The 144179-nt window shown below is 53.7% G+C and overlaps 1 protein-coding gene across 1 annotated transcript; it reads right to left on the minus strand.

Moving 5' to 3' along the window:
* Positions 1-29563: 29563 nt before the first annotated feature.
* CHC_T00006809001 (hypothetical protein) lies at positions 29564-29674 on the minus strand. Its single transcript, XM_005709867.1, has one exon. The coding sequence runs from the start codon at positions 29672-29674 to the stop codon at positions 29564-29566; it is 111 nt and encodes a 36-aa protein (XP_005709924.1).
* Positions 29675-144179: the final 114505 nt, after the last annotated feature.

Here is a 144179-nt window from a genome sequence, read left to right on the forward strand (position 1 = left end):
CGGCGCGGGCCGCGATGGGAGGAGTTGGAGGAGCTGAACCCGACCAACTACCTATTCAAGAAATTACTTTCGTACCGAACGTACCGCTTGCGGAACCCGCAGACATATTTGTCAAGTTCCCGGCGGACCGCCGTGCGAAAAATCAGGAGAGGTATTCCGCCTAAGGTGAAGAAGGACACCACGTTCACAGGTGAGGACGGAGTCCTTGTGTTGGATTTTTTGGCAAAATTAGTTCAAGAGTTTGATACTCAAGAAATGAACGAGGGGCAAGCGATCCGCTTGTTGCCTGAATTTTTAGGCGCCATCGCCTTCAGGCAGTACACTTTGGTGTCTCAGACGGCTGGGTCCCACCACGGAAAAGTATCCGTTTGGCCGGAGGCCGTACAGTGGTTGTTGAGGAGTTTCGCAACCGAAGAGGCGATCGGTCAAGCCGTACTCGCATTGGGAGAGGTTCAGCAAAGACCGTCTGAAGACGAGATGGAATTTTATATCCGTCTGACGGACGCGAGCAATCGATGTGGAGACGTATATTCGATGGAAGAACAAATGACGATGTTTATTGAAGGACTCGATTCGAGTATCAAGCTGATGGTATCTCAATACCGGCAAGACAATCGGGACGTTTCATTTTTGAGACTAGTTAATTACGCGAAGGCGCATGGCTCGGCGAGCCGCGCTAAGGACAAGAAGACCAAGAAGGTCACAATCCAGACGCCGTCGACGATCAGGGCAGGTAAGAAGCCGAGGGCTTCTTATCCCGGTCGCAAAAGTCATGCCACCGTTCATTTAGACGAGTCCATTTCCGCGTCAGATGAGCGCGGTGCGCACGGAAGTAGCGAAAATCACTACGAGTGCGCGTTGGTAGCCGAAGGCGAGTTCATTGAGCCATCGGAGGGCTACGGACACGAGGACTACGGGGCAAGTGGGTCGTCAACTTTACTGACGCCCGCATATACGACCGAGTCGTTTTCAGAGCCCACGGATCCCGTGATGATGTTTCGGGGGCGCGGCCACACGCCGGCGCCGCGCATTCCGATGGAAGACAAGAGTACGACGTTTCGAAGGCCAGGCTGGATGGGAAGGCCGCAACGTCAAGGAAGACCACCGGCCCGTGGAGGACCTAGGCCGCAATATCCCGTCAAGACGCACGGACTGGTGTGCTATCATTGCTATGAAAAGGGGCCCGCCGCGCCAACGTGCATTCTTTCCCTCCGGGAAATGCACCGAGTTTTGGAAAATTATGAGGCGTTGTCTCCGATGGAGAGGTTAGGGATACCATCGACGAGTTACCTGAAGGTGAAGAATTGGTTCGATTCGCAGACGGCGAGCACGCCGAGTGCTTCAACGCCGAGGTCGAACCAACCCTTCAGAGGGCCCATCGCGGGGCCCGCACCGTCGGATGTGAGAAGGATCCCGCAGCGGCAGGAAAACTAGAGAGGGGAATCTCGCGTGAGCCGCGAGAGGCACAGGTTCGACGTACTGTGCCCGGGGCTCAGCCCCGTTCCTCGTCTCTAAAGGAAAAATCAGGCCTCGAGGAGGAGGTTGCTGGATTGGTGGATAAGCCCAAAGGGCCAGCTCAAGTCAAGAAAATTTTGAGCCGAGCCCGAGATCATCCGCTGGAAGAAGTTCGAAGACCCTGGTACAGGGTTAAGCGAAGGGAGTGTCCCGAGAAGATTTAGTTCTTGCGCGAAAAAACTACAAAGTTTACGCGCACATTGGACCAACAGTCGGATTGATGAGCCGGGTGTTGTCTGCTTTAGACACCGGCGCAGGACCAAACCTTGTGCGAAAATCGGAACTCCCAGCTGCAATGGAATCTCTAGTGTCCTACGGACGGACCCAAGACATTGGCGACGCGAACAATAGACCACTCCGGACTCTCGGCACAATTAGAATGCCTGTGAGGCTTGGAAAGTTTGTGGCCGCAGCCGAGTTTATTGTATGCGAAAAACTAGCCGTCCCGCTAATTCTAGGCGCGGACTACTGTGACCGGTTTGTGGAAGCAATTTATCCAAGGAAGAAAACGGTTGGGTTGGCGGAATTCTCGGAGGCTCCGATAGTTAGGCGGTTCTCGACGAGAAGAGGGAAGAAGAATCTCGTCCCGGGAGAGGACAAGAATGATGGAAAGGTGGAGCGAATTTCCCCTAAGGTAAAAGTGGCAAGAGCCACGACTATCGAGCCAGGGACGCAACGCGTCGTGGAATGCACCTCGAAGAGGGCGGGCTTGGTTGTGGTTCAGCCGTACTCGTCGTTGTACGAAAGGCACGGGCTGACGTGTACAAATCGTGTTGTTCAGGTCGAGCCCGACCAGCCATTTCGTTTACTCGTTGCAAATTTTAGGACGTACCTTGTCAGGGTGCAAAAAAGCCAAGTGGTGGCAGAATTATTACCGCACCCGAGAGCCGCGCTCGAGAGCAAAACCACCATTGGTGAAGTTCTCGGAATTCAAGAAAGGAAGAAGGAAAATTTTCCTAATTCCACCAAGACGCCTACGGGCGAGACAAGATGCGAACCGCCGGATCAAGACCGCGAGGACCAGCAAGGAGAACGGGAGGAACGGCTCTCCGCGACGGCAACTACGAAGCCGGAGCGGCGGATTGAGCCTCCCCCGCCGGACGTGGAGGAACTCGACCTGAGCCACGTGCCGGACCGGCTGCGCGAAAGATTCCGACGAATGTTGAAAAAGTATTCCCGCATGTGGGATGGGACCCTCGGTGAGATCAACACCACGGTCCATCGGATTGAACTGGCCCCGGATACAAGCCCAATTGCACAAGCTCCCTACCGAGCCGGTCCAAAGGCTCGGGAGGTCGAGGACGCAGATGTACAGAAGATGTTAGAAGCAGGAGTCATAGAACCGGCGCAGTCAGAATGGGCGTCGCCCGTCTTATTAGTGCCGAAGCCGGACGGATCGATGCGCTTTTGCGTAGACTATCGTCGGGTAAACGCGGTGGCGGTAAAGGACACGTATCCTTTACCGCGCATGGATGAGTGCCTGGACTCGCTTGGTGACACCAAGGTTTTCTCCGCGTTGGACGCGATTTCAGGATATTGGCAGATGCCTATCCCTGAGCGCGACCGCGAAAAGACCGCATTTTCGTGTCACTCAGGATTTTATCGCTTCTCAAGAATGCCCTTCGGGCTAACTAACGCGCCAGCGACGTTTCAGAGAGCAATGGATATCCTACTCTCTCCGTTCCGTTGGAAGTGCTGTTTGGTGTATCTGGACGACATAATAATTTTTAGCAAGTCGTGGGAGGAGCACATCGTGCACGTGGATGAAATACTTTCTGTATTGGAGAAGGCCGGTGTGAAGCTCAAGCTTCGCAAGTGCGAATTTTTCGTCGAAAAGGTCAAGTACCTGGGCCATGTCGTTCGGCCAGGTACATTGGAAGTGGACGCTGCGCGAACCGTCGCATTGGAACAAGTGAGGTACCCTCAAACGCAGACCCAGCTCTGGAGCTTTTTGGGACTTTGTAATGTCTACCGCAGATTTGTTCCGCATTATGCGAAAATCGCGCATCCGCTCAATCAACTGTTGAAGAAGGGACAACCAGTCCAGTTGGAAGGATTCGACGAACCGTGCGAAAAAGCTTTTCATAAGCTCAAGGACGCTATCTTGGCGCCGCCGGTGTTGGCGCTGCCGAAGAAGAACCTACCCTACTCGGTAGATACCGATGCAAGCGACTATCAAATCGGCGCTGCATTATTTCAAACACACCCGGATGCGCAACGCAAACCCATCGGGTTCTTTTCAAGAACGTTAGCCGCAGCCGAGAGAAACTATTCTGTATCAGAAAAAGAATGCCTAGCGGTAATTTGGGCCGGACAGACTTTAAGACCATATCTATATGGCGAGCACTTCATCGTGCATACCGACCATGCCTCATTGAGGTGGTTGATGAACGTAACCGACCCCAGCGGGAGATTAATCCGATGGTGGCTCCGCCTCTCGGAATTTGATTTCGAAATCAAGTACAAGAAGGGCAAGGGGAACAGCCAAGCCGATGCCCTGTCAAGATTACGGACCGCAGGAGAAACCGTCGACGAAATCGACGACGAAATACCATGCTTTATGGCCGAACCGGCCGAGGGAACGGTGGAGGACGAGGACAGTTTTGACGGGTTAGACGACATCCTCGCTCTTGAGGGGGGGACCGCCCCTGAGCGCGTTGATCAATTCCAAGCTGTCACTCCGGAGGAGCTCATTCGCGAGCAAGCCGTCGACCCCTTCTGCAACCGCATCAAGGAAGAAATGGACGCCGGAAAGATGAGAACGTTCAGCACGGAGACCGAGGAACTCGAAGGAACTCTATGCCGTACGGCGGCGGAGTTTGTACAAGTGGTAATACCACAATCGTTAAGGGACCGCGTCCTAGGGTTGAGCCACTACGCAAAATTGGCAGGCCACCCGGGGGGCAGGAAACTTTACAAGACTTTGAGAAGACATTTTTATTGGCCTACGATGGCCCTAGACTGCTACGCAGTCGCGAAGAATTGCGCCGCATGTGCGCGGGAGAGGGTGAAGTTAAGAAGAAACACGAAGGAAATGAAGCTGCTCACGCCCAAAGCTCCGCTGGAGTTTGTCGCCATCGACATCCTCGGCGAGCTAATTAGAACTAAACGAGGAAATCGGTACATTCTCGTGATCAGCGATCGATACTCGAAACTGGTACGAACCGTACCGTTGAAGAAGATATCAGCTGCGCACATCGCACAAGCCTTCGTTCACCATTGGGTATTCGTGTACGGACCGCCGGTCAAGCTGCTGTCCGACAATGGAACACAGTTCACGGCCCGGTTCTTTCAGAATGTCTGCCGAATTCTCGGCATACGCAATGTGTTCACGACTACGTACCACCCGCAAGCCAACGGCCAAGTTGAGAGATTTAACCGTACGCTGACTTCCGCGTTGCGAAAATATGTTCGAGAGCATCCCAAGGACTGGGACTTATTTAGCGACGCTGTGACGTTCGCACACAACACACAACTTCATCGAATTACGAACATTGCGCCCTTCGAGCTGGTGTTAGCTCGGGCGCCGAGAAGCATTGCGTTACAAGCGCAACCAACTTTGGAGAACTTTAGCTCGTCACGAGCATACTACCTGAAATGGCAGTCGTGGTTGGAAACCCTGATGAAAGGAGCCGATAGGAGTTTGCGAAAGGAACAAGCCCGGTACAAGCGAAATTTCGACGCACGCCTTCGCACACCGCAATGTGAGATCCCACCGGGGTACTACGTGTTCCTTCGGAAGGAGCAGGGCACGGCTAGCGAACCGAAACACAAGCTGGCACAAGTCGCTACGGGACCTTATCAGGTTAAAAGATGGAATCAACATACGGTAGTCATTGCCATTGGCGATCAGGAGGAACGCGTATCGCGAGACAGGGTGGAGTTAGCCCCAAGCCCGATGGACTATGCGCCGATAACTGGCCTACGTCAAGCGCTACAGTTCCTGGGAGCGCCGGAGCTTAACGAAGAAGGAGAGGTAATGGAGGACGAGGAATGTCCTCACACCCGTGCGCCTACGTCTGGGGACCAGGACAATCTAATTAGTCAAGCGCAGACAGCGGAGGCGTCTCCGGACCTACGCGAGTTCCGAAAGTCCAGAGAAGAGGACGACTTGGAAGATCCTCAGGAGGGGGAAGGGAACAGTTCAGAGAAAGGAGAGGAAACGGAAAATACGGAATACGTAATCGATCGGGTCGCCGACCACGATTATCAAGATGGTAATTTGATGCTCAAGGTGGAATGGTACGGCTATACGCCCGAGGACGCGACGTGGGAGCCCATTGAGCAATTACCCCGGAGTGCGGCCGTCATGTATTTCCGGAGGAAGAAACTGCCCCTCCCGCCGCAAGTCGCACGCGCGAGACCGGGATGAGCTCCATACGCAATGTGATGATGGAAAGCGAAAAGAAGACGCGAGCCGCAACCAGTTTCCTATGTTTTACCTTCTTAACTATTCTGTTTCGTTTTTGTTTGTTTTTTGGTTGTTTTGTTTTTTTATGTTTGTTTTCCCTTCCCGACACGCACCTAGGTCGGTCATTCCGGAACGATCGTGCGAAATGTCAGAAGACCACGACAGGCGCCCAAGGGCGACAAGGGACTGCGAACCGCCGATCGTGATTAAGGCTACACGCTGTATCTCGAGTTGAGGAAGGAGAGGACGGATCACGTGAAGGAAGTCCAGAGAGACAAGTGTCGCGAGGAAAAACGCGGAACACAGAAGGGTTGTGTGAATTAACACCGCCGATCGTGTGACATTTACTATAGGTAAATTCCTGTCGACAAGACAAGCTTCCGTAGTTCGGGGGGGAGCCAAAAGGGATAACGCCGAGTCGGTCGGAATGCTGTTCCGCGCAGGAAGAACAAGAAGGTGTGGAAAAGAGGCAGTTGAAATGCGCGGGCACGCGCACGTGAAAGAGACGAATCAAGAGGACGTGGACGATGTGAAGCGCTCCGCGGAAAGAGAGAGTAGCGATAGTCGCCGGCATCGGGATCACAGGAAATGAGAGAAGGGAACTGGAATGAGCTAGGCGATTCTGCCTCGGACCCCCTCACATATATGAAGCAGCGTGCGCAGCCATGCCATGAGATGGAAAAATCACAGTAGTCTCAGTCGGAATCAATTTACCCCCTTGGGGTACGATCGCGCGCGGTATCGCGTGCACGTGAAGCGACGCTTGGATCAGTGATCCGCCCTCGTAAGGCGTGGAATGATCAAAGAAAATCAAAAAGACGAAAATCCGCGGAAATCCGCTGGACAAGTGGCAAGAGTCGAAAAGTGAACATCGATCAGTCCACCAAATTTTAATCAAAACTATGGGTCGGTACAGTAGTTGTTGGATGTACGCGAAGTGGCTGTTGGCTAAAGGCCCAAGTTCCCGAGGCCGTCCGGAGACACCGTCTCCCATCACTGCGCAAGGCGCTGCCCGAGGCGCAACACCATGACGTCGCTTGACCCGTTTCGGAGGCCCTGACTACGCTCAAGAAGCTGTGAGACGGACGTTCGCCGAGCAGGAGGATCAACCTCCCTAGTTTATAACACCGCTTGGGAAAGGATCGAGGGCACGCGAAACAACGCGAAATTATACTGAAGACGCCCTCTGCCTTCCCGACGTGCCGCGCTAACGAGGGTGATGACATAATGTCATGCTGACCAGGACGAGTGCGACACCGAAGCAGGACAAGGACGAAAGCGGAGAAATGAGGGGACCGAGATATTAGATCAGCCCTCCGTGACGGACACGTTACTTATGGGCTCATGACGGTATCCTCCCTCCCACTAATTGTTTATGATTTATCTCTCTTTTGTTTTTTTTTGTTGTTTTGTCTCCTTTTGTTTATTTTTTTTTGTGTTGCAGAGATCCTCGTTGAGTGTGCTCGGAAGACACGAGCAGGAGAATAGAAAGGAAAAGCGAAGCCCGCCCAAATCGCAAGGCTGGCAGCAGGGCGAGCCCTCGGTGGCTTTGAGGAACGCGACGACGAGTGGAGGAGAAGAGCGACCCACGCATCTATGCGCGTGTGGCACCCCGAGTTTGGAGATCCCGAAACAACCCGTTTTACGGAGGGATCAGCTGGTTGTTGCGATGACGGGCCCTGTGTGATGAACAAGCGCGAGAGAAGATCGACAAGGCCGACCATCGACGAGATGCTCGTGATAGCCTGACTGTACTGTAGCCCATTTTCGGAAGACAGGCTGAAAGGCGAAAGAGCATGGAAGGATCGAAGAATGGCAGAAATAGAGGGGAAATTCATCGGGAAGCTTAACTACGTTGAAGAAAAAACTCCCATTGCATGCGGAAGTCCCAATAACAGTTGACGGGAGACTATTCGTCAATTTCTTCAAGAAGCACGCTGAGAAACTGGAGGGCAAAGGACGTTCGTACGTGGATGATCCGGCCTCATTTGTTGCTCGAGCCTCGAGGTGAAATGTACACTTCGCGCGTGGCCGCACGCACTACCCAGAGTGGCGGCACGTTCCTGTGCAAGTCGTTGCCGAAAAAAAGGGCCCAGGTGCGACGGAAATTGTGTGGAATCGAAGGGTGGTACTACATGACATTTTGGAGAGAACCCAACTTGGCAAAGGAAGAACAGACGCCGAAGACCACCCTCCTCGAAGAACCTTGTTAATGCGACTCACATTTCAGGAGTCGGAAGAAAAGACCGCGAACATGAATCTTCGCAATACTTCTCCCCGTTCCCGGCAGCAAACGAAGAGCCAGAAAAGGGAAGACGAGGAAACCCTCGCTTCAGGGAGGAGCATAGTTTTCATGATTTCCCGATTGATAATGCGATCGGGGCCCAGGCCCCACCCCTCGGACCTGAAGGACCACAAAGACTACGGCAGAGCGAGCAACTCCGAAGGAGAGAAGGCGACGTTCTACGAGGTTGTGATGACGACGATCCATATGTTGCTACAGAAACCGGAGACCGCCCCTCCTTCATTATCCGATTAGTTTCATTTTTTGTAATCTCCTTGCTCGTTTTGTCTCAATTTGTGCTACTGTACTGTCGAGGAGATACTCGGACCGCAACTACCGACGGGCAAGACGAGACGCAGTCCGGGTAGGACGACAGAGAATCTAACTGGACTCAGGCGAAGAGATGGGGACACGGACGCACACGCTTCTGCTAGATCAGCAGATGTGTTGACACACGACGAACGTGAGATTATTTTTAGTCAGTCATCACTACGCGGGACAATGGGGTCCCTACAGAATCGGACCGAACCATGCGTTACTTGACTTAGTAGCAGGAGTGCACCGCACCCCGGCTCATGAGGAACGAGGTGCAAGATACCCTTGGAGAATATTAACGAAATTAATAAGAACAACAGTTCACGTAAGATATCATGCCGGTTTGTTGGCACCAGCTACAACCGCCGATCCCACGACTACTCACTACGCCAAAGAAGGGAGGAACACGACAACGACCCGCCTTCTCTATTTTTTGTTGTTTGTCGATCAACGGCACCTGCCATTCTTGAGGGTGCTTATTTATGAGGACTACGAAATTATAACGAGGAGAATGACGTTCGTGCAAGGGATACGGGGAATCCCTATTGACGCCCCGTTGGGACGGAAGTAAAGCGCGAGTGCGCGATGTTTGCGCATAATGAGGGCATGTCTGCCCGCCACTTCCGAAACCGCCGGTTTTCTGGCTGATCATACGCGGTGGACCCACTCTCAAGTTCGTAACTCGCGTTCCCGACTCCGATACAGTGCACGCGTGTACGCGCAACTAAACCAACGGCCAAGAAGGAAACGTCAACGTTGACTACGAGGTCGATGACACAGTTCGCAGACGGCAATCGCCGAACGCATCGACATGCACCACGCTTCACGCATGATGGTCCGATAAGATCCAAAATAACGCAATGGACCCTCACTCTCATTTCATATCTTTTGACTCCCTACTTCTTGTTATTGTTTATTTTGAAGGAGTAGAGGACGGGACCCGGCGTCCGGGGCGCACGAGAAAAAGAGGAGGAAAAGAGATAGGGGAAGAAAAGGAAGGAGATAATATGAGGGCACTACCGTGATCATAACGGGGAGGGAGCGCCAAGAAGAATGGAAAAGAGGAGGAAGTAGCGAGGTGAAGAGAAGGGGGAAGGAGGTATAAGGTTGCCACCGTGATTATGACGGGGTGGGAACCAATGAGAAAAAGAGGAGGAAACGAAGGGACGAAGGAGCACGCAGGAAAATTCAATTTACGGATCAAAGGCGACATGACGAGGTCGCAAATTCCGCGTCACGCAGGCAGGATAGAGATGCGACAAGCTATCACGAGGGAATTGTCGCGCCCGCCAGCTCAGACGGAAGGGTTACCAAAGGATTTGCCCTTTGGAAGTGATGACACGAGGCGAGCCAAAACTCGCAAGTCGTCAATCGAGGCTCCTTGCAGAGCCTCTCCCTCAACACCATGAGCGCGGAGCAAGGCACAGTATACGCTCGTGACGTCGTGGGTATTTTTGGAAATTGTTGGAGACAGGGGGGAGATATTACTTCCCTCACCGATAATGTTTTGGTGTGGCCTGCTGAGGGTATTTCGACAGCTGGGGGCGCCTTTGACGAGAATGGAGAGGCCAGGGCTGCGCGCGGGAAAGCAGGGACAGCCGATCGAGGAGGAATTGGAGAGGAAGGACGGGAGCATACCTGAAGCTCCCGGGGGTCAGATGTGACGATGGGGGTAATGTCGGGAACCAGTGTTTGGTTTCCGAATCGACGGCTCGTTTGAGCTTCCCACGCTGAGCACAGGGTCGATGACCAGGGGTTGAACCACACGAAGTCGCCCGCGGCTGGGTGGTTTCGACCAGGGGAGAAAGAGGGACGTTGGCGATTGAAAGATCGAGAGGAGTTTTGCGGAGGGACACAGTCCCAATCCACGCCCTCGATCGTATCAAGGAGGGAGCGTATTTTGCGATTGAAATCAGAGCCACCCAGAGGGACAGAGAAGTCCAATAGACGCATTTGTGCTATCAGCTTCGCGGGGAGGTGCCACAGGCGCCAGCAATCATAGGTCTCCCACAAGAGGGTCGCAGCTACTTTGACGCACCACTCTGTGAGGAAGACCACCCATAACCGATGTTGCGGATCCCGCAGGTAGCTGCCATAGTACGTGAGTATAGGTCCCATTTCGGTCCAAAAGCCTTGACTCACCTCGTACTGGCTCCACCACGAGGGGATGCGCCGGTAACGACTAGCATAATGCTGACGGGAAATCTCGCGCGCCTCTACCATTTGGTAGCCGATGAAGTACCCCGTATCAGACCGCATACGCCGTTCAAAACGCATTGTGTTCTAAAAGAAGAAAATACCCCCGCGTTTTAAATGACGGAAATTCGAAGGGATAATGGGTTCGGTCCAGAAGATGGCATCGGATGTGACAGTATGTCGGTTTCGCCACAGGCGATCCGCCTCGGCGGCAGGGTCACCAAAGGTGATATCAATGAGATTGTCCAAATAGAGGCGTTCGCCCTCTGTACGACAACGCCAAGTGTCGCAACCGTATGACGGGGGTATGAGGGTGTCGGAAATGGGGATGGCAAGCCGAGCGAATACGGCCTCCATAAATCGCAGAGAGAGAGTGGAACGGCCCCTTGGGGGAGGATGACGTAGGATAGAAGTCGGAACTGCTATACGGGTTCGCCAGTCAAAGGAGCGAATGGCAAGCACCGGGAGATCACCGGGAAGCATGCCCGCGTCGTCGGCGAATTGCTGGTCGATTTTGGAAACGTCGCGAATACCTACGGAGGAGAACCACTGGGCCGAGGCAAATAAGGAAGGCTGTTCGTGCATGATTTTGTCCTGTAGCTCTTCGAGCGAGGGGTAGTGGCGGGCTACCCAAGAGGGATGATAACCTGGATGAAAGGCCGGGTCGGAGACGTCCGAATCAGGGGGCGTCGGGGTATAGGAGGGAGGTCGAAGGAAGCACGAGACTTGTTCGCGAAGCCGACACCGGTGCGCCGACGGGCAGTATTTTCGCCCGCGAGCTCAGGAGGTGGAGGACACGTGGGATTCGTCTTGTCCTTGCTCATGCGGAGACCGTCGGCCAAGAATGGAAAAGTAGGGAGTCGAGAAGAGAAGAAGGAGTTGGAGATCAAGGAGTGTAGCCGATTTGCAAGGACGCTCAGAAGGGGGATATGTAGTACAATACGCACCTGGAAAGGGGAGTGAAAAGAAAGGAAAATATTTGGATATGAAAAATAGTCCGGGTTGGGGGACACACGTGTGAATAATTGCACAGTTTTAATTTTTAATTATTTTATTTTATTTAGTTAATTAGTTAGCATTAATTTTGCTGGCACTAGATTAGATCTAGGATCTAGCGCCGCGAGCTACTGTACTGGCTCCGGCGGGGCGATATATACCTTAGCCCTCTGACGACCAAGTCAGTAAAGGTAACCCGAGTTGCCAGAGTCTAATATCGCCTTGGTTGAAGTCCGTCCTTTACAAGACATTCCCTTTAACTACAGATTACTTTATCCTTTGCGCTCGGGGGTCCCCTTTTTCCTTACCAATTTTCCTTTATTTCCCTGTCCTAATTTCCCTTAATCTTGAGTTGGTCCCACCTTGTAGGATTGCGATCCGCAACGTGACGTCATTTGCCATCGGGCTTTTGTGTTGGTGCACCAGTGGTGCTTTTCTCAGTGTTGGTTCCATCGGAATCTGGTTGCGACCGATCCGTTGTTGGTACTTTGCCATCGGGCAGTACGACGGTGTAGCGCTGCTACGTTTTCTTCTTTCCCGACGGGCTACGTTGCGACGTCCCTGTCGAAGACCTTATAAAGGGTATAAGGTGTACAAGGCGCTCTTCGAGCATTGGATTTACGACCCATCGGACCAGGTTTACCTAAACACCCCTCCGAACTCGTCGAGCAGTTGCCTTTACAAGTCTCTACCACCATTTACCGATCCCGGGCTGGGCCCTTCTCTTTGCCCACCCCCATATCAAGGATCCGAGCTACTGCGGGCCGCAAACCCGCTTAAAGAGGACAGGGAGCTTCGAACACTCCGTAGCGCTGTGCCGTTGGCAGTTGTTGTTTTTGTTGCTGTTGTTTGTGTTAGACCGTCGGACCTTGGTCTCTGCCTAACAGGCGCATTGCACTACAGAGACGCCCACTCAGTTCTCGCGGGTTCGATTACCCCTGCGTTCAACATTTTGTTGACTTCCTTGGCGACCATTCTCACGCATAGCCGGCCCCTTTCGGTAGGGCATTGAACGTATCGGCTTCGTACCCGGTTCGAGGGGAATGCGGCGTTCAGTCGCTCGGATCGTTCCGAGCGCCCCGCTCCACAGACTCGAGTGCTTACGGAGCATTTCGAGCACGTGGCCCCGAAACTTGTCATCATCGATGTATGACAAGTCGATTTCTTTTTCCCAATCCTCCGGCGGATTTTCGGGATCCTTTTTAGAGGCAGGTGCAGTGCCCCCTTCTGGCGGCGGGCACTTCGCCGGTCGGCCGTCCGTACCGGCTCCTCTCTTCTCAAAGGTTGCCCCTGGGCGGAGCCTTGTCGACCAGCTCCTGCCGTTCCGACTTGATCGGTCAAGTCGGTGAGGTGTAGTGCGTGCGCGATCCCCCCGACGATGCGACGTTCGGGCGTTAAGATCGCGAGGGGGTTGCGCTTCGCGTATCCCACGACGGTGTGCTTCGGAAGCCGCCTTTCCTGTCGCGAAAAGTTCGCGACGATGACGTCGAAGGTGTGGTTCGGCAGGACCTCGACGACGCCGTTCGTCAGCCTCACTCCATGTCGCTGTTGGAGTGACGGCTTCGGCTCTATAAACACGAGGCCCCTCTCCGTCGTGGTAACGCGCACACGGGCCTGGGACCTCGCGGGGATGGTATCCCAGCGGGCGATTCGGATCGCCTGCGGGGCTTCGTCGCGTGCGTCAGCCCGGCTTGTCTGGCGTCCGTGCCGCCTGGTTGGGGGAGTCGGCTCCCCTTTCCCGTCGACGATGGCAACGGAGCCACCTTGGCGGATATCCAACCGTTGAGCTTCGTTGTCGATACTTCGTACGTGTGCATCGATGAAGACCGTACCGAGGAGGACCGGTACAGCGAGCTCGTCCGCCACGACGAACGGAATTCGGAACGTCGTGTTCCTCAACCGCACGGCCAGACGTACGACGGCCGAGAGCTTAAGCGGGTTGCTATTCGCGCCTGCCAATCGGGGCAGTGGCGCGTCGCGGATGACGTACCGCGACCTATCGGGAGGAAGGTCGGCCTTCCTCACCAGATTGTACCCCGAGCACGTGTCAACGGTGATCGTGCGGGGCTTGAAGGCATTTCCCTCCGTGGCTATCGAGCCGAGGACGTTCGAAATCTTCGACGTCATGAGGCAAATGACGCCGTCGACCACCTTCGGCGTGCCCGGCTCGGCGAGATCGTTCCGCATGGGCCGCCGGCCCCGGTTCCGAGTTCTCTTCCGCGTCCTTCTGCCTTGGTCGCGGGGCGCCCTTCGGTCGGCCGCGTCCCCGCGACGAGTCGCGTTCGTACGCGGCTTGAATTCTTCTGGCGGCCCCGGGTCCCCCTGGGTCAGGCCGCCGGCGCGTTCGATGCGCTTGTTGTTAGGCACGTGGCTCACGGTTGCCTCGGCGTCTTGGCCCTTCCGCATCGAGCTTACGCGTGTCTCGGTGCGCGTGTGCGGGGTCGAGGGGAATATTATCGGTAAACATTCCCCTCCTCCGCCGGGGATAAATAGGGGCGGGTTTAGGTTGGTGTGACAAGACGGTTCACGCGACCGCGCGAACGTAACCGTCTTTGCGGGGTTTTCGAACTACCCGAGCTGTCAGAGCTATTCGCTTCGCTATCGTTAGCTAGCGCATCGGCGGGCCCCTGGCCGCGCGGATGGGGACGGTTTCCCCATCCCGACTGGGCATCTGCTACGGAGTAATCGGATACTTCGTGGCCTTGGATTGCAACGTCCGGCCGTTGCAATATTCGAGGGGCGGAGGGAACGGGCTCTCCCCCGCCTCCTTCCGTCGGCTAGGAGTACGTTTCCCCAGCCCAATCTTGGAGGTACATGATGGCGTTCTGTACCCCTTGGGGCAACAGGGGTCGCCCTCGGTCGCCTCGCCCATCTCGACGGGGATACAGCGTATCCATCCGACGAGGGTCACGTCGATCCCTTTGATCCGTCCCCGGGTATCGGTACCCGCCCTCGCGAGGGGCGAAACGGACGCCCCCACCCGATCGGCTCGGGTCATCTCGACGCGGGGCTCGGTCTGCCCGCGTAGACTGCTGGATGAGATTGCGCATTCCGGGCCGCGTCTCCATCTGATAGCGGTAGTTCCTGTACCCCGTGAACTGACGTTGTTCAGGCGACAGGAACGGGCACGCGTACATGGCGTGGCCGTACGTCCGACACATCCAACAGATGTAAGCGCTGCCATCGGTCGACGCGAAAGTCACCGCGTGGCGTGCCTCCTCATCGGTGAGTCGAGGCACGCTAGGCAGCCCGCGGTCTCCTTCTCGACGGGAGATATCCAGCTCGGCCATGTTGTGGTTCGGACCACCCGTGGCCCTTGGCGTGTGCGCGAACGCCGTTGCAAAGCTTCCGGTCGCACCGGTGGAAGCTGGAGTAGGGAGTCGGCCTCCTGCCCGGTCGAAGCCTTGTGTAATGAGGACAGGGTCGGCCTGCCACTCATCTTCTCCAATGTGGAGGGCGGTCGCCGGCGAAATCGTTCCGTGCGACCTTGGAGTTCGGGCTCCCTTCGCTGCCGGCTTCGGGTCCGGCAGCGGCAACCCGCGACGAGCGCGGTACGTTGTACCCTCGGCCGTTGCGATACGGCGAATCGTTGAGAGTTTGGTCTTCTGTTGTCCGGGCAACCTTTGCATCGTCTCTGCCACTGCGGCCCGGGTCGCAGCGGACAACTCGCTCACGAAGTAGTGCGCGAGGGCTTGTGTTGAGAACACGGCCGTGCATCGGAACGCGGCGGATTCCAGCCGGTCTGCGAACGTGTTCCCGGTTTCGTGATGAAGCTGTCGCGCCGACGCGACAGCATCAAACGCTTCCCGTAACACGTCATCGGTTAGGTAGCGTTTGATAAATTGGTTGACGAGACCAGGCCAGCTCGTGTCGTCGTGGAGCTGCCGGCGCGGAGGCTGCGCTTGGTGTAACTCGTATAAAACCGCTCCGCGTCCCGCTCGAGGAAGTGAGCGAAGACACGGATTGCCACACCTTCGGTCAGGTGCTGGGCATTGAAGGTTATCCGGATATCCTTCAGGAACGGGAGCAACTGAATCGCGTCAGTACCGTCGAAGCTCTTGATCGTGGGACGGAGCCCACGGCAGCGTTGGACGTACTTCGCGATCCGTCCCGCGTCACCCGAGGTAACGAGCCTCGAGGTGTTGTCCAACCGATACATGCGGTAGTTCGCGACGGCGCTGAACTCCTGTATCATGGTGTGGACGGGCTCGAGCCCGGGTTCGGCGGGGCCCAACGTTCCGAACGGCGTGACGGGCAACGCTCGGACGTGGACGGGGCCGGGATGCGCGGTAAGATCCGCTGGCTGGTAGCCGCCCCAGCGAGGATCGAAGGGGAGAATCGGTTCACCTGATCCGCGGGCGACTCCTCCACGGCCACGGTCGGGTTCGTTAGGTACCCGTCGGGACTGCCGCATGCTTCCGGATGCATACGGCAGGGCTTGAGTCTCGGACGCGAAGTTTGCGTCCGCCGTCGGCTTGATGTCCTCCGCCCTCCGACTGGTGACGGCTCCAGTCGGGTGCCACTCCTGCGCTCCGGATGCGCCCGGAGGAACAGTGGCACCGGGCCCACTCAAGGGGGCTCCGGGCGACCTCTCGGCCGAGGCCTGTTCCATCTCACGGGCACGGCGACGCGTTGAATTGAGCTCCGCCGCCATGTGCGCAACTGCTCCCATCTGTTCGGCTGATGGGAAGGGTTGCGGGTCGCGTCGGACCCCGGAGTTTGCACTCGCGAGTCGACCCGAAACGTCCACGGCGGGGGAATCGATGCGCGCCTCTTCGACCAGTACCAAACGGGACTGTAGCTGGTCGACGAGGGCGCGCAGGTTCTCCAAGGACTGAGTTACGCGCTCAAACCTTCCTTCGCGGAGGGAGCGCAATTCATGCATACAGCGGGCGTAGACGCTGTCGGAGACGTCGATACGGAGGGATGTTCGGACATCTTCGATATACTACGCGATGCGATCGTACATCGCGCGAGCGCGTCCTTCGGAGAAGTCGGGCGACGGTTCGCGGTCTCGAGGACCAGCGTCGTCGTCGCCGACTCGGACGCGGAGCGCGGCCTTTCGCACATCGGCGGGCTCCGAGCGAATCGAGGTGGGATATTCGCCACTCATCTCGACGCGTACGGACGCGGAGGTAAACGATAGTCTTCTCAGTTCGATCTTGAGAGTCTTCTAGGTCGGGAGACGACTGTAGTATAATCACCCCCAACGACGACGGGGGTGAGTACTGACAGTTCGGAAAGACCCCGATCGGCGGGAAGATAGAAGCACGGCCCACCCACGGTACCGAACACGGGCTCGGGGTAGCGGTAGTAGAGCGGGATCAGGGAGGACGCGCGCACGCGCGAGCGGTTCTACGCCTCGACGCCCCGGAGCGGTACTGGGTGACGATCCAGTACCGACGGGCGGAGCCGGAGCCGGCTTGTGGGCGTGCTGCGCGCGTCCTCAACCCGCGCGCGGTGCTACTCCCTAGATAAAACGGACGGAAATACCTGAGAGTAAGCGGGCGGACCAAGGTGGAGGATCCTTGACAAGTCCGTGCTTGTCCCCCTCCACCGCCAGCGGTCCGCTCATATTTAATATCCAGAGCTCCCTATCACAACATTACAGTAGTGCAGGTCGGCCTGCACTGTAGTGCTGTCAGCCGTCGGGGCTGCCAGCACACGTGTCGTACACGTGTGTGCGTGCGCCCCCGTACACGTAGGGTACACGTGTGCGCTCGCACTGAGGTACTGTAGAGCTCGGGCTCTACAGTTATAGATCTAATCTAAATCTAATTCCGGGAGGGGGATATGCTACACGGCGCTGACACAACGGTTTTCCGATTGCGTTCCCGCTAAGGGTGTCCGGCACGACGAGGGAGGATCCTGGCGCGTACTGTACTGTGAAGTCGAAATCTTGGACTTCGACCATCGAGCGTGCCAGCCTGCGCCTCGGGTCTCGCAGACTCATGAGGCATTTCAGAGAACAATGGTCGGTCACGATTGTGACACCATTCTCGCCATGAAGGTACGGGCGCCATTTCCGGAGCCCGTGAACCACCGCCAAACACTCCCTCTCGGTCACCGTAAACTTCCCCTCAGAATCCGTCCGCTTCCTGCTTGTGAAAGCGATGGGTCGCCATTTTCCATCACTTTCCCCCTGCAACAGCACCCCTCCGAGACCATACCCACTGGCATCCGTCATCACCTTCCTTGCGGCTCCCCTTCGTGGGGATGTCAAGAAGTCCGGGTCACCGAGGACCTTCTTCAGATCCTCCCAGGCGGTCCTCTGGCGGCCACCCCACCTGCGGTCCCAGTCAGGTATGACCAGGTGGGTCCCACGCTTCTTCTTCCGATTGAAGCCAGTACCCTTGAGGACTTCGTGCAGTGGCCTAGCGATCTCTGCGAAATGGTCAACAAATTCACTAAAGTAGTTTACCAGGCCGAGAAGTCGCATCAGCTCCTCCCCGTTCCCAGGTTCCACAAGGTCCTTGATCGCCTCGACATGTGCTGCTGACGGCTTGATGGCGTGTTTGGCGATGCGGTGTCCCAGGATCTCGTCGGTCCGCACGCCGAATTGGCACTTCGAAAACTTCAGGCGTGCGCCCGCGTCGAGAAAGCGCTTCAGGACGGACTCTAGTGACTGTAAGTGGGCTTCCGCAGACTCAGTACCAAGGCTTCCGTCATCCATAAAGGCCCACACGTCCCTTCCCTTCCGATTACCAAGTATGACGTTGATTATACGTCGGAATGCGGCTGGGGAACTCTTCAATCCCTGCGGCAGCCTGAGGTACCTCAGGAGCCCCAGGACTGTCCGAACTGCTGTGAAGTCCTTGGACCCCTCCTCTAACTCGATCTGAAAAAAGCCATCCTTGAGGTCTATCGTGGAGAACACACGCTTGCCGCCCATCCAGTCCAGGGTCGCGCGCACGTCTTCCATTGGATAGCTGTCCGTGACTGTCACCGAGTTCGGTCCCCTAAAGTCTGACGTGACTCTCGCCGAACCGTCCTTTTTTCACGAACACGTTACAGGCTTCCCATGGTGAGGTGGCGTGCCCCACGACGCCCAGTTCCAGCGACCTTGTCATGGCTTCCCGCTCGACCTCCTCTTCCTTTGGCGAGCGCCTCCGAACCGGGCAGCAGACTGGTCGAGCATCGGGTACCAATTTGATCTCATGCTTGACCCCTTGATGCGCCCAAGTCCTTTGAATACCGCCCTCTGTCGCCGCCGCACGGCCTGCAGCCGCTATTGCATCTGATTCGTAGGGTGAAAATCCGACAAGTCCATGTCGGAGATTGCGCCATCTACTTCCGCATCGAGGACAGCAGCCGCCAGTTCCAGCTGCGAGCCATTGCCATCTTCCCTGCGTATCTTCCCTCGAATACGTCGCCCTTGAACCCGGATCTTGGCCTTGTCGGTAGCGAGGTTGAGCTCCAGTCCATGCTTCCTCCGAAAGTGGGAGCCCATTAGCACAGTGCTAGGGAGTTGGCGGCGACACGCACTGATTCACAAAATGTCGTTCCCCATATTTTGAAGCGCAGAATCCCGCCCCCGCAGACTGCCATCTCATGTCCATCCGCAGAGCGCGGAGCAATCATCAGCAGTCCACGTGCCCCTAACAGACTGGAACCAGTCTCGGTCGACCCATATCGACCTGGCCCCCGTATCGAGAGGTACCTACAACGTCTGATCTTGCACCTTCAGACGGACAGTCACTCCCTCCGGTCTCCCTGGTTGGCTCGGTGTACACATGCACACGCGCTCCGAGACCCCACTTACAACCCGGGGCTTGGTGCTTAGTTTTTGGGGGGCGGCAGCACGACGGGCCCCGCCCGCCCCCATCCCTTCCCCCTGCGACTTCTTAGCAGGGTCGCCTCGGTCCTTTCTCTTTTTTGCACAGTACCGCGCGATGTGTCCCTTTTCGCTGCAGTAGTAGCATGTGGCTGAGGTGAACCTCTCATCTGGAGACGTGGGAGTGGGTGTCGGGCGCGCGGTTGAGTCGACGTGGGCGATGAGCTCTTCACCTGGGCTTACGCTCTCTTCCATCTGCCTGACGCGCTCGCTGCGGTACCTTCCCCTTCCGACCTCGGCGGCCGTAGAGGCGGACATGATGGCCACCCTCCCTGTCACCTCGTCGAAAGAACCAGAGACGGAGATGGCCAAGTCTTGCAGGCTGGAGGGCAGAGACTGGATAAATCGATCCAGCATTGTGTCGTCTGACACGGGTTCAGGGAGGGCTAGCGCCGCCGCCCGGACTCGGTGCGCGAACTGATTGAGGCTCTCCTTACTCTCCCTCTGCATCATTTTGTTGATCCTTGTCCTCATTTGCCGTTGATGGCTCGCGTTACACAAGCGCTCCCTTGCTAAGATCCATTGCTCCTCAGCGCCGCAGCCCAGATTCGAGGACGCGATGCCTTCGAAGACGGATAGGGCTTTTCCGGAAAAGGCGCAGGCGAGTAGACGGCGGTGGTGCTTGTGCTGCACCGGAAAATCTTGCATAAGGCGTTTCCAAGCCTTTTGCGCAGCGAAGAAGTTCTTGTCCCCTGCGACTGAGATACGGAACGGTTCAAGCGACCTGTCGCAAATCTTGGACGCAGTCCCGGGCTTCAGAAGATCGCCGGTGTCGATAGAGCTGACAGACGGCTCCATTTTCGTGGCCGGAAACATTTCTCCTTGTTCCTGCTTGCCAAGAGGTGGGTCTTCTGCGGCCGGTCTCGCCCGCGGGATCCGCCGCGACGGCGACCTAGCATTCACCTGATCCAGCTGCAGACTGCGTACTGTAGCGATGCCTTGGGCGGTGCTGGCCTCGACGAGGTCTCCCAAGTCTCCAACTGCGTTGCCAACTGCTCCAATCGCTCGAGTGCTCTGCTGCAGATTGGCGAGAGTGGCCTCCATTACCTCCTTCATCGACTGCACAGGTTCCCAGGGTCCGCGGCCACCAGCCCTCAGTTCTTTGCCTAGCTGGAGATCGTCCCCCGGCATCTCCTCTTGGTCTTCAATCTCATCCGTAGTCGTCATCCAAGCAAATTGCTCTTCCATTTCTTCTTGCTTCGTTCGTACACTTGCGGGTCCTGCATCAGTCTTCTTTCCTGGCGCACTCATATTTCAAACCCGGCCCTTGTTCCTTGTCCCTGTCGATCCCGACCTGGACAGCTAGATGTGGTATTCGCTAACAAATTTATTATGTTGCGGCCAGTCCAAGCCGCATACCTCACCGATCGAGAGCGCCGCAAAGTCTGATGTTGGTCTTCAAGTTTACCTCCAAGTTGCCTCTTGCTTCCTCGATCCCGCCTCTATCTACACGCTGCTTCTATCTTATACCCTTGATAAATTGGGAGCGAGGTCCAGCTGGACCCCTGTCGCGCAGTTGTAGGCACGGGGAGCCGCCAGTCTAGACGGCTACCGTATGTGCGCCCACTTTCGACCTCATCCTTCCGCGATCGGCGCGATTCGCCTGCCCGTTGCCGTCGTTAACGTCCTCCCCACGCCTCCATCTCTCCTCCAGCCGCCCGACCGACGCCTTCCGCTCACCTCGAACGGCCTCGCTTTGCTCGTGCGCCCCGCTTGTATCGCTCGAACCGTCCTCCTGATCCCCCACCCAACATCCCCGACACTGGCTACGTCTCACTTGAACCACCAGAAATCCCTGGATCCAACGTTCCCACGGTCCCGAACCACCTACGCCCGCTACTGTCGGGCGGTGCCGCGCATCCAAAGTGTGCGCGCACACTTTGGATGATCCAGTCTTGGGATCTGGGGCCGGTCCGCGCAATTGCCACGTGTAGCGTAGAAATCATATCCAAGGCGTAACAGTACAGTGCTTCCGCCTACAGTAGACCCTTAGCACAGTTGGGAGGGGACTGCCAAACGTGCCAATCATATGCTAGGGCAACCATATGAGACTGTAAACATCAAATTGATTGCATAATTTGTTGGTGACAGTCGAAATGGAGAATATTCAGTTGAATCATCGCTGGTCAACATAACACATACCAGTTCTGTGCGTCTACAGTAAAAATAGAAGTGGACGGAGACTTACGAAAAAGCCCGCCTCATTTGGAAACATGCCTATCATTGCGCATTTAAATCGCACCCTTCTAGACAACCTCCAGACAGTACATCCCCATCTCTTCCCTCACCACACTTTCCCTTGCATATCCCCTCTTCCCCTTTCGAGGCTCAACCATGCCTCTCATCACCCAGTCACAAGCCGGAACTGCCCTTCAGCAACTGGCAGATGCGGCTGTTCAACGTAACAACGAAGTAAGTCGTTACGAACAAGACCACGATGTGGAAAATGATGAGGAGGTTGACTCTGAATGGCCTACATTTGACAGGTTTTATGAACGGGGTGGCTCAGCGGCAATTATCGAAATGACGAATTTCGATCCTACACAGTTTCTCGGCATTTGGTGTGGCTTTGAGGAACTAATCATGGCACGGTACAACACGGGCCGCGGCCGAAAATCCGTGCACACAGGGAAGGATGTCTTGTTCATGACGTTATGCGTCATGAAGCACGGGGGTCAGTGGGACTTTCTCGCAAAAATGTTTGGTCTAAAGGGTCCCTCTTTTGAGAAGCTCATAACGAAATTTGTCGAGATCATATCACTCCCTGTGTATCAGCATTATGTTGAGGCTCAAGCTGGAAAGTGGACTATGGACAATCTGTATGAGAGCCGCCGAAATTTTCGTCAGTATCCCATGTCTCTGTATGCCACGGATGTGACGTTTCAGCCCAGCTTCCGCCCTAGTGGAAGTGTGGAGGAGGGAAAGAAATATTTTAGCGGAAAACACAAGCAGTATGGCTACAAGGTCGAAGTCTCGGTTTTGCCGAATGGGCTTGCTCTGTGCGCAGTGAGCATGAACCCGGATCAGTGTCTGACCTGACCCTGTTCCAGCCCATGCAATATCTGCACACAAAGCAGCTCAAGAAAAAGAGGGCGACATGGACTACGACGACGATGGGCCCTTGGCAGATAAGTTCGAGAGAAGCTGACGCGTGCTGGTGGATAAGGGCTATCAGGGGGCTTCTGAGTTTTGCCGGGTCATACATCCAAAAAAGAAACCGGTAAATGGCGTGCTGACACTTTCAGAGGTGAAGGTAAATCGAATGATTTCTAGCGATCGAATTATAGTCGAGAATTTTTTTGGGCGGCTCTGCGGGTTATGGACTGTAATGAGCACAAAGTGGAAATGGAATGAGTCTTCTTATGATTCAATTTTTAAACTGTGTTTTGGCATGACAAATTTTCACATCCGTTGGTCACTGCTTCGCGAGGGCGATGGCCAGCTTTACCGACAAATAAAACCCCGGTGGTACAGGATACCAGAAAGTCAGGCAGAAAGAAGGAAGCCAGTGCAGGCAAAGTACAGGGAAAAGAGGAGGAGGAGGATGGACATTCATTTTCGAGCTACCTGTATCCCATAATGGTAGGTCAGCGGGGCGAAGGGATTCGAAGGACGGTTGATGAGGTGAAGTTGAAGGATTGGGTACCGATTTGCTTTAAGTCGCCAACTTCTGGCACTACTTATACACTTCTGCAATCTTCTACAACTCTACTAGCAAACACTACGACACACATACTACAAATGTATTGGCTCTAACACATGTGCCCGTCTTGCTACTCAGCCAAACTGGCGATGGCCCAACAAACATAACAGAAAACCGCCTTACGAATTAGCACTGTCATGACGGAGAAATTAGTAAGGCAGTACAACAAAGCACAGCAAAGCACAAATTCCCTTACTATTCCAAATCCAGCGTGGCACAAATTCGTAAGGCACGTTTACAGCTCACACGTTGCCTTACGAATTCAAATCAATCCTGCGAGGACTGTTTACAGCGCGCACGTTGCCTTATGAATCTGAATCTCTCGTGAGGTCCTGTCCACTGTCAATTACAACAGTGCACATTTTGCCTTACGAATTCAAAACTCGCGCAACGGTATCTTTGTGTCCTGCTGTACCCGTGCTGCACTCCATGGACGCTGTAAACCTTTGCCACGTGCCAGGCACCCGCCACCAAGGTTCTACACTTTGTCTGTAAGACTACAGGCGTACTGTACGCGTCCGACAGTGTAATGAGGACATGTGTGCAGGTCATACACGTGTCGGGCGGAGAAAATGAAACATGCTCAGATTGTAGTGTACAGTGCACCCGTGTACAGATTTCACACGTGTACAGGTCGAAAACCAAACTTGCTCCTGAAGTACTGTAGAGTGCAACCGTGTACAGAAATCACACGTGTACACGTTGAAAATCAAACTTGGTCAGCTCGTCACGCAGAGTGTTTTCGATTTTACAAGTGTCAAACCTGTCGTTGTGTGTCATGCGTGCCTGGATGTGGTCGTAGAATTACAACATCCCAGACCGCCAGCCTGATAGTTATTAAATGGCATCCAATTCCTATTCGCTTTCTTACTGGCAGTGCTCGCCGCCTCCCTGGCCCTCCTCGCGCCCTTGCAGTAGGAGGAACGCATCCCCAGCTTCACCTATCTGTGCAAACGCGCTGAGAAAAGTCCCCCCGCCGCACCCCGGCCCCCCGCCCCGCGCCATCCCAACCCTTTCGGAGACACTCCTCGGTCGCAACCCGACACTCATCTATCACCATCACCACCCCTGTCCGACCCCAAATCGGTCGACGTTTTCCGACTGCCGCCGTCGGAGCACAGCCCCCGCCCTGAACAGCACAACCACCACCCCGACCCCGACCTCGAGCCAATCGCGTGACCTGGTAGTCCTCTTGCAGTCCATATACGCCCCATTTGCGACAAAGGTGCGAGAAAAGGAGCCCTTGCTGGTGCGGGATGTGCTTAGCTGACGCCGCCCGCTGCCTATCAGATGGCTAGATATCCCTCCAATCACACCGTACCATATGGGCAGCGTTTCCGTCTTGTTTCCGCTTCTGGCAAAAACCGTTTTGGAGCCTTCTTCTTCACGTCAAACGCTCCGATCCGCGCGACTACCCTTTCGCACTGTGCCCGTCCGCACGCCCGGTGCCGCCAACTCAAGGGTCTGTTGCGCCAACGGCAACGAGGACGACGACTCTTCCGCCAACGACCAGCCCCCAAACCCCCCCAGCGGCCGTCGCGGACGACGAAAGCAAGGACGATGTGGAGCGAGGCGCCGGAGGGGAGGCGTGCCTTGCAAATATGGTCCAGAAGCTCTTGAGTCGGTGTGGATCGCTGTGTGTCGTCGCTACCATTGACCTACCAAGTATATACCGAGGCCTTGCTCAGGTGTACCGTGTTTACAATAGCCGGAGTTTCATTTCCTTGACGTCTCTGTTTGTGCCCAGTTGCTTTTAGTTTTCTCTACTGTAAATAAACCTGGGAAAAAACGAAGAATTTGTGAATTTACACAGTTTTTTGTGTATATATCGGTCTTTGGTTAAGAGACCTAGTGAACCCTTGATAGAAGGGACCTCCTAGAAGCAACTCCTTGATGAATAATGCAACGTAGGCTAGTCCACGAGACGGTGAAACTCATTTTAGAAACACTCCCGCGCGTGTCTTAACACCTTGATAGAAGCAAGTATCAACTCCAAGCGCATCATGGGACCCCTCATAAATATAAACGAAATCAAATATTCTGTTTTTAAAGCAACGGTCACAAAAATGGTTTTGCGTCAGTGTACACAGTATGTGTATGCGGGTGAAGAATCATCCGGGGAGTAGCGAGCGGCCTTGACAGTGTAATGACAGTATGCCGAGCGTCGCCGTCGCCGTTCCACTTATAAGCCCTTCTCCGAGGTCACTGTCTCCGTTCTGAGGCATGTCTATTTCTCTTTCTGAGAAATTCCCCCTGCACTCCTCGGGCGGTGACACACTCTGCGTAGCACACACAGCGTGCTAAAGAGAATCCAATGGCCGACAACAACGACGGCGGGCTCCCGCCTACGGCGGGGGTGGCGGTGCAGGCCGCGTGGGCGACTGCAAAGCCGGAACGTCGTGATTACGGCGCTGTCGTCATGGAATTGAATTCTTTCAAGTTGGTTGGCGAGGGGAGTGTGTTTGAAAGGCGGCCGCAAGTGCCGGTAACCCATATGGGGTACTTTAAGCCCTCTGCAGATGCATTCCTCTCCGAGCTGCGGTCTAAGGACCAACGATCCGCGAAAGAATGGGAGTACATCAACGCGGCAAGAGTGTGGACGGAGCTTGGCTTGGCTGTGTGGGAAATGGCTACGGGACAAGATGGAGACCTGCATGTAGTGCAATGTGCCTGTCCGGCCGGAACCAGGGTCCAACGGTCTAGCAACAACACAACCAACAAACAACAACCAACAAGAGTTGCTGACGGCACAGCCCTACGGAGTGTCCGATTCTCCCTTTCCCTTTAAGTGGGTTTGCGGCCCACAGTATCTCAAGTCTCTGATAGGTGGGGGGCAAAAGGAAGAGGCCCGCCCCGGGACGAATGGTGGTAGAGTCTTGTACAGGCGGCTGCTCGGCGAGTTCGGGGCGGTGATTAAGAAGCCGGGCCCGATGGGTCGTAAAGCCAATGCGCGCTGAGCGCCTGGTACACCTTATACCCTTGATAAGGTCTGCGACGGGGACGTCGCAACGCAGCCCGACGGGAATTTGCAAACACGTAGCAGCGCTACACCTCCGTACCGCCCGATGGCGAAGTACCGACACCGCAACGGTCGCAACCTGTATCCGATGGATCCAACACTGTCCTGTATACACAACAGGACCTTCGAGGGAGACGTCGTCGCAACAGTCTCCGTCGGGGGACGTAAACAAGTAGCAGCGGTACACCCACGTGTCGCCCGATGGCTAAGACACATACACCGGTCCGGTCGCAACGTAAACCGATGGCACCAACAACAAACAAAAGAACCAACACAAGAGCCCGATGGCTCCAGTCGTCACAATGCAGGTCACAATCAGGCACTGTGGAACCTACACAAGGTAAGGGAATAGAAATAGAGATAGAAATAGAAATAGAAAAGGATAGGTGAAATAAAGGAAAAGGAAAAGGAACCACGGGCGCAAAGGATAACGTAATCTGTGGTAAAAGGGAGCGCCTTGGGAAAGACGGACTTCGACCAAGGCGATATTCAACTCTGGCAACTCGGGTTACCTTTACTGACTTGGTGGTCAGCGGGCTAAGGTATATATCGCCCAGCCGGAGCCATTACAGTAGCTCGCCGCGCTAGATCCCAAATCTAATCTAATGCCAGCAAAATTAATGCTAACTAATTAACTAAATAAAATAAAATAAAAACTGTGCAAATATTCACACGTGTGTCCCCCAATCCCGGACTACAGTATTTACATTCCAACTTAGTTTCTTTTCCCCTCACCCCCTTGTGCAACCCCTTATTGCACTACATATACCCCTCCTGAGCGTCCTTGCTCATCTGCTTCGCTCCTTGATCTCTAGCTGCATTTTCCACCTCAACTCTTTTTCAGCTTTCTCCTGACCGACGGTCACCATGGGCAAGGACAAGACCAACCCCATACCTCCTGTATCGCCAAGGCTCGCGGACGAGAATGTTATCCGCAAGCGCGTTGTAGTTGGCCATCCTTCCCAACCTCGAGCTTCCCGTGGTCTTCCTTCCATTCCTCGACTTCTTCCTCATAATCCCCTTCCCAACCGATTTTCCAACCCACTCCCCAAATTAATCCTTCTCCTCGTCGCTACCCCTCCCTCGCCGAACTACACGACAATTACATGCGTGAGCATCCCCTCTTGTTCGCGGCTGCTCCTTGGTTCTGCGATCTTGGCGTTCGCGACACCATGAATATCGAAAATAAATTTGCCGACGGCGCTGGTATATTACCCGGTCACCTCCCCCTCATAGCCATCCATTCCTACGATTGGCGAGCCCACATCGCGGTTCCACCTTCTATTCTGCCCGGCTCCTCTCCTCACGGCCGTCATTCACTCTCCGCGCGGTTTATGTCCGCTGTCTGCGATCGCCTCGAATTACCACTGACCGACGGTCTCATACCTGCCAGTTATTTTTGTGACACCTGGAAGTACCGTACGGAAGGACAGCGATCTTACTCAGACAGCATGATCAACGGGACCGCCGGGGATCCCGTAAGAGAGGCAAATCGCCTTTAGTATAACCAACGGACTGCCACCAACGAAGCCATGTTCTGGACGCGAGCCATCATTCCGGAAAATTTCCATCATCTCAAACGTGGGAACCTTCCCTTTTTCCGACATACTGTACGAGCGGAGGGTCGTCTCCGTTCGGACATCGGCTACTTCGTAGCATACCACATGCTAGAGGCGCGAGAAATTGCGCGAGACCATTACACAAATAGTTATCAAAAAATCCCTTCTTGGTGGGGACAGTTCGAACTGTGTCAGTGTTTTTGGGCTGAGCTTAGTCCTGTGCTCACTTACTACGGGAGGTATCTTTGCGATCCGCGGCACGGGCTTTGGGTCGTATTCTTCACCGAATGGTGTGTTAAGTGGCAGCGACATTACTCTGGGAAACCTATGACTGCTGGCGTCTTTGGTTTCTGCCTCCCAAACTCATCGAACTCATGGGATTGCTCGATTTCACAGTCCCTCTGGGCGGTGCGGATGTTGATAGCGAAGTCCATTCGCTGCTCGACAAAATAGAGAGCGTGAACTGGGACGCGATTCCGCGTCAAAATTCTTCCCGCTCCTTCTCACACCAACGCCCATCATTTTCCCCCGGAAGGACTCACCGTGCAGCAAGCGACTTTGCCTGGTTTAAACCGTGGTCAGGGTACCTGTGTTCGGCAGCAGAGGCTCAGCTGAGCCGCCCATTTCGGAATCAAAATCCCCTCCCCGTCACCGAACAGGTTATACCCACAGACCTCCGAGTTTCCAATATCTGCACAAGGCCATCACCACCTTCGTCTCCGCGTTCTCGCGTCACTCTCGCTACGCCTCCTGTAGCACCCGCGGCTCCCTCAACCTCCATTGTCCAGCCGGTCTCACCAGCTGTGCTGTTAATCCACTTGAGGTCCCAGCCCGTCCATCCTCCGCCATCTCTCCCTGTACGCGCTCTCACCCAGCGTCCTCGTTGGAGGTGAGATCTCCAAGGCCAGAGGGCACTGAGAGCCTGTCTGTCCGTGCGATTCCCAAAAACGGAGGGGAACCAACCCCTCTTCTCCTCTCTCCAAAACGTGACCTCAAACCAGCGTAGCGTGAAGCGACCTCTCCGTCTCCCCAAAAATTCCCAAAGGGATTGCCCTACTTCCGAGGTCTACATTTCCCTTCTGCGGGCTCATGGCGTGGCGACGGCAGCCATTAAAGAGGCTTCGTTGGAGGACCTCAGGGTCATCTCTCGACTCCTCACTTGTCTCCCCCTCCGTAAATCAACCTCACTTTCCCGTTCTCAACGTAGTACCTCCTTGAGGTGGCGCTATGTTAGCGACGCCATCCTCGTCCCTTGGAAAACTAAATGAAACCCCCATGCGTACTCCTTCATCCTTCAACTTTTCTTCCTGTTTTCTCATACGCCCCGTCGCCGCGGTCGCAGCTTCTTCTTTCCCCTCATCCTTCTCTTTTCCTTCTCTTTTTCTCATCCTTTCTCAACTCAGTCTCACACGGCTCCATGTTATTGTGACGACGTCACGCGGCCTCGGGACTTCATTTGCGAAGCTCATTATTGTTAACGTCTGAGAGACACGGATGAATTCGGGATGTCGCAACGAAAATAAATATGAATCATTGCCGGGTTCAGTCACTCAGTCGAGCTCGCCGAGTGCTGACGACAACAAATTTTTTAGGTGTATTGTACAATCCCTCCAAGGTCAAACGCCCCCTTCGCCCTTCATTTCCTTCGACGGACTCATGGCGTCGAGCGCAATTGTGTCGTTTTGAGCAAAATAGAATTACACTCTTGGAATGTTCAAGCTCTACTTCGTATTATTTCGCCCTTTGTTCAGGGTGGGTGGTGTCCTCCTCTTCACCGACGGTGAATTCCGTGCGAGCACCCCTTTTCCTGTTTCCAGCGGAACCGAATGTAGACGAATGCATTGTAAGCAAACTAAAAAATGTACGGACCATGACTATTCCTTTCGATAATATTGCAAATGTGACGAAGATCTGGGAAAAGTACTCTCCGTGGCGTCTAGGTTAAAGAGTCCACCTTGTGCCGTCCAATGATGACGTCGCCATCATCTCGTTGGCACTCGTCGATCCTAACGACAACCACATTTCCCTCCATATACCCCAAAAAGAGATATCATTTTCCTCAATTTCACTGGCTATCGCCATTGTCGAGCAAGCAGTTGGTCTTCACTCGAGGTCCTGAGCATGGCTTTCCTCTTATCCTGTAGTGCTAGGTAACCCCTCCATAGACTCGGATCTTTCCTTCGTCGTAAGCTCAATTGTCGAAGGCTGTCGTATGGGCCTTTAGACGCGTGTAGTGAATGTAGCGTGACGGCGGCGTCCACGTCCACGATCGGACTTGATCCGCCTATGAAATTACACTGGATGTCACGCTGCGGTCTGTCGTAACTAGCTTCATTGACGGGTCGAGGTACTATCTTGCACTCTCCGAACCCAGCGACGGTCTTCATACCCCGCCGTCAGCCAGTTGGTCGTCTGAAAATTCTCCGCGAGGTCCCGGTACACTCGTCGTCTCAGATGATGGACCGTGGCTCACCTCATAATCATCCTTTACCGCTTTCTCCAGTTCAAATCGACGTCTTGCGAAGCATCGATCGATCCCTTGCCCCAATAGCAGCCGGGGTCTTGCTCGCCTACAACTGATGTTGTCCTTCCCTAAGACCGCCGAGGTCCTTCATCCCCTTCAATTAGATATTACAGGTTCGACCACGATGGTTGTTGCTCCGTCAGTGGCAATTCGCTCGTCCCGAGCGTCGCGAAAGCAGTGCGTGGCAGAGGCGGGGTTGTCACCCCTTTTCCTGAGCTGTTATCGCTGTTATCTCAAGCGAACGTCAGCTTGCGACTTAAAATGATTCCTCGTGATACACAGCCGGCAGGGTGGCATCAAGTCCCCTGGAGGGCAAGTCGGATACTACGCCGTAGCTGACCTCGATTTTCGTCATGCCAAGACAGTTCCCCCCAATTATGTCTCGCGTCCTTACGGCGTACGTAGGAGTCGTACCTCACTTTCTCGTCTCCTCCCCTCAGCGTGAGGTTATCTGCAGACTCAACATCCGTTTTGGGCCTCCGAGTCCTGCGTGTCGAAGCGGCGTCAGGTTCCGCCTTCGCAAAAAATATAATTAGGCAAAGGAGCAGGGAGAGCAAAATAAAAAACAAGGAAACAGAAAAATAGGAAAGTAGAAAGAATCAGGAAAGGAGGTTAAACGGATGAATGAACGCGGGAAAGGAGAGGAAGGGATATCATCACGGTAGGTCGCTCGGGGTTGAAAACAAAAATTCGAGCTTAGCGCCGGCAGCTGCTACAAGCAACGCCTGGGTCATTGGTAACAAGCTCATCGAGCGACGCTTTCTCTCCTTCAGAGTTGCTCTCCCCGCCGTGGTTCTCCTGTGCGTCCGTGAAGGACGGTGTCACGAGACTCCCGATCACCTCATGAAAAACAAATTACACTCCGTTCCAATTCTCTCTCGTCTTGCTGTTGTTGTCTTAAACAAAGAGGCCTTTTGCCAAAGTAACGGTCGTCGTTCTGGACAGGAATGGAAAACCCTCCTACGCAAGTTTCCATAACTAATTGCACCAGGTTGTCCAGACGATGGCTTGACATCTGTTCGTGTGAAAACATTCTTCCGGTCGTCGAGCATGTTCGGTTGAACATAGTCAGCGTCGCGCGTGGCGTATATCTAAAAAAATAGTACCGTCGAATAAGTGACGAAAAGTAATCAGTGAGCGGTACCCCTCTCCTGAGTGGACCTCAAAGTCGTCGGTCCAGTTTCCGGGTTGCGAGTCGTCCACTCATTCCTTCCCCTCTTCTCGATGAACCTCCTCTTGGTTCCTCCGTAGTCCTTGTAGAATTGCTTAGCGATGTACGCTATGTCGGATTGTCGTCTCAACCTCATCATGGGACCTTAGACCTGGGTTGTTGATCGGTGGGTGTCACAAAAACGCGTCCGTCGTGGCCTGCGATTCGTGTTTCCTGCTCTATAAGTCACAAAAAAATAACAAAGAAAACAAAACCAAAGCCAGAAAAAAATCTTCCCGTCGATGACGAAGTCAGTCGTGCAATTGCTCGCGTGATACCATGGGCTTGCGACACGGTGTTGCCGTCGGCACGTATCTTGTACAGTAGCAGATCCTTGAAGATGAGGACAAAAGACCTCGTCGCCTGTGCGTATTCGTGCAATCACATGCGGATTCATTGACACAGGGGGTCCCGGTCCATGGCGACTCATCTTCTTGCTCGTCGAGCGGGGCAGTACATCGTAAACGAACGTAGGCAGAGCCTCCATATGTGACCGGTCGCGACTTCGCCGGTGCGAAGCCTTGAGTGTTTGAACGATCGGCTGCGGGTGCTGCCAACAATCTTTCGTACAAGTACGAGCTTTTTCCTTAATTATAGTTAATTTTCCGAAGATTGTCTGGGGTTCCGTCTGCGACTTATGCCGATCGTCTGACAGTCCGCTGGCGTCCCATCCTTTTTTGATTAAATTACGCTTCACTGGTGCAGACCGCCGGTTCGACGTCATTTTGCGTACTCATTTTCGAACGCACCACTGCATCGCGTGATCACTCGCAATTTGCTTATTATCTCCACCGGGGACTACAGTGACTCCGTCATTTCTTGGGAGTGCGGCGTTCGCCGCTCTCTACCTGTGCCGCTGACAAGACAACCTTGCCTATCTCACTTCCTCTCTTTATCTCCTGATCTTCTGTGGTCCCTGTAGTGCAATAATTGGCTGCACCGTGAGGGGGTGAAAAGAAAATGAATTGAGGGGTATGACAAAGTGGGGGAGTGACAAGTGAAAATTATTTCACTTTATTATTTTAATCATTAATTTTAATTAGTTGCATATTAGTTATTTAACATTAGATTAGATCTAGGATCTAGCGCCGAGAGCTACTGTAGTGGCTCCGGCGGGGCGATATATACCTTAGCCCGCTGACCACCAAGTCAGTAAAGGTAACCCGAGTTGCCAGAGTTGAATATCGCCTTGGTCGAAGTCCGTCTTTCCCAAGACGCTCCCTTTTACCACAGATTACGTTATCCTTTGCGCCCGGGGGTTCCCTTTCCATTTCCTTTATTTCACCTATCCTTTTCTATTTCTATCTCTATTGCTATTCCCTTACTTTGTGTTGGTTCCACAGTGCCTGATTGCGATCTGCATTGCGACGACTGGAGTCATCGGGCTCTTGTGTTGGTTCTTCTGTTTGTTGTTGCTGCCATCGGCTTTGGTTCGGACCGGACTGGTGTAGGTGTCTTAGCCATCAGGCGACACGTGGGTGTAGCGCTGCTACTTGTCTAAGTCCCCCGACGGAGGTTGTTGCGACGACGTCTCCCTCTAGGGTCCTGTTGTGTAGACAGGACAGTGTTGGTTCCATCGGATACAGGTTGCGACCGTTGCGGTGTCGGTACTTTGCTGTCAGGCAATACGGAGGTGTAGCGCTGCTATGTGTTTGCTAATTCTCGTTGGGTTGCGTGGCGACGCCCCCGTCGAAGACCTTATCAAGGGTATAAGGTGTACCAGGCGCTCAGCGCGCATTGGCTTTACGACCTATCGGGCCTGGCTTCTTAATCACCGCCCCGAACTCGCCGAGCAGCTGCCTGTACAAGACTCTATCACCATTCATCCGGGGCCGGGCCTCTTCCTTTTGCCCCCCCTATCCGGGATTTGAGGTACTGTGGGCCGCAAACCCACTTAAAAAGAAAGGGAGAATCGGACACTCCGTAGGTCTGTGCCGTCGGCAACTCTTGTTGGTTGTTGTTTGTTGGTTGTGTTGTTGCTGGACCGTTGGACCCTGGTTACGGCCTGACAGGCACATTGCACTACATAAGTGGTCTCCCGACCTAGAATCTGGAAACTGCGAAGCCCGACCTAGAATCTGGAACTGAAATCAGAAGTCCCAAAATAGGTAAATTACTTCGATAGGTCTCGTTTGTTAAGAGCGGACCATGGCGTGAAGCCAACCCAAGGACGTCGGTCCTGGGGTCAGAAGACCTGGATCAGCTCAACAGTCGAGAATTTCGCGAAGACCTCGTACACGAAGCCAAGGAAGTTCGGCTACTGATCCAGTTACAGAGGCGTCCCCTTCAGGGACAGCCGTTGAGAAAAATGGCCTGGAAGAGAAGTGCGAGAAGTCGAGCGAGGAAATTCGTCAGGAGACGAAGAGCAAGTTCGACGAACATCTGGGCATTTTTCAGAAGCAACAGGAGTTGCTAAAATCGGATTTCCACGCTGCGCTTGAAGAGCTGACAGCTCGTGTGGTTCTCGTTGAGAATTTTAGTACCAATGCGTCCCCGGGCCGAGATCCGGAAGTGCTGGATTCGCTAAAGCTCGCCGCGAAAGAAGCGCGGCGAGACGCGAATCCGACCCTGGAAACGCTGGCCAAGACAAGGGACAGCATCGACGACCGATTCTACCTGGCTTCGAGACGACTCAAGGACCTTGAGCAAGCTGCCGGCCGGGCTGAACCAATATTAGACGCGGGACCGCTCTCCGACGGAGAAGAACTCGACAGTCCAACGAAGAAGGACAAGTCAGCCCGGATCCGGGACTCCAAGTGGAAGAGCCCCAAGTCGGCCAAAAGCCGAAAGAAGAAGAAAAGTCACTGTAGTGACGACCGCTAAACTTGCGACTCAAATTCAAAGTCGAATGTTTCAGAAGAAAATGGTGACGACGGTGCAGTGCAATGTGCCTGTCAGACCGGAACCAGGGTCCAACGGTCCAGCGACAACACAACCAACAAATAACAACCAACAAGAGTTGCCGACGGCACAGCCCTACGGAGTGTCCGATTCTCCCTTTCCATTTAAGTGGGTTTGCGGCCCACAGTAGCTCAAGTCCCTGATAGGTGGGGGCAAAAGGAAGAGGCCCGCCCCGGGACGAATGGTGGTAGAGTCTTGTACAGGCGACTGCTCGGCGAGTTCGGGGCGGTGATTAAGAAGCCGGGCCCGATGGGTCGTAAATCTAATGCTTGCAGAGCGCCTGTTATACCTTATACCCTTGATAGGGTCTTCGGCAGGGGCGTCGCAACGCAGCCCGACGAGAATTAGCAAACACGTAGCAGCGCAAAACCTCTGTACTGCCCGATGGCAAAGTACCGACACCGGTGTTGTAATTGTACGACCACATGCTGACACCCATGACATACAATGACAGATATGACACGTGTAGAAGCGAAAACACAAACACGTCAAACGAAACAACTTTGGTTTTCAACGTGTACAGGTGTCCTTTATGTGTTCAGTCTCACTTTCCTCGCAATTCTGAGCATGCTTCATTTTTGTGTTGACACGTGTAATATCCGTACACAGTGGCACTCTACAGTACACACTGAACATGTTTCATTATTATTGATTTGGCACGTGTATGACACGTATGACATTTGTCCTACACGTGTGTGACACATATGAAATATATGTCACGGTGTTTTTGCTCTAAAACTTGCATTGCATTAATCGTAGACTAAAGTCTCAACCCTACAGCACAGTGCATTTACATATTATTGACTCTCAGACGGTCCCAAATTATCATTAACAGAGAGTGCAAACATTATCAGCGACCGAGAGTGCAAGAAGGAGAGTCACCTGATTATCATCGACAGATGGGAGCTTACGCTTCCCCACAATTCTGTGAAAATCCTTTCAAATATTATCTACACGTGTCCAAAAAATCTGTTCACGATTTTGCTCGTGATGCTTGCGCGATAGCTAACGCCGTAGATCAGGATGGGAGTAGTACAGCCGACCCTTCAGCGACAACTATGAGACAAAAAGACTTTACCCTCACCAAATGCAAACGAAGAGCCTCTCTCTTTCGCGCTGTACTAGCAGTAATTGGCAAGCGACATGTTACATACAGCCGCTCAACTTCCGCATTTGAATCACAGCACGCGTTCATCGGTGTCGCGTCTCGATTTGAGATAACGCCTGATAGAGCTCTCCCATCTCCCCTCCCGTGATATCTGATAGACTGCTGTTTCTCCTATCGTCCACGTCAAATTCCTCCTGCAGTCGTTTTTATCTGTCCTGTACGGCTTTCCAAATCACCTTCTGCGACATATGCGGGTTCTGATTAACTTTGCGAGCAACAATTTCAAACGACTGCTTCACGTTACCATAACCAGCGACATGAGCGCGAAACGCGGCCACTTCACGTACGATGATTAGGTCCTTCTCTGGTAGATACTTCTCTCGCTTCCTGACACCTCGAAGCTCTCTATCATCAGTGTTTCTGGCGTCTAAAACGTCCGCCATGTCGCAGGTGACAGAAAAATCTGAACGGCTGACGGTGTGTTCTGCTGATCAGGACCGATCTTGCATGAAGAAGAGTAACGAAACCTAGAAATTGCGCCAAAACAAAAAGACACCTGTCGTAAAATTCAGGCAGAATTGTCGTGGGCAAATGGTCACTATTCCGCCACTCTGCTCACGTAGAGAACAAGAATTCTGTGAACACTGAAAGCACTGTAATGTTTTGCGCGATTTTTCGCTCATATTTGGCTCATGAACGGCAGCGTAAGCTCCCTAGAAAGTGCAAACATTATCAACAACCGAGAGTGCCAGAAGGAGAGTCACCTGATTATCAGCAACAGAGAGTGCAAACATTATCAACATCCGAGAGTGCAAGAAGGAGAGTCACCTGATTATCAGCAACAGAGAGTGCAAACATTATTAACATCCGAGAGTGCAAGAAGGAGAGTCACTTGATTATTAGCGACAGAGAGTGCAAACATTATCAACAACGGAGAGTGCACGAAGGAGAGTCACTTGACCAGCCCTAATGGCCCGTACTGTATTTCGTAGACTATAAGTAGCGCCGATAGTTGGCGACCAAGAGTAAAATGATATCAACTTCTTTTCCCATCAACCACCACCAATCTTCAACCATCCTTCCTCCCTCTGCCCCGCTGACCTTCCTATAGGTTATGGGCCCAGTTCAACGCTGATCGTCATCTTCGTTTTGGTTCAAGTTCGAGTTTCACCGTCGTTCAAGTATCAGTTTGTTCAGCTCGTCAAGCAGAAGAAGAAGGTATCAGTTTCAGTCTCAGCTTTCAAGTTTGGTTTTTCAGTTTTTCAGTTTTCGCCGTTGTTTTCAGCACCGTTTCAGCCGATTTTTCAGTTTGGTGGTCCGTCAGTTCTCAGTTTTTGGAAATCAACTTTGTGTGTTTGCAGTTCTATCGTGGCAGTCGTTGTGTGAGCTGTGGGTGAGCCTTCCGCTAGTCGGGAGGAAGGCAGTCCCTAGTTACCAACGCACTGCCAATTCCTCAGTGGTCCGTCAGTTCTCAGTTGTTGGAAATCAACATACCCTCGCTCTTGGTGAAAGGCTTGTGCCATTGGAAATCTGACTTGAGCGAGGGTCCGACCAAGAATCGTCGAGAGACGAATCACTGATCCTCGGGGAGGATCACAGTGTACTGGTCTAGTCGATCCGCACTCTGCCTTCGGGAGGTGCGTCGGCGGGCCGGTAACGCTCTCGGTGTTAGCCCTATAGGTACGACTTCGGTCCCCTGGGTGCAGAAAATACGTGCCTAACCACTGAACCTCTCACTATACGTGTATAAGGTCGCGTACTTTGATTAAGTTCGCACGGAAGAGGGTGACCTTAGGCGTGATTGTGAACAAATCACACGAGTACGACGAAGGCAGTTTCATTCTTGTGTTGTGGGGGCCCTCTCTGAGGCAGTACCGTATCAAGTTTGGACAAGCCGATTTTGGTTACAGGGACCGTTCGCGGTAGTAACCAAAAGTCCTGGTTCGTCTACAGGCAAAGTTGCTGTGCTTACTCGTGGCACGTTTGATTTAGTTCACAGTCGAAAGACCCGCACTGGCAGACATACAGGGGTAGCGCCCTAAGGCATTTTTAAGAAGAATACGTTTGTTCCACTCCGCCGGGAACAAGCACCAAGAACGTTTCCGAGTAATCGCTACAAACTTCCTATACGGGTGGGCTTGCCATTGTGTTGACTATCGGTTAACGGATTTGGATCCCGGAACAGAAGACCTTGTATACTCGAGGGGTACATCTATTCGGCGAAATGGATGACCAAAGCTCTGGATCAGTCAGAATCGAGAACCTGACCGCATCTAACTTTTACATCTGGAAGCAGAAAATCCAGCTCCTGCTTGCTCTCCAAGATGTCGATCAATACGTTTTTGATGATATACCGGAGAATGCGACCTCAGATGACCGGAGAAAATGGATCCGTGGTGACGCAAAAGCAAAGGCAGTCATCGGACTCACGCTTTCTGATGACTACTTGCAACATGCGCGAGTGTGTAGCAGTGCGAAAGAGACATCGGATGCAATTCTGAATGTGTTTGAGCGTCATACTTTGTTCAACAAACTTGCCGCCCGTCGCGACTTTTACACTGTATCCATGCTCCCACCCGAGAAAGTGCTCGTGTTCATCAATCGTGTGAAGCAACTTGTTGCCAAATTGCAGTCAATGAGTGTTGAGATTGACGATAAAGAAATTGCAATGGCTGTGTTGAATGGCTTGCCTCCACGATTCGATAACCTGATTGTTGCTCTTGACGCACTTGGCAATGAAGATAAAGTGTATGGACTCGAGTTTGTGAAGAGTCGTGTGCTGCAAGAAGAACAACGAGAAAGCATGAAGACTGCTTCTGCTTCATCACCACATGCACCTGCACTTGTCAATCGTATGCCTATTCGACGCAATATGAAATGTACGAATTGCAATAGACATGGGCATACTGCAGCGCGTTGCTGGGGCAAGGACGTGAATGGGCGCCGACCTGCGCCGCCAGATGGGTTTCGGTCACGCAACACTGGCTTAAAGCCAAGTGCATTCGTTTCTCGAGATGACAATTCTACTGCTGCCTTTGCGGAGAGTGACTTTACTTGCTTGCTTTCGACTTTCACTCCAGAAAAGAGGGCTGCAAACGCAAGGTCATGGCTTGTCGATTCCGGTTGCAGCGCTCACATGACGTTTGGTCGCTCTTTGTTCGTTACGTATGAACAGATGCAATCTGGATCAGTCGAGATGGGCACGAAGGCTAGAGCTAATGTCGCTGGTCGCGGCGAGGTAGAATTCATGTTGAACGTCAACGGTAGTCCACATCCTTGCAAATTGTCAAACGTTTTGCATGTCCCTGATTTCGGATACTCGCTACTGTCTGTTAGCCAAATGGTTTCAAAGGGTTTGCAAGTGTCATTCATTGAAAATGAGAAATGCCGCGTTACTGCAGGACCAACTGTAGTTGCCACAGCGAGTTAAGTTGGGGATTTGTACATACTTGACGTCATGAATGAAACCTTTTCTGCTCACGTAGTTACCCTGCAGACGCTACATGAACGCATGGTCCATGTTAATGTACAAGGAATCGCATCAATGATTCACAATAATGTGGTGAGTGGCATCAACGTTCGTCAAAGCGATGTCATCAGTGCAATGAATCCGACGTCTGACAATTACCCTCTCATTTGTCTTGCGTGTGTGTTCGGGAAAGCAACGCGATCAGTAATCCCAAAACAGCGATCATCATCTCGAGCACAGAACTGTCTTGACTTGGTACATTCTGACGTTTGCAGTCCGCTCGAAGTACAATCCATTGGTGGTTCGAGATACTTTATTACATTTGTAGATGATCACTCGAGCTGGGTTGTTGTGTACACGATGAGAAATAAATCTGAGGCGTTTGCAAAATACAAGTTGTATGAAAAGTTTGCTCAAACCCACACTGGTCGCAAAGTAAAGGTGCTTCGCACTGATCGAGGGGAGAGTACTTGTCGACGGAATTCAAGTCGTATTTAGATTTAAACGGTACGCAGCACCAACTCGCCACGGCATACACCCCTGAACAAAACGGTGTTGCTGAACGTTTAAATCGAACTTTGATTGATCTTGTCCGCTCTATGCTTTCTCATAAACAGGTCAGTAAGCGATTCTGGGCCGAGGCTCTTGCCACTTCAGTATATATTCGCAATCGAGTTACTTCACGGGCTTTGCCAGTTAACACCACTCCCCATCACATTTGGATGAAGTCAACTCCAAATGTTGGCCATTTGCGAGTATTTGGGTCAAAGTCCTGCTATACACTACCAAAATAAGAGCTCCGTAAGCTGGACTTGCGAGCGCGTGAAGCGATGTTTCATGGGTATTTGCAATGCAGTAAAGCATACAAACTTTGGAACGGAGAGTTGAATAAAATTGTTGTGTCACGGGATGTCAAGTTTGATGAATCGACATGTGGGATGCATGATATTCCTGCACACGAAAGTGATTCAATCAACTCTGATGTTGGCATTGTATTGCTCGGTGGCGACAATGAGAATGAAGCCGATCCCCCAAATACTGACGGGGTTGGGTCTGAAGAAGATGAGGTTCCAGAGGAGGTTCTTGAAAACGACGAAACTCATGTAAGTGAGAATGATGAAGATGATGTATCACCTCCCGTTTAAACTCCGAATGTCACCCCTCCAATTCCAACTGCAACTGTACGAAGATCGTCTCGAGTCAGCAGACCTCCCGCATCATGGTGGAGGAGCAACGTTGCAGCTGCTCTTCTTTCACATGCACATGTCGCTATTGAAGGTCCCAACACTTTGAAACAGGCAACCAACGGTCCTAGAGCTGCATTTTGGCAAACTGGCATTGACAAAGAACTTGCCTCGCAGACCAAGAATCGGACTTGGAAACTTGTTCCTCGATCTGAGGCGTCAAACATCTTGACATCTGGATGGGTTTTCAATGTCAAGCAACTGCCTGATGCAAATGGCAATATAGTTGAAAGTGCAAAAGCCAGACTTGTTGCTCGTGGATTCCAGCAAGTGCAAGGTCTTGACTATACTGAGACATATGCCCCTGTCATAAAGTTTAGCACTATTCGTCTACTTCTTGCCTTAGTTGCTCATTATGACCTCGAACTTCATCAGATGGATGATGTAACTGCGTTTTTGAACGGCGACTTGGATGAAGACATCTACATGGAGCAACCCGAAGGGTGCATTGACAAAGGCAAAAGTGATCACGTGTGTAAACTTTTGAAAGCACTTTACGGTCTTAAACAAGCACCTCGTCAATGGCATGCCAAAGTGGATGATTTCTTACTCGGTGAACTGGGATTTGAGACTTCACGTAGTGATCCGTGCCTCTACATTAAACGCATCGGTAACATTATCATGCTGATTGCCCTTTACGTCCATGACTTGTTACTCGCTGGTAGTGATATCAATGCCATCAAATGGATGAAGGGGGGAGCTTAATAAACGGTTTGAGATGAAAGACCTTGGTGAAGCAAAAGTCTGCATTGGTCTTGAGACTCAAAGGGATCGCACCGCCATGACGTTGAGTCTCACTCAAACTAAGTATGCATCAAATGTGCTTGACCGTTTTAGAATGGCGACATGTAATCCATGTCTGACTCCCATGGAACAAGGTCACACAACCACGACTTCTATCGAAGAAGACTCCGAAACAAATGCACCGTATCGAGAGGCAGTGGGCTGCCTTATGTACTTGATGGTTGGCACTCGTCCAGACTTGGCATATGCGATTGGAAAGCTTTCTCAGCATTCTGCCAACTCATGTGAATCACACTGGGCAGGTGTGAAACGAGCAATGCGATACGTGCAAAGGACTCGAAACTTAGGAATCGTGTTTGACAATAAATCCAAATTGCCGGAGTTGTTCGGCTTCAGTGATGCTGACTGGGCCGGTTGTTCAGACTCTCGCAAGTCGACCAGCGGATATGTTTTCAAGTTCTGCGGTGGAGCGATCAGTTGGAGTTCCCGGAAACAGACTGTGGTTGCAACTTCGACGTGTGAGGTTGAGTACATTGCACTATGTGAAGCGTGTAAGGAGGCGACTTGGTTGCGTCAAGTGGTTGCTGATGTTCTTGGACTTGATTCTGATCCCACGATTATGATGGGGTGTGACAATGCAGGGACTTTTCCTATGTACAGAATGAATCGATCAACCGTCGTAACAAACATGTCGATGTGAAATACCACTACGTACGAAATGCTATTAAGAGAAACATTGTGTCTTTGTCGCATTGTCCGACCACTTCCATGCCTGCAGATATCCTGACGAAAGCACTTGGGCGAGTTCTATTCCAAAAGTTTGTAGAACTTCTGGGGCTTGCAGTAGCTACTTCCGGTAAAAGCATGTGATCGAGGGGGAGCGTTGTAATTGTACGACCACGTGCTGACACGCATGACACACCATGACAGATATGACACGTGTAGAAGCGAAAACACTCAGCACGTCAAACGAAACAACTTTGGTTTTCAACGTGTACAGGTGTCCTTTATGTGTTCAATCTCACTTTCCTCGCAATTCTGAGAATGCTTCATTTTTGTGTTGACACGTGTAGTATCTGTACACAGTGGCACTCTACAGTACATACTGAACATGTTTCATTATTATTGATTTGGCACGTGTATGACACGTATGACATTTGTCCTACACGTGTGTGACACATATGAAATATATGTCACGGTGTTTTTGCTCTAAAACTTGCATTGCATTAATCGTAGACTAAAGTCTCAACCCTACAGCACAGTGCGTTTCCATATTATTGACTCTCAGACGGTCCCAAATTATCATTAACAGAGAGTGCAAACATTATCAGCGACCGAGAGTGCAAGAAGGAGAGTCACCTGATTATCATCGACAGAGAGTGCAAACATTATCAACAACCGAGAGTGCAAGGAGGAGAGTCACCTGATTATTAGCGACAGAGAGTGCAAACATTATCAACAACCGAGAGTGCACGAAGGAGAGTCACTTGACCGGCCCTAATGGCCCGTACTGTATTTCGTAGACTATAAGTAGCGCCGATAGTTGGCGACCAAGAGTAAAATGATATCAACTTCTTTTCCCATCAACCACCACCAACCCTCAACCATCCTCTTCCCTTTGCACCGCTGACCTTCCTATAACCGGAACGGTCGCAACCTGTATCCGATGGAACCAACACCGTCCTGTATACACAACTGGACCTTCGATGGAAACGTCGTCGCAACAGCCTCCGTCGGTGGTCGTAAACAAGTAGCAGCGCTACACCCACGTGTCGCCCGATGGCTAAGACACCTGCACCGGTCCGGTCCGAACCAAAGCCGATGGCACCAACAACAATCAAAAGAACCAACACAAGAGCCCGATGACTCCAGTCGTCACAATGCGGATCGCAATCAGGCACTGTGGAACCTACACAAGATAAGGGAATAGAAATAGAAATAGAAATAGAAATAGAAAAGGATAGGTGAAATAAAGGAAAAGGAAAGGGAACCCCCGAGCGCAAAGGATAACGTAATCTGTGGTAAAAGGGAGCGTCTTGGGAAAGACGGACTTCGACCAAGGCGATATTCAACTCTGGCAACTCGGGTTACCTTTACTGACTTGGTGGTCAGAGGGCTAAGGTATATATCGCCCCGCCGGAGCCACTACAGTAGCTTGCGGCGCTAGATCCTAGATCTAATCTAGTGTCAGCAAAATTAATGCCAACTAATTAACTAAATAAAATTAAATAATTAAAAATTAAAACTGTGCAATTATTCACACGTGTGTTCCCCAACCCGGACTACTTTTCTTACCCAAATATTTTCCTTTCTTTTCACCCCCATTTTCGGGTGCGTCAATACGCACCTGAAAAGGGGGGTTATTGTACTACATATCCCCCTTCTGAGCGTCCTTGCACATCGGCTACACTCCTTGATCTCCAACTCCTCCTTCTCTTCTGGACCCCTTCCTTCTCCATTCCTGACCGACGGTCTCCGTATGAGCAAGGACAAGACGAATCCCACGTGTCCTCCACTTCCTGAGCTCGCAGGCGAACATACTGCCCGTCGACGCACCGGTGTCGGCTTCGCGAACAAGTCTCGCGCTTCGTTCGACCTCCTTCCTATACCCCGACGTCCCCCTGATTCGGACGTCTCCGACCCGGCCTTTCATCCAGGTTACCATTCCTCTTGGGTAGCCCGCCACTACCCCTCGCTCGAAGAGCTACAGGACAAAATCATGCACGAACATCCTTCCTTATTTGCCTCGGCCCAGTTGTTCTTCTCCGTAGGTATTCGCGACGTTTCCAAAATCGAACACCAATTCGCCGACGACGCGGGCATGCTTCCCAGTAATCTCCCTGTGCTTGCTATCCGCTCCTTTGACTGGCGAACCCGTATAGCAATTCCGACTTCCATCCTACGTTATCCTCCCCCACGGGGCCGTCCCACTCTCTCTCTGCGATTTGTAGAGGCCGTATTCGCTCGGCTTGCCATCCCCATTTCCGACACCCTCATACCCTCGTCATACGGTTGCGACACTTGGCGTTGTCGTACAGAGGGCGAACGCCTCTACTTAGACAATCTCATTGATATCACCTTTGGTGAACCTGCCGCCGAGGCGGATTGCCTGTGGCGAAACCGACATACTGTCACATCCCATGCCATCTTCTGGACCGAACCCATTATCCCTTCGAATTTCCGTCATTTAAAACGCGGGGGTATTTTCTTCTTTCAGAACACAGTGCGCTTTGAACGGCGTATTCGGTCTGATACGGGGTACTTCATCGGCTACCAAATGGTAGAGGCGCGCGAGATTTCCCGTCAGCATTATGCAAGTCGTTACCACCGCATCCCCTCATGGTGGAGCCAGCACGAGGTGAGTCAAGGCTTTTGGGCTGAAATGGGACCCATACTCACGTACTATGGCAGCTACCTGCGGGATCCGCAACACGGGTTATGGGTGGTCTTCCTCACAGAGTGGTGCATCAAAGTAGCTGCGACCCTCTTGTGGGAGACCTACGATTGCTGGCGCCTATGGCACCTCCCAGCGAAGCTGATAGCACAAATGCGTCTATTGGACTTCTCTGTCCCTCTGGGTGGCTCTGATTTCAATCGCAAAATACGCTCCCTCCTGGATGCGATCGAGGGCGTGGATTGGGACTGTGTCCCTCCTCAAAACTCCTCTCGATCTTTCAATCGCCAACGTCCCTCTTTCTCCCCTGGTCGAAACCACCCAGCCGCGGGCGACTTCGTGTGGTTCAACCCCTGGTCATTGACCCTCAGCTCAGCGTGGGAAGCTCAAACGAGCCGTCGATTCGGAAACCAAACACCGGTTCCCGACATTACCCCCATCGTCACATCTGACCCCCGGGAGCTTCAGGTATGCTCCCGTCCTTCCTCTCCAATTCCTCCTCGATCGGCTGTCCCTGCTTCCCCGCGCGCAGCCCTAGCCTCTCCATCCTCGTCAAAGGCGCCTTCAGCTGTCGAAATACCCTCGGCAGGCCACACCGAGACATTGTCGGTAAGGGAAGTGATATCTTCCCCCCCGTCTCCAACAATTTCCAAAAATACCCACGACGTCACGAGCGTATACTGTGCCTTGCTCCGTGCTCACGGTGTTGAGGGAGAGGCTCTGCAAGGAGCCTCAATTGATGACTTGCGAGTTTTGGCTCGCCTCGTGTCATCAATTCCAAAGGGCAAATCCTTTGGCAACCCTCCCGTCTGAGCTGGCGGGCGCGAGAATTCCCTCGTGATAGCTTGCCGACTCTCTATCCTGCCTGCGTGACGCTGAATTTGCGACCTCGTCATGTCGCCTTTGATCCGTAAATTGAATTCTCCTGCGTGCTCCTTTGTCCCTTCGTTTCCCCCTCTTTTTCTCCTTGATACCCACCCCGTCATAATCACAGTGGCACCCTTATACCTCCTTCCTCCTTCTCTTCACCTCGCTACTTCCCCCTCTTTTCCATTCCTCTTGGCGCTCTCTCCCCGTTATGATCACGGTAGTGCCCTCATATTATCTCCTTCCTTCTCTTCTCCTATCCCTTTTTCTCCTCTTTTGCTCATGCGCCCCCGCTTTCCTCCTCTTTATTCATTTCGTTTCCTCTTCGCCCCACTTTCCTCCTCTTGATTTCGCCGACCCCACATGTCGATTTTCCTGTGAAAATCGACACCACAGGGGTACAGCGGTCGCCCACCTTCCGATCGCCTAGTACGGGAGTTCTTGCACTTCCAATTCTCGGGGATGTCCCCCGAAAAAAAATGAAAACAACAGGGAAACAGAGCGGACTGGCCTTCGAACGGGGCAGAGGTTCGATCCTCTTTGCCACGCACCCGTGTCTGTCATCCAGGGAAATGCCTTGAGTCACATTGTCCTGTTCGGCTCGCTCTCATATTTCCGTGAATTTCTGTGACGTCGTTGTCACCCTGCTCCTGTGTTGTCCTCGGGGGACACAATACGTTACCGAGATACTACGGCTACGTCGTCCTTCGATCGCTGTCGCGACAGCTCTGTAGCCGTCTTTTTCGGCTCTCCCATTTCTTCTCTTTATCCTCTTCCATAGACTGGGAGTCAGTCGTCTGGGTGGACACAAGTCAACGTCGTGCGTGCGAAATTCGCCCTGTCTCTCTATCAGAACGCCAATCGACTTCCTTCCCTCAATGTCAGGAATCGCCGATACTCAAATGACCCTGACACGTAGATCCCGCTTCCTTAGAACTGCTCCGGTTTCGTCGTGCGAGCCACACCGCGGGCTCAGTCCTACCAAGTCGGAGTAGGGCGTAAAGGGTGAACAAGTGGACCAATGTCCTATTTCGCCCTGAATCGATGATGCAAATTTTGACGACGTGTGCATTTCGCTGTTGATTTTTTCTCGGGTGAGCCCTGTACTCAGGAAAATTATCAGCCACTTTTCCTCCTGATTTGATTTTTGTGGTGAGGTTTCCTTCGCAAAGGTTCGATTTGGGAGGTTAATGACCCCAATGACGCGCAGCAGGTCGTTCTCCAGTCATTCCCGCTCTGGCGGGCACTATTCTTCGGCTGTCCCACAGATGATGAACCAGCGGGATTCATTCTAGTAGAATATTGCGAGTAGACGCGCCCGTATCGCGTTTCCAACGCGAACCTGCGTTGTGGCCCTTGATCCTCTATTGCCCCCCTCGACATAGGTACCGAGATCCGTCAACTAAGCATTTCTCGTCGGCCACCTCATGAGACCCCCGCCTTTGATGAGTTCTGCTGCTCCCGTTTGCATCCCGAGGGTTACAGTGTCCACTCACGTTGTCCATCCCATAAGTAGCCACCTCCGTTTTGCTCGCCCGCTCGCGATTTCTTAGTCTCTCTCGCGGCGCGAAGCTTCTTTTCCCCCTTTTTGAGTCCTCTCTCACTTTCACGAGGCTAGTGGGCGGTCGTTCGTGTCGAGATCCCGATGCTCATATCCTCCTTCTGATCGTGAGAAGCTTCGAACTTCCTTCACTCTCTTCCATCCTCTTGAGATTTGATTCCCGTTCTCTTGTCTCACCAAACACACTTGGTGTTGGTCCTCACAGGGTGCGGGCGCGTCGGGAAGGCCCTTCATACAGTGCGGCATAACGCCTCCCTACGTCTATGAGGTAACGAAGTTGCTCGTCCTCGTCCCCTCGGGGTGTTGTTTCCCCCTTTTTGCGGTTCTCACCGCCCGATCTCCGAGATCTATCGTACCACGACACCTGATGCAAACAGAATAAATCACTTTCCACCTTGGCCACCACGCGAAGCTTTTCCTTCGACCTTGTCCGGGTCCCACGTCAGATCAACGTCCTACTTGTTCGCGTTGTATCAAATGAGACTTGATCGACAATCTCGGACCCGTTTCGTGTGCAGTTTGTGTTCTTGAGGATAGCGTCGTGACCATAGCCCTCACTCGAAAAACGTAGAAGGAAACGCGGAGCATTGCCTGTGAACAGTGTGTATCGAACATAGTTTCTCCCTGATCAGCGAACCTCTGTCTTCTTGGCGTGGTTCACGTCCGCTTCGGACGTGAACCTCGCCGGCGGTTGCGCTGTGCGCCTTTCCATGAAGGGAATATTGGAAGGTCAGCGGGGCAAAGGGAAATCGAAGGACGGTTGATGAGGTGAAGTTGAAGGATTGGGTACCGATTTACTTTGAGTCGCCAACTTCTGGCACTACTTATACACTTCTGCAATCTTCTAGAACTCTACTACCAAACACTACGACACACATGCTACAAATGTATTGGCTCTAACACATGTGCCCGTCTTGCTACTCAGCCAAACTGGCGATGGCCCAACCAACAGAACAGAAAACCGCCTCACGAATTAGCACTGTCATGACGGAGAAATTAGTAAGGCAGTACAACAAAGCACAGCAAAGCACAAATTCCCTTACTATTCCAAATCCAGCGTGGCACAAATTCGTAAGGCACGTTTACAGCTCACACGTTGCCTTACGAATTTAAATCAATCCTGCAAGGACAGCGCACACGTTGCCTTATGAATCTGAATCTCTCGTGAGGTCCTGTCCACTGTCAATTACAACAGTGCACATTTTGCCTTACGAATTGAAAACTCGCGCAACGGTATCGCTGTGTCCTGCTGTACCCGTGCTGCACTCCATGGACGATGTACACCTTTGGCACATGCCAGGCACCCGCCACCAAGGTTCTACACTTTGGCTGTAAGACTGCAGGCGTACTGTACGCGTCCGGCAGTGTAATGAGGACATGTGTGCAGGTCATACACGTGTCGGGCGAAGAAAATGAAACATGCTCAGATTGTACTGTACACCGCAACCGTGTACATATTTCACACGTGTACAGGTCGAAAACCAAACTTGCTCCTGAAGTACTGTAGAGTGCAACCGTGTACAGAAATCACACGTGTACACGTTGAAAATCAAACTTGCTCGGCTCGTCACGTGGAGTGTTTTCCATTTTACACGTGTCATACCTGTCGTTGTGTGTCATGCATATCAGCATGTGGTCGTAGAATTACAACACAGAAAAGGGGGCGGCGTGTGTAAGTAAGAAATGGGGCGAGGAACTCGCCCTCTTGTCGCTTCGGAATTTCGTTCTACTTCCTCCCTTTTTTGGCCGTAGCTTACTGGCTGGTCGGCGTTCGTGGTGCGCAATCGCGCCCGGGATGCCGCATCACAAAACAGGATAAAAACAAAACAAGGGCAGAGTGGCGGATTGCGTGGGCTTTCTCGTTCGACGTCCAATCGTCACGACGTAGTCATCATCGACAGTGAGCACGCTTTCCTCCCTTCTCTTCGTCCAAACACTGTCACAATCACTGGTTTTGCGTCCGTGCCGTCCGAGGCTTGATCTCGTCGCTCCTTCTTGAGGCGGCCGTTCGCCTCGTTGGCGACGCTGTCTTCTTGCCCCTTCAGGGCCAACTTGTCGAAATCTCGATGTGGATCTTGTCTTCCTCCACTGCGACGAAAATGAATAAATAGCCCAAACAGAAAAAAAGAAAAACATAAGAAAGACAAGAAGGCAAGTAAAGGTCATAGCAGCCAACTGGTCAGTATGTCGCCCGAGAGCTGCTGACGTGTGTGAGCTTCGGCGTCGCTCGCTATCGGGTAGGGCCCCAGAAATAACTCCTTCCTTTGAGCGTTTTGGACTCGCCGATCGACCTCCGCTGTGCGGGGTCGTTTTCTTGACATTAACAGACAAAGATAAAAAAAGACAAACAAAATGGAGAATAGCAAAGCGAAGATCAAGTAGTTGATCGTCGGTGATCTGTAAGTGCGTGGCGCGCGTGCAAAAAGAAAACACGGAGGCCCAGTATCTGCCGCAACCGAGGCCCTTCTCGATATCCCCTCAGTTAGGGTGGGCTTCCTCCACACGCGGTCTCACTGCACGCAATAGCTTCTCTCTCCGCGGGCTTGTGAGCATTATAGGCGGCTCAAGTCGATCCCTTTCTCGACTTCCCGCACGGGGCGATCGGGCTCCTCCTTCACTCGTTCGTGAGTTCGACTGGATATTTGATACGGACTCCTGTGCGCAATTCGCAATATCCCTAAGTACCCAGCGCCTCGTGTGCCTCCCCCTCAGCATACAGTGTCTTCTTACATTCCCATTAAAAATTCCCGATGCTATTCTGTGTTCCACTTTGGCTATGCAACAATCGTCGTGAATCTCCTCTGCCGAGTACCGTACAGTATCTTCCCATTCTCTTTCGTACTTCGCCCTTTTTGTAAGGAGTGGATCGCCGGTCCGAACGTCACTTCTCGTGACCTTGACGACTCCTGCTCACTCCTAGACAGCGTAGTACCTCATCTTCGGACCACAATAAAAATTAGTAATTCCTGAAATCGCGGAACGCGTCGCTCTACTTACCCGTGGGGGACCGGAGGGCCCCTCACCTCCCTCTTTCCATCTCGTCCTTCCCCTTTTCGTCACCCTCGGGTCGGCTTACTCTCCCCAGTGCCGACGGTCGCACTGATGCTGGCATGTGGACTTCTTGACTACAGCTATCCTGATTGAGCTTGCGCGACCCGCGCGGGAAAGGACAGTCTTTTCCGTCGGAAATACGTGACGGCCGCGCTGCGGGGCAATTGCTCAATGGGTTCCCACGTTGCCTCCTTGAGGGTATACCCATACCATCTCACTTTGATAATTAATTTCTCCCCGTCGTAGCCGTGGTCCACGATCTTGTCGATCACATACTCCAGACTCCCGGCTCCTTCTTCCTGCGTGTCCAACTGTCCGTCCCCCTTCCGAAGAGCCAGCGACTCATCCTCCTCCTGTTCTTCCGAACCTCCCATCTATTGAAAATGGGCGACCACATGCTGTTATCTGGAAAGTGCAAAATCGAGCGACACGTGTACATTACTCGACGGTCCGGACCCTCACCCCATATCAACACATGACACGTGTAAAGTCTCAGATTTTGGGGTTCTGGGGACGAAAGTGGACTTTTGGAGGGTTATGCAAATTTGCATAAATGACGAAAATTTGCATTTGGCCCGAACCGTTATAGGGCTACACAGGCAATACTGCAAATCTATTGGGTGTCGGTTCGAATGCTGCAATTCTATTGGTCTGTTATTGTCCACTTATATGCAGTCATGCTGGTGATATATCTTGAATGATCGGTATACGTTTTATTTACATCATTTCGGGGGTTTCAAGTTGTTCACCATGGTTGCAATGGGTAATTACGTGTGGCCTTGGCGCTGGACAGTTGTGTGCGGTGTACACATGTACACCTCGCTAGGTTGCTGCGTGTACGTACACTCGTACACGTCGCCTACGTACGGTCCGGCGCGTGTCCGAGTACAGTACATGTGAAATAAAAGTACAACAAGTATTTCTCACAAGAGACATGTACTTACGTGAGTACTCAGTGTACGCGTCACGCTGTATGCGACCCTTGCATCAGCATGCGCCGTTGTGCTACACTCTCGTCAGCATGCGACGTTGTACTGTGCTCTCGTTATGGTGCGCCGTTGGATGCAAGTTGATGACAGTACTCGTGTGATTCACATCGGATATCACGTGAGATGTGTAGAAAGTCTGGATGCACATTGTTGCTACCCGTCATAGTTGTCTGGCATTGTGTACCGAAATTAGTAAGGTACGAAACAAGGGCATGTATGGGGACTGAGATATGACAGGACTTTGCGTTGTTGGAAATAGAGAGATGCCAAGTTGTTCATTGTGCAAGAATATATTCTGTCATGTCTGGATGCAGATTAGTAAGGTGTGAAACGATTGCATGCATAGGGCCATGGTTTACAGTCACTCGAAATGTGTAGAAACTGTTGTGCACTGATAGTCAATAGTCAATTGGTAAGGTGGAAATAGAACAGTGTGGACGGGCCAGAAGGGGACCACGCTTGGTCGCGCATATGGTGAGTACGGTTTACCAGGTGCCAAAGTAATGGGATAGTGTAACACTCAAAGTGTATAAGTATCGCCGAAAGACGGCTCCAAGTAAACTTCGGTACCAACTCCTTCACTCACACACATCAACCTGCCCTCCTTCTTTCCTTTGCCCCTCCGAACCTACCATTAGGTTATGGGCCCAGTCCCTCGCTGTCGTTTCACTGCATGAGTCTGTCGTTTTCGTTCCGTTGTTTCTGCCGTCGTTGTCGCTGTCGTTGCTGTTTCTCGTCGTTGTTTCGGCTGGTCTTCTCGCTGTCGTTGTCGCTCTCGTTCTTGCCGTCGTTCTTGGTTTTGGTTTTCGCTGCTGCTGTCGTTCTTGCTCTCTTGTGTGAATTGGTTTTGGTCATCGCCCCCGCTGTCTTCGTTGCCTTCGTTCTTGGTTTGGCTTTCGTTCTTGCTGTGGTTCTTGCTGCTGTCTCTGTTTTTGGTCTTCGTCTTCGTTTCCGCTCCCGCTACCGCCGTCGTCGTCAATCTCGGATTTGGTTTTTCTTCGTTCTCTCATGCAAAGTAAGTTTTGAGTTTCTTTCTAATTCCTACACATCTAAGTGATTGTCTTTGCACGTTTTGGTGGTTCTTAAGAGCAATACTTCCAAAATCTGTTACTGACGATTATCTTCATATTCCTTATTGTAAATACCTGTTTTTACGGGGTTGTGTTAGATCTGGAATTAGTACCGGTGCGCTCTGCGCCTGGGAAGCTGGTCACCGGTCGAACGGTTAGGACATCGGAGTCGTATCCGTTGAGGTGCTTGAGCCTGAGGATCAACCTTCACCTCGGCTCGCGCTTCCGGGTCCGTCCTCGAGTTGCGCACCTTATAGGATTCTTCGTATTCCGCGTTCTGTTCCCGCACCAATAAAGAGAACAACGCATCGACTTTCTGCTCGGAAAGCGGCTGTTCTCGCGGATAAGCAGTTCAAGCGTGAGCGCAAGAGGAATCGTAAGGTGTGCCCGCGGTATAAGCGGTATTGTAAAGTGTGTGGCGTTAGTGGCAATAGTGCGAAGGCCTTTTACGACCACATTCAGTCTAGGTCTCATCGCATTCAAGTTGCCAACGCTAAGGAGACTCCGCGTTGTATCCCTTGCAATCGCGTCTTTGAGTCTCATGGGCACCTGAAGTGCCACGAGAACGGTGCCGCACACTTAAAGGTAGTTTGTGAACAGAATAGTTAGGGATTTCATCCAAATAAATTCACATCTCTGTTTGCAAATTTCTCCTAGTGCAACTTCATAGTAACCATATCGAACTTCTTAGACGGGTGGGCTTGCCATTGTGTTGACTATCGGTTAACGGCTTGGGATCCCCGAACGGATTTTCGAATACTTGAAGTTTATTTGCACTAAAATGGAAGATCAAGGAGGAGGAGGATCCATCAGAATCGACAAACTGACGGACTCCAACTTCTACGTGTGGAAGCAGAAAATACAACTTCTGCTTGCTCTACGTGATGTTGACCAATACATCGTTGAGGGAAGAGTTCCAAGTGAGGAACGCGCGGAAGAGCGTAAAAAGTGGATCAGAGGTGACAGTAAAGCTAAAGCACTGATTGGTCTCTCCCTATCAGATGAGCATCTTGAGCATGTACGTGATGTTGATACCGCTCATGAGATGTGGGAAGCTATTGTCAACGTGTTTGAGAGGCACACTTTGCTGAACAAACTAGCTGCACGTCGTGAGTTCTACACTGTGAAGATGCTTTCTGGTGAAAAGGTGCTTGCATACATCAATCGTGTCAAGCAGCTGGCAGCCATCCTCAAGTCAATGAGCGTAAACATCGATGACAAGGAGATGGCCATGGCAGTGCTCAACGGTCTGCCTGCCCGTTTCGAGGCTCTCATCGTTGCACTTGATGCTCTCGGTAATGAGGAAAAGATATTCAGTTTGTACTTTGTGAAAAGTCGTCTGCTGCAGGAAGAGCAAAGAGCAAACATGAAGTCTAGCTCCTCACAGACACCGGCTCTGGTTAATCGTGCCCTGAACAATCGGGACATAAACGATTACAAATGCACGAACTGCAGTCATACAGGCCATACGGCAACCAGCTGCTGTGGAAAGGATTTGAATGGCCGTCGCCCGGCTCCTTCTAGCGAATATAAACCGCGTATGTCTCAGCGGAAACAATCTGCATTTGTCACACAGAAGCCTGATCCCGACGTGGTTGTAAACAGCGTCGACTTCACATGTCTGATGTCGAAAGCTTCGCACACGAACGATCTGGAGGTGTCGCCTTCGTGGCTCGTAGATTCAGCTTGTACAGCTCATATTACATATGACCGATCTCTGTTTGCAACGTATGAGCCACTTGAATCCGCCTCTGTTCAGATGGGAACCAAGGCTAGTGCAAAGGTTGCCGGCCGTGGTGACGTTCACTTGAAGTTAAATGTGAATGGCCGCATCGAACCGTGCAAGTTGACGGATGTATTGCACGTTCCGGACTTTGCGTTCTCTCTGCTCTCTGTCAGTCGAATGACTGAACTTGGACTAAAAGTTGGGTTCGAAAATGGAAAATGCATGATCAAACGAGGCTCAACTGTAGTGGCGACTGCGACATTGGTTGGAGAACTTTACGTTCTCGACATCGTCAGTGACATCGGATCTGCACATGCTGCCACCCTGCAAACGTGGCATGAGCGATTTGCACATGTGCATTCTCAAGGTATTGCTTCGATGATTCGTGACAATGTGGTAAGTGGAGTCAAACTACTTGGTAATGAGGCTAACAAAATCAACAATACTGACAATGATTGCATCTCTGAAAAATGTTCTGCGTGCGTCTACGGCAAAGCCACTCGATCTGTGATCCCAAAAGAGCGGTCCTCGAGGCGGGCATACTTCTGTCTAGACTTAGTTCACTCTGATGTTTGTGGCCCCTTAGAGGTGCAGTCCATTGGTGGTGCCAAGTACTTCATTACCTTCATAGATGATCACTCAAACTGGTCAGTAGTGTACCCTATGCACCATAAATCAGAAGCATTTGAACGATACAAAATGTTTGCACAACTTGCTCAGACTCACACTGGTCGCAAGATCAAAGTGCTTCGCACCGATCGAGGTGGTGAGTATCTGTCCACGGAGTTTAAGTCTTTTCTGATTGCAAATGGTACTCAGCATCAAATGACGACCGCGTACACACCGGAGCAAAATGGCGTCGCCGAACGACTGAACAGAACTTTGGTAAACTTGGTGCGCTCCATGCTAGCACACAAGAAAGTTACAAAGGGGTTCTGGGCAGAAGCACTTGCCAATGCAGTGTACGTTCGAAATCGAGTCACGTCACGTGCCATTCCCCCCAAGATGACCCCATACCACTTATGGATGAAATCTGTGCCAAATGTTGGTCATTTGCGTGTTTTCGGTTCAAAGTGTTGGTATACATTACCAAAACACAACATCCAGAAACTTGACGCCCGTGCAAAGGAGGCAATGTTTCTGGGGTATGCTGAAAATACGAAAGCTTACAAGTTGTGGGATGGTGATTTACACAAAGTGATCGTATCCAGAGATGTTACTTTTGACGAGTCCACGGGAGGCAAATCTGGTGAACCGATGGATACAAACGAGGAGGTTTCAACTGATGATGACACAATCAACTTGAACATCGATGAGGAAGTTGCAGAAAATGATGCAGTGGCATCAGAAGCATCATCGCCGGATGAACAACAAGACTCTGATGAATCCTCCAACTCCTCCCCAACTGCAGGGGAGGACGAAACCACCGAAACAGTTGAGCAACACGTAGTTGAGGAAGAAACGATTGATCCGCCAACTAATCTCCGTCGGTCCACTCGCGTTCGCAAAACGCCTAGGGCGTGGTGGGCAGCAGCTTTGGTGACTGCTGGACTCCTTAGTCATGCCCATGTGATAACGGAAATCCCAAACTCGTACAAGCAAGCTATGGATTCTCCAAAAGCTCGCTTCTGGCAGAAGGGCATCGACAAAGAACTTGCTTCACAACACAAAAACAAAACATGGACACTTGTTCCAAGATCTCAAGCATCAAACGTCCTGACGTCCAGGTGGGTTTTCGGAGTGAAGCAACTTCCTGACGAGTCCGGAAAATTGGTCGAAACTGCAAAGGGACGTCTTGTGGCACGAGGCTTTCAACAAGTAGAAGGCATCGATTACACTGAAACTTTCGCCCCTGTCATCAAGTTCACAACTATCCGTCTGCTGCTGGCACTGGTTGCGCACTTTGACCTTGAGCTGCATCAGATGGACGTGGTGACTGCCTTCCTCAACGGTGAACTTCACGAAGAAATCTACATGGAGCAACCTGAAGGATGCATCGACAAAGTCAAACCTGATTCGGTGTGTAAACTTCTGAAAGCAATCTATGGTCTTAAGCAAGCCCATCGCCAATGGCATAGTAAGATCGATGAGTTTCTGATCACTGAACTTGGTTTCAACACTACACGCAGCGACCCATGTCTTTACATTCGACGTCAAGGCAATGTCATCATGATTATCGCGTTGTACGTGGACGATCTGCTGCTAGCTGGAAGTGACTTGGAGGCCATATTATGGATGAAAATAATGGTAGGTTAGGTTCGGAGGGGCAAGGGAAAGAAGGAGGGCAGGTTGACGTGTGTGAGTGAAGGAGTTGGTGCCGAGGTTTACTTTGAAGCCGTTTTCCTGCGATACTTATACACTTCGAGTGCTACACTATCGCTCTACTCCGACTCCCAGTAAACCATACTCTACTATGCGCGACCAAGCGCGGTCCTCTTGTGGCCCGACCATACTGTTCGATTCCCACCTTACGAGTCGATTCGTAACTATTAGCTCACAACTATTTCTACACATTCCAAATGACTGTAAACCATGGCCCTATGCATGCAACTGTTTCACACCTTACTAATCTGCATCCAGTCATGCCAGACTTCATTGTTGTGCAACGAACAACTTGGCACTTGTCTATTTCCAACAACGCAAACGTCTTTCATATCACAATCGCCATACGTATCCTTGTTTCTCACCTTACTAATTTCGCCAAGCACTGTCAGACAATTATGGCAAGTTATAACAATGTGCATCCAGACTTTCTACACAACTCACATGAGAATACATGTAAATCACACGAGTACTGTCATGAACTTGCATCCAACGGCGCACCATGACGAGAGCACAGTGCAACGGCGCGTGCTCACGCAAGACTCGCATACAGCGTGACGCGTACACAGAATAATCGCACAACTGTATTCCTCTTGCGAGAAGTACTTGTTGTACTTTTGATTCACATGTACTGTACTCGGACACGCGCAGGATCGCAAACAGTCTGACACTGTAAAACTGTAAACCCTCATGTGCATACACCTGGATGCGTGTACATGTGTACGTACACGAATCCACCTGGCGACGTGTACATGTGTACACGGCATACATGTGTCCCGCCCGGGGGCCCTATGGAATTACCCATTACAACCATGGCAAACCACTTGAAACCCCCAAAACAACGTAATTATGGCATATACAGGCCATTTAAAGTACATCACAAGGCCAATGACGCACACGTGGACAACGCTCGACCAATAGATTTGCAGCATTAGACCTGAGGGGCAATAGAATTGCAGTATTTCCTGTGTAGTCTATAGTGCTACGGGCCAAGGTTCCACTTGGCAAAACTATGCAAATTTGCATGACCCTCCGAGAGGCCAGTTTCGTCCCCGGAACCCCAAAATCTGGGATTTTACACGTGTCATGTCGTGATATGGGTAAGAGCGCCCGGACCGTGCAGTCATGTACACGTGTCACTCGATTTTGACCTTTTCAGATAGCAGCATGTGGTCGCACATTTTCAATACCTCCCCTCGATCACATGCTTTGGGCAGCTTTGCACTCGGAAAGCCCAACCATGCCCACGAACTTTTCAAACAGCACGCGACCAAGTGGTTTGGTCAGCATATCGGCTGGCATTTCTGTTGTGGGACAATGGTACAATGTGACCAGTTTTCGCTGCACCGCATCTCGAACAAAATGATACGTAATATCAATGTGGTTGTTGCGACGATTTGTAGATTCGTTCTGAGCAAACGCAATCGTACCAGCGTTGTCACATCCAACGCGAATTGTTGGATCCGAATTCGCCCCAAGTACATCGGCATGGAAGCGTCGAAGCCACGCAGCCTCTTTGCATGCTTCACTGAGTGCGATGTATTCTGCCTCACAAGTAGACTTTGCAACTACTGTTTGTTTCCGGGAAGCCCAACTGATAGGCCCATCACAAAGCTTGAACACGTACCCACTCGTTGATTTTCGTGATTCAAGGCATCCACCCCAATCTGCGTCGCTATACCCATGAAGTTCCGTACCAAGATCATCTTTACCAAACACTATTCCAAGATGCTGGGACCCACGCAAGTATCTCAAAACACGTTTCACACCTGTCCAATGCGAATCGTGAGGGTCGGCACAGTGTTGAGATAACTTTCCAATGGCATACGCAAAATCGGGGCGGGTCCCGACCATTACGAACATTAGACATCCAATGGCCTGACGATATGGTTCAAAGCATGGGTTGTCATCAGTGCCAGTTTCGGCCACTTGCATTGTGACATGTCGAGACTGTTCCATCGGAGTAACGCAAGGATTGCATGCCGACATTTTGAACCGTTTCAGTACTGCTTGGGCATACTTCGACTGTGTGACGGTCAGGACGTGTTTAGAACGTATGCGGTCGATCTCTAGACCAATACAAGTCTTCGCTTCGCCAAGGTCTTTCATATCGAATCGTTTGTTGAGTTCATTTTTCATCCATAATATGGCCTCCAAGTCACTTCCAGCTAGCAGCAGATCGTCCACGTACAACGCGATAATCATGATGACATTGCCTTGACGTCGAATGTAAAGACATGGGTCGCTGCGTGTAGTGTTGAAACCAAGTTCAGTGATCAGAAACTCATCGATCTTACTATGCCATTGGCGATGGGCTTGCTTAAGACCATAGATTGCTTTCAAAAGTTTACACACCGAATCAGGTTTGACTTTGTCGATGCATCCTTCAGGTTGCTCCATGTAGATTTCTTCGTGAAGTTCACCGTTGAGAAAGGCAGTCACCACGTCCATCTGATGCAGCTCAAGGTCAAAGTGCGCAACCAGTGCCAGCAGCAGACGGATAGTTGTGAACTTGATGACAGGGGCGAAAGTTTCAGTGTAATCGATGCACTACGAAGTAAATCTGGCCCGTAACGTTACGATTAATTTAATTTTTGATTTGGCCGCACCAATGATAGTCAAGACATTTTTTGAGCAAAATTTTTGATACTGATTTTGCACCGAATTCCCTGCAAGCCGTAATCTATTGGTACTCTTCCAATACCTTGCCGTCGCTGGGCCAACTGAAAAAAATCGCAGATTTACAATTGGACATGGCAGTGCCTCATTGTAATATTTGGCGGTACTGCCATACGTGCTGGGCTGATCCATCTCAAAAACATCCCAGATTAACCGCTGGGCATGGCCATGCAGTAGTTTATTGCGTTTTGGTACTGTCAAACAGACTGGAATGATCCAACGTTTGTTTCTGGTCGGCGATGTGCACACGTAGGATCGGGTCAATGCACCGCACCCGTGGTACCAGTTGTCATATAGGATGGAAGCAGTGTGAATTGCGAGCAGGAGTCAGTAGTCGGTTTACCACTATGTTAGCTTCCTATCTACATACGCTACGCAGCGCAATATACAGTCTCCTTGCCGCTTCAAGCTCCGATGACCAACTGTTGTGGGGACAAGCGCATTTGTAAACTGAAGTAGGTTAGATACTGCGTGCAGCACGCCTGTCCGGCCGGACTGATTCGCAAATCGTTAACGACAACTTACAATCCATCCAACACTTTCACGCAACAAGAACTGCACAACTTCTGGCGCCGATGCCATGTGACACTTCCAATCATGACGGAGTTGAGTTTACCATGACTTCAAGTTCCGATGACCAACTGTTGTGGGGACAAGCGCAGATGTAAACTGAAGTAGGTGAGATACTGTGTGCAGCACGCCTGTCCGGCCGGACTGATTCGCGAAGCGTTAACGAGAACTTACAATCCATCCAACACTTTCACGCAACAAGAACTGCCCAACTTCCGGCGCCAATGCCATGTGACACTTCCAATCATGACGGAGTTGAGTTTACCATGACTTCAAGTTCCGATGACCAACTGTTGTGGGGACAAGCGCAGATGTAAACTGAAGTAGGTGAGATACTGTGTGCAGCACGCCTGTCCGGCCGGACTGATTTGCGAAGCGTTAACGAGAACTTACAATCCATCCAACACTTTCACGCAACAAGAACTGCCCAACTTCCGGCGCCGATGCCATGTGACACTTCCAATCATGACGGAGTTGAGTTTACCATGACTTCAAGTTCCGATGACCAACTGTTGTGGGGACAAGCGCAGATGTAAACTGAAGTAGGTAAGACACTGTGTGCAGCACGCCTGTCCGGCCGGACTGATTCGCGAAGCGTCAACGACAACTTACAATCCATCCAACACTTTCACAAAACAAACACGGTTTTAATTCCGTCAGGTTCGCACGCAGACAAAGGCGATCTCATCATAAGAATTTGAAGATGGTCAGATAGTGCGGACATACGCGGATAAAAATGCAACGCACGTGCGTGCATATCAACCTACTTTCAGCGCGTTTCCTATCACGACGACATCGAGATCGATCAACTGTAGATCGACCGTTCGCAGCCCCATCCACCAGCAATAGCACTGGCGATCTCTCGCTATCCTGATCACCCATACACCACAAGCGGGCCCGCCGTGACCCTATGGCATCGATCTTGCGCCCTCATACGCGAAACGAACTGCGTGGTTGTTTGTGTCCAAAGATACCTTCGGTCAGCAGTAGATTGGCCAAGGAAGAGCAAGATGTCCAACTCTTGACGGGATCGGCGAGACGTGTAACCAGAAGTCCGCCCAATTTCAATTCAGATGGGATGGGTGCTGAAATCTGATAATTTTCCAGTAGAAAACGCCACTCCGCGAATAATCAGGGTTTCCAGCATCTGAAACACCAGGTCCCTATTCCCTTCATGCCATTCTTGCAGGGTAACCTTTTCTCCTCGTCTGAAAGTAGAATGCCCCGCCACCCAAAACATTGGCAGAGTGTTTGATGGAGTTGTCCCTCGATACGTGACAGGAGTTTGCTGAGCAGGCGTGGTACAGCGCCACGCGACGGACGCCATCAGTGAGACAGAGCACCTGTATAGACTCTGCGTTCAGTTCCGCGGATATCCTCAGAGTTTTACGATCATCCACTCTGCATCTTACGACAGCCGCGTGAGGACTCTCGTCCTCTCTCTGCAAGACCCCAACAACAGCGAACAGGTTCAATGACGATCCGACCGCCCCATTTGCATGCAAAAGCAATCCCTTCGTCCCTCCGCGCGGTAACATAACCTGGACGACACATCCCGGCTCAATCGTGTCATGCGAGTACTCCCGTGGGGACGCACTCAAGTAGCTTCTGCGAACGCGCCGAGCAGACGAGAACAACTTAACTTCCGACTTCTTTGACGTATCAAGTTCTGGACGGAGATTTTCCAGGATGTTTGTAGCCCGTGACAAAAGCTGCGACAAAAGCTCAGGTGAATCTATCGTTTCTGTTTCTGATATGCAACAGCTGGACAGCTCATTGACATCCTTTTCACAATTCCCCTCCCATCGTACGGAATCTCCCGTCCAAGCGGGGTTGACCTTCCCATTCGACCGCATCTCGTCCATCAACGGTTTGACAAATAAATCAGATATACTAACATCTGTGTCCTTCAGGAATCCCTTCAATTCATCCGAAGCCTGTGACAACTCGTTGCAAGCTTCGCCGAGAAGCAAGCGTCGAAGGCCTCTCCTGCATTCCATCTTCAGTCCGGCATCCGAAGTTTGTGTCATAGTGCTGGACAGCAACGCCAACCGCCCTTGCCAATCATTCCCCAAACAATGACCCACGGCCGCCAAATGTCCTTTTTGGTGATTACCCCGGACTATGCACCTCTTCAAAGGTTGATGAGCATTCTCGAACACCAGTTCCATAAAGTGACGTACATGCCCGAAGGCAGGAATTGTGTGGTTGTACAACTCGATTAACCTGTGCAGGTTCGGCTTGTCCAAGCTGGGGCGACCTTTACCCACTCCTTGGCAATAATTTGCGCAAAACTTGTCTGCCTCAGTCACATACTTCTCAGCCCTTTCCAGCAAGTCTGCATGGTATTGAGCTCCATTATCACTTGTCACATACAAATAATCTGAGACACCATCCGCCTCTTCCGATGGCCACCAGTACGTCAACGCAATCAATTCCTGCAATTGCGTCAATAGATCCAACACAACAGTGGTTTCTTCACTCTGGATCCCCGGGAACAGTTGGTAGAAAACCGGAACGCACACGAGAAGGGCACAGAACACACCTGACAGAGTCATGGAATTGAGTTCATTCTTGGAACTAAAAACTGATGATTGCCTCTTCAACCCATTGTCTCGGAGGGCTCCACATATTGCCATGTCAGCTTTTGCCCTGAACGCGGCTGCGTTTCCTTGTCGGTTAATCACGTGGAAGCCTACCTCGATAACGTTCTTCGCGAGACCGGCCAGCAAATGGTCAGGCGCGACGACGTTACAGCGATATGCCTCAAAACGTCCTGACACCACACGCTTTCCATCGCTTGTTAACGGTATGTCAACGCGTACGCGCTCAAGTTCCCTTTGCAATGCAAGAAGAGGAGAACTTTCGTCACTAACCTTGTTGCTGTCTTTCATACCAAGCCGGTTTGTGTCTCGACTGTCAATTTCGCTGTTGCGAAGAGCTTCATGGCGTTCCATGCACCTCAAGGACGCCGTGCGGTGTGCATGGACTTTTGTTGTATAGCCGTATCCGCTCTCACCGACGCCGCTGTTCTTCCGAAATGTACAAAGAGTGCAGGGCGTATTTGCTGTATGTCCCATAACATCCAATGTTTCAGCGGCCGCTGGATAGTCAGCCACAAAACCCACCACGTCGACAAAGATTCTTACTCTCTCGCCGGTAGGCGTGTGTGCTTCCACACCTTCTGTTGTACACTTAACCAAGTCTGGAATGATTGAGAGCAGTATATTGTTCGTTGATACACCTGGAGGGGTTAGTCCAATGATTCTGACAGACGATCGCGTGTTACGACTTCGCGGTGGTAGTCCAAGCGGGATCATGTAGCATCCACCTGCTGAACCCTGCGGATACAATGAAGAGAATGGGGAAAAGTCATCGCAGTATAGGAGAGCGCGATAGACCACGAACTTTGTTCCATCCATTAAGCGGCCGCTGTTTTGCATTCTTCTGTCAATGTTGCGGGTGCGTCCCGATATTTTGGGCTCTTGGAGGAGGAAAGGCAGCCCTTTCAAATGTTGAGTACCGAGCAGACGAAAGGGTTTGTCTGGAGTTCCATCGCCACCATCATTGAAACGCTGACCGGCCCCGTTTGTACTCATGTTTTGAAACCAAAACAAAGTGTCTGAGGTGAGACCTTCCTTGTGTTTCCAAAACCTAGAAACCAACATACACATTCTCGACGTTGCCACTACTTCACTTTCTGTAGGTCGAAGGAGGGTACAAATATCCCCAGGCAACACCTTCTTCGAAGAACGAGCCCTTGCTTCAAAATCTATCCTTCCATCTCTACGCCTCACAGATCTATTATACTTTTCCAATGGCGGTGCTGTACAAAACTGCCTGGCCAGGCAATTCTCCACGCCACGGAGAACCTTCATCGCCATGTTGGCGCTTCTTGTAACATTTCCCTCACTTCCCACGCACCACACGGCTGAAATTATACACTTCATTACAAAGTTATTCTCTGCGTTCTCATGAACACGATAGCCCAGATTGCGCACGTCAAGTGACAAACGTGATGGAAGCAGTTTTGACAGTTCCAGTCGAATCACGGCACCCGGGAACGCCTGCACAGTACATGAACCATTGTGGACGTAAAGTGCTCTCGTAGCTTCCGATATTATCTGCCGCTCTGCAACCAGCTTCGAGCTTTCTATGCATTCTGCGTCCGCCACACCACCATGCCATCGACTGGATTTCGGATACATTGAGTTGAAGAACGGAGCCATCATGATGTCCACTTTCGCCCATTCACTTGGTGGAACGATACGAACGGGAGTTTTAGACCCGTTCGAATATTGCGATGCGGTCTCCTCGTTACCCCCCAAATTTTCAACCAATGACGTTCGGTTGAATGCCTTCTTCTTTCGTCGGACGACAAAGTACTTGAGGTCACTCTTGGGAAAAAGATACTTCAAAGCATGCGGAAAGAGAGTCCTCTGTACGGTGGAATAAGATGGGAACTTAATAGAAGGAGAAACCCAAGACAGTATATCTCTCAGGAGGTTATACTGTTTGACCGTATAGCGGACGCTACCGCAAACTATTGCGAAGCCCAAAAGGTTGTACCATGGTTCGAAAAGCTTCCGAGACGATAGAAATATTCGCAAAACTTTCTGGCTGTCCAGCCTGCTTCCCATTTCGGGATCGTCACTTGATAAACTTGGAAGGCACTCCATCCCCTCACAGCTCTCTTGATAAATACTTGGAATAATGATATTGTCATTTCCCACTAAAACACCGTTTGGATCGCTCTCGGGAGCGAATTGTTCCGAGTCGCCAAGTTCTGGGAAGTGGCCTTCATCATAGTCGACAAGATCTATTCCTTCTTCGACGACAACCGTTTCTCGATGTTCCGAGCCCTTTATCTTCGATCTAGTACCTTGATCTCCAGTCTGATTGTTCGACGAAGCGTGCCCATTCAACACTCCCAAAATATCAGCCGCTTCGCCAGTTTCCGGAAGCTCGAGAGCTGAGGTTTCTTCTGCTTCCATAAGTGCGGCCGCATCTGCATCCCCATCGAGATCGCATCCTGGTCGTGTATGAACGTCATGGAACAGGGCTGCCAGGTCTAGCAAGTTAGGGACGTTGTCCATCCAAGTAGTGCCCATCGTACGACGTCTCTTTCTTCGACCTGACATATGAGGAACGGTGGTGCTGTCGTCCGATATTTTCGTGTGGATTATGGTGTTGGAAGAAGTGAGAGTGTAGGATGTTGTTGAAGGAACAATGCGCAGCGGTCGCCAGGCCTGGCGGTTTAGATTTTGCCCACCAAATAATTACATTACAAGTGGCGGTCTGCTAGTGTCTATCCGACCGTGAGGACAAAATTTGAGGACAAAGGGATTTTTCTTCGAACTCCTTGCTTGTTTTTTAGTTCTGATTTGACTACTGGGTACTCCACGTAGCCCTTGACACAATCAGCATAAATCGTTTGTTGTGGAGACAAGTTCTATCTCTAAAAGCGAAGCAGAACCTGGAAATCTTCACTGTAAGCAGTTTTTCTTTGTAGTACGAAATTGAAAATGGCTTCTTCGTGATTTACAAGGTATTTCATTGACAACCCCCGCCGTTCAAGTGCGATATGGCGGTCTTGAAGTACTCTTTCAGAAGAATTCGTGTCGGCTAAATGATGAAAAATTATTAAATTTGTCGGATCTGTTGAGGTATGATAAGCTTGGTCGGTCGGATACACACTACAGTACAGGGTATTAACTCTGCCTTTCTCTGTCCAGCATGAGTTGCCCACCCCGCTCACCGATTTCCTCCCGACCTTCTTCGACGCCGCCCGCACACACGCTTCCGCTGAGACGGAGATCCCATTCACGCATTGGCCTCTGCGTGCGTCTCCACGCCATCAATTTGCGCCTTCTCTTTGTTTGCGGTCGCGCCGTAGGTTGTCCTCCAAGGAACTGCTCTCAAGTACGAATCCGCCACCCTGCTGGATAAGTTCAAGTACTCGCTTCGCGTCGGCGGTTCCACCGTTGACAGACATCTCAATGCGCCCGGAGCCGTGGAGAGCCTTTCGGTAAGTCAACGACCACCATCGTCCTTTGTCTGTTCTCAGTCCAAAGCGCTTTGGGTAACTTCGCACCTTGGCTAACGCATGTCTCCCCATCCACATCCACTTGCCTACATTCCCCAGTCGGCTCTCGCTGAAGCCTGCAAATACCTCACCAAAAGCGATTTCCTCATTCGCGCCGGCAAACTCGTCGTCGCCGTTGTAGATTACGCCACGGATAGAGGTAACACCGCTACCTTTTCCGCATTCGTGTCTGGTCTTGGCCCCTCCCTTTTCGCCCCCTTTGTCAATGTCCTCAAGCATGATCGCGAAGTCTCCCCCTGGTTCATCAGAGCTCTTGGCAAAATGCTTGGACACAAAGACGTCGGCCCCTTTGCGGAGAACGCTGGTTGTATGGATGCGCTCGACGAGCAGAAAGCAAAATACGTCTCCGCCGTCACCAGCACGCTCGCCGCCATCACTGAGCATTGCATGCTCGCTCATAATGCAGAAGACACACCTGACATCAATGCGGGTCAGCAACTGTCGCCATCCATCACCGGCGAACTCGCCAGTGCTTCCAACGCCCTTGGATACATCCCAACCGTGGCTGACATCACTGTGACTATGCCGCGCGGAGGCCAGTCAAATGCTGGAGATGAACAGCTTGGCCGAATTCTCGCAGGGCTTGCCTCCTTCCCTTCCACCGACAACAACCGTTTTGTTTTCTGCAAGGTCTGTGCGGCCTCTCCGGGCGGAACGCGCGGCACATCTGTACTGGCTGCGTTGCTGGACAAGGATGTTGGGCTCCCGGTGCAGGTTTACTACCAAACTGTGTTCTGCCTTTGGTTGCTTACATTCATGAATACGAACGAGGACACCAGCGTTGTTGACACTGTGTCGCAGGCCTTGGAGGAGGCGGCCGTCCCTCGGCGTTTGACAAACGTTCTACGCGAGGTATCGGCGGAAAAAGTTGTTCGCATCTCTCTGGCCACGCTGCGCAATATCTTGAAGATGTCTGTGACGTTGAGAAAGGAGATGGTGGGAGCTGGTCTTGTCGGGGCTCTGCATTCGCTCTGCTTCCGGAGGTGAAACGATGAAGACATTCGTGAGGATCTCGGTGTGCTGGCCGAGGCATTGGAATCCGAGCTCGCATCCATGAGCAACTTTGACGTTTACAGGGCGGAAGTCCTGTCCAGGGCCCTCGAGTGGACTCCAGCTCATCGAGATGAGATGTTCTGGAGAGAAAATGTAGAGAAGCTTGACCGCAACCAGCAAGAGGTTCTCCGTTGTCTGGTGCGCGCGCTACATGAATCTGGTGATGAGACCGTCCTTGCTGTGGCCTGCAATGATCTCGCCCAGTTTATCAAATTCCACCCTCGTGGTCGTGTCATTGCTCAATCACTTGGGGTCAAGGCTCGATTGATGGAGCTCATGGTATCAGGAGAAGGCGAAATTCGTCGCTACGCTCTCAACTGTGTACAAGTACTAATGATCAGATGGAATCGCCAGGAGTCGTAGAGCGTTAACTGTCGTTGCTAATATGATTGTGCTTTTTGCCGTGTACTGTGACAACTTTGTTTTCATGTTGTGATTGATAACAATTTTATTTTGACCTCGGCAGCAGTAAAACTACAGTATAGTTTTTCGAGACACCTTTCATCGCGGCAACAACTTGCCTCTGCGCTACTGAGAAGTGTGAAGAATCGCGCGAATAACAAAGAGCAAGTCTGATGCAAATGTTTGTCCGCTCACTCCCCGTCAACAGAAACCCAAAAGTCCAGTAAGATTATAGATACAGTCATTAGTTAAAAGTATTTTGCAGTATTGGTGGAAACGCCCATAAGAAAAATGCCTGGTGCAGGCATCAGAGAAGCAGTCCGAACTAGTAGCGACGAGCAATACGGCGGTTGTAGGGCAGTAGATTCGCCAGGCTAAGACGACTTCTCTTTGCACGCACTTTTGCGGCGAGTTCTTGTGACAGTTGTCCAATCGCCAGTGCTGACTTTTTGATGCCCTGTGGCCGAGGAGTCTTTATTTCCTTGGGCCGTTGTAGTCAAGTTGCCGTTCGCCATAGGCGAGGTCAAAGCGCTTGCCCTGTCTTCCGACTTGGTGCGCTTGCTCTTCTTCCGCTTTGCCGTGCCATTGGGGACTTCCATCATCCCATTTCGCGGCTTGGGCGGGCTAGTGTCCTCAGCAAGTGCCGGCTTAGTCAACACAAGGTCGTCAACAGGGTGCATCGCATCCTTCGTCATGCCGTTTGCATGCTGCGATGCGCGTTGCTTTTGCTCACGAGAGCCTTTTGCACCGTGTCGTGTATCGCTGCTGGGCGTGCTTTGCTTCTGGTTCTTGAAAATTTTGGTCGGGGCGTCACTGGAAGCCCCGATAAAGGCGCCGATAGCACCGAGATAGCCTTCATTTCTCAAGAACAGTGCCTTCATGCTCTCTTCCGACCAAAAGTCGACGGCAAAAGAAATATCGGCAATGGTATAGGGATGGTTTCTGATAAAGTTGCCGCCAAAGTATATGCGATCCAAGTTGTACACACGGGCGTTCAGGTAGGCGATCTGGCCAATATTGTAGGAAACCATTCTCAGTAACGACAGGGCTATGTCCTGCTGGCGAAAAGTGGCGCTGAGATCCGTGGCGGTTACGGGTGCGCAGGGGCTGCCCGAGGGCATGAGAGTGCGGAGGATATCGCCGATGCAAGGCACGGCTTCAAAAAATGACATCCACAAGTCGAACGAGCCCTTGACCGCACGGGAGAAGCGGTCCTTCAAGTTATTCCACGAGAAGTTGGGAAGCTGGGGAGGGTCGTTACGCATAGTGGCCTTGCCGAACGAGGCGGCGATGACGCTGGAGTCGAGACCGAGGTTCGAGTACGCACCGCCATAAATATCACCGACAAGCATATCAACGTTTGCGTTGTCGCCGTCATGGGTGAGGCGGATGACATCATCAAAGGTGGCGCAGTCAAGCAGCATGCGCGCAAGTCCCCAAAATGTGCCGCTGCCTAGCGATGAGCCGCTGACACGCTCAAACTGGCCGTGACCAGTGACTTTGACGATGGAGACACCTGAGCCGATGTTGACGAGCAGATAAGGGAAGGGATGGCGGGTGGTGTCGACAAACTTGCGGGGAAAATCCGGGGCTGGCTCATGGACGGAATCGGATGGGGCAATGGTATAGGCGGGCTGTTTGTGTGGCGGGATGTTCTTTGAATTCATCTCTCCTCGAATTGCAGCTACCCACTCAATTATCCAGCCCAGTTTCATTGCGACTGTACATCCATGCGTTCAAGTTATTTCATCTCGGCGGGTGCGTGATCTTTCTTTTTGCTTTGCACAGTCTGCTGTCCTCAGGCGAATTTCACGCGTAGAGATTAATTAAATCAACGCGACACGGTTTGGTAATCCCATCTCTTTGAGAGTATTCGTTGTACGCACCGTTCTCCACGACTTCAAACCAATTGTTCCTTCAGCGCTTTCCCTTCTTCTTTTTCTTCGTCGGCGCTGGTACCCCCTTGCCGGTCACTGTCTTCTTATTCGCGCCGGCACCGCCACCCTTGTTGCCACCCTTCTTTCCTTCTTTCATCTTCACTTGTTCGCGGTGCTTGGGGATCAGTTCCGCGACTTTCGCGTATAAAGTACGTCCTGTGTGTTTGTAAAAAGTCGTCCGCATGTGTACAGCATAACCGAAAATGCGCTTCTCGTTAGTCCATCGGTGTCAGCGTCGCATTTGATGTGAAGGAACACGTACGGTTTCGGATATCCTCCTGCACAGAATTCCCGTCCTCGTCGAACAATCTGATTCGCACTCGCCCTCGCGCTCAGTAGTCTCGACAATACGCCTTGTTCAGTTCCAAGGCCGTCTGAAACTTGAGCAGTTGCGCGCAATCAAACACCTCGTTTTATCCTCGGGTTTTTCTGCTCGGGGGATTCAGACGACTCGGAGGATTCGGGGATGTGAGGGAGCTGGGATGGGAGGGGGGTCTGCTCCTCCTTTGCGACGCAGATGGGGGGGCGCCGCACGACGGCGCGATGCGGGCGCCGGAGTCATCGTTTTTGATCTGCTCATCGTTTGCGTACAGATGTTGGCGGAGAAAAGTTTGCCTGGAGACAAAAGTTGTAGTACAGCTCTGTGCCTTCGCTTTTTGTGTGGACAAAAGTATTGCGTTCACCGTAGATTGCTCCGACGCCGCTATGTGGAAGGCGAGATAGGAAAAAAAATCCTAGTCAATCAAAATTGATGGGCTTGCGCATCACGCAAATTTAGTACCGCTGGAGGGTACTTGTAGTTGAGCCCGTGCCGCACACTTCTCCCGGCCCCCCGCTCGTGCCGACCTTCCACCTTCCACCTTCCCAACTAAAACATCACACATTCTCACCCTTCCCTACGACGACTACTCCGGCTCCCCGCCCGTGCCGACCTTCCACCTTCCACCTTCCCAACTCAAACATCACACATTCTCACCCTTCCCTACGACAATTACTCCGGCTCCCCGCCCGCGCCGACCTTCCACCTTCCACCTTCCCAACTCAAACATCACACAGTGTGCACACTCCTCCCGGCTCCCCGCCGGTGCCGACCGTCCACCTTCCACCTTCCCAACTCAAACATCACACAACGTGCACACTCCTGCCGGCTCCCCGCCCGTGCCGACCTTCCACCTTCCCAACTCAAACATCACACATTCTCAGCCTTCTCCACGACGACTCCTCCCGGCTTCCCGCCCGTGCCGACCTTCCACCTTCCACCCCCCCCCCGTGCCGACCTTCAACCTTCCACCTTCCTAACTCAAACATCACACATTCTCAGCCTTCCCTACGACGACTGATCCTGACCCAAACGCATCACTCCCACCCCAGTTGCAACTCCATTTCCGACCCCTCACCCCCCCCGTTTATTGGAAACTTGGAAACACCTGCCATGTCTGCGCCTTCTGCAGTACCTTTCGTAGTTGACCTCACAACTGGACAGCCGTCCTCACCAGCACCCCAGTCACCGCAGTCGCCAACGGACCACACACTACCACGCACCCCACTTCCTGACGCCGAACACTCACAACCCACCGGCGGCGTTGTAACACCACGGTGCACAGCACCGCTTGTTGACTTTTGTCTCCATGGGGGCCTCGTTGTGTCCAGAGGTAATACGGTACAGGATAAAAATCCTGTGCTTCCTACATTTGATTCGACATGGGCAGGCCTGCCTTGTGTACAGTCACGGACAGACCGTGCATTGTGCACGAATGTGAGGGATGGCCCCGAGCCCATGAGGTTGGATATTGGAAGGATGAGGGGCCGGCACAACTGGCACTCGGTTCCCGTTCAGGATTTGAGTTTTCGGAAGTATGTGCTGCAGCACACAGTGCACCAGAAAGGAGATGTGAAGCGGTTCCGTCAGCTCGCGATGCAGGATAATGCATCGGCCATGGAAGGGTGGAGTCAGTTTGCTGCCAATAGCAACTATTGGGAGGTGCCCAGTACATTGACGTGCGGCCGCACTTTCGCCAGAGATGTACTCGATTGTTATTATCTTGACGAAATGGACTACGTGTTGCAGTCCCGTCATACCCTACGTCGCCACAAGTTCCCTCTTTTCGCTGATCCATTGATGGGGCGTTGGTGGAATGCTTTCAAGCACAGAGCAAACTTCTCATACGAGCGCTATACGAGGAATCGCTATGGACTGCTTATACCTTTCGACTGTTACGAGACCATGTACTTTGACGATGCTTCGTATAAAGAGGTGTTTCCCCAATGCCCACAGTGGCTGCAAGCTCTGAAGTTCCCTGTGGGAGTTCCGCTACCACTGCCGCTGGTCATCTACTACTACCATGAAGAAATGGTCGTAAGGGAGGGAGGCGTGATGTCAGAAAGATGTCGCAGGCTTTGGCAAATGTTTCGCATGGAGATATGCACCATGTTTTGTGCGTTTTGGTTCAACGAGGCAACAAGGGGCGGCCGCCTATTCTTGGTGGACAAGGGTACCATTACAGTGCTGAAGGACGTATGCAAGGATGTGAAGTGGGTGAATGGGAGCCAGATGCTCTTTCCTCTCATGGAGTTTGTGCATAAGCTGCCACGACATCTGGAATGCTATATGGTGAGCACAAATCCGCATCTATCTAACTGCGTGTACTTCCACGCGTTGCATGGAACGGGAGAGGCGGATATGAGGAAGGCAGGAGGAGAAGTGCGATACCTTTCTTTCAAATCGAGAAGGATTCGGTTGGCTGCGCGTCAGCAGCGGCGCATGGAGGAGAGGCGGTCCTCGCCTATGACCCTAAGTCTTCATCCACAGGATTTGTCGTTAGTGGAAGGCCTTCCCGCGCTCGTCATTGCCAAGCAGTGGGACCTCCACGGTAGTCTGACTGTTAGAGGGCTGGTATCATTGCTGTATGATACAGCAAGCAAAACGACCAGAACTGTTGATCAGATCTCTCAAGAAGTGGGCAGGCTGCAGCAGGAGAATGAATCGCTGCGCAGCTTCATTAATGGAACGGCAACTGGGCATCCGTCGGCTGTCCGCGCCAAACATTTACACCATAGGCCGAGTATAACCCCGTTCCATGGCCCGTTCAATGTACCTCATGTACACCCACCCCAGAGGACGGACAGCGGATATGATGGATACAATGATGACAGGAGAGGAGAACAAAGGGGCGGCCGCCATCATTATGTTCGAGATGAAGGGGACTGGCGAGATCGGAACGAGTGGGTTGGTAGGGGACGGGATAGTCGTGAACGATATCAACGTCAAGGCATTGGCTATGGCACAGGGCAGAGAATAGAAGCAAACGATGAACTTCTATACGGATACGGTTACCATGATGTTTCTCCGTTTCGTGGTCGAGCTCGGCAGAGGGAATGGACTGCTCCGGAACCAGAGAGGACCAGATTCAGGCGCTCGAGTATGGACAATGACTACTAGTAAACACTTTGGCCAAAGTGAAGTAAAGATTCATTGACTGTACCTATGCTAAATGGCGAACACACCGCCATCCACTGAAGGCTGTATCTCTCGCGCTGATGTGTCCCTGGTACGCTGCCCTTCGACATCGTTCACACCTGCTTCAGTACCATCATTGCGAGGACTCGCCCCAACGTTTAGCTTGCAGTACAAATTATCCTTCATGCGGAGAACTGTCCCCGAAAGGGATCTGATCTGTGATGAACGACCTGGTATGAGCTCGGATAGTCTCAAATTTCCACATTTGATACTTGTGGTGTCCATGTTGTTGATATCACGGACGCGACCGTTTTCACAGTTCTTCACCAAAAACTGAGACGTCAAGTCTTTGAAGACTAAGGCGATTCCGAGAATACAGCGGAGTGCATCTTTGTGACCAAGGAGGAATGAGAGTGGACTTCTTTCCGAATCGGAACTTTGCGCAAACTCCGTGCAAAACTTGGCGGCTGCCTCCACAACGTTGATAGCTTTGTTGATAACTCTCTTTTTCGTTCTGTTTCTCTTTCTTTTAGACGAACCTAAGGCCTCAGTCACTTGTACCTCGTGAGAAACAACAAGAATCATGTCCTGTCGCTTCCCGTACAGCTCACTCAGAAGGTTGGAATTGTATTCATTAAGGTTGATATCGCCGGAAGACTTCGTCTTTGTGTTTTTGATGTCTTGAAGGCGGCCGCCCCTTGACTTGGAAGCATCAACTTCTGGGAACCCCCAACGAACCGTAAGCTTTGATTGATCAACTGACACACCAGATCCCGACCATGGCACCATCAGGAAACCTAATTGTTCGAGGAATGCTGACTTGCACTTCTTCCTGGACTGGTTCAAGTGCTTGCCCATAAGCTTGTATATCTTCCAAGCTCCGTGCCTGGCAACGTCCCGCGTCGTCGGAACCTCCTTTACCACAACTTTCTCTGGCGCTTGCATGTTCCCGGGCCCGGGCGTGTATTCACCATCCTCTTCTTCCCCAGAATCACTTTCACTTTCGACATCCTTCAGTCTACGTTTCGAGGCTTCAGACTTACTGTAATCCTGCACCAACCTGGCGTGCTCGATGTCGGTTTCAAGGATGAATCCTTTCTTCAGCCAGTCTGGTTGGCGCAAACTCACAGCTTTCCCGGTACAACTGAAATCGACGGGAGTGTCCGTTTTACAAGTGCGGCCCTCAGGTTTTTCAGCAGTTTCACGAACGGCGTCGGCTGCGATAACATTCTGATCTGCTCTGGCCTCCGCTTCCTCGCCGTCATCCGCAAACATTCCAAAGCTGTTCAGCTGCACATTGTATATGAAGTTGAGGACAACATTCTTCTTGAAGCGACTGTGGCGTCCGCCAATACCCTCTCTGAACTGCTTTCTTGTCTCCCTTGGATTTTTCCCGCACAGCAAAACCTGTACTGCAGTTGAAAAACGAAACAAGACCCGTTCCTTGGCCAAGGTGTTATCACGAGCTGTCCGAAGAACTTCGAAGGGTACGATGCTGCATAGAATTCGATGACAAGCATCTCGGTTGACAACAAGGCCATCACAAGGAGTGAGTTTGTCCAGAAGCTTGTTAAATCGGCTGAGGGGGGTGTCTGTGGATTTGTTAGACGTGTTTGTTCTGGACACAATGGCATGAATATCTGCTAGCTGGGTGCCCACCTCATCAAATCTTTTGTCAGTCTTATCCATTCTTTCAACAAGACTGCTTGTCAGCGTATTGAGCCTTGCATTGAGCACGCCCTCGAGTTTTCGGAACATGGACTGTAAAATGGAATTTGTAGTTGTCACCGCTCCCAATGCATGAGGTTGTTCCGTGCTTTCTATATCGATATCCAGGTCGTCTCCAGGCTGATGTCGGCTGACGCTTGTCCCAGGAACTTCCGTAATTCCCCCGTCATCGCTATCCGAACAGTATTCCGCCCGGAGATGTTTCTTAAGCGCTCTTACGCCGCGCTCAGCCATAGCTGTGGAACCCTCTTCTTCAAACAAACTTTCGGGGTCTGATTCCAAGATGCGTGCGCGTCGTTCCATCAGTCTGAATCTATCCTTTTCTTCGCGGTCACGTCTCTCCATTTCTGCTTCTCTCTCAGCGTCTTCAGCTGCCAAATCCTCATCTTCTTCATCGTCTGAATCCATGATCATTTCTGGCACTTTGCGAACAGGCTGCTCTTGCAACGCTGTTTTTGTTCTGGGTGAACGTCGGGGTGATGGTTCTAATGTATCCTCTTGCCCCGGACGGGGAATTAGGTTTTTGACTGGTGTGATTTCTGGGGTAATTGGGTGCACTCGCGCTTGTCTAGGTACCATTTCCTCATTCTGCAAATGAAGCACCCGCCTTGACGATCTCACAGTCGTGACTGGGCGCTCATCGCCCTGCGTTGCGTTGGATTCCGTAGCGGCCGCTCCCCGAGACTTCCGGGCTAACGCCCGGTTACGGGGGGATCTTCTACGGCTGTTTCGAGGGGTCAACTGCGAGAGAATAGCCCTTGTTTTGGGCGGAGAAACGTTTGGCCGGCGACGAACCTCCGAACTGTTGCGACGCATCTTCTTAGAGCCTGGTGAAGCATTGGCTGCTTCGGGTATAGCACGTTTCTTGGCGGCCCGTGTATTCGACATTGGGAAAAAGGGGCGGTGTTCCTCAATTTCTGGATACCAAGAACCTGCAGCTATAACAGCATGTGAAAAAGTTGGCCGGCCGGCCTAAAGGCCACCCATTACAGTATTGGTGAATATCAATGTGAAAACGCCCACAAACGTACTGTGAGTGGCCACGACTCTTCCATTTTGTTAGAAAATTCCTGTTCGGGGGTGCTTGAATGAGTCGTTGGACAATAAAAATCTCCCCGGAGATTGCTTGGATTGCGGATATCTGGGGTATGCTCAGACCGAATCCGCGCTCGCCACACGACAAGGCTATTTCCCGTCCGAACCATCTCAGAGATAGCCTATCGCGTATCTTCGACTAGATAGGTGGCGTCCGCCTTGACAGAGGAATGCAACGCCTTCGGGCATGCCGAGAAAGAGAAGCGCTGCCTCTACCGAATGATTTCGTCGAGGTTCTATGGATGTTGGAAGACGATGACGACGAAGCAACGTGGTGCAGCGCGCAAGTAACGAATATTGAGGATGCTCCCGCCACGGCCGCGAACGATAAGGTTCAGGTGTTGGCGACAGCTACTTTGGAATACGAGGAGAAGGCTGCATACGGTGATCATATTCATCAAGTGGAATTCGTTGTTGGCCGTTTATTGAGACGCGCAGAGCGGGATGGAGACGAGAATAACAATCCGGTACTGACATGGCGGACGCCAGTTATTTCACAGGCTCATGACGGGATGGATGAAGCGGATAGAGACTGGACTGGAGATGATATTGCAAAAAACAGTAAGAGGCGGAGATTTGTTGACCAGTACCGGATGAAAGAACTCGCGGATATCGTTGATCGACTGAGGAAAAGCCATGCACAAGTACTTGGCCAAGTAGACATGCTAAATCGGAAGGTCGAGCTAAACAGTTGTCGGATATCGGAGGGGCTGTCGTCGACAAGGGATGAGTCCGTGCTGAAGATAGTGAACTTTCTGCGCCACCGCCTGGAAGTCGCAGTGCAGAAGTCGCTGCGTAAGCCGTCAAGTCATATTGAACAAACGTCGGCCGACAAAATGAATATAGGGACCTTAGGGGGTATGACGCAGAGCTTCATTCGGGTCGTTGCGGATTGCGAGCTGGCAGATTTTGAGTTGATAGCGAGGAATCTATACGGCTGCATGGTCGAGGACTCGACATTGCGTCTGGTGTTCTATCCTGAGTATGCAGAGACACAGGGCCCGGCCGGGACATCGCAGACATTCTACATACTGTTCAATCGCATGGCAGGGCTTTGTTCATTTCTGGGATTATACCATAAGGCGGACCGTCTCGCGATGTTGAAGAAGGAGGGCAGTGCGGGGGTCGGAATGTTGAGGTTGATGGGTACGTATGTATATTCGAGCGATGTCGGGGCCCCCGCTGCAGTTTTTGTAGGGCACAGTTGCGGAAACACCTTCGAAAGGGATGTTGCTAACCCCGGGAGCGGAGAGCTTGTGTTGTTCAGGAACAACCGCATATGGGACTCGGAAAGCAAGACCTTCGATGCAGGCCTGCGTTGTACTAGGCGGAGGCCGTCCATAGTGGAAGACCCAAATGTGTCAAGCGCAGTTCCTCTGCCCAGTCGGGCTTTTCATTTGGTGTGGCGGAGAGCGCAAGAGGTTTCCGGGCATTGGTCTAAGAGGGACAGGAAAAGGCATGTTCGTGTTCCAGGGCAGCTGGCAGTCGTGATGCCATATGTGATGTTTGTGGGGGACTCGCATTGCGCGGACGCGCGTCGAGAGCTGAACGAAGATGCGATGAACGAAATTGTCAGTCCGGTGCACCCGGGAACTGTTGGTCAACAGGATGTGCCGGGTTCACCCAACACCGCTGGCGGTAATGTATAGTAATGTAGTTTATGGCTACTAATAAACGACGCTGCGATACATTTACACTGAAGCGATCTCGAGCAATGAACTAAGCTCCTTCCCATTTTCCACACGTGGATGGCAGCTTCAAAGTGTTGGTACGCACCAGTACAATATCAGCCTGGATCTAGTAGAAACTAACAGATATCCGTCCTATACTATATTTTACATTAAAAATGGCTCATCAAGCTAGACCAGCGGTAGGTTTGATACGATCAGAAAAGTGTGCTGCGCGCGCGCCAAAAAATCTAAAACAAAATTCGAACCACTAAATCTACCGGGCCATTCTAAAAAATCATTTCAGATATTGAAAATATGACCTCGTAGTGCAGCGACCGTTCAAGGATGACGGTATATTGTCAAGCGTGCCGGTGAAACTTGAGAGGATCTGTTGCTTGAGAATGTGTAGCTCGGTCAACCCAATCGCAGAGTATGGCGCTCCGTCGTCGACAAGTGGCCCAACGTCTTTTTTTTGGACGGGGTTGGTTACATCTATGGTGGGGATATTTGCCATGTGGAAAGTGACTGTGTTGTTTTCTGATCTGGGGTTGAAGCTAGCACCATCTCTTGATAAAGTAGATGAAGCAGGGGTATCTGTGCTTCTGGTCTGCGGCTTGAGTCTACCGTCAGGATTATGATCTCCAGACCAGTGTCCGTACTTCTTGCAGGTGCGGCACTGTGAGCGTGATTTCAAATCAAGGAGCTGTAGAGGTGAGAGCTTACGACGGCCTCGCGGATTGCTACTTCTCCCACGAAAGTGTTCAGTTGTAGCTGCGTTGGATATAATGAGGTTCGATTGGCTGACGGTTGTATCATGTGGTCGATCGCATTGTCTCAGAACAGACGAGACAGACTGATATGATACTGCTTTCATGAATTCGTCATTTGCGGATTGGTTGTTTAGATCCGTGCCAATAGGTGAGGCAGCAGCTAAGACGGATACTCGTTGCGTGTTATCAATTGAAGCATTGGCAATCAACATGAGAGCCGTCAGCGATTCAGGTAGCTTTGTGCTTTTTCCAATAGCATTAAACTTTGCCACTTGTGCCGCGAACCTTGATTCAAAGTTTCGTATGGACTCGCTTGAGCTGCGTTTAGTGGACAGTAGATCATTGAAGTTTCGAAACACTTCACTGACAACCGATAGAGCATCTCGTTGATACACGGCTTTCACGATAGCTTCTGCCCCTTGGTCAGATTGTATCACGTTGTCATCAATTCCGGTGCAAAGATCAGCTGCACGTCCATAGAGCTGTGACTTGAGGCAGATGCCTCGTAGTTCTTTCGGGATTTTGTGCGAATTATGGTCATTGAGCTTGTCATGAAACGCACCCCAAAGTTTGACGGCTTCAGAGTAGTGTTGTTGGTCACCTCGGCCGTCCGTCCATGGGACCGACTTTATATCCCAGGAGAACTTTGGCCGGGTCGGAACATTGGAACCGTGGGCTGGGCCCATAACTAAGAGTAAGCTGATTTGGGAGCAGGGGGGGCAATCAGGTTACTGTATCTTTGTGGGATCAGAGTAGGGAGCGGGCGAAGGAAGTGAACAGTAGCGAAACAATGATTTACGTGGTATCGTGCGTATCTTCCTTGTCCTCTTTTTTTCTGTTGCAGCCGTGTGGACGTGTGCTTTATACTGATGATGTGTTGGCAAGTTGTGTTTGAATATGTCGTGCACAAGAGTACGTGATATGTTGTGATGAGCACTGAGGCTGCATTTGATAATCGTTGCATTTGAATAAAAGTGTTTGAATGAAGGGACGTGAGAGGCATGTCCGTTGGAGTGAGGGGTCGTGAGATATCCGAATTCAAAATTATCATAGGTACGGTATGGATTCCCATACTGTACATTGAAAATTTTACCTTTTGTTCCAAATAGAGTACAGTATCAGAATGTATGTTTTTGGAGTGGCGCTCCATATACTGTAGGACGAGGCGAAAGCGCCATCACCAGGACGGCACTCACACTTTGGTCCCGGACTCCATTGCACTATGGATCGAGACACTGACGAAGAACATCTCCCTTCCTTTGCAGAGATGCAGGCGCTATCAACAGCGATACAGAGGCGCAGAAAATCACGCCTCATTGTGATACTGTGCTAGTTCCTGTACTGCAGCCTCTATCGCCAGAGAGCACGAAGTACTAACACAATCCGGACCTCCTGTTCGTTTTCCTCGATGCACGCAGCGGTGACGGCATTGTTTTTCAAGCGATTATACCGAATGCCCTTGCCTGTATTTCTGGACCTTGCAGAAAAGCTCGTCCGAGAGTACAACGGTCCATGTAGGAGATCGTGCCCTTTGCTTCGCCTGCCAGTAACTATCCGATGACTAGCAGGAGGTTCATATCTGGACCTGTCTGTCGCGCATTCACAACCACCTTTGTCCATTTACTACTACATTGATCAAACACTTGACGACCTCGACCTCGAGCTCCCTTTGTCGTTTCCGTACAGTGATCTTGCGTGGCTTGAGAAGGTTTCAGGTGGATTTTCGAGAGGAGGAACAAGTGTTTTGCGCGGGTGTTGCGGTGCGCTCGATGGCACTGCCATAAAAATCAAGGAACCAAGTCGAATTGAGGTTCCCAATTCCTCATCCTACTACAATCGCAAGGCCTTTTTTGCCCTGAATGTTCAGGCAATGTGTGACTCGTTCTACAGGTTTACATACGCTGGATGCCTCGCCGCAGGATCAACGCATGACAGTACGGTATATAGCATAACCTCCCTAGCTGCGCTGTTGGCAAAACGCGACAATGGACTACATCAAGGATATTGGGTGGCAGCAGATGACGCCTACACATGTTCAGAGAGGTTGTTGACGCCCTGGCCGGGTCGTGGGCTGTCTACAGCAAAGGACTGTTTCAATTATTGGCAATCTTCAGCTCGCATTTTTATTGAACAGGCTTTCGGTATGCTGGTTGCTCGCTGGGGGTGTTATGGCGACCGTTGTCGTGCCACTTGCCCAAAAGTGTCCACGTTGTCATGGTATGCTGTAAACTCCATAACTACATTATTGATCGAAACGCTGACCTCGAGGTTCCAAATCCTTCTCATGAAGATGACCTAGGTCATATGTGTGGACCTGACCGTACTGCCCACTTACAAGACGAGTGTGACTTGATGGATCATCGCCGACGTCGGGACCTGGATACCTCAATTTTACGACAACATTTTACTGATAACATTCATAACCTTGCTATCCGTAGACCATAAATTCGGTCTTTGTACATAATCACTACTCATTTCCAGAAGAGTCATCCTCGTCCAGAGTACCCATATGTTTTGCAATTGAATTCCTCGTTTTGCGCATCAGTTTTAAACGAAGAGACCTGTAGCGCTTATCTTCTTCGTCAATTGGAGCGCTGTCTACAGTTGCCAAACCCTTTAGGTCATCACGTAGTTGTCGCTCGAGATCCAGTAGGTCCCTGACTGTAGCAACTGTTTCTGAACAGGAGGGATTTATTTTGGTTCCTGATGCAGCCTGACTTTTTTCACCGGTTCCATTATGGCTCCCAGCATGACCGGGAGAGTGCTGAAAAATTATTGGCGTAGGAGCAGTCTGCTCAGTCGCCATTTGCTTGACAACTTGAGCAATGTCCATTAGGCCATCGTCCCGACGTCTTTTACGCCCAGAGTATGAGTCCGATGGTACTGTAGACCTTGTAGGAGAAATCTCCTCAACTCCGCTTTCTCCCCTTGCATGTCGCGGTAGAGATCTTAAAACTGCATCTATACTCGGGAGTTGTTTAAATACACAATGCATGTAGCACAAGGAGTCGTCCCCTCGCGTGAATGATGGAAACATCTCAGAATCAGATTGTCCCGATTTTTCAAAGTTGTTGCAAGCTACTGTGTACAGTGATCGCAGACGAGTCTATCTTTGCTTTAAAGTAGTTCCATCCCTCGGGAAGGGATGTAGGCTAGCATCAAATGTACTCAACAAATCACTGACAATGCCATCGACGGGCTCCGGTGGGGATGGTACAAATTCTCGATCATTGAACAGATCTTGAAATTCATGCGCAAAAGGGTCATGACGTCCTTCATCAAGCTCCGCTCGCGTCTCTGCCCTCTGATACATGCGCTGTAGCACTGTTTAATTCCTAGCATCAGCCACCACATGACAGAGACGAGCTGTTTCATGTCGGGTCCAGTTGGGGGCACGAGATCTCAGCGGTACTCTTTGATGAGAACCGCTGGTCTGCCCTCCCAAAATTGACACATCAACACACCCCACCTCTTCCCACTCTCTTGCAAGGGTCGATATGCGTTCCGGGCTATCGATTCCGTGTGTGCGCAGCCGTGCAGCTAGCACGCCTTTTCGGCCGTTGCTAGAAATTCCGAGACGACGTAATGCCCTAGATAATATTGCCTGTGGTAGCTTGTCTGGGGAAATCCCAACGCGACAGGGCGAGTCTACATGTGCAAAACCTGCCAGGACTTGCCGAGTGGGTGCGTGGGAGGATGGAGTAGTGAACTCTTCTAAGACTTGTGCGCCATGTGGATGGTAAGAGTGACTCCTTGATTCGACACCCCGACGTAAAGGGGCTTGAGGTGAAGGCGATAAAAGCGGGTAGGGGTTTTGGCTTTCAACTGGGGGATGGGTTTCAGGGGGGGTTTGTTCGGGATCATACAGGGAGGGAAAAATGGAGGGGGGTGGTTGTGTGAGGTCTTCACTTTGCGCCACATGGATGTGTTGGGGGCTCGGGGTGCTCTGTGCCGCGACGGGTGCGGTACGACGTGCGGCATCTCGACGGTTCATGGTGTCGTGCGGGTTCGGTGGATATGAGGGACGGCGAGGAGAGGACATATTTGTGTCGGAGGGGTTGGGAAGGCTTTGAGGTGAGAGGAGGGTGGATAGGTGCGGTTCTGTGTTTTTGAACAGGACCGAGGGCGAAATTCGAGGTGACAATCAGTATTTGGGTTTTTTGTAAGAGCGTGAGATCCCGATTCGGGGCTGGGAATCGTTTTCCATACACAAAACAGCCAGCGGGACTTGCGGCAGATCGGCTTGCAAGTCCCATAAGTGTGGCATGCGGAATGGAGCTCGTGTATGGGATGAGAATATTTTTGGTAGGGTATGCCAAATGAGCGTCTGCCATCCAAAATCCATGCGGTACCGTACATTAATTTTTGGAGTTAGAACGACCCTAAGTCTTAGCTAAACGCTCCTGCTATCAACTTGATAGTTGTCGAATGCTTAAGATATATCCTTGAAGGATATATTTTAGGCATTCGACAACTGCATGGCTTTTATTGATCTTACAATTACTTCCATCGCTCAACTGAGTCATTTGGAAGTCCAATACGTATCATAGCATAACCACCATCTCACGCATACGTTGAAATTCAAATCCATCACATCCCCTGATGGCTTGGCTACACATACTGCGGGCCAAATCGGCCCTCCACTTCCAAAGCGAGTTAGAGGAGTCTACACCGCAGATAATGTTCGTCGATGGGAAATAATATTACAATTATGGAGTTTCCGGGTACAAAGAGCATTTCTTTTGACATGTGCCCTACGATGGGGCCAACCATACTGCTCACCCATGCGCTTCAAATTTTGATATGTCTAACGTGCGAGTCACCCTGGAGTTTTATTTAAGTATATCAAGCTCCAATGGTTCACCACACACTACAAAAAGATTTGGACAGGGAAGTTGCCTGTAGGTGCTTGTGACAAAGCCGCCATTCTTATGGCCAACCTCTTAAATTGCGTTCATCCCAACACTATCTCTCAGTGTGTCTCTTTCGAACATTCTTGGAATATCATCTGAAACACAAGTACAATAGACGTCCTTTTCTCTCTATGTTATGTTCATGCCTTCTCTCCTCGTCCGAGGGCGCAGAGCGATGCGAGGAGCCGCACTTTGTCCACAGCCCCGCAGGGAGCCCTGCGCCAGCAGCGCCCGCGGGGTTTTTAAGGTCAGGCTGGCGCATTTATGTTGCTGGCAAGGGCAAAGGACAACCGTTCTATTGGTTTCGGTATAACTTTTGCGAAGCTACTTCATATCCTGCGTGAAGGCATGAGTTCATCATCATCTTGCATTTTTTAGTTCAAGTTTATGCTGCGCATTGCGTTCCTCTCTTTCCAGTTCGCGCCCGTTCTCGCAGTCAATACGTGCCATCTCTACCCGGTCGCGCTCTACCGCCAGTCTCTGTGTCTCCAAAGGAAGGTGCACCATATCTGCATCCCGAAATGCAATTCCAAAGCTTTCTAGTTCACCTCCTAGCGCGTCCCTAGTGCGCAATCGGCAGATGCGACAATTCTTCCGCGCGCACAGCTGGCCGTTATCCCCTTCAATTGTTTCTTGATCTTCGTCCTCGATATCTTCTTCACTGTCTGAGCGCCTTTGCGTCTGTGATCGGGCTGTCAGAGGTTTTATAGTCTTTACTAGCTTCGCATCTCTCTCTCCTTGCGGAGCAGCTTCTGCCTTTCTATACTTCTCCATGTCTTTCCAACCTCCTTCCATCATCCCTATCCGTTCATCGAGCTCCTATATATCCCCACTAACCCCCCAATAGTCTTCTACCAGCACCATCGCGTCGGTCGAACGCCTCTTGCATCTTCTGGTAGCGGTCTTGGACGCGTTTAACAGTGCCTTTCTGAGTCAGTTGACTGTTCAGGTTTGCCACGCCGCCGCCTGTCCGAATCGCTTCTGAATCTCTGTATACCCGGAATCTGTGCCTCAGCTGCAGCAAATCACGTGCGAGTATAAGGTCATCTTCCGCTGTAAACTTGGGGCGACGGCCACCCTTCTTTTTCAGAGAGGTATCAAGCGCACAATTGACATCGATGCGCTCAGGGATTTTGGGGATGGTGAGATCGAGGGTAGGAGATGGCGGCGATGAAGAGGGGAAACCCTCGGCCATTCTGCAGGTGATGGTGATTGTGGTATAACTACCTTCAACCCGACCACGCGGGATGAAGGGGGGGTTAGAGGTAGGGGAGCGCTCTCTGGTTAGATACGCACGCGAGTGAATTACCGTACGGAAAGGACGCGTATAGAGGGAAGGCACACGTGGCTGATGACGCTCAGCCGGTCGGAGGTGCTAAAACGGGACGGCCGGTTACGGGTTAGAAGCCCGATCTAAAAGGGAAAACCAGAACAGATGTATCTAATAGCCGTAAAGGGAAGGGAGGCGAGTCTCCCTCCTCTTTACTGGGACGGGGCAGGTGCCCCCGGTCTTAATCCCTAAGTGGGACGCCCGGACACTTGTCCCGCTGCAGTAAATGTTACTTACTGAATGCAAGCTTCTGTGCACAATTACTTGACGTGTGCCATTAACTACTAATTACTGTCTAACCAACCGTACCGATTACACACGTGTGCACGTGGCCACGCCAGCGGTCGTACCACGTGTGGCCCGCGGGGTATAACTGTACTCCGCAGCGGGTGCGAGTACGCCCGCTCGCTAAAGTTGCACCTGCTATCCCGTTCGGTTCACATCTGCCCGGGGTGGTCGTGGTACACAATTGTACTACAGACCCCCTTCCTTATTTCGCGACACGTCCCCGACGAGGCCGAGATCTACAATGACCGGTTTGCAGGGAGTCCCCACCGCACGTGAAACCCCGCCCCGACAGCGGGCGCGTGGTCGTGTGGCGGGCACCTCCGCAGGAGAGCCTGTGGAGTTTTTGGTATTTAAGCGCGGTGATTCCTCCCATGCGGTGGTGGGTTCCCTAGCGCTTTCATCATCCCCCCCAAGTCACCCCACGACTTACCCCACGACTACCACCATTCATACTCTCCCTGGCACATCATCCCCTGATTTACCCCCGTCTCCGCGGATGGGGAATCACCGAACGAACCAGGGGGAGCCCTCCTCCGACCGCCCCCCCTGAGCGATTCCCGCGTCGACTATCGCCTTTCTTCCAGCGCGGCAGCGGAGTGCCGGGGATCTACCCGCCGCCGCTTGCGCCTCTGCGGAGCGCGGGCCGTTACTCGTCCATCTGAGATATTTCCCGGTTCCCCACGTTGGCGAGGTGACGGCGGTGATGCGGTCGTCCGACCAGTTCGAAGCCGGGGGCTCCCGGTGGTCGTTGAAGATACGCGTCCGACGCGCTCTGACCCCTATGCAGGGACGTACCCGCCGGCAGTCGGTCCGCCCCCGATTGGCTCCGTACCGGTAGTCGAGCAGTCCGGGGCCTGCTGCCCGGGGCTGACATAGACCATCGCACGGCTCGAGGTGTGCTTAACCGTTCGAATAGTCAACCGCCGATCTCCGTCGAAGCCTACGTCAATGCGTATTATCCGGACGCGGCAAGGATCGAGGCGATCGCGAGGTGGCGGGGCATTCGTACGCCCTCCGCTCGCGGTCGTATTGGACAGAAGAGCCGCTCGGCAGCCTGGATGACGCGCTGTCCCCACGCCCCACACCAGTCGGTGGCCGTACCCGGCTCGGACCTCCTCAATTTCCGCCGCGCAGGTGAGGATCAATACCACTCGCGGCTGATGAACCTCTTCGGGAAATACAGCCGGGATATGGACCCCGTACCTCATGTGGTGTTAGTGGCCTTCCCCCGGCCCTTCGACAGATGGTATAGTGTAGCTGACAGTGTTCGGTGGGAGGAGAATTCCGCCAAGGAGAACCGTCTGCAGTGGCCCCGCGGGGACGACTATTTCCACACTTGGCACACGATGGAGTTCTTCTCGGTGCCCTCGGCGTCTAGGGGCCGGCTGTACCTTGCTTTACCCATGGAATGGCACACTCTCGAGGCCCCGCAGTACGTCTGCGTCTCCACTCCCATCGCGCTGGCGTACGTTGCCGCGCGCTGGATGCCTCCCTGTTCGCTCGGGAGAGGCGCGACACCTCAAACGCGACGGTTGATCGAGGCAATATTATTGTTCGAGTGGGTGGTGTTGGCGCTACTGTGCTTCCGGCACGTCGCGCGGGACGGCATTCTGTCTTCCACCAAGTGCCCGGATCCCCGCTTGGCGAGGTGGAACGGGAACGAACTCGGCGAGCAGGGCTCGCTCTTCTGGTTGTCACCGGGACTCTTACAGCTCATCCGGTCGGTCGGGGTGGCAGCCATCCTCGAGGGCACAGCCTCTGACACGTCTGGGGCCAAGGCCCTGCTCGATTTCCCCGAACGGCTGGAATGGTTCCCCCCCCCAGAACGCGGCGACTTCGTCTGGTACAGTTGGACCCGTGGGTGCTCCCTGCAGACGCCGCATTGGGACGGCCCGTACCAGTTCTCGGCCTCTGCCAATACCCCCGAGTGTCGGCAGAGGCCGAGAACTGGTACGAACTGTTACCGGCCACGGGTACACCGTCGTACGGGGCGGTCATCGCGTCGGGCGACGGGTGGGGCGCGGCAGTCTCCTCCGCCAGGCCCCCGTGGAGCTCTCAACTGAGTCCCTGCCAGTGACACCAGGCCCGGTCTCGCCGCCACCTGGCAAGGTCGTCGGGGTTGACCCTGGAGCTGGAACCACAGAAGACTCTCTGGTCAGTCCTTCGATGCCGCCCGTGGTGGACGTACCGACGCTCGTGGGATACCAGCGCGGGATGGAGGGAGAGCCCGCTGTCGTGCACTGAGGGGGAAGGGTGGGATTCCCCTCTGGCAGAGCACCGTGCGTTCGGAGGCGCGGGGGATGATTCGGGAGACCACCCGTGGGGTAACCGGCACGGGGTCCGGGCGTCTAACGCAGTAAAAGAAAGTAGAAAGTAAGGGAAAAAGTGGGAAAGAAGAGCCCAGGAGGGGCGGAGCGGTAGGGACAGCTGTCGAGCGGAGGACAGGGTGTAGCGGGACGACGCGCGCGGTAGAGATAGGTAGGAATCGGGATGCAGATGGCTCGCAGGGTACCGTCGTAGGACGGGGACCGACGCGAGGCTACGACTCCGTTCCAGAAACCCGAGTTGTAGACCCAAAGCTTCGTGAGGATTTACTTAGGGTCGGACGTCGGCTATATACTAGCCGGCGTCGGAGCTATAATTAATAAAACTAAAAAATACTAAATTAAACGACGGCGGCCACGGCCGGAGAAACTCCTCGTGGGGAGGTACGACAACCATTACACGTGGGGAAGGACACCTGGACGCAGGGGCCTTGTTACCCGGTTACACGTGGCGAGAGGTCCACGTGTGCACCGGAGAGGGAGCCGCGCTGGAGGGGGACAGGTGTCCCGAATGTCCAATGGTGAGGGGTGACAGTGCACTACATGGCCCCCCATCTTAGAGTAGAGCGTCCTCGCGAACGCTAATTCTGGCGTCCGGTGGATCGCCGGTGGTCACGTGCGGGACATCGTCGCAGTATTCGATCGCGAGGCACCGTCTTCTTTGCGAAGCGACCGCAGCCCCAGCGCGGGATCACGTCTTCGCGCAACGGACCTGAGCTTCGTACCCGCGCACTTGTCCATGTCGACGCGCGCGAGGTTGTCCCGCGCTTACTTCGTGTAGTGCAATGCGCCTGTCAGGCAGAGACCGCGTTCCGATGGTCCAGCAAAAACAACAACAGCAACAAAAAGAAGAACTGCCGATGGCACGGCGGTACGGAGTGTCCGACTCTCCCTTCTCCGTTTAAACGAGCTTGCGACTCGTGGTAGCTCAGATCCCTGATAGGGGGGCACAGAGAAATAGCCCGGCCCGGGATCGATGTGGTAGAGACTTGCGAAGAGAACTGCTCGACGAGTGTGGGGTGGGGCGCGTACTTAGGTACCCCGGTTCCACTGGGTTGTAAGGGCAATGCTCGTTGAGCTTCTTCGACACCTTGTAACGCGACAAGGCCTTCGATGGGGGCGTCGCAACGCAGCCCGACGGGATGAAATGAAAGTAGCAGCGCTACGTCAACTGTGCAGCCCGATGGCTCGAAACACCTACACCGGTTCGGTCGCAACCGAGGCTGATGGCACCGACACTGGCTTGTAACGCGACGAAGCCCTTCGAGGGATACGTCGTTGCAACAGTCTCCGTCGGAAAATGGGTCACAGTAGCAGCGCTACGTCAACTGTGTCGCCCGATGGCAAAGACACCTACACCGGTTCGGTCGCAACCGAGGCCGATGGCACCAACACAAGATAAGGGAAAATAGGTAGAATTAGAGATAGAAAAGGATAGGGAAATAAAGGAAAAGAAAAGGGAACCCCCGAGCGCAAAGGATAAAGTAATCTGTAGTTAAAGGGAATGTCTTGTAAAAGACGGACTTCAACCACGGCGATATCAGACTCTGGCTGTAGTGCAATACGCACCTGAAAAGGGAGGTGAAAAGAAAGGAAAATATTTGGATATGAAAAGTAGTCCGAGTTGGGGGACACACGGGTGAATAATTGCACAGTTTAATTTTTAATTATTTTATTTTATTTAGTTAATTAGTTGGCATTAATTTTGCTGACACTAGATTAGATCTAGGATCTAGCGCCGCGAGCCACTGTAGTGGCTCCGGCGGGGCGATATATACCTTAGCCCTCTGACCACCAAGTCAGTAAAGGTAACCCGAGTTGCCAGAGTTGAATATCGCCTTGGTCGAAGTCCGTCTTTCCCAAGACGCTCCCTTTTACCACAGATTACGTTATCCTTTGCGCTCGGGGGCTCCCTTTCCTTTTCCTTTATTTCACCTATTCTTTTCTATTTCTATCTCTATTTCTATTCCCTTATCTTGTGTTGGTGCCATCGGCTTTGGTTGCCACCGGACCGGTGTAGGTGTCTTTGCCATCGGGCGACACGTGGGTGTAGCGCTGCTACTTGTTTACGACCACCGACGGAGGCTGTTGCAACGACGTTTCCCTCGAAGGTCCTGTTGTGTATACGGGACAGTGTTGGTTCCATCGGATACAGGTTGCGACCGTTCCGGTGTCGGTACTTTGCCATCGGGCAGTACGGAGGTGTAGCGCTGCTACGTGTTTGCTAATTCCCGTCGGGCTGCGTTGCGACGCCCCCGTCGAAGACCTTATCGAGGGTATAAGGTGTAACAGGCGTTCCGCCAGCATTGGATTTACGACCCATCGGGCCCGGCTTCCTAATTACGGCCCCGAACTCGCCGAGCAGCTGCCTGTACAAGACTCTACCACCATTCGTCCCGGGGCGGGCCTCTTCCTTTTGCCCCCCCCTGTCAGGGACTTGAGCTACTGTGGGCCGCAAACCCACTTAAAGGGAAAGGGAGAATCGGACACTCCGTAGGGCTGTGCCGTCGGCAACTTTTGTTGGTTGTTGTTTGTTGGTTGTGTTGTCGCTGGACCGTTGGACCCTGGTTCCGGCCTGAAAGGCACATTGCACTACATAAGTGGTCTCCGACCTAGAATCTGGAAACTACGAAGCCCGACCTAGAATCTGGAGCTGAACACAGAAGTCGGAAATAGGTAAATTAGTTCGATAGGTCTCGTTTATTAAGAGCGGACCATTGCATCAAGCCATCCCAAGGACGTTGGTCCTGGGGTCAGAAGGGCTGGATCAGCTCAAGAGTCGAGGATTCCGCGAGGACCTCGTACACGAAGCCAAGGAAATTCGGCTACTGATCCAGTTGCAGAAGCGTCCCCTTCGGGGACGGCCGTTGAGAAAAACGGCCTGGAAGAGAAGTTCGAAAAATTGAGCGAGGAGATTCGTCAGGAGACGAAGAACAAGCTCGACGAACTTCTGGGCATTATTCAGAAGCAACAGGAGTTGCAAAAATACGAGTTCCACGCTGCGCTTGAAGAGCTGACAGCCCGTGTGGTTCTCGTTGAGAATTTTGGTACCGATGCGTCCCCGGGCCGAGATCCGGAAGTGCTGGATTCGCTAAAGCTCGCCGCGAAAGAAGCGCGGCGAGACGCGAATCAGGCCCTGGAAACGCTGGCCAAGACAAGGGACAGTATCGACGACCGGTTCTACCGCGCTTCGCGGCGACTCAAGGACCTTGAGCAAGCTGCGGGCCGGGCCGAACCAAGTTTGGACGCGGGATCGCTCTCCGACGGAGAAGAAATCGACGGTCCAACGACGAAGGACAAGTCAGTCCGGACCCGGGATTCCAAGTGGAAGAACCCCAAGTCGGCCAAAGGCCGAAAGAAGAAGAAAAGTCACTGTAGTGACGACCGCAAAAATTGCGACTCAAATTCGGAGTCGAATGTTTCAGAAGAAAATGGTGACGACGGCTCGTCGAACCATTCAAGAAATTCCGACCGAAGATCGACAGACGGAAATGAAATTTCGTCAAATAAGAAGAGCTCCAAAAGAGGCGGAGTCACTTCGTCCGCCTCGCGGAGAGATCAAGAAGCGGAGCCAGAAGACATCGCGACGCGGCGCGGACCGCGATGGGAGGAGTTGGAGGAATTAAATCCGACCAACCACCTCTTCAAGAAGTTGCTTTCGTACAGGACGTACCGCCTGCGGAACCCGCAGACACGTTTGTCGGGCAAGCGGCGGACCGCCGTGCGAAAGATCAGAAGAGACATACCACCTAAGGTGAAGAGAGACAATACGTTCACAGGAGACGATGGCGTATGGTTCTAGATTTTTTAGCTAAGATAGTCCAAGAATTCGACACCCAGGAGATGAACGAAGGCCAAGCGATCCGCTTGCTACCGGAGTTCCTCAGCGAAATCGCCTTGAGACAGTACACTTCGGTGTCACAAACGGCGGGGTCCCACCATGGGAAAATATCCGTCTGGCCGGAGGCCGTACAGTGGCTATTGCGAAGCTTCGCCACTGACGAGGCAATCCGCCAAGCCGTACTCGCTTTACGGGAAGTACAGCAGCTACCGTCTGAAGACGAGATGGAATTTTATATCCGTCTGACGGACGCGAGCAATCGATGTGGAAACGTATATTCGATGGAAGAACAGATGACAATGTTTATTGAAGGACTCGATTCGAGTATCAAGCCGATGGTATCTCAATACCGACAAGACAATCGGGACGTTTCGTTTTTGAGACTAGTTAATTACGCGAAGGCGCATGGCTCGGCGAGCCGCGCCAAGGAGAGGAAGACTAGGAGAGCCACCATCCAAGCGCCAGCGACGCTAAGGATGGGAGGGAAGCAGAAGCCTCCGCACCCCACGCGGAAAACCCGCGGCGCGGTCCACTTGGCCAATTCACTTTCTGCGTCCAGAGGACCTAGTACTGTTGATCAGGAAGAAAATGGATACGCAGGAGCGCTGGTTGCCGAGGGCGATTTCTATGACCCCTCCGAGCGGTATGGAGACGAGGATCACGGGGCTAGTGGGATGTCCACGCTACGGACGCCCACGTATACGACGAGCTCGCATATTGAGGCCGCGGAACCCGTGTTAGCGTTTCGAGGGCGCGGACACACGCCCGCGCCAAGAATTCCGATGGAAGACAAGGGTACGGCCTTCAGAAGACCGGGCTGGACGGGCCGGCCGACGGCCCGAGGACCGCCAAGGTCGCCGTACCCTCAGAAGAAGCATGGCCTCGTATGCATTGCTACGAGAAGGGCCACGGAGCGCCTACGTGTTTGCTCTCGTTCCGAGAGATGCACCGAGTTCTGAAGAACTACGAGATGCTCTCCCCGATGGAGAGGTTGGGAATTCCGTCGACAAGCTACCTGAAGGTAAAACAATGGTTCGAAACGCAGGCGGCGAGCACACCGAGTGCCTCTGCCGAAGGTTCGAACCGGACATCAGGAAGGCCGAGCGCGGGGCCGTCGTCGGACTGGAGAAGAAATCCGCAGCGACAGGAAAACTAAGGGGGGGAATCTCAAAAAAATTCGAAAGGAGAGACATGTGTCCGGCGAACCGTGTCCGGGACCCAGTTCCGTTCCCCGCTTTTAGCGAAGGAGGCAGTCGACGACGAGGAGACTGTTGGAATCATCGATAACTCGAAGGGACCCATTGGGGTCAAGAAGATTCTGCGAAGAGGCAAGGACGATCCGCTGGAGCAAGTCCGACGCCCCTGGTACAGGGTCAAGCGCGGGGAATGTCCCGAGAAGATTTTAGTCCTTGCGAGGAAAAACTACAAAGTCTTCGCGGACATTGGACCGACTGTCGGATTGATGAGCCGTGTACTGTCCGTGTTGGACACCGGCGCGGGACCTAATCTCATCCGGAGATCCGAGCTTCCCGCAGGAATGGAAACTCTTGTGTTCTTCGGACCGACCCAAGACATCGGCGATGCGAACAACAGGCCACTCCGAACTCTAGGTACACTCAGAATGCCTGTGAGACTTGGACGTTTCGTGGCTTCAGTCGAATTTATAGTTTGTGAGAAACTCGCAGTCCCCCTAATTTTAGGAGCGGACTATTGCGATAGGTTCGTGGAGGCTATTTACCCACAAAAGAGGACAGTTGAGTTGGCGGACTTCTCGGAGGTTCCGATCGTACGGCGATTCTCGGCGAGAAGATCGAAGAAGCATTTGGTTCCCGGAGAGGGCGAGACCGATGCAACAGGGGAGCAAATTTCCCCCAGGGTGAAGGTGGCAAGAGCCACGACCATTGGGCCAGGGACGCAACGCATGGTCGAATGCACCTCGAAGAGGACTGGGCTGGTCGTCGTTCAACCCTACGCACCCCTGTACGACAAGCACGGACTGGTAAGCACCAACGTTGTAGTGCAAGTTGAGCCTGACAAACCTTTTAGATTGCTTGTAGCGAATTTTAGGAAGTACCCTGTCAGGGTTCAAAAAGGCCAAGTGGTGGCGGAACTACTACCGCACCCGAGGGCCGTATTCAAGAGCAATACCACCATTGGTGAGGTACTTGGAATTCAAGAAAGGGATGAGGAAAAGTGTACTAATTCTACCCCGCCGCCTACGGGCGAGAGAAGATGCGAACCGTCGGAACAAGATCGCGACGACCAGCAAGGAGAACGGGAGGAAGGGCTCTCCGCGAGGGCAACTACGAAGCCGGAGCGGCGGATTGAGCCTCCCCCGCCGGACGTGGAGGAGCTCGACCTGAGCCACGTGCCGGACCGGCTGCGCGAAAGATTCCGTCGGATGTTAAAAAAATATTCCCGCATGTGGGATGGGACCCTTGGTGAGATCAACACCACGGTCCACCGGATTGAATTGACCCCGGATACAAGGCCAATTGCACAAGCTCCCTACCGAGCCGGTCCAAAGGCTCGGGAGGTCGAGGACGCAGAAGTTCAGAAGATGTTAGAAGCAGGAGTCATCGAGCCGGCGCAGGCAGAATGCACTAATAGGGCGTCTCCCGTTTTATTAGTTCCCAAGCCGGACGGATCGATGCGCTTTTGCGTAGACTACGGCCGGTTAAACGCGGTAACGGTGAAGGACACGTACCCTTTGCCGCGCATGGATGAGTGTTTGGACTCGTTGGGAGACACCAAGGTCTTTTCCGCGTTGGACGCGATTTCAGGGTATTGGCAGATGCCCATTCCGGAAGCGGACCGCGACAAGACAGCTTTCTCGTGTCACTCAGGTCTTTACCGTTTTTCAAGAATGCCCTTCGGGCTTACCAACGCGCCAGCGACGTTTCAGAGAGCTATGTATATCCTGCTCTCTCCGTTCCGGTGGAAATGCTGTCTTGTATATCTAAATGATATCATCATCTTCAGCAAATCCTGGGAGGAGCACATCGTCCACGTTGACGAAATATTGTCTGTATTGGAAAAGGCAGGTGTGAAGCTCAAGCTTCGCAAGTGCGAATTTTTCGTGGAAAAGATCAAGTACCTGGGCCACGTCGTTCGGCCAGGTACATTGGAAGTTGACGCTGCGCGAACCGTCGCATTGGAACAAGTGAGGTACCCTCAAACGCAGACCCAACTCAGGAGCTTCTTGGGACTTTGTAATGTCTACCGCAGATTCGTTCCGCATTATGCGAAAATTGCGCATCCGCTCAATCAACTATTGAAGAAGGGACAACCGGTCCAGTTGGAAGGATTCGACGAACCGTGCAGGAAAGCTTTTCATAAGCTCAAGGACGCCATCTTGGCACCGCCGGTGTTGGCGCTGCCGAAGAAGGACCTACCATACTCGGTAGACACCGATGCAAGCGACTATCAAATAGGCGCTGCACTATTTCAAACACACCCGGATGCGCAACGCAAACCCATCGGGTTCTTTTCAAGAACGTTAGCAGCAGCCGAGAGAAACTATTCTGTATCAGAAAAAGAATGTCTAGCGGTAATTTGGGCCGTACAGACTTTAAGACCATATCTATATGGCGAGCACTTCATTGTGCATACCGACCATGCCTCATTGAGGTGGTTGATGAACGTAACCGACCCCAGCGGGAGATTAATCCGATGGAGGCTCCGCCTCTCGGAATTTGATTTCGAAATCAAGTACAAGAAGGGCAAGGCTAACAGCCAAGCTGATGCTCTGTCAAGACTACGGACCGCTGGAGAAACCGTCGACGAAATCGACGACGAAATTCCATGCTTTATGGCCGAACAGGCCGAGGGTACAGTGGAGGAAGAGGACAGTTTTGACGGGTTAGACGACATCCTCGCTCTTGAGGGGGGGACCGCCCCTGATCGCCTCGATCAATTCCAAGCTGTCACTCCGGAGGAGCTCATTCGCGAGCAAGCCGTCGACCCCTTCTGCAATCGCATCAAGGAAGAAATGGACGCCGGAAAGGTGAGAACATTCAGCATGAAAACCGAGGAACTCGAAGGAACTCTATGCCGTACCGCGGCAGAGTTTGTACAAGTGGTAATACCACAATCGTTAAGGGACCGCGTCCTAGGGTTGAGCCACTACGCAAAATTGGCAGGCCACCCGGGAGGCAGGAAACTTTACAAGACATTGAGAAGATATTTTTATTGGCCCACGATGGCCCTGGACTGCTATGCAGTCGCGAAGAATTGCGCCGCATGCGCGCGGGAAAGGGTGAAGTTAAGAAAAAACACGAAGGAAATGAAGCTGTTCACACCCAAAGCTCCGCTGGAGTTTGTCGCCATCGACATCCTCGGCGAGCTAATTACAACTAAACGAGGAAATCGGTACATTCTCGTGATCAGCGATCGATACTCGAAACTGGTACGAACCGTACCGTTGAAGAAGATATCAGCTGCGCACATCGCACAAGCCTTCGTTCACCATTGGGTATTCGTGTACGGACCGCCGGTCAAGCTGCTGTCCGACAATGGAACACAGTTCACGGCCCGGTTCTTTCAGAACGTCTGTCGGATTCCCGGCATACGCAATGTGTTCACGACCACGTACCACCCGCAAGCCAACGGCCAAGTTGAGAGGTTTAACCGCACGCTGACTTCCGCGTTGCGAAAATACGTTGGAGAGCATCCCAAGGACTGGGACCTATTCAGCGACGCCGTGACGTTCGCATACAACACGCAAGTTCATCGAACTACGAACATCGCACCCTTCGAGCTGGTGTTAGCTCGGGCGCCGAGAAGCATTGCGTTACAAGCACAGCCAAGTTTGGAAGGGTTTAGCTCGAATCGAGCATACTACCTGAAATGGCAGTCGTGGTTGGAAAGCCTGATGAAAGGCGCTGGTAAGAGCTTACGGAAAGAACAAGCGCGCTACAAGCGAAATTTCGACGCAAGGCTCCGCCAGTCAAAGTATGACATCCCTCCAGGATCCTACGTATTCCTTCGGAAAGAGCAAGGCACGGCCACCGAGCCGAAACATAAGTTGGCACAAGTGGCTACGGGCCCATATCAAGTGAAGGAGTCAACTGAGAATACGGTCGTCATTGCCATCGGCGACCAGGAAGAGCGCGTGTCGCGAGATAGAGTCGAATTAGCCCCTAGTCCCATGGACTACACGCCGATAGTCGGGCTACAACAAGCGTTACAATTCCTCAACCGAGAAGGGGAACAAGAAGAATTCGCCGCGCAAGCGAAAGACAGGACGGATGACGGATCTTTGATAAATCAGGAAGCTGCGGGCATCCCGCCCGAGCTACAAGAGATGGGAGGTTCGGAAGAGCAGGGTGAGGATGAGCCGCTGGCTCTTCGGAAGGGGGAAGGACAGTTGGACACGCAAGAAGAAGGAACCGGGGGTCAGGAGTACGTGATCGACAAAATAGTCGACCACGCTTATCAAGATGCAAAATTAATTCTCAAGGTGGAATGGTATGGCTACGCGATCGAGGACGCAACGTGGGAGCCGATTTCTCAGCTACCGCGCAGCGCAGCATTGACCTATTTCCAGAGGAAGAAACTGCCCCTCCCGCCGCAAGTCGCACGCGCGAGACCAGGATGAGCTCCATACGCAATGTGATGATGGAAAGCGAAAAGAAGACGCGAGCCGCAACCAGTTTCCTATGTTTTTACCTTCTTAACTATTCTGTTTCGTTTTTGTTTTTTTTCGGTTGTTTTGTTTTTTTATGTTTGTTTTCCCTTCCCGAGACGCACCTAGGTCGGTCATTCCGGAACGAGCGTGCGTAATGTCAGGAGAACACGACAGACGCCCAAGGGCGACAAGGGACTGCGAACCGCCGATCGTGATTAAGGCTACACGCTGTATCTCGAGTTGAGGAAGGAGAGGACGGATCACGTGAAGGAAGTCCAGAGAGACATGTGTCGCTACTACGCTCGATTCCGTTGCGACCACATGGGTACCCCGGCCGGGGAGCCAAACACGCAGACGCAAGGAAGGATTGAAGACATTGTCTTGGTGGAGCTGACCAGCGAGGCTTGGTACAGTATTATATTCAACGACGCCTGCCGAGAAGCGCTTCTAGCGCTACCTACGAAAGACTATGTGAACACCGCTGGTGTGTGGGAGAGGAGGAAGACCTCTGGTCGACAGAAGAAAGACGTTGGAAACTTTTCGGGAACGAGGGATTTGTAGTTGGAGAAGAATTGCGTAACGGAGTCGCACTACGTGGGGTCGTTGGAATCAATTTAGGGGTGAGGACAAAAAGGTGCGCTGGAGGAGTTGCGTGTTTGAGGATATCCCCCGAGTGAGGGTAGGGTGTAAGAAAAAGAGGAGGAAAAATTGGCATAGACCGGCGGTGGATATCAGGGACGTGGGAACGCGTCGCGGGAAGTGCAACTTTTGCTACGCGGAACGCAGGCTGACGACTTCGCGTATATACGTACAGTACGATTCGAGAGGACGTGAGGGAGGTTGTACGAAAGGAGCACGAAGCGAGAGGAGGTATCTCAGGATTCAAAGAGGAGCACAAATGGGATCCGAAGACGACCAGGGGGTCGGAAGCACGCTGGAAGTGACGACACAATATGCTGGCGGCAGAGGTAGTCGCACGAGAACGTTGTTTGCAGACAACACAACGAGGGACGAGTCATTCTATTGATTTAGAAACGAAAACCACCGGCAGACAAGTGCACGGAGACACACGTGTGAAGCGGCCGTGAGAATATTTTAAAAAGAAAAATTAAGGAAAGCCGCCGCCGTCGTTGGGGAATGCACACGTAACACGTGGTCGTCATCAGACCCCAAGTGCCGTTCTGGCGACCACGGGAATCACAAGAGGAGGAATTACTGTCTATGACTGACCTGCAGCTAGGGGAAGTGTTGCCCAACTAAGCTGCAGCCGTCGATCCGTCAGTAACGACTGACATCGCCACTCACGCACGTTTTATTGTACACGAGCGACCTACTCACCGGTTCGTAGCGATCAGTTGCTTGTCTTTTCGTCAGTTTGTTTTCTTTCGTTCTGTTTGTTTTGTTTTGTGATGTCGAGGACTCGACCTCGCACGGCGTACGCCGATCAGCACGTCCACAAGGACCAAGAAGAGGACGACGGGGAGGCTGACTAGTATGAAGGGAAGGGACGAGAAGACGAATCAAGACACCTTTGGAAGATCCGTGAACATGCTGACTGTGCGACGGACCTGAGAGGAATTTTCTTCGGTACTGCCACACGAAATGACGTGTGAAGCACCCCTTGAGCCGTAGTCGTCGGTCGGACGAATTCGAAACTTCCCCGAGTGGAGAAGATCCACGCTTTTAGTGGCATGATGGTAATTTTAGTTAGGTTTTGGGAGCAGCGACCAGAAAAGATGAGGAGGAGACGGTGCGACGAGTGTCTCAGAAGCCTACGTTGCCAACGTCTGAAGAACGGACGATGATGAAGGACATCGGGGATCCCCCACGATCAGGAGAAGAATCGGTACCGGGGTGTGACATGTATGACGTTCCGTGGCATCGCAAAAACAGGAGGATACCTGCGAAGGGAGCGAAAGCAGGGGTGATCATCGAAGGAAGGGAACGTCGAAGACGCTAGAGAAGCAGAGCTGAAGCAACGACTCTGTAAGGCTGTCTGCACCTCTGGCGGATGTGAAGAAGAGGATAAGCAGTCCGATCTGGCCGACGCTGGGACGTCCCTCTCTTTTAATTTTTTTAATTCTCGAGGAATTGCCAGACGCAAGCAGAAACAGCCGAGACTACGGTGTGTCCATCCGTTCAAAAGACGCCGTCCACACCAGCACATGTGTTTCCTATTTTATTTCCTTTTCCTTTTGTGTGTCTCAACACGCTTTTTTAGCTCCCAGGGCGACAAGCATCGATGCTCGTTGAGCTATAGTGACAAGGCGATCGGAATTTTGGAAAATCAAGGAGTGTTCACGTTGACTACGTCGCACACGGACAACGGCATGATCGTACACCTGCCCGCCGCCCTCATTTGTCTCATATATGGCATGCACCACGGGAAAACATCACCAGTCGTCCAGTGCGGATGTAACCTGCTGCGAGCAGATTTCTGTCGCTCGTGAGCTCGAATTGTTCCGTCGCTGCTGCACAAGAACGTCCACAACACCGCATCGTTGGGGAGAAAAACAACGAGAAACTATCCCGACTCTCCAATTGCACAGAATCTGAGAATTTCCATTTCTTCAACAGACAGATGCGGGGACCTAAAGTCTCCTTGTTATGTTTTCGTTTTTGGCACCGGTCGCTCTGGTACCCAACATCTATCCCGCGTCGTGAACCCGAAGCCGAACTCTGCTGTCCCAGTTTGCTTAAGCGACACAGTGCTAAGCGTCTTGTCAACACGGGGCAGCTCCCAATGGCATTTGACCTCGAGCCAGCATTGGTGAGAACGCTTCACCCCGGCACCCGTACGTGTTCTACGCCTGAGAAGAGAAAGAATCGCGACGGCTGTTTCACTTATGGCTTTAGGGCCAGAAAAAGAGGATCCTTGGGGAACGACGACAGAACGAGACTCGGATGGACAGCTGATTTACGCTGACGCCGTAAACAGACGGTGGTCCCCGAAGCCATCAGATGCCACGGCTCGCCTTCATGTTGAAGCACATGTATGGGCGAAACTAAATCGCTTCCAGATGTGGCTGTGGTATGTCGACGACGTTGCTAAGTTGAAAATGTTTTTATTGCGCACGCACGCTCGTAACACCGAAGTGCAACTCATAAGGGCGATGAACTTGAACATTTATTTTTTGACAATCACTTAACAGCAAAGAACAGCGAGGGCAGTACGAGACGTCTAATTTATTGCGGGACGTATTCGTAAGATGACGAGAATTACGAAGGACCCTCCGCATCCCAGCCAGCAGCCCAGGACGCATGCCGTGAGGGATAAAGAGGATGAAAAGAAGAAAATGAGGAGAAGGACGCATGCCGTGAGGGATAAAGAGGAGGAAAAGGAAAATGAAGAGAAGGACGCATGCCGTGAGGGATAAAGAGGAGGAAAAGGAAAATGAGGAGAAGGACGCATGTCGTGAGGGATAAAGAGGAGGAAAAGAAAAATGAGGAGAAGGATGAGCATGTGTTGGAAAAAGAGAGGAAAAATGCAAACAAGAGGAGGAAGTTGTCAGGAAACGGAAATGCAATTTATTTTGGTGGAACGAAGGGAAGTGTCGACGATGAGACGACACCGTCCGAGGACAACGATCCGAACATGGGTCGGCAGGGCGCTACCATCGGCAATGGGTCAATGGGACAATTCATCCAAGGATCGTTTTCTTTGGAAGTGAGGCGACAAGTTGCGCCAGTAAGCGCAGGTCAACAAGGGACGCTCCTCGAAGAGCCCCCTCGTTTATTCCGTGGGCACGGAGTAACGTGCGATAGACGCTGGCGGCGCCATCGTTCTTTTTGACGATATCTGAAGAGGACGGGGAGGTCGAACCTCCCCTGGTCGATTGGACTGCGTCGGCAATAGGTGGCAAGGGGGCGGCAACTGGAACAGCCGCAGGAGAAGGGGGACGAGCTGGGACTTGCACAGGGGAAGACGGAACAGGAGGAGCCAAGGGGGTAAGGGACGAAGAATTTCCCTTCCTTTCTGGGGCTGCGCGCACGGACAGACTGTCAGTCCGGCTAGATGACGAGGGGACCTCTCTCGTCTCGGACAGAGGTTGACACCTGGCCACTGGAGGTGAATGAGACCGCAGATGGGATTTGACCTCCTCATACTCAGGGGCTCTCGTCGCCCTTATCGAAGCATTCACAGGAGGAGTGGGGCCGGCCGGATCGACAGGAAATGAAGTCGGTGGGACCGGTAACACAGGGCGAGAACGCAAGGTTCTCTGGGGCAGAGGTCGCGCTCGCGGGGATCCGCAAGGAAGACGGGCAATTCACCCGGAACGGGCGTCTGACTCCCATACTGCCGACTCAGACGCGCCTCGTCGCAAGAACATTGCGAACCCGTCCAGGGGTTAAACCAAGCGTAGTCCCCCGCACCACGATGAGCACGACCAGGAGAGAAGGAGGGGCGTTGCCGGACGAAAGAACGAGAGGAATTTTGACGCGGTATCGAGTCCCAATCGACCCCCTCTATTTTATCGAGGAGAGTATGCAGTTCGGTGTCTGCATCAGCACCGCCCAGGGGAATCGAATAATCGAGGCGTCGCATGAGGCTGATGAGCTGGGGAGGCAAGTACCACAACCTCCAGCAGTCGTAGGTCTCCCACAGGAGGGTCACTGCCACTTTGGTACACCACTCGGTGAGGAAGACTACCCAAAGGCCTTGTCGAGGATCACGTAAATACCTTCCGTAATACGTGTACACAGGGCCGAGTTCAGCTCAAAAGCCTTGGCAGACCTCAAATTGGCTCCACCACGACGGAATGCGTTGATAACGATTCGCGTAATGGGACCTCGAGATTTCGCGCGCCGCCAACATTTGGTAGGCAACAAAATAACCCGTGTCAGACCGAATACGGCGTTCGAAGCGTACTGTGTGCTGGAAGAAGGGGATGGTACCCCGCTTGATGAGTCGGAAATTAGCCGAAATTATGGCATTGGTCCACATCATAGCGTCGCCCGAGACGGTCCGTTGGTTGAACCAAAGGCGGTTAGCTTCACGAGGAGGGTTATCGGAGGTCCAGGCCAGCATGTTATCGAGGTACGACCGCTCGCCCTCGGTGCGAAATTGCCACGTGTCACAACCGAATTTCTCGGGGATGAGATCCTGCGTCAATGGCAGCTCAAGTCTGTCACACACAGCGGTCATGAAGCGGGTAGATAACACCGCACGACCGCGAGGCGGAGTGTGACACAGAATGGAGGGAGGAATGGCGATGCAAGCCAACCAATCGTAAGATAGAATAGCTTGAAGAGGGATTTGTCCTGGAAGCATACCGGCGCCATCGGCGAACGAGTAAGCAATGTCATCGAAGGCGCATACACCGATCACTGAGAACCATTTAGCGAAAGCAAAAAGCTCAGGATTAAGGTGCATGGCCTTATCGTGGAGCTCCGACGCTGCAGGGTATCGACGTGAGGACGAAGCGTTAGGATCGGAATCGACGTGGACAACAGGGCCGGCACGTTGGGAATCAGGGGGTAATCGAGGGATGGAAGGAAGACTTAGAGGGTCGTGGGAAGTGGAAGAAAAGCCTACGCCGTTGCGCCTACGTTTGGTACCACCACTCGAGTGGCTCGGGGATGAAGGAAACATGGGGCCCGTCTTGCTCTTGCACTTTCACCGATCACCGGATGCGGCGGTGTAGGGTTATGAGAAAAACGGCGAGGAGATTATACGATGACGGAGCGGCGTACAAGAGCGCTCGGAAGGGGGATATGTAGTGCAATACGCACCTGAAAAGGGGGGTGAAAAGAAAGGAAAATATTTGGATATGAAAAGTAGTCCGAGTTGGGGGGGACACACATGTGAATAATTGCACAGTTTAATTTTTAATTATTTTATTTTATTTAGTTAATTAGTTGGCATTAATTTTGCTGACACTAGATTAGATCTAGGATCTAGCGCCGCGAGCCACTGTAGTGGCTCCGGCGGGGCGATATATACCTTAGCCCTCTGACCACCAAGTCAGTAAAGGTAACCCGAGTTGCCAGAGTTGAATATCGCCTTGGTCGAAGTCCGTTTTTCCCAAGACGCTCCCTTTTACCACAGATTACGTTATCCTTTGCGCTCGGGGGTTCCCTTTCCTTTTCCTTTATTTCACCTATTCTTTTCTATTTCTATCTCTATTTCTATTCCCTTATCTTGTGTTGGTGCCATCGGCTTTGGTTGCCACCGGACCGGTGTAGGTGTCTTTGCCATCGGGCGACACGTGGGTGTAGCGCTGCTACTTGTTTACGACCACCGACGGAGGCTGTTGCAACGACGTTTCCCTCGAAGGTCCTGTTGTGTATACGGGACAGTGTTGGTTCCATCGGATACAGGTTGCGACCGTTCCGGTGTCGGTACTTTGCCATCGGGCAGTACGGAGGTGTAGCGCTGCTACGTGTTTGCTAATTCCCGTCGGGCTGCGTTGCGACGCCCCCGTCGAAGACCTTATCGAGGGTATAAGGTGTAACAGGCGTTCCGCCAGCATTGGATTTACGACCCATCGGGCCCGGCTTCCTAATTACGGCCCCGAACTCGCCGAGCAGCTGCCTGTACAAGACTCTACCACCATTCGTCCCGGGGCGGGCCTCTTCCTTTTGCCCCCCCCCTGTCAGGGACTTGAGCTACTGTGGGCCGCAAACCCACTTAAAGGGAAAGGGAGAATCGGACACTCCGTAGGACTGTGCCGTCGGCAACTTTTGTTGGTTGTTGTTTGTTGGTTGTGTTGTCGCTGGACCGTTGGACCCTGGTTCCGGCCTGAAAGGCACATTGCACTACACTGGCAACTCGGGTTGGTTTATTGACTTGTTCGGTCAAAGGGCTAAGTTATATAGAGCCCCGCCGGGGCGAGTACAGTAGCTCCCGGCTCTAGATTCTAGATCTAATTAGTAATAAATTAAATAATTAAAATAATCGTGCGCTTCGTCGCACACGTGTGTGCCCCAAACCCGGACTACAGTATCCAATTTTTTCCTTTTTCACTTCCTTTCACCCCCTACCCGAGACGAGTATGGCACTACACTTCGGCGTGTCACGAGCACGCCTCGGGCGCACGCGTACTTGTCCGGGTCAACGAGCCCGACGTAAGCCCATCCACCTGTCTTCTTATTCGTGAGCGCGACGTTCCGCGCCTTCTTTGCGAAGCAACTGAGGCCCCGGCGCGAAGTCACGTCTCCGCGCTTACTTCGGCGTGTCACGAGCACGCCTTTGGCGCCCGCGTACTCGTCCGCGCCACCGAGCACGATGTACACCACCCACGTGTTTCCTCGCTCACGACCGCGGCGGTTCCCGCATGTCCCTTTTGTCGCGACCTGAGCGCGTCCCGGCGCACACGCCTTGTTCGGCGCACGAGCACGCCTCTTGCGCGTGCGTACTTGTCAGGGTCAACGAGCCCGACGTAAGCCCATCCACCTGCCTTCTTATTCGCGAGCGCAGCGTTTCGCGCACGCTCCTTTCTTCGCGTTAGCGCGCGCTGTGCGACACCACGAGCTCGAGGTGCGTCGCCACGAGCGCGCGGGACGTCTCGGGGGACATGAGGGTGACAGATACACGAACGTGCGCGGGGAGGGACTGGTCAGCACGAACCGAAGGAAGGAGCTACTCGAGCTCTGGTTGGCTTTACGTGGACAGGTGTCCCGACCGAGGGCAAATGTCCCAGCACAGGGGCCGTTAGGCAGGGCAGTACGTATGTTCCATAAGCTCCCCTTAATCCAGACCGTCTCCGGGAACCCTAATTATGGAGGTCCGTGTACCGCCGGGAGATTTGTCGAACCCGCGCCAGCCACGATCGGAGGTGGTACGTAGGTGGCTGGGGCATATGGGGGGTCTGTGTGCCTGTAGTGCAATACACACCTGAAAAGGGGGGTGAAAAGAAATGAAAACGATGGGGTATGACAAGCAAAAGTGGAAATCATTTCACTTTATTATTTTAATTATTAATTTTAATTAGTTGCATATTAGTTATTTAACATTAGATTAGATCTAGGATCTAGCGCCGAGAGCTACTGTAGTGGCTCCGGCGGGGCGATATATACCTTAGCCCTCTGACCACCAAGTCAGTAAAGGTAACCCGAGTTGCCGGAGTTGAATGTCGCCTTGGTCGAAGTCCGTCCCTACCAAGACGCTCCCTTTTACCTAAGCCTACGGCATCCTTCAGCGCTCGGGGATCCCATTCCTTTTTCCTTTATTTCCCAATCGAACCCGAGTTGCCAGAGTCTGATATCGCCTTGGTTGAAGTCCGTCTTTTACAAGACATTCCCTTTAACTACAGATTACTTTATCCTTTGCGCTCGGGGGTCCCCTTTTTCCTTATCAATTTTCCTTTACTTCCCTATCCTAATTTCCCTTAATCTTGAGTTGGTCCCACCTTGTAGGATTGCGATCCGCAACGTGACGTCATTTGCCATCGGGCTTCTGTGTTAGTGCACCAGTGGTGCTTTTCTCAGTGTTCGTTCCATCGGAATCTGGTTGCGACCGATCCGTTGTTGGTACTTTGCCATCGGGCAGTACGACGGTGTAGCGCTGCTACGTTTTCTTCTTTCCCGACGGGCTACGTTGCGACGTCCCCGTCGAAGACCTTATCAAGGGTATAAGGTGTACAAGGCGCTCTTCGAGCATTGGATTTACGACCCATCGGACCAGGTTTACCTAAACACCCCTCCGAACTCGTCGAGCAGTCGCCTTTACAAGTCTCTACCACCATTTACCGATCCCGGGCTGGGCCCTTCTCTTTGCCCCCCCCTATCAGGGATCCGAGCTACTGCGGGCCGCAAACCCGATTAAAGAGGACAGGGAGCTTCGAACACTCCGTAGCGCTGTGCCGTTGGCAGTTGTTGTTTTTGTTGCTGTTGTTTGTGTTGGACCGTCGGACCTTGGTCTCTGCCTAACAGGCGCATTGCACTACAAAAGTGGTCTCCCGACCTAGAATTACGTACAGGAGACCCGACCTAGAAACTGCGTAAGCTGAAACGGACTACAGGAGTTTTATCTGCGACGTAAGTTTATTCAGGTGCGGTGGCGTTTTCTATTTTTTTCTTTGTGTTAAGTTAGGTTCGTTTTTGGAAACGAACCATGTCGAAAAGCGCCCCCGGAGACGTCGGTCCCGGGGCGAGTAGGAGCGGATCGGCAAGGGCGTCGAGGATCCCGCGAGGTCCTCGCACCCGAAGCCAGGCCAATACGGCCACGGATCCCGAAGGTCAAGAATCCCCGACGGGGATTGAAACCGACAAGGATAACCTATCCTACAGGTTCGAGAAGATGGGCGAGGAAATTCGCCAAGAGATGACGAAAAATCTCGAGGCTGAATTAGCCCTCGTCCGGAAGCAACTGGAGTTGCAAGCATCCGAGTTCCACACCGTTTTGGGAGAGCTGTCGGCTCGAGTGGATCTCGTCGAGAAGGAGCGAGGTGAGGCGACCGACGGTCTGGAGCCGGAGGTCCTAGCCTCGTTGAAAATTTCGGTCAAGGACGCGAGGCGCGACGCGAATCAAGCGTTGGAGTCCTTAGGAAAATTCAGAGCAAGCATCGATGACCGATTCGATCGCGCCGCGCAACGTCTCAAGGACCTTGAGCAGGCCGCGGATCAAGCTCCGCAAGGATCGGACGACGAGCCGCTCCCTTCGGGTAGAGAGGGCGACCGTCGGTCGAAGAAGGACAAGCCCGCTCGGCAGCGGAGTTCCAAGTCGAAGCCCTCGAAGAAGGACAAGCGACGTACAAGCAAGGGTCACTGTAGTGACGATCCGGAGAACCGCGACTCACAGTCGGAGTCGCTTGGTCCCTCCGAAGATGGTAACGGCGGTTCGTCGAACCATTCGGGCGATTCCGAACGCCGTTCAGAAGACGGAAACGGAATTTCGTCAAGCAAGAAAATTTCCTCCAGACGAGGCGGAGTCACTTCGTCCGCCTCGCGGAGAGACAAGGACGCGGAGCCCGGAGATGTCTCAACGCGGCGCGGGCCGCGATGGGAGGAGTTGGAGGAGCTGAATCCGACCAACTACCTCTTCAAGAAGTTACTTTCGTACCGAACGTACCGCTTGCGGAACCCGCAGACATATTTGCCAAGTTCCCGGCGGACCGCCGTGCGAAAAATCAGGAGAGATATTCCGCCTAAGGTGAAGAAGGACAGCACGTTCACAGGTGAGGACGGGGTCCTTGTGTTGGATTTTTTGGCAAAATTAGTTCAGGAGTTCGATACTCAAGAAATGAACGAGGGGCAAGCGATCCGCCTGTTGCCCGAATTTTTAATCGGCATCGCCTTGAGACAGTACACTTCGGTGTCTCAGACGGCCGGGGCCCATCACGGAAAGATATCCGTTTGGCCGGAGGCCGTACAGTGGTTGTTGAGGAGTTTCGCAACCGACGAGGCGATCCGTCAAGCTGTGCTCGCATTGCGGGAAGTTCAGCAAAGACCGTCTGAAGACGAGATGGAATTTTATATCCGTCTGACGGACGCAAGCAATCGATGTGGAAACGTATATTCGATAGAAGAACAAATGACGATGTTTATTGAAGGACTCGATTCGAGTATCAAGCCGATGGTATCTCAATACCGACAAGACAATCGGGACGTTTCGTTTTTGAGAGTAGTTAATTACGCGAAGGCGCATGGCTCGGCGAGCTGCGCTAAGGACAAGAAGACCAAGAAGGTCACGATTCAGACGCCGTCGACAATTAGGGCGGGTAAGAAGCCGAGGGCTTCTTATCCCGGTCGCAAAAGTCACGCCGCCGTCCATTTAGCCGAGTCCATTTCAGCGTCAGATGAGCGCGGTGCGCATGGAAGTAGCGAAAATCACTACGAAGGAGCGTTAGTAGCAGAAGGCGAGTTCATTGAGCCATCGGAGGGCTACGGACACGAGGACTACGGGGACAGCGGGTCGTCAACTTTACCGACGCCTGCATACACGACGGAGTCGTTTTCAGAGCCCACGGATCCCGTGATGATGTTTCGGGGGCGCGGCCACACGCCGGCGCCGCGCATTCCGATGGAAGACAAGGGTACGACGTTTCGAAAGCCAGGCTGGATGGGAAGGCCGCAACGTCAAGGAAGGCCGCCGGCCCGTGGAGGACCTAAGACGCCGTATCCCGTCAAGACGCACGGTCTGGTGTGCTATCTTTCCAAGGAAAGGGGCACGCCGCGCCAACGTGCATTCTTTCCCTTCGGGAAATGCACCGAGTTTTGGAAAATTACGAGGCGTTGTCTCCGATGGAGAGGTTAGGGATACCATCGACGAGTTACCTGAAGGTCAAGAATTGGTTCGATTCGCAGACGGCGAGCACGCCGAGTGCTTCAACGCCGAGGTCGAACCAACCCTTCAGAGGGCCCACCGCGGGGCCCGCGCCGTCGGATGTGAGAAGGATCCCGCAGCGGCAGGAAAACTAGAGAGGGGAATCTCGCATGAGTCGCGAGAGGCACAGGGTCGACGTACTGTGCCCGGGGCTCAGCCCCGTTCCCCGTCTCCAAAGGAAAAGTCAGGCCTCGACGAGGAGGTTGTTAGATAGGTGGATAAGCCCAAAGGGCCAGCTCAAGTCAAGAAAATTTTGAGCCGAGCCCGAGATCATCCGCTGGAAGAAGTTCGAAGACCCTGGTACAGGGTTAAGCGAAGGGAATGTCCCGAGAAGATTTTGGTTCTTGCGCGAAAAAACTACAAAGTGTACGCGGACATTGGACCAACAGTCGGATTGATGAGCCGGGTGTTGTCTGTTTTAGACACCGGCGCGGGACCAAACCTTGTGCGAAAATCGGAACTCCCAGCTGGAATGGAATCTCTAGTGTCCTACGGACCGACCCAAGACATTGGCGACGCGAACAATAGGCCACTCCGGACTCTCGGCACAATTAGAATGCCTGTGAGACTTGGAAAATTTGTGGCCGCAGCTGAGTTTATTGTGCAGTCCCGCTAATTCTAGGCGCGGACTACTGTGACCGGTTTGTGGAAGCAATTTATCCAAGGAAGAAAACGGTTGAGTTGGCGGATTTCTCGGAGGTTCCGATAGTTAGGCGGTTCTCGACGAGAAGAGGGAAGAAGAATCTCGTCCCGGGAGAGGACGAGAATGATGGAAAGGTGGAGCGAATTTCCCCTAAGGTAAAAGTGGCAAGAGCCACAACTATTGAGCCAGGGACGCAACGCGTCGTGGAATGCACCTCGAAGAGGGCGGCCTTGGTTGTGGTTCAGCCGTACTCGTCGTTGTACGAAAGGCACGGGCTGACGTGTACAAATGGTGTTGTTCAGGTCGAGCCTGACCGGCCATTTCGTTTACTCGTTGCGAATTTTAGGACGTACCCTGTAAGGGTGCAAAAAGGCCAAGTGGTGGCAGAATTATTACCGCACCCGAGAGCCGCGCTCGAGAGCAAAACCACCATTGGTGAAGTTCTCGGAATTCAAGAAAGGAAGAAGGAAAATTTTCCTAATTCTACCAAGACGCCTACGGGCGAGGCAAGATGCGAACCGTCGGATCAAGATCGCGAGGACCAGCAAGGAGAACGGGAGGAAAGGCTCTCCGCGACGGCAACTACGACGCCGGAGCGGCGGATTGAGCCTCCCCCGCCGGACGTGGAGGAACTCGACCTGAGCCACGTGCCGGACCGGCTGCGCGAGCGGTTCCGTCGGATGTTGAAGAAATATTCAAGGATGTGGGATGGGACGCTTGGCGAAATTAATACCACAGTCCATCGGATCGAGTTGATCCCCGAGACTCGTCCCATCGCACAAGCCCCGTATCGAGCCGGGCCTAAAGCCCGCGAAGTAGAAGATGCAGAGGTGCAGAAGAAGTTGGAGGCAGGAGTGATAGAACCAGCGCAGTCAGAATGGGCGTCGCCCGTGTTGCTGGTGCCCAAGCCGGACGGGTCAATGCGTTTTTGCGTAGACTACCGCAGGTTGAACGCAGTGACGGTGAAGGACACGTACCCCTTACCGCGCATGGATGAGTGCCTGGACTCGCTTGGTGACACCAAGGTTTTCTCCGCGTTGGACGCGATCTCGGGATATTGGCAGATGCCTATCCCTGAGCGCGACCGCGACAAGACCGCATTTTCGTGTCACTCAGGACTGTATCGCTTCTCAAGAATGCCCTTCGGGCTAACTAACGCGCCAGCGACGTTTCAGAGAGCAATGGATATCCTGCTCTCTCCGTTCCGTTGGAAGTGCTGTTTGGTGTATCTGGACGACATAATAATTTTTAGCAAGTCGTGGGAGGAGCACATCGTGCACGTGGATGAAATACTTTCTGTATTGGAGAAGGCAGGTGTGAAGCTCAAACTTCGCAAGTGTGAATTTTTCGTGGAAAAGATCAAGTACCTGGGCCATGTAGTTCTGCCAGGTACATTGGAAGTGGACGCTGCGCGAACCGTCGCATTGGAACAAGTGAGGTACCCTCAAACGCAGACCTAGCTCAGGAGCTTCTTGGGACTTTGTAATGTCTACCGCAGATTCGTTCCGCATTATGCGAAAATTGCGCATCCGCTCAATCAACTATTGAAGAAGGGACAACCGGTCCAGTTGGAAGGATTCGACGAACCGTGCAGGAAAGCTTTTCATAAGCTCAAGGACGCCATCTTGGCACCGCCGGTGTTGGCGCTGCCGAAGAAGGACCTACCCTACTCGGTAGATACCGATGCAAGCGACTACCAAATAGGCGCTGCACTATTTCAAACACACCCGGATGCGCAACGCAAACCCATCGGGTTCTTTTCAAGAACGTTAGCCGCAGCCGAGAGAAACTATTCTGTATCAGAAAAAGAATGTCTAGCGGTAATTTGGGCCGTACAGACTTTAAGACCATATCTATATGGCGAGCACTTCATTGTGCATACCGACCATGCCTCATTGAGGTGGTTGATGAACGTAACCGACCCCAGCGGGAGATTAATCCGATGGAGGCTCCGCCTCTCGGAATTTGATTTCGAAATCAAGTACAAGAAGGGCAAGGCGAACAGTCAAGCTGATGCTCTGTCAAGATTACGGACCGCAGGAGAAACCGTCGACGAAATCGACGACGAAATTCCATGCTTTATGGCCGAACAGGCCGAGGGTACAGTGGAGAACGAGGAAAGTTTTGACGCGATAGACGACATCCTCGCTCTTGAGGGGGGGACCGCCCCTGAGCGCCTGGATCAATTCCAAGCTGTCACTCCGGAGGAGCTCATTCGCGAGCAAGCCGTCGACCCCTTCTGCAATCGCATCAAGGAAGAAATGGACGCCGGAAAGGTGAGAACATTCAGCATGAAAACCGAGGAACTCGAAGGAGCTCTATGCCGTACCGCGGCAGAGTTTGTACAAGTGGTAATACCACAATCGTTAAGGGACCGCGTCCTAGGGTTGAGCCACTACGCAAAATTGGCAGGCCACCCGGGAGGCAGGAAACTTAACAAAACTTTGAGAAGATACTTTTATTGGCCTACGATGGCCCTAGACTGCTATGCAGTCGCGAAGAATTGCGCCGCATGCGCGCGGGAGAGGGTGAAGTTAAGAAGAAACACGAAGGAAATGAAGCTGTTCACGCCCAAAGCTCCGCTGGAGTTTGTCGCCATCGACATCCTCGGCGAGCTAATTACAACTAAACGAGGAAATCGGTACATTCTCGTGATCAGCGATCGATACTCGAAACTGGTACGAACCGTACCGTTGAAGAAGATATCAGCTGCGCACATCGCACAAGCCTTCGTTCACCGTTGGGTATTCGTGTACGGACCGCCGGTCAAGCTGCTGTCCGACAATGGAACACAGTTCACGGCCCGGTTCTTTCAGAATTCTGCCGAATTCTCGGCATACGCAATGTGTTTACGACTACGTACCACCCGCAAGCCAACGGCCAAGTTGAGAGGTTTAACCGCATGCTGACTTCCGCGTTGCGAAAATACGTTGGAGAGCATCCCAAGGACTGGGACCTATTTAGCGACGCTGTGACGTTCGCATACAACACGCAAGTTCATCGAACTACGAATATCGCGCCCTTCGAGCTGGTGTTAGCTCGGGCGCCGAGAAGCATTGCGTTACAAGCACAGCCAAGTTTGGAAGGGTTTAGCTCGAATCGAGCGTACTACCTGAAATGGCAGTCGTGGTTGGAAAGCCTGATGAAAGGCGCTGATAGGAGTTTGCGAAAGGAACAAGCCCGGTACAAGCGAAATTTCGACGCACGCCTTCGCAAACCGCAATATGAGATCCCGCCGGGGTCCTACGTATTCCTTCGGAAGGAGCAGGGCACGGCTAGCGAACCGAAACACAAGCTGGCACAAGTCGCCACAGGACCTTATCAGGTCCGAAGATCGGATCAACATACGGTAGTCATTGCTATTGGCGATCAGGAGGAACGCGTATCGCGAGACAGGGTGGAGTTAGCCCCAAGCCCGATGGACTATGCGCCGATAACTGGCCTACGGCAAGCGCTACAGTTCCTGGGAGAGCCGGAGCTAAACGAAGAAGGAGAGGTAATGGAGGACGAGGAACGTCCTCACACCCGTGCGCCTACGACGGGGGACCAGGATAATTTAGTTGGTCGAACGCCGACAACGGAGACACCTCCAGACCTACGCGAGTTTGGAAAGTCCAGAGAAGAGGATGAGTTGAAAGATCTTCGGAAGGGGGAAGGACAGTTGGACACGCAGGAAGAAGGAACCGAGAGTCAGGAGTATGTGATCGACAAGATCGTGGACCACGGCAACGACGAGGAGAAATTAATTCTCAAAGTGAGGTGGTATGGGTATACCATCGAGGACGCAACGTGGGAACCTATTGAGCAGATCCCCCGCAGCGCGGTAGTCACATATTTCCGAAGGAAAAGGCTACCCTTACCTACGCAAGCGTCGCACGCACAACCGGGATAGCCATCGTAAATAGAATTAGTAGGTTAGAGACAACAGAGAGGTCAGAACTTCGAGAAAGGAACACATCTACGGGGTTCGCAGATAAGTAGTTTGAAGGAAAGGAGAGCAAGGCAGAGAAGCGAGACTGTATCCTTGGATGAGGCATTGAGCCTCTCAGAAAACACACACGCTTCATCACGGTACGCACGAGAAATGACGTTTCGAACGGACGGTCCGCCCACGTGGGGGGGATGATGAAATCAAAGTATATATACATATGTAAGCGTGTTGACAACAACCCGCTGAACAGGCGACACAAGTGAGAAGTTGATTCCAGCCATGCTGTGAAATTATAATCAAAAAGCAGGAAAAATTACGGCAGCTGCAGTACGCACGATAAGTGGTGATCGTTTGCCACAGTCGGCGACATAACTATTCTAAGTCGCCCCGCGGCCAAGCCCCACCCGACCTCACACGAAGCCGATCGTCACACTCACTGCTAACACACTGCCCATGCTCGCCGAGCACGAAGACTCGTCCAAAGGGACCACCCTCAGAAGAGCGCGGTTACGAATTCACCCGCGGTGACCGACGTCGACGCTCACAATCGGTCCTATTATATTTTTTTTCCAGGACGGTCGACTTAGCACTTACCCATCATGATTTCTCTTCAACTCTGTCGTTTCTTTGTCTCTTTATTTTATTCACTTTTCCTTTTTTCTGTTTTGTTATTGTTCTGTTCCAGTTACTATTATTTTCTGTGTCGTCAAGGAGACGACCCCGCACTGCGGGGGTCGATCAGAAGAACCTACAAGGACTAAGAAGGAGGCTATTGCCACGCCAATGAGAAGGGGAACCCTACAGTAGACCCAAGATTCGAAACAAGGCGTTCCATTGAGAACGAAGAAGAAGCCCCTTCCCCCCGTGGGGATGCGCGCAATGAGGCGCGAAGGACGAGCGAGGGTCGTACGAGACCTGATGAGCACCAAGCGGACAGTATGGTCCGTGTCGCGAAAGAATACGTCGGAAACCCTGAAGGATGCCCTCCCACCTTGTACATGAAATTACTTTCGTGGCGACTCTCTTCACTTTTTTACTTTTTTCCTTTACCGTGCAGAAGGCACTGACGAGACACGTAATTATAATAGCCCCACGGGGTGAAGCTCCCAACTGATGGAGACCTCTCGGGGCAACGTTCACCGTATACGTGAACCGGCTACTGTGTCTTTGTCGTGCTTTGTTTTGTTTCGAGATTAATCTACGCGGGACGAATGGTATCGTCAGCTCCTTGGGAGAAGGAGTCAAATCTAAGAAAGGGAGTTCGAACCCCCGACGAGGCCTGGTGCAAGTTTCATTGAGATCCTCGATATTGGCTTGAAAAAAAAGGCGTACCGGCACAACCTTCATTGGGTGTGCACCGTGAGAGCATCAGCTCAATATTCGTGCTCAATTGTGCTTAGGACGAGCCCTCGGGCCGGGCGACGCATCAGTCAGTCCGCGACAGGATCATCGATCTCACCCTACAACAGTCGTATTTTTCTGTACTCCCATTTCTCCTTTGTCATCAGGGATTGAACGCAAGAGCGCCTGCGCGGTGTCCCGTCTGGAAAACTCTGACGTCCTTGAGTACAGACTCCATGAATAATGGCGACGTACCGTCGGCAACGAGAATTAATCCTGAGACCTCTCATCTGAGGAAAGAACAGAACGATGATGAGATGGGATTGAGACGCAGATCAACGCATGGGGCCTTCCTTCATTAACGTGATTTCCTACGAAAGGAGACGAAGGTTTATACAGCGTAAGAGGAAACTTTTGAAAGATTTTAGTTCAGCACTTGACGAAACCTGGAGTGCTTTGCTTATTGAGGAAATCGGGGAGAACGCAGAGGAACGGGGACGTCTCGTATGCATTGGACGACCTCAGGTCGTTGAGATCTGAGAAACCAATTTGACTTGGGAGCATGAGCACATTGCATGCCAACACACGAAAACGGGGGTGTCAAACATCGTTTGAAAATATTAAGGAAATTAAGGAGAGCCCTAGTCACCGCAAGAACTCACGCCGGTTTGTTGGCATAAGCCACAGCCGCCGATCTCACGACATATCACAATGCAAAAAGAGGGGAGGATCTGGACTACGACCCCCCTCCCCCTCTCACTCACAGGGCGCCAACCATCACTGTGATCATTTAGTCATGATGATCACGCACGTACGTCGAGGACGATGACATTCAAGAAAAAGGAAAGGGACGGAGTCCTAGTCACGCGACTTTCGGGAAGTGCTCCCTGTGGTTTAACCCCCCCCCCTGGGGGCTTTATTTTAGATTAGATCAACTCAGAATCGGATCGGTTACTGTAGGGCTCGATGCTCTACAGTACCACCACGTGTACCCCCGAGTACAGGGGGCGCACGTGTACACGTGTACGCGCGGGACCGAAGAGCGCGCACACACGTGTACTTTCAGCCCCGATGGCTGACAGTATTACAGCGTCGACCGACCGCTACAGTACATCGGTACTGTACTATTATGATAGGTTATTATGTACATTAAATATGGAGTGGACCGGCGGCGGTGGAGGAAGACAAGCACGGACTTGTCACCCACCGACCGTCAAGGTCCGACTTCCCGCTTATTCTAAGGTAGCGTTCGCTAACTACCTTAGAGCGGCACCGAGCGCGGGTTGAGGACGCGCGCGGTACGCCCACGAGTCGGCTCCGCCTCCGCCCGTCGGTACTGGATCGTTACCCAGTACCGCGCCGGGGCGTCGAGGCGTCGAACCGCTCGCGCGTACCGGCGTCCTCCCCGTTCCCGCTCTACCACGCTACCCGGGCCCGCTGCCCGGTGCCGTTAGCTGGTGTCCCGCTTCACCCCCGTCTTCCCGTTCGGACGGGGTCTACGTCGAGCTGTGCATACACCCCTCTCCGTTGGGGGTGTTTATGCTACAGTGGTCTCCCGACCTAGAAGACCCTGGAGTCCGATCTCCGAGAAGACTTCCGCTTCCCTCCGTGAACCGATCTCGTCGAGATGAGCCAAGAGTTTGAGCCCTCGATCCGCTCCGAAGCGGCGGATCTGAGTCCGGCCGCTGTGCAGTCCCCATCCGCCCCGTCGGGCGACGGCGACGCAGGTCCTCGTGACCGCGAACCGTCGCTCGGATCCTCCGAGGAAAGAGCGGCGGCGATGTTCGAACGCATAGCCGAATACATCGAGGAAGTCCGTACTTCCTTCCGGATCGATGTATCGGACCATGTATACACTCGATGTATGGCCGAACTCCGCTCCCTGCGTGAAGGGAGGTTCGATAGAGTGACGCAGTCCTTAGAGAATCTCCGAGCACTGATCGACGAGTTACACTCGCGGATAGTGCTCGTCGAAGACTCCCTTTTCGCCTCGCCCGGACCGTCCGGGCAAGGTCGCCCTGAGAGGCCGACCTCGGTGAGACGACCCGAGGACCGAACCTCTCCGTCCGCAGAGCAATTGGGTGCGTTCGCGCACCTCTCCGCTGAGCTCGACGCCACTCGTCGGCGTGCTCGTGACATGGAACGTACCATGGCCGAAAGGCTACCCGGTGCCCCCTCGAGAGGGCTCGGTGGTACCGTACCTCCGAGCGCCGCCGCCCCCGAAGGTTGGCGTCCGACTGGTGCCGCTACCAGTCGGACTGCAGAAGGAAGCCGTCCTCCGATAGACGCGAACTTCACGTCTGAGACCCAAGCCTTGCCGCCTATCGCCGGAAGTAGGCGGAAAGTGGACCGCGTATCGTACGCTGACGAACAGGATCGTGGAGGAGCCGCCCGCGGATCCGGAGAACCGATGTTCTCCGTCGATCCCCGCTGGGGCGGCTACCCGCCGGCGAGTTACGCCGAGCATCCAGGTCCGTTAGTCGTCCGTACGCTACCGGTTACCTCCTTCGGCACGCTGGGTCCCGCTGAACCCGGGCTCGAGCCGGTACATACGATGATCCAAGAGTTCAGCGCCGTTGCTGACTATCGTATGTACCGCTTGGATAACACCTCGAGGCTCGTTACCTCGGGTGACGCGGGACGGATCGCGAAGTACGTCCAACGCTGTCGTGGGATCCGTCCCACGATGCGCAGCTTCGACGGTACCGACCCGATCCAGCTGCTGCCGTTTTTGAAGGATATCCGAATCACCTTCAACTCGCAACACCTGACCGAAGGTGTTGCGGTACGAGTCCTCGCGCACTTCCTCGAGCGCGACGCGGAGCGCCTGTATACGAGTTATACGATGCGTGGCCTCCGCGCCGGCCAGATCCACGACGACGTGAGCTGGCCGGGGCTCGTGAATCAATTCTTAAAACGCTACCTCACGGACGACGTGTTAGGTGAAGCGTACGACGCTGTCGCTACGGCGCGACAGCAATCGCATGAGACGGAAAGCACGTTTGCTGACCGACTCGAGACTGCCGCGTTCCGATGCACGGCAGTCTTCTCCGAACAGTCCCTCGCGCACTACTTCGTGCGGGGACTTGCACCGGCAACCGGTGCCGCAGTATCCGAAACTGTGCAAAGGCTGCCAGGCAGTCAGAAGACCGATCTTCCGACCATCCGCCGTATCGCCACGGCGGAAGGTACAACGTACCGCGCCCGGCGCGGTTTACCTCTGCCCGATTCGAAACCGGCAGGGAGGGCTGGCAGGACTACGAAGTCCGCCGCGACAAGTTCGCCCGCCTCGACCCTCCATATTGGGGAGGATGAGTGGCAGGCCGACCCGGTCCTCATTGCGCAAGGAGCAGGGCCCGTGGGGGCACGAACCCCGTCACCGATGTCGACCGGAACGACGTCGAGTTACGCGACCGCATTCGCGGCCACTCCGAGAGTGGCAAGGGGCACGGAGCCCCGCGTCGCCGAGCTCGATATCTCGAGTCGAGATAAGGGAAGCGCCTCCCCTCGCGTGCCCCTCCTCACCGATGAGGAGGCGCGGCACGCGGCGACCTTCGCCTCAACGGACGGCAGCGCGTACGTCTGCTGGCTATGCCGTACGTACGGGCATGCCATGTACGCGTGCCCGTTCCTGTCGCCGGAACAACGAATGTTCACGGCGTACAGGAACTACCGCTACCAGATGGAGACGCGCCCCGGTGCGCGCAATCTCCTCCGGCAAGCGGTGGGCGAGGGCCGTCCCCCGCGTCAAGGTTTCCCGATCCGAACGGGTGGGGGCGTACGCTTCGCCCCCCGTGGAGGCGGGTACCGTCGTAACGAAGTCGATCGTCGGGATCGACCCGCCTATCGCCAGGCGGACACGAGGTACCCGCGCCAAGGAGAGAGAGGGGACCGAGACCGCTCACGGTTACCCCAGCAGGTACAAAATGCGATAATGTACCTGCAAGACTGGGTAGAGGACCCGTACCCTCTACCCACGGAGGGTCACGAAGGAGAGCCGACTCGCTTCGTCCCCCATATCCTGCGACGACCGGACGCCGCAGGTCAAGGCCCGGAAGTACCGGAGTACTTCGCCAAGGCCGCCGAGCCGCAGTGGGGGAATCGTCCCGACCCACGCGACCGGCTACCGGAAGAAGACCTGGCCGTCGATAGCCAGGAGGTTAGCTCCGATAGCACGGGTAGTTCGAAAAAAGGGTAAAGACGGTTACGTACACGCGGTCGCGTGAGCCGTCTTTTCCCCACGAACTAGACCCGACCCCGCGTGCTTGCCAAGGACACGGGGGGTATTGTCCGATAATACATCCCCCGCTTCCGGAGGCGGGCACGGGAGCTCCTGTAATGCCGATACAGGAGGGAGCGCACGTCGAGGCCTCCGAAGGCCCGACGTTAGGAGAACAAGACACCGGGACAGCCGACGTCCCGGTGAGGGGTAACGATGGCGACGGGGGCAACGAGGACCGAAAAGATTCGGTCGACCCCCTGACTCCCGCGAGCCCAAGGTTGCCGGAGAAAGGTCCGTTTCGTACGGACTCGAGTAATCCGAGGGGCGTCACTGGTCCGCGGACGCCCCAAGGAAGGGGGAGAAGGAAACGCAAGCGGAGCCAGCACCGAAATCGAAGGCCCCGGCGGAACGACCTCACCGATAAGGTCGCCCCGAAGGTTGTCGACGGCGTCATTTGCCTTCTGACGTCGAAGATCTACAACGTTTTCGGCTCGATAGCCACAGAGGGAAATGCGTTTAAACCCCGCACGATCGCTGTTGATACGTGCTCGGGGTATAATCTGGTGAGGAAGGCCGACCTTCCCCCCGATTGGACGCGTTACGTCGTGCACGACGCACCTCTGCCACGACTGGCAGGCGCAAATAGCAACCCCCTCAAGCTTTCCGCCGTCGTCCGCCTGGCCGTGCGGTTGAGGAACACGGTGTTCCGAATTCCGTTCGTTGTCGCGGACCAGCTCGCCGTGCCGGTCCTTCTCGGCACGGCCTTCATCGATACGCACGTGCGATGTATCGACATCGAAGCTCAACGAATGGAGCTACGCCAAGGCGGTTCCGTCGCCATCGTTGACGGAAAGGGGGAGTCGACTCCCCCTACCAGGCGACACGGGCGACACACGGGTCGGCCAGACGTACGCGAGGAGGCCCCGCAAGCGATCCGAATCGCCCGCTGGGTTACCATCCCCGCGATGTCACAAGTCCGCGTGCGTGTGACAACCGCGGGGAGGGGCCTCGTGTTCCTGGAACCCAAGCCCTCACTCCAACACCGACATGGAGTGAGGCTGACGAATGGCGTCGCGGAGGTCGTACCGAATCGGACCTTCGACGTCATCGTCGCGAATTTCTCACGACGGGAAAGGAGGCTTCCGAAGCACACCGTCGTGGGATACGCGAAGCGCAACCCCCTCGCGATCCTCACTCCCGAACGTAAGGTCGCCGAGGGGATCGCTCACGCGCTACACCTGACCGACTTGACCGATCAAATCGATGGGGTAGGAGTTGGCCGATCCAACTCCGACAATAAGACCACTGCCGGGGACAGGGGGGTCGACCGGGACGAACGGTCACCTTTATGCCAACCGACGCCGAGGAGTACTGTACTCCACCAGCAAAAGGATCCCGAAAATCCACCGATGGATTGGGAAAAAGAGATCGACCTGTCATACATCGACGATGACCAGCTCCGTGGCTGCGTACTCGAGATGCTCCGTAAGCACTCGAGTCTGTCGAGCGGTGGGCTTGGAACGATCCAAGCCACGGAGCACCGCATTCCCCTCGACCCTGGAACGAAACCGATTCGTTCTATGCCATATCGGAAGGGCCCGGCCATGCGCGAAATGGTCGCGAAGGAGGTCAACAAGATGTTAAACGCAGGGGTTATCGAACCCGCGAGCACCGAGTGGGCGTCCCCCGTGGTGCTCGTACCGAAGAAAGACGGCTCTCTTCGGTTCTGCGTGGACTACCGGCGTCTCAACGCGAAGACCGCAGCGGATTCGTATCCGCTGCCACGGATGGACGACTGCATCGACTCGTTAGGAGATGCAGCCGTCTTCACCACGTTGGACTGCAATTCCGGTTATTGGCAGATCCCGGTCGCTCCGGAAGATCGGGATAAGACCACGTTTACGACGCACATGGGCACGTTTCGCCACTTGCGCATGCCGTTTGGACTCAAAGGGGCACCGGCCACCTTCCAACGTGCGCTCGACATAATACTCTCCAGAGTTCGCTGGCAAATATGCCTCGTCTATCTCGACGACGTGATCGTGTTCTCCCGTACGCACGGAGAACACGCGAGGCATCTCCATACCGTCTTGAGCTTACTGCGGAGTTCCGGTATCTCCCTTAAGCTCAAGAAGTGCAGCTTCTTCCGACCGAAGGTGCACTACCTGGGGCACGTCATCTCCCCAGGCAAGTTGAGCGTGGCCGATACGGCGGCCGACGCTTTCAAGACGTTCACGTTCCCGAGGACGTTGACGCAAGTGCGCTCGTTCCTCGGGGCGTGTAACGTATACCGCCGATTCGTTAAGGGGTTCTCTAAGATTGCGCGTCCTCTGACCGACATGACGCGTAAGGATTCGGATCCCGATTTCTATAACCTTACGGAGCTGCAACTTCAGGCGTTCGAGAACCTTAAGAAATGCATGATCGCTCCGCCGATCCTCGCGTTGCCCCGGCACGGTCGTCCGTACATGATAGACACCGACGCGAGTGCCTACCAACTCGGCTGCACATTACTTCAGGAGCACGAAGAGCCGAACGACTGGCGCCCCGTGGGGTATTGGTCGTACTCACTGTCCGATAGTGAGCGCAACTACAGCGCTACCGAACGTGAGTGCTTCGCCGTAGTGTGGGCCGTCCGCACACTACGGCCGTACGTAGAAGGCACGAAGTTCACCGTACGGACGGACCATGACGCCCTCCGATGGCTCATGTCCCTCACCGAGAGTTCCGGAAGACTCACCCGGTGGCGGCTACGTCTGGCTGAATACGATTTCACCATTCAGTACCGCCCCGGACGCGTGCATCAGGTGCCCGATGCCCTGTCACGACTCGTGTCGCCGAAGGTCGCCGATGACCTTCGCTCTACCGTCGAGGTGGATGACGACATCCCCACTTTCGACGGGGGCACGACAGTTCGAGACGTATCGAACGAGCTCGCGGACCACGCTTGTACCGCGAGCTGTGATCATCAGGCCGTCCATGTCTTCGTGACGACACGGAACCAAGGTGAAGCCCGGACAAGGTCGCGCGTACGGACGCGCGACGAACCGCGAGGAGAGGACGAGGCCCCCGCTCTCCAAGGACCCAATTCGTTTTGGGAGGAGAACGACGAGTTCGACGCCGCCGACATCCAGCGCGCCGAAGACCCCGATGCTGGCGCACTCGACTCCCCGGTCGCCCCACCGCAGGACGACCTTCCGGCCCCTCTTACGATAGAGGAGATAGCCGAGGAGCAACGCGTGGATGACTTCTGCCAAACCGTTTTGGCACGACAGTCAGAGTCCCGGGACTCCGCGTTCTTCGAGGACCACCAAGGGGTGCTCAAGCGGAGACACCCCTTCGACCCTGATATCGTACAGGTGGTGGTACCTCGGACGCTCCGCGCCAGGCTCCTTCGCCTGTGCCACAACCCGGCCATCGCGGGGCACCCAGGCCAGAACCGTATGTACTACGCACTTCGACGCGAGTACTACTGGCCCCACCTGGCTGCAGACGTCGCGGCCACGGTGCGAGGGCGTCGAACCTGCGCGATGAACCGGGTGAAGCTGAGGAAACATCTCAACCGATTGAGATTGTTTCCAGCTACGAGGCCCCTCGAGAGCCTCGCGATCGACATCTTGGGGCCGCTCCCCAAGACGAAGACAGGGAAACGGTTCCTGCTCGTGACTACGGACCGTTTCAGTAAGCTGACGCAAGTCGTGGCGCTCCGCACGATAACCGCATACACCGTCGCAGTTGCGTTCTGCGAATCTTGGGTGTTTAAATACGGCGTCCCGCGCACGTTGCTGTCGGATAACGGACCGCAGTTCAACGCCAAGTTCTTCCACAGCACGTGCCGTGTTCTGGGGATAACTTAACTAATATGTACACATCGGCATACTATCCCAAGACGAACGGGCAAGTTGAGCGATACAACCGCACGATCGCTGCGATGCTACGCAACTACGTAGGCGAGCATCAAGACAACTGGGACGTGTACGTGGGGCCGCTTACGTACGCGTATAACTCCCACGTACACCGCACCACCGGCACGACGCCGTTCGAGCTCGTGCTCAGCAGACCACCGCCGGAGTTCTCGCTTCGACGACCCGACGGGGACACTCCCCTTGCCGACAGAGGGGACCAACGCACCGAGTTCCTCAAGACCTTGGATTCGACAATCCAGAAGGCCTACGGGAGCCTGCGTCGGACGCAGGCCCGCTACAAGCGCGACTTCGATAAGCGCATACGACGGGTCAACTCGCGACTCCATCCGGGAGAGCACGTATACCTCAACCCCACCTGCTGGGGGAAGACTTCGAACAAGCTCGCGTCCCCTGCGGTCGGACCCTACCGCGTCCTCGCGAACGACCGCCGAACCATCACGATCGATCGTGATGGGGTCACTGAGCGGGTCTCCGCAGACCGCTGCGTATACGCGCCACCGCCGACGGACGCGCCACGGGGGAGCACAACAACCCCAGCTGACCTTGCCGACAAGGTCAGAGAGGGAACACAGTACGCTGTCGAGCGACTACTGAAGCACCGAGATATGCAAGACGGAACTATCGAGTTCCTCATCAAGTGGGCGGATTACGACACGCCCACCTGGACTGCGCGGACTCACGTCCCGGAGGAGTTGGTGTCTCGTTACGCCCAACGCCTCCGGAGACGCACCGGCGTGGACCTCAACTCAAACGTGAACGCGGACGTTCACGCTTGAGGGGGGGCCCTCAACCGCTCCTTCGCGCATTAAAACGTCAGGCTGCACGAGCAGAGCGGAAAGAGAGGCGTGAAAGGACAGCTGCCCTCATCGGAGGGTCACGCGATCGGACGACGCCCGACGTCAAGACGTATTGACGGACAGAGCCAGTGCCAGAGGGCGCGACGACGCCGGCACGCAGCCACAAGTCAAGCCAACGAACGGCTTCCGACGTCGCCGACAAGACGCGAGAGCGAAGACAGCACGTACTGTCTTACGAAAACAAGACGAAAACAAGCCCTCTCGGATGATGAGGAGAGACCCTGACGAGACCACGTAGTCGATCGCCGGGGAAGCCATCTCCCCATTTCGGTAATGGATACACGGAAGATTTGGCATCCTTTAAACCCCGACGCCGCGGGGCCCTAGGACAAAAAAATGGGTCAGCAGACGTACGTGCGGGCAGCCGAGATGGTGCACACCGGGCGAAGACGCTACCTCCGATCCCCAGGTCGACGGGGTCGTTCCCACCACCTTCCTACCGCCCCGCCGTCTGTGAACACGCACAAAACGCGGCGCGGAGGAGAAGAGTAGGGAGATCGTGGTCGAAGCGAGCGAGCGTGGTGCGTTCGAGAATACAGGGAGGGTCGCCACCAAGGCTCAGGGCCAGTGCGTACGCGAACGCGCGGATCGCAGAAAATAATGCGCGAGAAGCAAGGGAACGCGTACCCATGCTCAATGTACGGACCAAGTGGGGACGAGGCAGACGAACTCTGATGCGCAACTGTTACCTCGGCGCGGGCTCCTTTCATAACCCCCGCACTCTAAAACTGCGAAAATTGGGAAAATGGCAAAACCTTGCCACTAAAATAGGTGGCATGACCGCCGTCGGTCAGTGCAATGCCCCACCGTCGGAAAATTCGCCACGGTCGCCTTCTAAAAATACAAGAAAAATATGGAGGAGAAAAGGTGGCCCTACAGTCATGCAATCCAAGCTGCACGGTGCGCGCGCATGCAGCCCATGTACTGTACGACACGCATGTACTTACATAATAAGAACCGCTGCCCGCCGCTCATGCCATCACCAAGTCACCACCGCCGCCTTCCGAAAAATTTAGGCAAAAAAGGGTAGGGATGGCTACAGTGCCCCCGGGGATATGTGCATTGCTGGAATGGCCCAGCACGCTTGATTTCCCATTTTAAAAAAATGGGCGAAATTTTGGAGGGGCGGGAAACCGCACAACAACGCACGTTGCGCACGGGCCGGCCGGTGCAGCACGCGCAACACGCAAGCGGCAGCAGGTTGGCGGTGCTCTTGCACGCCGCTGCTGCAGTGCCCATAGGACACGGCGGGATGAACCATGGCAACCATCGCGAGGGGGGGAATCGTGACACAAGCGTCCTGAGGACGCCACCCCACGCGACGCGCGCGAATCCCCCCCGACGGGCATACTGCTGTAGGTAGGGTTCGGTTGGCCTTTGGAATTATCGCCCTTTTTTTGCGCTTAGGTGCATGATCAAGCAGAGGAAGAGGAAACTGCGCGCTCATAAATCGAATGAGAGTCAAACATCACCCTCCTTCGAGCGTCGGCATCCTCACGCATTCGCCGGCGGCGGGGGAGTATGCATCCTGCTGTGTGCGACGATCGCGACCCTCAAAATGCTTCTGGACTCGCCGCTCACTATCTACCACGCGTAGGAAAATGAAAACGTCAAGCTCGGAGATGCAGTACACAAGCCAGAACTGAAAGTCCACGAGCAAGTTGGACCCGGTCGAGCGGACGTTCTACTCGCTTCTGTAGGCGTCAAATGCTTATAACGAATTGATCCACTAATTAGGAAGAGCCTCGGGTCAGAGAGCGGCTGTATTATGACGGGTATGCTCTCATCTCTCTGGCAGGAGCGGGAAAGTGTAGATAACGGCGCAACGCCGGGATGGTTTCCGGGGACGTGGATCTGTCCGCAACTGGGCTGCGCAATTCGTTCTCAATCACCCCGACAGAGAAACAACAAATTTACGAAATGGATAATGAACCGATCCGTCGGGTCGCTTCGAACGCGAAAGAGGACTTACGCGAAAGGGGTGGGCGGACCGACGACGTACCCCGCCCCTACCTTGCCCACGACGGGCGTGGGGATCGCATTCGCTTCCAAGCCCCCTGAGAAATCCATGCGCGTGATTGCATCCCCAGGGTCGAGACCGGTCCCGACCTCATTCACCCCAAACCCAGACGCACGCGACAAAGATGGGTAGGACCTACAGTTGGGTCGCGCGGACTGTACCACGACGGGCAGCAAGGCTAGAACTGGAAGGACAATCGACTGCCTCGCTTTGCCGTGTCCGAAATCACATAGCACGACCCCCGCGGTAGCGCTCAACGTATACAGCGCAGCGTGCTCCTCGGAGCGGGTCATATGCATTAATGCTAACGGTGCCGGTAATGCGACCAGACCTACAGTCGTCACGACGCTAAGGAGGAGCACCATAACACGCCACGACGAGGAACGAGAACCCCCTCCCTGTAAGAGGCACGCGAGGAAGGATATAGCTTTAGAATGCTACTCGTCGTGCAGCGCCATGACGACATTGACAGTATCGATGCCGGTGGCTGCTGAAACATCTGACCGGTATGGTCGGGACGATCTGGGCGTACGAAACGATAGAACAATACGAGTTCATGCGCAGAGCTGAAAAGTGGACTGCAAAGGATGAGGGCGAGTTTCGCGGGTCGATGCGGATCATCACTTACGAGATGGCCTAGGAAGCGGACCGGCGGCATTCGCATGAGGGGTACTTCCAGAAACCGAGTTGGTGGCGTGTGTGAAACCGAAGGTATGCGCAAGGGGGACGACGGGATTCCGGAGTTCTGAGACGGAGCAGGGGGGTGACATAGTCGGTTCGTCGCGACGACCTCCCATGGTAGACCTGGTGAGGGAAAGCCCCATGGCAAGGCAGGACCGCGAAGGAGCGGTAACGGACACGACGCCGGAACGGCACAGACTCGTGCACGCCGCCCAGATCAACGGCCACGTCAAGGGGGCTCAACGCGGTGTACCGCAAAATGCACCGCAGCGGGAAGGAGGTGTTCTGGATCTACGACGCGCTCGCGCCGCGCGTGTAGCTCGAGCGCATCGGGTACCTCAGCATTCACATCACGGTCTTCTTGCAGTGGGGGGGGGGGCTCAACTCCGCTTGAGATTCAGCCCCGCAGAGAGAAGGTACACTACTTGGCAGAGTACGACGCCGCGGCGCACTGGACATGCAAGGGGGAGTCCGCCGAAGAGAACGGCGGCGACAGCCTGGAAGGAGGCAAAGTGCGAGAGGTCTGCCTCGGGTGCGGCAGGGACAAGAAGCCCGCCGAGCGCGTGAAGGGAGGCGGCGACAAGCAGATGGATGTGGAGGGGGACAGGGCGCACGACGAGGAAAGAAGCAAGACGCCGGACGGGGGAGGGAAGACGAGAACGACGCCCGCCGCGGACGTAAACCCGTCGCTAGTCGCGCGCCCGTAGGGGACCGACGAGCGAGAGAAGCCGCTCCACAGGCTCCTCAACCCGGGGAAGAGAGTCGGGGGGCCCTCTGGCCAATGGGAGCTCGTTAATTCGGGTATGCCGGAAATTGCCCGTGCGTACTCCTCAGCCCCGTAAGGACCATTTGGCCAATCGGAGCTCGTCGAATTCCGGTCGAACCGGACAACCATCCCGTCCGAGCTCGCGCGTTAACCCCTCACCGCGTTCCTCCCCCAGAGGCGCCGTCCACCTTGGACCAGACGAGAAGGTCGCCGGCAGAGGGAGGCGACGGGAGGAAAAACGCAGCGGCGGCCGTGGGGAACGCCGCAACACGGGACGGCGGGGCTGGTTCGTGCGAGGCCGTGCCACTCCTCTGGGCGTGGCAGCACGTGCCCTCACGGATCAGAGCACATCGAGCTGCACCGTCGAAACGGAAGGAGGGGACGAGGAGTTCACGTCCCCTTGTTGTACGAGTACGACACTCGGCGAACCGCCACCGGGGCTTCCCGCCTCCAATGCGCCCGCTCGCCCGGAACGACCGAAGACAGGACTTCGCCGCGGGTCGCCAACCCTCCGAGGAAGGGGAAGGGCCAGAGGAGCAAACACCGACCGCATGTACACTAGAAAACGAGGGGGGGCGAAGAAAGCTTTTACGACACAGGAGCGAAGGGGCGGCGCTAGACGCTGCTCAAGGCGGTTAGGGAACGTCCTCCCGGTCATGCCTCGCTGAGGCGGGAGCCATTGACCGCGGCGGACAGTAACCAGGGTATCGACGAATGGCGGTATCGAGGTCTGCCAAAGTCGGCATGGCTGCCCCGGACGGCGCACCAGCCGCACTCGGGTTGGCCCCGGCGCCGTCTGAGCCGTATGGGTCGCGAATGATACCCCCCGAGGGGGCATAAGGGTCGCGAAGTACGGGCGCGCTCGCGTTGGTCCCGCGCACCCCCGCCGGAGGGGCACCTCGCAGCTGGTCGCGCTCTTGGCGGTACCGATCGCGATCGGCCGCCGCGCGCTCGTAGGCGCTGGCCTGTACCCGGGCCTCCTCCCGCAAGGAGTGGACCTCGCGCTGTGACTGCTGCCACGCCAAGGAGAGCGCGTCACGTTCCCCGGTGATACGACGCGTCTCCGCGCTCCGGGCAAGGAACCACTCCACCAGTGTGGAGAGGAGAGCCCCCACGGTCCACGACCGCTCGCCGGACGCACTCAGCACCCCGGCGAGCGCGGGGATACCCTCGATGTCCCTCCTCGAGAGGCCGAGGTCTCGAACCGCCACCCCCAGGGAACCGGGAACCCCCGGAGGAGGAAGGGGCGGCATCGGAGCCGTCGTTTGGGTCCCCGTCGCGACGTGCGACCCGGCACGAGTGCCAAGAGGAACGGAAGGCGAGAAGCAAGGAGGTTGAAGACTCGAGAGGACCGGAGCTGCAGCTACAGCGTCCAAATCGCGGTATCGCTTGCGTCGAGTTCGCCGCGATTCAGACCCCACCCCGCCGCGCTTGCCCGGCAGCTCGACCGAAGTCGAGCCGGCCGTCGGGCGCGCAACGAAGGAGTCGGATGTCAAGTCGTAAGAGAGATATGCGCTCTGGCCTCCGGTCGTGTAGTCGGTCCAGTACCGGTGGTTGCGCTCGCTCACCTCCGCTGCTCTCGTCATGAGGACGACCACGGCGCGAAATGACCAACGTACGTGAACGGACACGCGCTCGAGAGGGTGTATAGGAGCGTCTGGAAGGCCCGGCGTCACTCGCTCAAGAAACGCGATCGTGTCGGGCGACTGTAGAAACACGCGTCCGTGCGCACCAACCTCGGCCATAAAGGCACTGCACAGAGACAAGGCCCACTCCCTCTCGAAATTATAGACCAACCGGGAGTGGGAAGGGTGCTGCGGGTCGAGACCCGCAAAACCAAAGTGCTTGAGGGCGGGCGGGAGGAGGGGATGGACCCCCAGCGACGGAAAAGACGCCCGGACCGAGAAGGGCAACGCGGGGAAATCCTCGATGGATAAGCCGCGTTCGAAAGCCGCCGAGGAGTAGACGCGCCCGTCCTCCTCGGCGGAGTGACGGTAGACGGACCAGTCGTACTGCGCGATCCCGATGGCATACAAGCGCATTAATGAGCAGGCTGATTTTTGCAGCGCGACCCGAGGCTTCGTGTAGCCGTAGGGGCGCGGAGTCACGTACAGACCGGGGATCTCGGGAAGGAGGAAACGATGAGCGTCGACTGCGCTCCGACTATACAGGAAAAACGCCATCTTGTCGATGTAGAGCACCTCGTCAACACTGTCGGCGAATGTGCGATCCCCGGGGATCTCCTCGGGGATCTGATAGACAATGCCGATACCGCCCGACACCAACCGCCCAAGGGCGGCCGAGGCCGCCTCCGAAAGGCCTACGTCGTGTATCTGCCGGATACGCCGCAAATCAGGGCGAAGCTGAGGGCGTGTGAGTAATTCGCCAAGGGTGATACCGGTACGGCTGTGACGAAGCCAGCCGTACTGTAGCTGCTCGAGAGGGAGAGGAGCAGAGCGCTCTAGAGGTGAGCCGAACCATCTGGTGGTTGACGACACGAGGCCCGCCTCGCCGACCGTACCGGAGCCGCGGTCGCCAACGGGTGCGACGCGCGAACCCGGGGATTCCGGGAACAAGATGCCGGGTCCCTGCGATAAAGGACCCGCACTGCGGGGACGGAGGGCCTCAGAGAGGCCAGCGGGGGGAGTGACCGGCGCCGCGACGCCGGGGTCCGACTCTGGCCGACGCGGCTCGTCGGCCTCCGACGCTGGCAACGGCGCATCTCCTGCCGGCGCGAACGCCAAGGCCGTACGAGCGGGCCGCGACTTCTGGAACGCGATGACAGGCGCTCTCCTAGGAGCCACGGGACCCACGGGGGGAGGAGTAGAGACACCCGCGGCATCGACCGCCGCGGTGGGCGGACCGGTAGCGTCCCCCGACGAGGCGGGGAGCGGGGGTGTCATAACGCGAGGAGCCGCCGGCGCGCGTGACGAGCAAGCGGGCGTGCGCGAGTGGAAGCAGAGGAGTCACGAAGTGGAAAGGAGGGATTATCGGGGACACAGCACGCGACACCCCTCGCCAAGGGGGATTTCTGCAACGAAAGCTACCACGACACGCGACCGCGGACGGCCACCCTTAAGGGGGGGGCCGTGTGGTATAACCCCCCCCCTGGGGGCTTTATTTTAGATTAGATCAACTCAGAATCGGATCGGTTACTGTAGGGCTCGATGCTCTACAGTACCACCACGTGTACCCCCGAGTACAGGGGGCGCACGTGTACACGTGTACGCGCGGGACCGAAGAGCGCGCACACACGTGTACTGTCAGCCCCGATGGCTGACAGTATTACAGCGTCGACCGACCGCTACAGTACATCGGTACTGTACTATTATGATAGGTTATTATGTACATTAAATATGGAGTGGACCGGCGGCGGTGGAGGAAGACAAGCACGGACTTGTCACCCACCGACCGTCAAGGTCCGACTTCCCGCTTATTCTAAGGTAGCGTTCGCTAACTACCTTAGAGCGGCACCGAGCGCGGGTTGAGGACGCGCGCGGTACGCCCACGAGTCGGCTCCGCCTCCGCCCGTCGGTACTGGATCGTTACCCAGTACCGCGCCGGGGCGTCGAGGCGTCGAACCGCTCGCGCGTACCGGCGTCCTCCCCGTTCCCGCTCTACCACGCTACCCGGGCCCGCTGCCCGGTGCCGTTAGCTGGTGTCCCGCTTCACCCCCGTCTTCCCGTTCGGACGGGGTCTACGTCGAGCTGTGCATACACCCCTCTCCGTTGGGGGTGTTTATGCTACACTCCCGAGCAAGAACGCGCTGTACGCGCATAGCGAAGAGTTTTGCCCGTCATTTTCGGACCGCCGGTACGCTGAGTGACCTCGCCAATGGCCTCGCACACGAGTTGTCAACTGGTTTTCACGACCTACAGGTTACACGCCCCGCCCCGTGTCCCTAATGACAGAGCGAGGGCAACTCGCCCGACAGCAAGGACGAAAACGCCAAGTTAGGCAACCGAGCGGATGACACTATGTGAGAATGGGGTTGCCGTGAACCCCGGGATACCATCTAAATGTATGAACCGAGACCGGATCAAGATGGCCGCTCATCGCGACGTGATCAACTAATCGTAATACGTATGACCGGACGTGTACGAGGAATCCTCGTCGCCACCTCAACTAGTTGCGAATAGCCGTCAGGACGCAGTCCGCTACCTCAGGTAGCAATCTAACAGTAAGAGGGACGCCCCGAACGAGATCACGGGCAACGAAATTGACGTCTCCACACCTATCGCGCCGCAAATCTGAGTCTGCACGTAAGGGATGTTTTCAAAGAGAGAGAGGGTAGAACCTACGTGTGAATGAACCGAGTTCTTGACCTTGCCGGAGTCGGGAGAGCAGAGGTTTCCCCGCGGAGCTTCCGTCGTCGGTTCAATATTTTTCATGGCATGAAATGTGAACAGGGGAAAGGGCTTCCGATCGAGGAACTAAAAAAACGGACAGCACTGAAACGGAAGGTCGCGGAAATGGCGAATGCCACTGAAGGCGTACAGGGGAACTGAGTCGAACCGGCAACTACAACAGAGAAAAATGGTAGGGAGTCATGGTAGCGATGCTCCTTGTCAGAATGACAGTTTTCGAGGGATTAGGAAACCGAGGGCGGCTCGCCGCGCGAAAAAGAGGAGGTAAGTGAGGAATTTGAAGAGGTAAAAAGGGGAAGACAAAAAGAGGAGGTAAGTGAGGAATTTGAAGAGGTAAAAAGTGGAAGACAAAAAGAGGAGGTAAACCACAAAAGAGGAGGAAAGGGAAGACGCACATCGAGGATGGGAGAAAGAGAATGCGCAGGAAATTGGGGGAAATTGAGAAATGAAGAGGAGGACCGAAAAGCGGACCACCTCAGAGACCCTAAGGGGGACTGTATTCCCTTGAGGAGGAATCCCCAAACGGGCAACGGAGCAACTGAAGATGCGATCATTGACGACGTCTCGTGGGTGGCTGAACGAAAAGGGGGGAGGGCGACTAGAAAAATTGTCTGGGACCGCCACGTCCCCGCCTACGGCAAGAAGAGGGCAAACGAAAGGAGGAAGTCGGAGATGCCGTAAACACGCACGTTGCCGCCCCCGATAGGCAGAGTCAGGGCGTAGGAAAAGAGGGAGAAAAGTGGTCAAGGATAAAGAGGAGGAATTGAAGAGAAGGAAACATAGGGAAATCAGGAAAGGGAAAACTGAAAATGCAAAAGAGGAGGAAGTGGGAAATAACAGGAGATGCGCAGGTGGGTTCTTTTTATCGCCCAAAGGTCGTACGATAAAGTCGCTAGTCGACTATCAGGTGGGCAGGATGGGAAAAGAAGGACAGGTCGCAAGGAAGTGCTGTGGCCGCCGTCTCAACGAGACTATGCCCCAAGGGATTTTCCCTTTGGAAGGGAGGTGACAAGCCGAGCTAGAACTCGCAAGTCGTCCAGGGACGCCCCCTGGAGAGCTTCTCCCTCCACACCATGAGCCATGAGAAGGCGATGGTAAACGGTGGCAGCAGAGGTATTTTCTTTGGGAATTGTAGATGATGGAGGGCCCGAGGTAGGGGCGAGGAGCGGACCCTCAGGTGAAGGACAAGCCGGACGTGGGGTCGGATCCCCGGCCGATGGTGGGGCTTCCCGAATTGAAATGGTTCCCGTCGAGCAGCTCGCAGGAGGAAGCTCGACGCGCGGAAGAGCCTCAGGGCGGGTTAAGCCCACGGGTGCCGTACATGACGGCAATGGCAAGGTTGAGGTGGGTGTGACGAGCTGTCCCTCGCGTGATGGGGAAGCAGGAAGTGAGGTTGGATTCACGTCGGAGGAAGACACGACTCGAAGCGACAAGGTTTCCGCCGAGCTCGTGGGAGGAAGTACGACGCACACTGGGGCCTCAGGCGCGGAGGGACGGACCGGTGCAGGGAGAGGGGAAGTTGGGGCCGAAGGTCGAGAGCACATCTCAGGCTCTCGAGAATCCGCGTTCACCACAGTGACTGCGTTGGGGGTTGGTGGTTGATTTCCGAAACGGCGGCTCATCTGGGCCTCCCAGGCAGAACAGAGGGAGGAGGATCAGGGGTTGATCCACACGAAGTAGCCGGCAGCTGGATGTTTTCTACCAGGGGAAAAAGAGGGTCGCTGGCGTGAAAAGGACCGAGACGAATTTTGTGGAGGAACGCAATCCCACGCTACGGTCTCGATCATATCGAGGAGGGCGTGCACTTCACGGTCCACATCGGACCCGCCAAGGGGGACAGAAAAATCGAGGAGACGCATCTGTTCGCGGAGTTTCGAAGGGAGGTGCCACAGGCGCCAACAGTCGAAAACTTCCCACAGGAGGGTGGCGGCGACTTTCACGCACCACTCCGTGAGAAACACAGTCCACAGCCCGTGCTGCGGATCGCGTAAATGACTGCCGTAATATGTCAGGATGGGGCCTAACTCAGCCCAGAAACCCTGACATACCTCGTATTGACTCCACCAGGACGGGGTTCGTTGGTATCGATTGGTGTAGTGCTGTCTGGAAATTTCACGAGCCTCAATCATCTGGTACGCCACGAAGTACCCAGTGTCGGATCGGACCCGACGTTCAAAGCGTACAGTATTTTGGAAAAAGAAAATACCGCCGCGCTTCGTATGGCGAAAGTTTGTGGGAAGAATGGCTTGGGTCCAAAACATGGCGTCGGTCGTGACGGTGCGTCGGTTGCGCCACAGTCGGTCCGCCTCGGACACGGGGTCACCGTAGGTGCAGTCGATGAGGTTGTCGAGGTAGAGTCGTTCCCCCTCCGTACGACACTGCCAGGTGTCGCAGTGGTAACATGAAGGTATGAGGGCGTCGGCCATAGGAATCTCGATCCGAGTGAGCACAGCGTCCATGAAGCGCAGGGATAAGGAAAAGCGACCGCGCGGGGAGGAGTGACGTAGGATGGAGGTGGTTATAGCGATGCGGGCGCGCCAGTCAAAGGTGTGAATGGCCTGCAAAGGGAGGTTACCGGGCAACATGCCCGCATCATCGGCGAAATTATTTTTGATGCCGTCGAGGTCGCGGACGCCCACAGAGGAGAACCATTGAGCAGAAGCAAACAGGGCTGCGTTATCACGCATAGTTTTGTTCTGCAGCTCCTCGAGCGAAGGATGACGGCGGGCTACCCAAGAGGAATGGAAGGCCGGCTCGGCAGGGATGGTAACAGGGGGTAGACGGGGTATGGAAGGAAGACCCCGGGGCACTTCGAACTTGCGAGGAAAGCCAACGCCCGGACGTCTACGGGTAGCACTATCTTCCGAGTGTTCCGATGGAGAAGGAAGCATGGTATTTTCGTCTTACCCTTGCTAGAACGCCGCGCAGAGTGATTGATGACCGGGAAACACGGTCAGCAGCGGCAGGAGATTATACGATGGCTGGGCGTCGCGCAAGGGCGCTCGGAAGGGGGATATGTAGTGCAATACACACCTGAAAAGGGGGGTGAAAAGAAATGAAAACGATGGGGTATGACAAGCAAAAGTGGAAATCATTTCACTTTATTATTTTAATTATTAATTTTAATTAGTTGCAAATTAGTTATTTAACATTAGATTAGATCTAGGATCTAGCGCCGAGAGCTACTGTAGTGGCTCCGGCGGGGCGATATATACCTTAGCCCTCTGACCACCAAGTCAGTAAAGGTAACCCGAGTTGCCGGAGTTGAATGTCGCCTTGGTCGAAGTCCGTCCCTACCAAGACGCTCCCTTTTACCTAAGCCTACGGCATCCTTCAGCGCTCGGGGATCCCATTCCTTTTTCTTTTATTTCCCAATCGAACCCGAGTTGCCAGAGTCTGATATCGCCTTGGTTGAAGTCCGTCTTTTACAAGACATTCCCTTTAACTACAGATTACTTTATCCTTTGCGCTCGGGGGTCCCCTTTTTCCTTATCAATTTTCCTTTACTTCCCTATCCTAATTTCCCTAAATCTTGAGTTGGTCCCACCTTGTAGGATTGCGATCCGCAACGTGACGTCATTTGCCATCGGGCTTCTGTGTTAGTGCACCAGTGGTGCTTTTCTCAGTGTTCGTTCCATCGGAATCTGGTTGCGACCGATCCGTTGTTGGTACTTTGCCATCGGGTAGTACGACGGTGTAGCGCTGCTACGTTTTCTTCTTTCCCGACGGGCTACGTTGCGACGTCCCCGTCGAAGACCTTATCAAGGGTATAAGGTGTACAAGGCGCTCTTCGAGCATTGGATTTACGACCCATCGGACCAGGTTTACCTAAACACCCCTCCGAACTCGTCGAGCAGTCGCCTTTACAAGTCTCTACCACCATTTACCGATCCCGGGCTGGGCCCTTCTCTTTGCCCCCCCTATCAGGGATCCGAGCTACTGCGGGCCGCAAACCGGATTAAAGAGGACAGGGAGCTTCGAACACTCTGTAGCGCTGTGCCGTTGGCAGTTGTTGTTTTTGTTGCTGTTGTTTGTGTTGGACCGTCGGACCTTGGTCTCTGCCTAACAGGCGCATTGCACTACAGTGCCTCTGTAGATAGGCCAGCGGTCACCGGCACGCGGCGACGACTCACGTTTTCTCTCGGGACGCCGCCATACTTCGGCGCGCAACGCGGAGCGCACGACCCGTGAGGTACGCTGTAGCACCCAGTTCCTCCTTGACATGGCCGAGACTCGGACGCCGGAAAGCGGACCTGCGACCCGATCACGTACTATCCCCAACGCCAGCGAGATGCACACGCCGGTGTACCCCTTCGGAGGGGTTTCCACCTCTCAGGGCGAGCTGTGACCCCGACCCCGGGACTTATGGGGTCGGAACTTGTACGACGATGCGCTGCTCTTTGAGCGAGCCCCTTTTATGGCGCCGGAGGGTTTGCGCGACGGGGACTTGATCCGCGCGTACGCGACGGCAACAAGGGAACTCCCTGGGAGTTGGAGCGTGGCAGCCGTCGGCTCTCGCGACTTCACGCACCGCCTGGTTGTGGAGCCGGCTTTGTTACGTCCGAAATTCAGACGGGTGAACACGGAGACCCATGTAGCCTTCGTGGAATTAATTCGGCAACGTATACGCCGTACCCCCTGCAGCAGGTTCGTCTCTCGGGCTTGGAATCTGGACACCTGGGCGTATCGAGCGGATGGTGACCGGGGGTTCGTTGCGAATTTGAAGCGGATTTTTGACGATCTCCGCATCCGGGAGGAGGAACCCTCGGTGGCCATGATGGCCTGGGACCGCCCTTTGTTTCCAGGGAACTTCACTCGGTCCATAGATCGGAGACGCAACCCTGCAATGCACACCAAGCTGAAGTTTGAGCGACGCATGCGCAATCGGACGGGGGTGTTCGTCTCATACGAATGGGTAGAGGTAAAGACATTCGAGCGGACGGTATTGAGCACGCGGTATCCTGAGATACCGGCGTGGTTTGCGCAGTATGAAGTCCCTGCGGACTTCATTGCGGAGATTCTCCCGTGCGTCGTGTACTTCGGACTGAGTCTCATGGAGGACCCTCAGTCCGCACGCTGGATGGTCTTCCTCAGCGAGTGGCTCGCCTTTGTTGCGGGGCAGTTCTTGAAGTACGATCACGAAGGGCGGTTGTTTATCCTCCCGACCATGGTCGTGGAGTGGTTGCCCCGGCTGGACTTGACGCGCATCTTAGGTAGCGCCGAAGCACAGCGACAGTTACAGGTCCTCCTGACTCTCCATGGGGACATCGACTGACCGCGCGTCCCGTACGCCCAGGGCCATCATTTTGACAACCCCCGTAGCAAGCACTACTCCCCCGAGAGGCAGAATGACGTGGGACGGCCGGACCGTGGCAACTGGGTCCGGCTCGAGAGCGGAACGCTCCGTCTGTACCAGCTGGAATTTCTGCGGGGAGGAGAAGGGAACGCCGAGCCCGGCGGTGTGGGGGAACGTTCTGGAGAAGTCCGGGTCGCGGAGCGAGGGGGCGAGGGTCGACGCCTCTGGCGTCGCGGAGTCGGTTTCGGGAAGGGTACTGAGGACCCCCGCCCGGAGGAGTGGAGAGACGCGATACAGCGACGATGACGGACGCCGAGCTGCGCGGTTGGCTGAATAATCCGGCGTGCCGACCTCAGCTGAATCGTCTGATCGAGAAGAAGGCGTCGGGAGAGCTTGTCCCCCCAGACGAGGGGGCCGCGGGACCGCCACAAGTGGAGGTCAGAGGGGCGGCTCGCGAGGAAGACCTTGCTGATAACGCGGAGGGAGGTACCCCATAAGGTCGGGGATCCGCCATGGCAGATAAGCCGGCGGTTGGAAACTCGCCGGACGCGAGGGTTCACCGACGCGAGGTCGGGAGTCGGGGTCACCGCTTCGCGGCTGTGGGAGACTACCCGTCAGCCACCTGGGCTATAGGGGGATTAGTTCTCGAATAGTACGAGGAAATAAACGACTCGAGGTCGGAAGGGGGTGTCGCGGAGGCGGCTGTAGCCTCCCCTTGGTTGTAGACCAAAGGGGACAGACCGTCCACAGAGCGAACGCTGACCGCCGAGGGGACGCGAGGCGGCCTCGTCAAAGCGAGGCGAGGTCTCGCCCCGTCCGACGCGGACGTGGCCATGCACGCGTCAAGCCGCGGGGGGGAGACCTCGTCGAGGCGAAAGCCCATTATCCCTAGGCGGGAAGGTAGAGGATCCCGCCGCACGGCGAGCCTCGCCGTCGGACGGGGTGTTGAGGGTCACGCCACGGGTGGGTAGCGACCGCAAGCGTGCGATCGTAGCGTACGCGAGTAGAGATTCTCTGTCCTTTCCAGGGGGAGAGACAACGGACGTACCTCTGGACGGGTAGCGATGTCGTCAAGGCCAGTAGAATTTCGCTGCCCCGAGGCGGGGGAATTGGTCATGAACACGCCTTACGGAGGCAGCGTCCTCGTCAAGCGAGTGGAAATGTCCCCGTCGGCGGACGGGGTAACGGTCGTAATACGGTCATCAGCACACATGATTACACCCCACGGCTACAGCGCCCTCGTACAAGCGAGGAGGATTTCCCCGTCATCAGGCGGTGAAGCTACCTCGTCGAGCGAGTAGTAAATCTCTCACTTTACATGAAGGTTGGCTGTGCCGCTGGGGAAGGGATATCCTCGTCACACGAGGGGGTAAACTACCCCTCTAGGTGAGGGTCGTACACGCCATGAGGGCGGGGAAGCTACCTCGTCGAGCGAGTAGGTCGGTACTCCCTCGCGGTTAAGAGAAATAATACGCCGTAGAGGACGAGAGCGGACCTTGGTAGTGGAGGGAGCGAATTACTCCCCTATGGGAGGGACGTACCCGCCATGAGGGCGAGGAGCGGCCCCCGTCCCACGAGGCCAACTCGCCTCCCGATCGACGACAAGAAAAGGGGAAGGGGTGGCGGTGGCGCCCATCAGTATCGCCTCGGGCGGTCGGTCTCTCGTGGTCCCGTCGGCGCTCTGTTCTCGCGGTCAAGGAGCGCGGACGGGGGGTTGCCACCTCATAACTTCCGGTCGACCTTCTCGCGGGTCACGTGGTGAGACACCGCCAACAAAATGTCCATCCCTGAGAATTTAACATATTTTCAACCTTCATATGACAAATATTTCGAAGCCAAAAATTTGACGGTCACTCACTGTGACGGAATGGTCGGGGCGGGTCGTCCGGTGGCGGGTCGCGCTGCTCCGTTACGTGTTTCCGTGAGGCTTACGATAGCTGCCCCGCGTACCTCCTGGAAAGGGGGGTACAGGGGCGCGATCCATTCCTCTAATTCTCGAGTCCCACGCTGTCGGGATGCCCCCATAGTGCGCGATCGGGGATTGGTATCCGCTTTTTCCGGCAGTATCGCGCGACCGTGTTGTAGTCGATATGACGGGAGGGCTCCTAGGTCGACTCGGCGTCGCTGTACCCGTATCATCGTACGCGAAACAGGGGGAGCCCGTCATCTCCCGGCCCGTGCCCGGTTAGGGATTGCACGACGTAGGCGTCGGTGGGGTCTCCGGCAGAGGAAGCAGGAGGTACAGTCTGCACCGATGGTACGGGTGGTGGTACGCGAAAGGCGTCGGGTCGGAACGTGCACTTCGCGGCCAGGCGCGCCGCACCAGACGAGATGAATGCGCGGTGAGCGGGGTCGATCGCCAGGGGGCGGAGGGCATGACGCTGCGGGGCGCGGGTGGATCCATAGGGTCCACTGTTGGCTCGTGGGGCTCCCTCGCCGTTCGCGAGCGCGTAACGGGACGCGTGCCCTTCGTTAGGGGCCTTGAGTCCGACAGCGGGGGGGAGTCCGCTGTTTCGGGGCGGTTCGCCCCGATTTGAGAGCGGAACCCAGTGAGACGCGCGAGGGCGTCCTCGGTTCCTCCGCCGATGACGGCGTCCATCAGCCCCGGCGTGCGCGTCATTGCGAGCGCCGTTGTCGCGAGGGTCCCTTCTGAAGGGGTCGCGTCGGGGAGGTTTTCATCTTCCCCGTTTGACGCCACCTGTCCCGGCGGTGGATCCTCCACGTTGCTACGCAGAGGAGGAGACCTGACGACCCGGTCGCGAGAGAGCCGGTCTTTCAGTCCCGTCCCACGTAAGATGGTGACGGTGTGGTCGTCCACCTGTACGACAGGGAATGGTCCCTCGGTCTGCGGTGCGAGCTTCTTGTTAACCCGGTCCTTGTCCGTTTTCTCCTCTGACCGTAGCGCAGCCTCGCGGTTCACGGGTACTTGATCCCCCACCCGATAGTCCGGGGTGGCGTGGCGTATCCGATTATCGAAATCGTTCTTATACCGCTCCTGCCCGGCCAGCAAGTGGCGGCTGGCCGTCGACATCAGGCCGCGGAGCCGCGCTAAGTAGCGGATCTTGAACTGCGCCCTTGAGGCGGATGGGTCCAACAGCGGCGTTTGTCGGAGGGACAACGGACTCGAGGTCCGCGATAATACCAGGTCGAACGGTCGCATACCGATCATCCTGTTCATAGTGCAATTGTAGCCGTACGTGAGTGCGTCCTTGTACTGGTCCCAGTCACGTTGATTATCGGCAAGGTAGTGCCGGAGGGTTGATACCAACGTACGGTTGAATCTTTCTACCTGCCCATTGGTTTGGGGGTGATATGCCGTGGTAAACACGCTCTCTATTGAGAGTATCTTGCACACTGCGAGGAAAAACCTCGATGTGAACTGTCCTCCATTATCGGAGAGAAGTTTCACTGGGGCGCCCTATACGAACACCCAGTGGGAAATGAACGCTTGAGCAACAGTTTCAGTGGTAATCCTCTTGAGGGGGACCGTCCTGGTCAGCTTGGAGTATCTGTCCGTCATCACCAAGATGTAACGGTTTCCTCTTGGTGTACGAGGAAGCTCGCCGAGAATATCGATGGCGATGTACTCCAGGGGCCCTGACGGAGGAAAAGTCTTCAACTCAGAGTTGTGCTTCCGCAGTTTGATGCGTGCCTTCGCGCAGTCGGGACACATCCTTACGGTCGAGTAGGAGTCCACCGATATGCTCGGCCAATAAACCGCTGTCTTAGCGTATAGAACAATCGCCTACCTCCCGGATGGCCAGAGGTGGCGGGATAATGCGACAAGTACCACAACCTTTCCCGGAGGGTTGTTGGTACTACGATCTGTTCCACACCGTGGAGGTGGGCTTTCCGGCAGACCAGCCCTTCCCGATTCACGAACAATCGAGACCGGCGCAATTCGGCGAACCCCTCCCCCTTCTCAAGACGGGAAAACACCTCCTTACAAAATGGATCGGAGTGCTCTTCACGAGAGAAGTCTTCGTGGGTTATCGCGGCCATCGAGGCCGAGGGGTCCAGCGCGTTGCAGCCCGCGGAAATTTCGGCGTCGGTGGTGTCGTAGGGCTCCTCTTGATGCTGAGGCTCATCGTCGAAATTCATGACGGAGTAGCAAGGGATCTCTTCATCGATCGGTACAGTCGTACCCCCCGTAGATGGGATACCACTCAGCGCATCGGCGAGGTAGTTCTTGATTCCCTTCACGTAAGTTACGTCGAAGTATATTCGGCAAGGCGCAAGCGCCACCGGGCAAGTCGGCCACTCGCATCGGCGAGGTTCATCAGCCACCGCAGGGAGTGGTGGTCGTTGTTGACCGTGAACCGCTCCCTTTCCAGGTATGGGCGGAGCGTCTGTACCGGCCATACGATGGCGAGGCATTCCTTCTCGGTTGTCGAGTAGTTGCGTTCCTCTGACGAGAGCGTGCGTGACCAATACCCGACAGGGTATCGGTGTCCATCCTCATGGGTCTGCAGTATTGTGCAGCCCAACTAAGCGTCTGACGCATCCGTGTCCAGCGAGTATGGGCGCCCCAGTCTCGGGAGTTTTAAGACTGGTGGCGAAATTAAGCACTCCTTCAGTGTATTGAAGGCCGTGGTCTGCTCTTCATCCAGATCGGGAAGGACATCCGGCTCTCCTTTTCGGAGCATAGCCGTAAGGGGCGCCGCTATCTTGGCGAAATGATCGACGAAACGTCGGTACACATTACACATTCCCAAGAACGAGCGCAGCTCGGCCTGGGTCCGTGGTTGAGTCGCTTCTGAGAGCGGTTTAACATTCTTCAGGTGGACCTCGAGTTCGCCCGGTCGAATGATATGACCCAGGTACTCGACAGAGTCCTGAAAAAACTTGCACTTGTTAAGCTTAAGTGATAATCCCTCCTGCTGCAGAGCACGGAGTATTGCGTCCACATCATGGAGGTGTGCCTCATAATTCTTGGAGAAGATTATGATGTCATCCAAGTAGATGAGACAACTCCTCCAGCGGTAGCCGGAGAGGAGGATATCCAACATACGTTTAAAGGTCGCCGGGGCGTTCATCAACCCGAACGGCATACGGTTGAATTGATACGTCCCGGCGTGGCACGTAAACGTGGTTTTCGGTCGATCCTCCTTGGCGACTGGAATTTGCCCGTACCCGGAGTTGAAATCAAGGGTAGAAAGACCTTGGCTTCCCCGAGCGTGTCAAGACACTCATCCATGCGAGGGATGGGGTACGTATCTCGCACGGTTAACGCGTTCAGCCGTCGATAATCGACGCAGAAACAGAGGCTCCCATCTGACTTGAGGATGAGCACGACGGGGGACGCCCATTCGGACTTGGACCGGGAGATCACCCCGCTGGCTAAAATCTCGTCAACGGAGGCTGTTGAAGTATAGTGTGATTGGTGATTGGTGTGTGATTGAAGTATTGTACTTCAATATCATTTTGATTGGTGTGACATTGAAGTGCACCAAACAAGTTGATCCGATGTTCTGTAGCGTTCTCACAATGAGGGTATACGTCTGCCATGAGCAGAATGGCAGGGTATTCCCACGCGTTGGGCAGGCCTAGGCTGAATGCATTACGACTCGCTTCACGTCTTCGGCGCCTATGAATGCCGTAATGATACGCCCAGATTGAAAGGTAGCTCGACAATAAGGCTTATTTCTCTGCCTCGAACATGATCGGCAAGATAGGATTTTGATGAAAACACTCGAATGACAAGCGGAGCATTTCTACATTCTTCCAAGATAGCTTTTCTCTTGCTGGAATTGGTGCCTGGAAGTGGAGAACCCGCTTCTCCTCCGGTGACGGCTTATGTGCAGTCTTGGGAGAGCCGGGAGTGTTGGGCCCATTTGGCGATCCGTGCGGGTATGGAGTGGGGGTAGGCTACCGCGCTGATCATCATAATCACAGGAGGGCCTTCTCCATTGGGTAGGTTGAGCGGATCAGGTACAGGATCGCCAAATTCGCTTTTGCCCAATTGATTCCTGTCTGTGCCATAGCTTTGGGGCACCTTAGCAACGTTCGTATTTTCGTCCGTAATGCAACGTCTTGTCGCGCTGTCCTCCCCACGCACCCGTGCCGCCTGCGAGAGTGCAGGCGTGATCATGCGAGAGGCGTCACCAGCTGTCCTCCGGTCATAAAGCTCTCCTGCAATCATTTCTTCCGCCGCGCAATTGTTCACCCTGTTCAGTAGCTCGCCACCGATATCGCTCGCCAGTGCGGTCTCCGGTACTGGACAGTTGTCGTCCACTACCCCGAGTCTGGCCTCATCTTCGGTGTAGAAGTTGTAGCCCAGATATGCAAGTGGCTGAGATATCTGCCTGGCAGTTACCGCAATCGCAGAGCTAGCAAGGTCCGGCCGTGCCTTTTTTCACAGGCCCAGTGTCCTTCTTGAGATATGGCACGTGCGTGATCAACTGCTTTTCTTGCTGAAGGCAATTCAGCGTGTGAGTCTCTTGCTCTCATATTTAAAGACTTGCAGTGACATCCGTAACCGCTCTCAGTCATCACGGTCTGTATGAAGTAGAGCTCCAGACAATGAAACTTCCGTGCGATCTGCAAAAAGGTGCTGAAATGTTTGGATAGTATGAGAGGGCGGGACGTAGAAGTTGCGCTCTCGGACTCAGAGAGTGAAGCTGAAAATGAGCCTACACTACAGCCATCAACCTCAAGGTACTTAAAGGCACTTGAGGCTTTTGGAAGGGAGCTGGAATTGATGGTCGCGCACAGGAAGGACTTTTTTTCAGATATAGGGACGGGGTTGAAGGATGTTATCGATCTGGAGATGCATAAGGTCGCGGAGTTAAAAAAGAAGGGCCGCCCGCAGACAAGCATTACGTCCTTTTTTGTGATAGGCAGTCAGAATCAGTAAACAAAAGTGATGGAATTACTCTGAAAATTTGTTTGTTCCGAAGAATTTTGGGTGATTGGACATATAAATTCCTGCCTCATACAGTGAAATTTGGCCATTTCGGGTTCACTGTATCATAATTGTTCACTTTAGCGGCTCATGTCACAGGAAAAAACCAAAAGCTAAATGTTGGCATCAGGGGGGCGACAGGGTGTTTTTCTTAACACATAGGGGGCGATTCTATGGTTTCTCCAGTATTGGGAAGGCGACTGTGAAAAATATGATCCAGCAGTAGGGCGAAAAAATGATACGATAAGCGACATTTGTAGATGGTGCTGTTTTAAGGGGGCGAAGTGACATTTTTGGAAAAACAGAGGGCGATTTAGAGAAATGTGATTATGTAGGGGGCGATATGTCATTCTTGTGATATAGGGGGGCGATTGATTGTATAGTAAAGCTACGTTCACTGGGGCACATCATCAAAAAGTTGCCTTAAACTGCAGTCCCGAGCTACGTGCCCTTCGAGATAATCCCCATAAAGAGCACTGATAAGATCCGCGCTTAGGGGCATTAGGCGCACGCTCGTACCACCCTTTTCGGCGTTTTCCTGCATTCTTGACGGGTCTTCCACGAGGTGGCGGAATGGCCTTGGGAACCTGTAGATTGTTACCAGACACAACCATTTTCTTTGCGGCCAATATGACTTCATCCACATCGCTCTGGTGAGGAAGAGCAAAAACACATTCCCGTACCGTGCTCTCCATGCCACTGTTAGATGTTTGCGGTCGATAAACTTGTGCAAGTTTGCACCTCCATACTTTTCACAAATAACAGCGACTCCGTGATAGCATGGGAAGCCCGAACTACGTCGAGAATACGCACAACAGTCTGGTGGGACTTGGGATTCACCGCTCAAATTGACGATGCGTGTTGAAGCTCCATCTACTTGACGACGTACTGTAGCCTCCATTTGCGAAGATCCGTCTAGAAATTCCACAGAGAGCTGATAGGCTCGTGATCGCTGTATGAGTGATGCCAGGTGCTTCTCAATGTACGGGGGGACAGGATTTTTGCAGGACAGTACGTCAGCTTGACGTCTCAAAAACCGGCCCTTTGAGTAAGTAAAACGGTTGTTATCATTTTTTGAGGTTCCACACTTCGCATGTTATTGCGCAATGCGGCAGCCATCTGGCTCTCCGCCCCTTGTGATGTACGAATAAGATCGTGAAGGTTCGAAAACGCAAAGTACAGTTCAGAATCGTCGAATTTGCCGAGGTATTGTCTCTTATCAACGCTATATTCTGAGCGTATACGCTCACGACATATATGTCGTTAACCATTTCAATTGTCTGCGCATATACCGCCTTTTCACATAAATGCAGTCCGAAAGCATTCTCTGCCCCACGTAGCTTAGCCCCAAGATTTTTCTTGACATGTATACATGCTCTTATCTTTCTGGATCCGATATATCGGATCCAGAAAGATACGAGCAGGCTGAAAACATTCCCTATATGCCCTGTCAATAGACTTTTCTTGGTCAACGATAGTAGTTCGAGAAGGTACATCGAATCCATCGATAGCTGCAAATGCTTGAAAGATACTCCGCCACGTTTCGAGACACTCTGGACCGACAAAATGACCAAACACCGACGGAAAAAGGTGGTTGTTACAGTCATATGCAACCACTTCAAATGCAGTTCCGTATGACTGAAAACCGACGCCATCGCAATGTGCAGCATCAGCTGCACAAGTAGTCCTTCCCGTCGCACAGATATGCTTCGCGACAGAGGGTACAAACACAAAGCCTCCATAGTACCGCCCGTGCTCATCAATATCTGAGCAATCTACGACATCCGCATTGAATAATTCCTCGTCAGGAATAGTTTTGGCTCTCTTACACTGAGCGAAAATATGACGCGCTGCCTTCAGCCTATGCTTCTTCATCTCTAATCCGTTTAGTATAAAATTTTTGACAGTGTGTCCAACGTCCTCCAGGAGCTTCGCCTAGCCATCCATGGCTGCCATGTTGACAGCCCTTGATATGGTTAAGTGTCGCATTAACTCACGACGTATGCTACGATAGTGAGTGTAGGACGGTTGGCGCTGGTAAATTTCTTTTGCTTTCACCACGGCAGCGATGGCCCTGGAATATATATTTAGTATGTTCGAGGTTTCTTATAAAATGGCCCTCGCGACTTGTTTCGCAGTATAAGCAGGTGCACAG

This window comes from Chondrus crispus, genomic scaffold (genome assembly GCF_000350225.1).
Source record: "Chondrus crispus Stackhouse genomic scaffold, scaffold_52, whole genome shotgun sequence".
NCBI lineage: Eukaryota > Rhodophyta > Florideophyceae > Gigartinales > Gigartinaceae > Chondrus > Chondrus crispus.

Excerpts from the sequence above, each read along its gene's own strand:
- CHC_T00006809001 (XM_005709867.1), bottom strand. The coding sequence starts at position 29,674 with ATGCATTCGTCTACATTCGGTTCCGCTGGAAACAGGAAAAGGGGTGCT.